Source organism: Colossoma macropomum, unplaced genomic scaffold (genome assembly GCF_904425465.1).
Source record: "Colossoma macropomum unplaced genomic scaffold, Colossoma_macropomum, whole genome shotgun sequence".
In the NCBI taxonomy this organism is placed as follows: Eukaryota; Metazoa; Chordata; class Actinopteri; order Characiformes; family Serrasalmidae; genus Colossoma; species Colossoma macropomum.
This window is the reverse complement of record NW_023494803.1, coordinates 8,922,146-9,035,136: the sequence shown is the minus strand read 5'-3', so window position 1 is coordinate 9,035,136 and position 112,991 is coordinate 8,922,146. Positions and strand designations below refer to the sequence as shown.

Sequence of the window (112,991 nt, the reverse complement as noted above, 5' to 3'; positions counted from 1 at the left end):
CATCTATTAGCCACTTCTTAGTGAGGCTTAATATGCAATAAAGTCAGGAATTTTAAGGGGTTAAGTTTTACAAACGTATTTCTTAATTGGCTAAGGGCTACTACTCATTAATGCTAGCATTAGGGGCCAGTAATGACTTTTACATTGATTTCTACTTTTTATCATTAGTCATCATTTTTAGGAAAATGACCTGCTCATGAATATTTGACTCTGCTGGCAGTGCTTGACTTAGGATGTTGAATTTCAGATGAAAAGAGAAACATCTTGAGCTCCAGTCTGGAGCAGATCTAACAGTGCAGAGAGTGAAGCCGTTATAAAGAGACGTGGTCGTGCTGCTATCACACGCTGAGAACTGTCATACTTTTCATTGCCTGGCTGACTGTAAGAGTGCGGTGGAGTTTCTGAGTGATTTATAAAGTGTAAAACATTCATCACACATGCATTCATCATTTAGTTTCCAGTAACTGTGAATCAAGGTTTCTCCTTCATGTCTGGATCACACATACTTCAATTCTAAAAGACTTGGGGCAGCCACCTTCTCTGATTATGCTGCTATGCTGATGTAACACAAGGAAAATGTTTCTCAGTAAGTCCATGACTCAAACTCGAGTCTGACTCAAGTCAGAATTTGATAACTTGAGATTTGACTCAAGAAAATCGAGAGGGACTCGACTTCAACACCAGTGACTCAGACTCTCACTCGGACTTGAGCGTCATGACTCGGAAAGACTTGAGACCCAAGGTGGAGAAAACGTTGAGAGGCGCCTGACTGCAGACGGGACTCTCTACACAGTCGGTTATTCATTTTTCCTTTTGAATAAACAGCAACGTTGTCAAGGCTTATGCTCTGTTTATTTTATTTCGGAGGACAAGTGAAGTGCTAGAGCTCAAGTTCGCCTCCATAAGCTGGAAACAAGCAAAGCATTCACCACGAGGCTGAAGTCGACTTTTTATTCGACCAGCTTCATTTTGGAATTTGCCATTCCACCTTAAAAGGTGCAGCAGTCAGGCACCAGAACATAACTGCTGCACCAATCAAGGTGGAATGGAAATTCAAATAAGAAGCTAGTGAAAACAAGTCAACTTCAGCTTCATACATTCACCATTTTACTGTCTTTTCTGTAAACTTTGTTCAGCTCTGAGTCATTTCAGTTTCAGATGTCTTCTAAATTCAATTCAAACTAGCAGTAGTTTTTACCACTGACCTAGTTTTTATTTTAATCATGTGCGCCCATCCATCCATCATCTAAACCGCTTATCCTTCTGGGTCGCGGTGGGGTGCTGGAGCCTATCCCAGCTGTCATAGGGCGGAAGGCAGGATATACCCTGGACAGGTCGCCAGTCCATCGCAGGGCAGACAGACAGACAGACATACACATTCACACACACTCACATTTTAGCATGTCCAATTAGCTTAACTGCATGTCTTTGGACTGTGGGAGGAAACTGGAGTACCCGGAGGAAACCCACGCAGACACGGGGAGAACAGGCAAACTCCACACAGAAATGACCCTGGTCACCCAGCCGGGAATCGATCCCAGGCCATTCTTGCTGTGAGGCGACAGCGCTACCCACTGCACCACCGTGCCGCCCAAATGTGCGCCCAATGTTCCCAAAAAATATATTCAAGTTCAGTAGTACTGCAATACTCTTTGTGTATTCCAGTATGCCCATCATGGTTATCTGTGTACCATGGATTTTGTATTTTATTTTAAAATAATAATAGTAAAAATTAATATAAAGTCATACACTGCTAACATGCTGTCATTAAAAGTCTATAGTACTGTCAGTGTTATGGCCTTAAATTAGCTGAAGAATGCAGACTGACTTGTTTAGGACTCAAAGATTAGGACTACTGATTCGGGACTCAAAGTGAGACTCGACTGTACTGACTCTGGACTTGAATCGAGACTCGACTGTCTTGACTTGGGACCTGACTTGGGAATTGAGTGTGAAGTCTTGAGACTTACTTGTTACTTACAACTTAGTGCCTTGTTCCCACCTCTGGTGCAAGACATCCACCAATACACCACCATACCATGACAGACGCTGGCTTTCGAGCTTTACACTGGTAACAATCTGGATGGTCTTTTTCTTCTTTGGCCCAAATAATAGAACTTACATGTTTTTCATAAGCAATTTGAAAGGTTGACTCATCAGAGCACAATAAACATTTCCACCACGCATCAGTCCATTTCAGATGAGCTTGAGCACAGAGCATTTCTGGACATTGCTGACATTTAGCTTCCACTGCGCCTAGTACTGTTTACTGGTTTTAACCCCTTAGTCTCAGGCTTATTACATACTAAGGCTTATTATTCAGTAACTACAGGGACTTCAATGCAAAGTGGCTGAGCTATTCTTAGGTTATAGAAGTGTGTTATAAAAATGTTGGGCCTGTTGATGAGCCCTGGCTATTTAAGGGGTTAAGGGGCAGTGCTGTCTGAAGAATTGAAGGTCACAGGCAATCAGTGGTGGTTTTCAGCCTTGCCCTTTGTGCACAGAGATTTCCTCAGATTTTCTGAATTATTCAATTTTTTTAGGCACCATTGAGAAACGTTGTTCTTAAACTGTTGCATCACTGGCTGATGTGTTTTTTGGCAAACTGGTCTTTCCTGGATGCTTCTTTTATATCTAAGCATGATGCATAACCCTAAATGTAATCATCATAAAAAATACATGAACAATTATTTACAGAACATTGGTAAAATACAAATTTAAAATGCAAAGTGAACTGTGTTGTTCATCTTATCGGGCTGTACATGATCTTGTAATGAGAATACACTCCTGGGGAACCTGTTCACTGCAAAAAAAGGTTATCCTATTAACTGAAAAGATCTTAAAATCTAGTCAACATATCTAATATTTCCCATTTTGAGATGTTTGTGTACTTATTTTAAGACTAGCTTATTTCTAGATATTATTTACTTGTTTTAGGTAATTTTATCAGGTAAAATTATTTCACTGTAGTGGCAGATAATTTTGCTGGTTTCAAGCACATTTCTTAAAACAGTATATGCCAATATAGTGAGGTAATTTTACTAAATTAGCTAAAATAAGTAAGCTGTCTAGAAATAAGTTAAATAACCTTAAAATGAGCTCACAATAATCTCAACAAGAGAAATATTAGATTTATTGACTATATTTAAGAAGATGTATGACTATTTTACTTGATATCTTACTTGATATATTTACTACAAGATATCATTTTTTGCAGTGTTTTGCAGGTCTTAAATCCAGCTAGTCCATTCTCCGGAGTACATTTCCACATTTAGCCCAATATTTATCATGATTGACCTTAGACGTTAATGTTAGATCATGTCAAGATGTTGTTGTAGGCAAGTTGATGAATCTGCCCATCTGTTGATTTCACAACAACAAATTACTACTGTGACTTTTCACACAAAGACAAAATAAATATAATTAAAAATGCACTATCAAGGTAGGTATTTTAGGAAAACTGTGCTACAATTTCTCATTAGTTTGAATAGGATTTTGCCAAAAATCTTTAAAGCTTGTCCTATCTAGCAACAATTAGCCATGAAAAAATTTATTAGAGCATGGATAGGCCTATTACACTTAAAGACAACCTGAAATAAAAATGGACTTTTAACTTGTTAGTTCATGTCATTGGTTATACTAAACAAGATTCATCATAAAACACTTCAAAATGTAATGACACAGTGTCATACTTTCCCTTTCACAATTGCTAGTGCATCAAAAGAGCAATGGCTGTGTTTACGTGTAAAGATTTATGCCAATCCGACTGAATACATTCCGATTATAGATTAACAATGAGGGTGATGTGTTTATATTCTCACTCTATTCAACAATCTGATGGAAAATCTTAACATGCTCACTACAAGTAATCCGATCCAAAATTATGCGTATGAGTAGAGAACCACTTAGTGTAGACATTACCATGACAACGAACATCACGTGAGTCCAGTCAGAGTGAGATGAGCAGCAGTGAGCAGTGCTTGTGTTTTTAATTACTTTAATGTGATGTCAGACTCAGGAAAACATCCTTCACATGTGCTTATTAAAGAAGGGCGAGAGGAAGACGTCATGTTCTGAGACGCATAAGCTGGACCCCCGTCCCACCACCGTCTTTTAAAGATCAGAGCATAAACTTCGTCTCCTCTGCAGACCAGTTTCTGCTCCCGCCATGTTGAACGTTATAAATCTTCACTATGACGCGATGCACATGATCAGAACGTACTTAAACTTTCCGATTGGGCATGTAATTGGATACAGGCGTTTATATATTATTCTACTATTTAATGGATTATTTACAGGATCACCCACCTCATTCAATCAGATAGAAATTGTATTCCGAATGGACTCATTGGGACTAGTCTATACCTATAGAGGTGTATACATGGACATATTCTATTCCAATTGAGCTATTAGTCGGATTATTAACGGATTTTCAGGCTGCATGTAAACATGGTTAATGTAACTGTAGAGTTTTAAGGGTTAATCAGACAGTTTTTATATCAGATGACCACTTCCTTTGCGACATTGACTCGGTGTTAGAAATCGAGGTGACAGAGTGAACGGAGGTGAGGATTACAGCGGCAGCGGCACTGCAGGGTTCAGAGAAAGTTTACAGTGAGCTGCTGTGCTCACCTCACAGATGCTGGACACGCCTGACAGCATCTGCGGGAATCCCAGGGAAATTGGCTCTGACAGAGGAAGCTGCACGTTCCTGGAAATAGCAGCTGCTCTGGATCTTTCTGGCCATGTTTTTTTTTTTTTGGTGACTCTCTTTCGGCGACGCTATTGATATACCGCATCTGCTCACGGCAAACCTCTTCCTAATTCAATTCCCATATTTCTCAATGTAGTCTGACTCATAGCATACCCAAACTCTTTCTCACTCAGGCTGGCCTAGGGTTAGCACTCCTAGCATTATAGCTATACAGCATGACTAAACATCACACAATGTAAGAAACCACATAAGCAAGTCTATTTGAGATTACTTGAAAACCTCCTGCCATCAAAAAAAGTGTTTTTGAAATTGTTAGCTCCACTTGGGTGGCTTGATAATATTATATGGATTGGTATTTGTGTCAAATGTGTTAGCATAGCGCAGAGTTGACATCTTTCCATTGAAAACACAGACTTTCTCAGTACATTTGAAAAAAGCGCTTCTTGAGGAGCTACATAGCAGTTCAGCTTTGTATGTCATGAATACATACAAGTATGTAATATATCAAATATACCAAATATATACCAAAATATGCTAACAAGAGGATTATATGCTGAAAGGAAAGTAGCTTACAGCTACAGAACATTTCTAATAAGTAAGCGCTAATGCAGCTTACTTGTTTGAAATGTTTTTAGTGTGCAGTGAGCTGTTAGCTAAAATAGACAAGTGATATTGGTGTGATGACATTCTATGCTGATCTAAACTGGTCTAAACTGGTTCATGCTGGTCTAGTACAGGTCTGGTTTTAGTTTAGCTGGTCATCCAGCACGATCAGGCTGGTTGACCAGCATACCAGCATCCAAAACACAACATATCATCACACCAGCATATCATCTTCCATTGCTGCTGACCAACATACCAACATATAAAACACAATATACCCTTGTTTCGTGGGTGACCAGCACAAGCTGGTCTATGCTGTTTTTTTCTAGTTCTGCTGAACAAGGATCATTAGAAACCATCAGGATTAAACCTAATGGTTTTGCTTTCCAATGGGAATTGGCTTAACGGTTTCCAATACAGACCACTAGTTTCCTGTAAAAGACCTTTGGATCCCATTAGGAAACCATCAAATGCATTTATGATCAGCCTTTGGCCACCTTTTTAACCATTAACATCATTTACACTGTGATTTCAACCCATCAAATAAGCCAAAACACATGCTTTGTACACCACAACACAAGTTTATTGTAGCTTCACTGATGCATATTTGACACAAGTTTAGCAATTAAAGACTCAAATCTGGGGAAACACACCTGTGTTTTTGTGAGTAGAGCTGTTATCTAAGCTAATACTGTCCTTGTTAGCATTAGAAGTTAGCATTAGCTTAGCAAGCAAGCTAAAATAGTTGCTCACACCAAAACAGTTCCGGCTGATGCTTCATCATGCAAGATAAAGACCCAAGTCTCAGTGAGCAAATCTATGTTATTGTGTGTGGAGCAGTTAGCAACAGTCTTCTGTACTGTCACCAGTAATGTACTAACAGCAGTTAACCAAAGTGTTTTTCTTGGTATGAAGAGCAGACTTTCTGTGTTTTTGTGTGTGGAGCCATTAGCGATAGTCTTCTACCGCTCTTTGATAAGTTACTGAAGAAATCATGACCATTTACCTTATTTAATATATAAAATATGCTAATAAGAGGACAATATGGTGACATATTAGCTGTTAGCTAAAATAGATTTTCGTGTTTTCTTTTTCGTGTTTTTGTGTGTGGAGCCTTTAGCGATAGTCTTCCTCTGCTACCTCATTAGCACCAGACTTAGCAAGCAGACTAAAACAGATGTGTGGTGTTGTGGTGTGAAGAGCAGGTTTTACCTAGATAAAATTAGACAGTTTTCTTTTTAAACTATCAATAAAAGCATATATTGAAACTGATTTGGTACAAAGATGGTTTAAACACTTGCAAGGTTTTAGTGCTGACATCACAAAAAGGGGATATGGTGCACGGCCTTTGACTTTTTTCTCAAAGTAGCACTGTCGCTAATACTTTCACAAATGCTTTATTGCTTTCCTGAAAAAATCATGATCATTTATATTTCAAACTTTTTGAAAAGCTAGAAGTGGCCAAAATTCTGAAAGCCATGCAGGAGTGCGCTCATGGAAATCGTGTTGTCTCCCCAATCATACTCTCCTCCTGTCAACACTCACACAGAGGAACACAGTGTGGCGGGTTGAGGAGCGCCAGCATCGTGGATGGAGGAGAGCATGAAAAATAGATGAAAGAAAAGCTGGCGGCCAAAAGACGAAAGGGTGGATGACAAGCTACGCAGATGGGTGACTTGCTAAAGCAAACAGAGGAAAATGCACAGTTACCATAGTGATCGCATAGGGTGGAGGGCAAGTTGACTTTGGCCTCATGTAGCTCCTATAGGAACTTGAAGGATAACATTTTAGGCTGAAAGTGACCTCATACATGTCTAGAGTCAGCTCCACAAAACAAAGCCTGCTCTTTAAAGCAGTATTTTGGATCCTCTTACTGATAAAATAGTCGATCATCAAAAGCTATTGGTGCCAGTTTGCTTCTTTACTTTTACACTGAAGCTACAAGGCTAATGTAGCAAGTAATGGAAAGCTTAGAGAGGCATAAAAAAGTACAAAGAAAGAAAATCCTACTTAATTAAAGTGGAAGCATGAAATAAAAACATTGCTTGAGTATAGTTTTGACATTTAAACACACTCAAGTAAAAAGGTAATGGTTTAACACATAAAATTAATTATCAAGGCAAGTTTTTTTCATTTAAAAGCAACTTTAACAGTGACTAGATCTGCAGATTTGAGTAGTTTTAACCAGTTTTAGCAAACTCTGTGTGGTGTAGAGACTAATTGGTGATACTGATCCTTGCACAAAAATCAATCCAAAATAAACCAGATTTTCGATTCCTCACCCACTGAATGTAACCATAAACTGAGCAACTATGGTAGCGCATTGGGCTAATTATGCTAGCACTAGCTTAGGCAGGCTAATAACTTCTCAGGCTCAACACATGGTGGAACTAGCTAGATTTTGCCTTTCTGTCACTCCAATACCAGTCACTCAACTTCACTCACTCAGATTTGAATCTTTATCTTTTACACTTGTGGACACTCCGCGGAAAAGACGGCCTGACCAGTTCAAGCTGGTTAACTTAGCTGATTAACCACCATGTGATATGCTTTTGTCTAAGCTTGATGGTTAAGCTGGTTACCTGGAATGGCCAGCATGACCAAGTTGTCGACCAACATGACTAAACTGGTTGACTAGAATGACTAGCAAGTTGGTCAATCCAGCTAAACTCAAACGAAAACATACCTTATGCTGGTCAGCCAGCTAATTTAATCAACCAGTTTAACCAGCTGGTTGACCAGTGTAGGGTATGTTTTCGTCTAGTTCAGCTGGATGTTCAGCTTGCCAACCACCATCACAGGTCTGTTGATGTGTGCAGAGCAGGTTTTGCCTAATTAGCGTAAAGTATTAGTGACAGTGCTACTTCGGGAAAAAGCCATAGGTCATGCTTCGGATCCCCTTGTTGTGTTGTCAGCACTCAAACCTTTCAGGTGTTTAAAGCAGCTTTGGACCAAATGAGTTTCAATATGTGCTTTAAGTGACTGTTTTAAAAAGAAAACAGTCAAATCTTTATTTGACAGCTCTTAAGACCACAAAACACCACCTCTCGCTAAGTCTGGTGCTAATAAAGTTGTGGAAGAAGAAGACTCACACATAACACTCAGAAGTTCACTGGTGGTTTTGGATAGTAAATAAAAAGGCTATATTTGTGTTGTAGACATGGCAACCCCTGGTTCCTATCACCACCACTGTAAAGAACCATTGAATTTCCTTTTAAAAATCACGGCATGTTTCATGCTTTTGGCCTATAGTGTAGACTATATCGTGGGTAAACGAGTGTATTTTAGCGCTGTGTACATCTCTAGCTGTGGGCTACATGCTGAGGGCCTGATTGTTGACTAATTAGCTCTTAACTTCAAGCTAAAATAAACTGTTGATTTTATGTGACTTCATTTTCAACATTGATTTCTCGTAACAGCATTGATTTCATGCCACATTGAGTTATGCAGTTCCAGCTGAATCAGCGCACTGCCCATGTTTAATCCCGATTTACCCAGAGGGAGATTTCCAGACTGTTCTGAACTGTCCTCTTGCTTTAGGCACTCTGTGTGATCGTGCTGCCCTCTGCTCACCCTGCTGAGAAAAACAGCATAGACCAGCATGGCTGGTCACCAGGAAAACCAGTATTTTGGATGCTGGTACACTCTCAGAAATAAAGGGACTAAACTGTCACTGTGGCAGTCCCCCTCTTGTCACTGAGGTGGGACCCTCAAGGGTACATCTCAGTATCTTTAGTCAGGGAACATAACTGTACCATAATCCATTGAGATTATATTCTCTTAATTGTATTGACTCCACACACCCCTGGGAAAAACATATTTACCTGGTCACCCAGAGAAAATGTGACTCCTAACAACCACCTGGAAGACCTGGTAGACACCAAAACTGCCCCCATCAGATAAACAGCACTTACAGCTTTCATCTTTGAGAGAGAGGAGAAAATCAAGCTGCTTCAGATCTGAAAACATCCACAGGTGTTTCTGTCCATCTTTCCACTGTGAGAAGACGACTCAGCGCTATGGGTCTGAAAGGATGTGTAGCTGTCAAGAAGAACCTCACTGAGAAAAAGAGACAGACCCAAAAGAAGAACACTGCTGTAGAACACCAAGACTGGACATCTGAGATGTGGAATAAGGCTTTATGGACTAAAGAGTCTAAACATGTAATTATGATTACTCAGATTGTGAGAGGCAGAAACTGGAACCAACTTCTGAGACTGAACTTTGGAGGTGTGGAAAAATACACTATATGTCTAAAAGATTGTAGATACCAGCTCATCTAACGTTCAATAATAGGGAGTTTGTTCCACTTTGCTGCAGTAGATCTACACTCATTGTCCATTTTATCAGCTCCACTGACCATACAGGAGCACTTTGTAGTTCTACAATCACAGACCGTAGTCCATCTGTTTCTCTGCATACTGTGCCTGTCCCTTCCTGCTCTGCTCTCTCAGACTGTCCTGAGTGTACAGTGATAGCTCTTCTGCCCAGGAGGTTAAGTACACCCATGACCTTCATCATTTCCAAACACACTTAACCTTGAAAAAGGTCAGCGACGTTCTCCTAACCAGAGATGACAGCAACTCTCCAGAATGTTTCCTCACTGTTTACTTCTTTTTTTGCTCCAGGGATAGGCTGAGATCAAAAAATGGACTTTTCAGCCAGACACCTACCGTCCATCTTCAGTTCACACTCAATGGTCGGCTTATTTAGACTAGAATTAATCGACTTGATCTTGATAGCTTGATTGCAGGTTACTTTTGGAGGACAAATAGCAAGATAAGAGCTTAAGAAATGCAATTAGTAGATTAACTATACAAACTACTGCAATTAATTGCACAGAGCCGATTAATCGCCAACTCTTTCTATATTTTGGAAAGTTATTCTATTGTTATTGCTAGTTATTGTTAGATTTCTTTCCCAATGTATGGATTTTGGTGGTGGGGAGGAGCTTATAGTTGGATCATGTGAGCAACAGTTGTTGGAAAGTCATATGACTTCACCATCAAAATAAAAGCCAGCATGTAAAGGTGAAATTCAATGTAAATTTATATGGAAGGAAATTGATATTGAAATTGATTATGGAAAAATAGTCCGTATTCAATGTGGAAAACATTTGGTCTGATGCTTTTTACTATTACCTTTACTACTATTGCAAGTAATGTTACTGCTTAGCTTGATAATTTTGCTGCAAACTCGATATTTTAGGTATGAGCCTCAAATTAGAAGAATGTTGGGAGATAAAAGCAGTTTTGTGGTGCTGTTTTATTATGTTTGATTTCATAAATCCTGCTGGGGATACAATTTTGGCACTTTTCATGAAACAAAAACAAAGGGTTTCTTACATTGTGGGATGTGGGACTTATTCCTAAGCAAGTGTGGCCTGGAAATAGTTTTCAGCTGTCACATTATTAATAGAATTTTGCTCAGGAAACATGAAGAAAGGTGGCATTTTGGGGGTAAAATACTGATCTTTGGACCACTGGCACCTCATTTTGTACTCGGTCAGTAGACAGAAATCAGTGAATTTTGGATATTTTGGCAATAATGCCTATACGTAAAACGTGTATTACTGAAAAATACAGTTTTGCAATGGACCATTGATATAATGTTACTCAGGAAACCTGACACTTTAAGAAAAATGGCATAATGAAAGAAATTATAGGTCTTTAGATCTTTAGATCATTTTGTATTAGAACAGATAAAATCAGTGGATTTCAGGCATTTTTGCTATATTTTCTACATTCAAACTGGTGTTGCTGAGAAATAGCATTCTGCACTAGCAGTTAATAAAAGTAAACTAGATTAATATAAGGTAGTGTATGTAACCCACTCATAACACATCTCTCTCTCTCTCTCTTTCTCCCTCTCTCTGTGGACTGGCAAGAATTCTCCCAATCGTCCCTCGTCTCTAAATTGGTTCAGAAAAGGGCCGCTTTGAACCTCATGAGGCTCATATCAATTACACTTGGCCTAATTGGGCCTTTTTTAATGCTCCTCTGCCCACTGTGATTACTTTTCATCTACTTAGCGCTGTCTGTCACTCTTCGGAAGATTAAAAAACAAACAGCTTTTTGCAAAAGTACTTTAAACATATTAGTTTCTTTGAGCCAGTACTGATTCTGACCCTTAAAACACAGCAGCCGAGTGTGTCTGACCGCTAATGAATATGCTAATCAATACGGAGAGGGTTGATTGGTTCTGGAGGGAAAAAAAGGCCCGGGGCTGTCCTTCTGAGACTTTGCTCTGATAAGTTGCGTCTCACTTCGGCATCTAATGAAAGGATGGAGCGAATGAGCTTAGGGATTGCAAAAACAGCAGCGAATAATGTATCGACTGTAGCTGCGCTTTTCTTTAGTTAATTGTTGTGAGTTTAGAGCAGCGGATCATCGCTCACAGGAACCATTAGATCAGCATTAACAATCAGACAGCATCATTATGCTGGAGCTAAAGGGCTAAGTGTAAATCATGTTCATTAGTGGACCCCAGTCATTCATAGAGGCCTATTGTCCTGCTGCTTATACAGTACCAGTCAAAGGTTTGGACACACTTGATTAAATGTGCACTATATGGCCAAAGGTATGTGGACACCCCTCCTAATCATTGAGTTCAGGTGTTTTGGCTACACCCATTGCTAACAGGTGTATAAAATCAAGCACACAGCCATGCAATCTCGACAGACTAACCCTGGCAGTAGAATGGGTCGTACTGATGAGCTCAGTGACTTTAAACATGGCGCTGTCATAGGATGCCACCTCTGCAGAGTGGGTTCATGAAAATTCTGTCCTGCTAGATCTGCCCTAGACAACCGTAAGTGCTATTACTGTGAAATGGAAGTGTCTGGGAGCAACAACAGCTCAGCCATGAAGTGGTAGAATATGAAAACTCACAGAGTGGAGAGACCAAGCGCTGAAGTGCAGAAAAAACGCCAACCCTCTGTTGCATAATTCACTGCAAAGTTCCAAACTGCTTCTGGAAGCAACATTAGCACAAGAGCTGTACATGAAATGAACAGAGCCCTGACATTAAGCACACTGAACACTTCAGGGATGAACTGTAAAATCGATTGCAAGCCATTTTTGTCCAACTTAGTCCCTGACCTCACTAAAAATGCTCTTTTGAATGGACACAAATTTCCAGAGACACACACCACAATCTTGTGACTTTCTGAAAAAGAATTCCCAGCAACTCCATATTAATGCCCTTGATTTTGGAATGGGATGTTCAAGAAGCTTATACTGGTGCAATGTCCACATACTTTTGGCCATATGTTCACCATAATGTTGAAGCCATTCTAATCTAAAGGCTTATGGTTAAATATATTAAATCTGACAAACATAAATAATGAAATGATGTGTATGATTCTCTGCCTGCTGGACAGACATCTTAGGTTGCTCCTTTTGAAGCTGCTTAAGACAAAGTTAGGCTAATCTGAAGAATTGAAAATAGATCATTCCATAAGTGTTACTTCATAGTTTTGATGAATTTCTTTCTATTCTAAAATGCAGAAAATAGTAGAAAGGCCTCAGACTGCTCTTAGGTCAGGTACGGTCAGGTCCATAACTATTGGCACCCTTCATAAAGATGGGTGAAAAGGGGCATATAGTATATTTTAATTATGTCTCACACTGAAAATATGAGCAGAAAAGTAATAGAATTAAATTTAGTCTGAGAAAACTAAAATTGCCCCGTGAAGTCTGAAACATTCATTTAAAAGTCACAGCCGTCAGGTGGGGAGTTTTGTATGGACCATGTTAAATAGAAATAGAAATAGAAATAGAAATAGAAAGTCCAGCTTGTTTAGGTCTCAAATGGAAAATCAACATTACACTTATGAAGATATGATGATAATAGTAGATCACTCACTCACATCCTCAGGAGACACATCCTTCACCAAGTTTTGACTGAGTTCTCTTTGAAATCCCTTGTGAATTCCCTGAATGACCTCGCACGTTACAAAATGCTCTTCTGCACATTGTGTGCAATTACACATTTCCACCAGAGAGGTCTCCAAATCCCCAAAACTTACACAGTGCAGCTTTAAGTATGTTGGAGGATCTGTGATGTTTTGGGGCTGTTTTTCTTCCAAGGAGATATGGCCTCATGGACTAGATGAAGGATTTCAAATGGATATCAGTTGCTTTTGCTGGATTGTGGTAGGATTTTCTAGCTGGAAGATGATCCAAAACATGTCCACATCCAAAAAAAATGCTTCAAGCTTTAGAGATTGCCATTCTAGTCTCCTGACCAAAACCCCATTGAAAACCTGTGGGGTGAGCTGAAGAGGAAAGTCCAAAAAAAAGGACCTGGGACCCTAGAAGATCTGGAGAGATTCTGTATTGAGGTGTGGTGTCAAATCCCTTACTCTGTATTCTCCAGTCTCTACAATCTTCTTGATTGCATGTCATTTTGATACTTTTATTCACAAACAAATTTTTATTTTCTGTTGTTAGAACAATCAATAAACCCATGTGACATTTTTAGCCATATGGTTTGATCGATTTAAAAAATCTCAGAGAATATTAAAATTTCAGATGTGACCTTGAGCTAAATGGTGATTCATCATCTGCAAATCCAAATACAGGCTTAATCAGGGCCTATAAATCCATTCCTGATACTGCAATGCACACAAACTAGTGGGAACTGCAGGTCTGAAGGTGTACGTAGGAGGTACCACAGTGTGAGGCCACTCGTATGGGAGTTAATTAAGAATTCATGGCCATGAAGGTGCATCTGTCGTCTCTCTGCAGAGGTTCTTCTGCTGCATGTCGGTACATACACTGTTGTGACTGTATTTGGTGAGAATTCAGCCACAGCAAACCTTAATTAAGTGTTTCTCGAAGTCAGTCTCAGGGGAGATCTACATTTTGCGGTGCTTTCTGCTCGAACACACCCGATTCTACACATCAGCTATTTATTAGGTGTGGTAGAGCGGTGAAAACACAGGGCGGTGGGCTCCCTCAGGACTGCCACTGAGAACCACTGCCTTTACTGGTCCAGAGCAGTGGGTTTCAAACTGGGCCCCTACACTGGAGCCTATATAGTCTATATGGTTATCTGGCCATGATTAAGTGAGTATGACAGGAGAGGGTGGAGTCTAGCTGGGGAAAGTGTGACATGAGGTAAAACAAATGGCCCTGATTCATCAGTTGCATAGAAATTGATCGTAAAATGTACGAATTTCAGAATTTCGTTTTGTTACACATCAGTTTCATCTTTGGTATATCTGTATGATCAAACTCACAGCTGGAGGGAGAGCAGGTCAATTTGAGCTTAATAGTTTAACAACCTGAAACAATGGCCGATTTGTTGTTATCTAACCAAAATTTTTATCAACATCATCCATAATACCAATAATAAGAATAAAAATAGAAAATAACGATAATACTACTGATCTGTGCACATGGAAATGCTGTACAATGGTACTTATTTGTCTTGCACACTGGTAAAAGCAAATGCTGCAACTCTTTAACGTCCCATTTAAAGATGTATTATACTGTGCTTTTGTTTTATACTTCTAACTCCACCCAAAAAATGAACGATACAAAACACAGCTAGTGCAGAAGCATCGCATACACTGCAATAACATAGCACTTAAGTATGATAGTTTAGGAAAATAATTACGCTGCACAATCACATCAATTGTCTTAATCATTGTAATTTTTACCATATAAAGTTTGGTCAGTAGGGGGAGCAGTGCACTCACTACTCCACCACAAACTCCACCTATGAGCAATGTTGTCGTTTTATTGGCTCCCTAAAGAAACAAGCGTGATTTGGGTTGCGCGTCATGTAAGGAAGAAGAATATGGTCACGCTTCATTTCATGCACAGAAGCTGATTCTTCATTTGCACTCAAATCTCAGTTTGTTTCAACATCATCTGAAAGTTTCATGAATCAGACGTTAAAGGTGGTCAAACCTCTGATCTTTTTGCACAACTTTGATAAATAACAGTATTTAATATCCAGGCATCTTTTGTTATACAACCCCATTTCCAAAAAAGTTGGGACGCTGTGTAAAATGTAAATAAAAACAAAATGCATTGATGTGCAAATCATTTCAACCATATATTCCATTGAAAAGAGTACAAAGACAACATATTAAATGTGGAAACTGAGAAATTTAGGATATATTTTTCAAAAAACAATATAATTTGATATGTTGTCTTTGTAGTATTTTCCTTAAAAAATATGGTTTACATGATTTGCATATCATTGCATTCTATTTTGATTTACATTCTGCACAGCGTCCCAACTTTTTTGGAAATGGGGTTGTACTACTTAAAATAACCGCAGAATCACATAGTTTGCATTTGAGGTAAAATTATTTTATAGATAATGCTGTTGTTGACGCTGTGCTAGATTACAATGATTTACTATACTAATTCACTAAGTATAACTAAAGAAAGGAAGGAATGAAAAATAAGTAAATTGGACAGTGATGGGGCAAATAAGAGAAAACACTGAGCAAAGCGCCAGTGGACCGCCAGCTTTGCCATCAGCGGGCCGACTGTGGAGTCCTCTTGCTGTCAGCGATGCTACAATAAAGGTGAAAGGTTTCCAAATTCATGCAAACACACCATAGATTAGATTCACGACACTCACACGTTTGTAAACGTGTGAAAGAATGTGAAAATGTGAAAAGAAAGAATGTGAAAATTCAAGTTTTCACAAAATATATATGAAATATTGATTAAAAAGGAGATGTAAGATTGTATGGATAAAAAAAATCTATATAACAAACAAGTCTAGCCTGAAACTTATTGCAAAAGGAGAAGAATAGAATCTAATGAATGTCCAATGCTAATGGGTGCTGGATGTTCTACAAAGTCCCTGTGCGGTTCTATAGGGAACCCAATACTTGAGCTTTTGGATTTTATTTTATTATTCCTGCAATCCAGATTTCTGAGTATGGCCAGAAAGTCTTGTGGGTTTTGTCGCTCAATGGGCCCAAGAACCACTACATTATATGACATACAATACATTGTCATTATATATTTACATCAATTCTTGACAAATTAAATTTAATAATTTCCAATTTTGAAAACCTTCAGTCTGGATACAAATTTGATTATAACTTTCTTCTCAAACATCAAGAATCTTCTACAGCTCTGTTCATCATTCTGGACAGATTGCTGCATTCCGATTTACATCTCCATAGTGTCCTAATAATTATAAAAGCTGTGAAGTTGAACAGGATGTGTATATTATCATTTCATAAACTTGTCTTTAAATCAGTTGGAGGTCTTTTATTGAAAACACTGATTCCAAAGTTTCAAATGATAATGTAAATGGACTTTTATTAAAATAAGTATATAATGAGCTTAATAATATTATTTAGCTTATGCACTCTTATCCAGAGCAACGATGTAAAATGATCTAAAAATGAATATTATAAGATTCTAAGCTTTTCAAATCACCCCAACGTCAGTCAAGATATGCAACACCCCTTGTCAAATTACATTTTGTGAATTTTCCAAGTGAAAATAGATTTACACGTCTTACATGGAACAAACTTATATGCCATATGCCATTTTCCTGTAATTTTTAATGCACAATTTTCTTTATTTGATGAGTTTAACATATTTGGAAAAATAAAAGAGGAAATATACAAGGTGCCATAACTTTTGCACAGGCTACATGCTATGTTTCTTTGTTTAATTCAGCAAAAAACAGTAATCGTGCATTAAAATGTGTCAAAGTGTGTCCTCTGTAGAAAACACATGCTTATTTTCACTTAAAAAATCATGTACCGTCTGACCAGGGGTGCTTAAACTTTTGCATACAGCTGCACTCTGAAACTGATTGTCTTCACTGGGCTCATTTACAAGTTTGAGACACAATAAATTGAGATTTTATTTTACTTTGACGATTTTTACTGTGTATCCCAGAGCTTCATAGCAAACATAGTTGTTTTACCTTTTGAACTGCAGGAGTGGGAGCTGTTCAAATAAAATGCAGGCAGTGTGAGGTCAGTGGGGACACATGAGAGGAGGAAACGAGAGACAGGAGGGTTACCTCCAGGTGAAAAGTGAAGACAACTCTACTTTGACACAACTTTGCTTGCTGGAAAGTTGGGTAGTTGCAGCAAAGTGAGTACAACCCTGTAGAGAAATGGGGCTGAGATGTTCCCTGAGATCTGGGAACACACGGAAATGCGCATATGACTACGTTAGCATTGCCGTGAGCTGCACAGCAGGGTGCTGGGTGAGAGGAGTCGCTGGTGCCAATCTGCCATCTGTAGGGTCATAGCTGATTGTGGTAGAATCCTGGCAGTCTGCAATGATACCACATTGCGGACAGTGTTTAGTTTGTCTGCCATAGCCAGGGGACACCGGTGAGCAAAGCTGTGTGTGGCGCTGAGTTTGCCCCTTGAACCTGTCCTTGAACCTCGGGTTGCTAGGCAGAAAGATATAGAAGTAGATTGGGTATTTTATAAAGTAATGAATTCTCTAATGAGGATAACAAGGGAGAGTTTGAAAAGGAAGTGGGACATCAGCATGAAGAAGTCAGAGGATGTAGACGGATAATTGGCTGAATGTGCCTTGATGCGACCGCAATATTTGCTCACAATGCATCCAAAATTAACATTCAACTTACTTCAGCTGCGTAAGCTACGCATTGTATAGTAACAGTACACCTATCAGGCGCTTGGGTTAAAAATGCACCAAAACAGTTGAGCCATCAACAAGCTCAACAAAAGAGAACATGAAAGTTGATGTGACAAACAGGTAGCAGTGGTAATAAATAAAGTTTCTCCTGCCAAACTTTCTACAGGGGTAGAATTCTACTCAAACTACAAATAATAACATATTGTGGCAACATCACGGCATATTTTGCACTGCGTCTTGTTACACACATATATCTGATCTTGACAGTTGAAATAGTGTTATTCTGATGTAGATTCCATCCCGCTCCCGCCCGCTCCCACAGAAAATCTGAATCGTTTTTTCCGCTCCCACCCGCAACTGAAACATTTTGTCCCGCTGCCTGCAGTTTTGTCGATGTGAACTGACATCCAATATCTGACACAGTCATGGTCATCAGGCTCACTGTGAAGTAACTTCACCAAACGTCATTTATTCCCAGTAAACACAAAGCAGGAATTAAACCACAGAGCGGTTATTTTTGGTGTTTTGCTGGGCAGCTGTGGCAGTCGGACTGAAGGCTCTGCCCTCTCTGGCTATGAGAATTTGCGTGTTGTTCACGCGATTGGCTGCTTTGTAACTCTTTAGAATGACGTTAATTTTTATTGTTTTACTGTTATTATTTTATTTTCTTTATATATGATTCAGGAGTTTGCATGTTCTCCCCGTGTCTGCGTGGGTTTCCTCCGGGTACTCCGGTTTCCTCCCACAGTCCAAAGACATGCAGTCAGGCCGATTGGACGTGCTAAAATTGCCCCTAGGTGTGAGTGAGTGTGTGAATGTGTATGTCTGTCTGTCTGCCCTGCGATGGACTGGCGACCTGTCCAGGGTGTATCCTGCCTTCTGCCCAATGACAGCTGGGATAGGCTCCAGCACCCCACCGCGACCCAGAAGGATAAGCGGTTTAGATGATGTATGTATGTATGATTCAGTGATCGTTCTAATTTATTTAGGCTATTCATTAATTTGCAGACTTCATGCATGCTTCGGCCTGCTCCCACCACAAGTGGGCTGCTTTCCTGCCCGCTCCCATGCGCAACACTAAAAATTAGTCCCGCGCTGCAAGATAACTCAGCTCCATCAGTTTTGGAGCCACATGTGTGAAATCTAGACACGATTTCTATGCAATCCTCTCCTGTTTCAGACAGGATGTGTGGGAAGGATGCATTTGATTTGCACCTGAAATTGACTCAGAAGATTTAGTAGATTAGGCTTTCTGATTGTTTTTTATACACATCATACTTGCACTACTCTTTGGACTGACATAAAAAACAAGAAACTGGTAGTCACAGTTTTTGTGGCTATTGGGATCCATTCAGATTCTAGCAATGTGTAATGTCGGAGGCACGTAGGTCTGTTTGTAGGTTTATTTGGGGCAGTCTCATAATCACACATAAACCACTCATAATCACAACAGGCAGGGGTCAGGCAGGCAACATCGGAGGGAATGTCCATAGTCAAAACCCAGAAAGACAAGGGCGAGGGTCAAACACAGGCAAGAACAAAGGAAAAACGACTCAGAACTCAGATTAGCAATACAGATACTTCACAAACAAATAGGAAAAATGGAGGAGAATATGTAGGAGTCTTAATCAGTCCAGAGAATGATCTGCAGGTGTGTGAAATGGAGGAGTGGGTGTGGAGGTAGGGTGGAGCTGGAAAAGAAAACAAAGGCACGTATGCACTACTGCACAGAACCAGCAGGGAGTAGTTTGTGATGCAATGGACCCTCATACAGTTTACCTCCAGATTCAAACAAGTTTGATGGGTTTCCTGAATGGTGAAACAGATCATCTAAGCATTGGCCCTGTCCGATCGCTTGTTTGATCACCAGAGATGGTCACTCTCATTTGTTTAAAAGTTGTGAGGTCAATCTAATACATTTCAAATATGTATAACACCCCGTACAAACCCTGAACAACGAGTCGAGGCACATATAAACAAGAGACTTATATAGTAAATGAGTAAGGTACCCTTTGTCCACTCATTGAATCTGATCATGGCAGATGCATTTGCGACACATGGAAAGGCCAGGATACCTCGCTGACCACTTGTGATCAAATCACTCAAGATGGATGTCAATACGGTATGAACAGTGACTGTGTCCCTCATATGCCTTGACTTTTTTCTATCTTTGTCAGTTGTGGACTCCAGCTGCACCAAAATCTGCAGGCCAACCCCAAATAAAATTGAGGAAATGTAACCCCAGCTTGGTGTTTACAGCCTGGTATTCATACTTACTTTTCATGTGATGTTACACATCCTTATAGGACTGCCCAACGGGGGCTGGGGGGGTCAAAACAAGGCTTTCTTCTACTACCTGCCACGTAATTTTACCAGATTTGTTACATATATATATATATATATATAATATATATATATATATAATATACATATATATATATATATATATGTAACAAACCTGGTAATGTATAAGATATTGTGTTAACCAGACCACTACTGCCCTAGAAGGCTGCCCACAGTGACCCCTAGCTAATTTCTGCTTTGAGAATTAAGGTCCCAATCCCATTTCACCCCTCACCCCTACCACTTAGCACTACGCCTCTGTTTTGGGGGTTCACGTTTAGGGGTAGGGTGAGTGTTAGGGCTTCATGGCCCTGAGGTTTTTCAGATGTACACTACAAATGGAGTGTTATGAGAAAAAAAGCAAAACCAACAAGATGGTTGCACAAGCGACCAAAGAAACACAAAACATTAAAAAATTCTCCATTAAAAAATTACATTAACCATTGTTTTATCTGTTTTTTTTAATAAGTTTAATGCTCTTTCAATGTGTTATAGCCTTTTTCATAAAAAGCATAAAAATTGCTAGTCGTATGTGATGTCTCGGTAGCTGGCTAGCTAAATTTCCTGTTCCACCTCAAATGGTGCAGCCGTTACATTCCAGTGCCTCAGTCAGGTTGCTGAACTTTACCCTCCTCTACCCCTTGTAACAATTTGACACTTGAAAACAAGTAGTAGGGGCAAAAGTAAGAAATGGGATTGAGCCTAATCATTTCTTGTCTTTCACCTCCTAAGCGGCAGCCTTATTGACCCGTTCCCATCAAAAATACATATAGCTGTCAGTACTTTTGTAAACTTTCATCCTGGCAGCAGTGTAAGGGAATCTCCACAAGATATATGTAGACATTGCCAAAGTGGAGCCCTGGCATGGACTTTGCTGTCACGTGTCCAAAACTTGCAGTTTGTTGTCATATCTTAGTTTTTCTTCTATTGATATTGTGTTCTAAATGTTCATTGTTTGGAGGAGATGGAAAAGAAACAGGCCTGTTCTCCAGTTCTGTGGCGTGTCCAGTGTTGGCTTCCTTGTTAGAAGGCCTGTTCGTTCTCCAGGTCTCTGCGGCAGCTACTTGACTGAAAACTCTAAATTGGGGAGGATAGATGAGGATAGATCAAAACTTGGTGAAAAGGCCTGTTCGTTCTCCAAAAAGCTCTCAAAACTTTGCTCTTGACACACCTGGCTAGGCTTTTTGGCTAATTATCAAGTCCTCGATGAGTTAATCAGGTACATTAGAGCCAGAAACATGTCAAACTTCAAAAGCTGGCCTTAATAAACATTGTTCAAAGATCCCTTCAAAAAGTTGTTCAGCGTATTTCATGGACCAGGTCCAGGATGTTATTGTTTATCACTTCAAAATCAAGCCCTATCCTCAGAGTCGTGGGTGGGTGGTGATATAAATAGAAAAGCTGACTGGTACATCAGTGCTGTGTGCTTTTACTCAAGGGGCTTTATTGGTTACAGACTCTGTTTAAGAGTGTGTGTGGGTGTCTGAGAGAGTGGAAGAGATCAGCGCCTGTAAATACGAACAATACACAGTAACTGTTCAATGCCACCTTTCTCTTTGGAAAAGTGACCCATGAACAGGACAGGTTTATAGGGCTATTTACAGCACTGTGCAAAAGTCAGAGACCACCCCTCGTTTTTTTTTTATTTCCGGTCCCAATGGCCATTAACATTTTTCAGCGGAAAACAGATATTTAACGTGAGATTACACAGAAGCCTCGCCATCTGAAAAATGACTAGAAATTAAACTTCTTAGAAATTAAAGGGAAGAGTGGCCCCTGATTTGTGTACTGTAAACCTTAAACCCATCTGTAGTAATTCTTAGTTTGCCATGAAAAGTTCTGAGGTGCCTTAAAACCTCGGCTATGATGTTCAAGGTCTTGAAATTTAGTGTCACGATCGCCTCCAGTATTCATGCATTTGCTGAAATGACTGTATATTAACGTGGCTCAGATCAGATTAGGTTAGATGTGACAGCAGATTATGTCCAAGGTAAAGGTCAGATACCCATCTTACATGTGGAAAATTAATCAGACTTGAGCGCCTGCCCAAAGGATCTTATGCACAACACCAGCTCGGACTTCCAATTTTCCCAGAACCATTTCTTACCTTCTCATGCTCAAACCACTGCGGACTCCACTCCATCAACGTCCACCACGTGGAATAATTCCCACATGTGAACATTCAGCTGTTCTAACATGCTGCTCTTCCTGGGTGGCACGTCTTATACTATGCTGGATGTTAAATAAGAGCCGCCGAATCCATCAAGGCCAAGGGAGGTGGAAGAAGTAGACGTGACTAGCATGATCTGGGACGTTTAGCCCTGCACTGCCTGGTGAACACTGTTGGTCAGATTGGATTTACCGCTTATAACAGCAAAAACAGCAGTGCATTAACTCCCTTGGGTGGACTAGAGTAAAGTGAGCTCAGTAGAACTTAATTGAACATGGGTGATATTGCTGTGAACCTGCTAAATTACCCTATCTTCATAAAGCAATACACGGTCATGGGAAAACATTCTTTCTGGATCCCTCAATTGCATCGTAAAATGGTATTTATGCCTTTTTCATAGGGGTAAAGTAGTTAAAACTTTATGAGCCAATCTCCAAGACCACCAGATTAAGCCTGGGTTATAAACGTTTTTCAGTGATGAATGACTATTGATATTTCAATTTAGTCCAAGGTTAGGCTTAATCCATGCCTGTGAGTGGCTTGAATTGTTGCCAGGAAAAGCAAAGTAGTCTCAAATGCCATAATCTAAATGATCCCACACACAAAAACAAAAGTATTTGATATGTATTTCATATGCTGTGAAAAATGAAATCTTTATATATACACATCTTATCTTTGTAATACCATGTACAGGGTATAGAACAACTCTTGTGAAAGCAGTGCTTTTTCCCAGACCATTCCAGTTCACTGCCTTCCAACAGTCCCATTCCTTCTCTCTTTACGATGTAGTCTTTTTTGGTTGGTAAGGCTCTTAGTAATTGCTTGTAGACACAGTACAAATGTTTTCTAAGGGAAGCCCCCTTAACTATGCATGCATACATAAATCTACTGGGTAACATCTACAGTTTGGCACAAGGACTTTTATCTTTTCACAAGTTGTTTTATGGGGATTCAATTGTACAAAAATGTATTGCGACCAAACATTATGACCATGGGTTTTGTACTTGAAGACACCAAAGCAAACGCCACAGTAGATGTTCAAGATAGGTAGTCTTATATCCCAGCGTTCCTTGGATGAAGCTCTATACCAGTGCTGATAGCAACAGACCAGAAGGTCACAACTGTCCTTTGGAAGGTTCCTTCAATAGCATCTCTTGAACTTGATGAGTTTGTGGAAGGCCTGCTTGAACTCGTCGTTGAAGGCAGTGTAGATAACAGGGTTGATGAGTGAGTTGAGATAGCCGAGCCAGGTGAAGAAGTCGAATAGGACTGGGTGGAACCAGCAGTCTTTGCAGATAGCCATGACCAGGGTAACCACGAAGAAGGGCAGCCAGCAGACAATAAAGGCCCCCAGGATGATTCCAAGGGTCTTTGTTGCTTTCTTCTCTCTCGCAGCGCACAACCGTTTCCGCTCCAGGACGCTGTCCGCTAGCTTCACCTTCACACTGTTCATGAACAGTGGAGACCCTCCTCCACCTCCTGATCCCCCAGGGTGAAGATGCCCCTCCTGGTTGGACGAGGAGTTGAGGGAACAGAGGGATGAGCCTGCCGATGTCTGGATCAACTGTGCCGTTGTGAAGCGTTTCCCACAAGATGCCGGTGTCTTGAAGATCCTAGATCGGGCAGCCACATAAATGCGGCCATAGAGGATAACAAGGAGAACTGTGGGCACATAGAAGGCCCCAAAGGTTGAATACAGTGTGTAGGAGATCTGGTCTGTGTTGACTAGGCACTCGGTCAGCTCCTCGTGGGCTTTGGCCTGCCTCCAGAAGAGTGGCGGCATAGAGATGGAGATGGAGATGACCCACACCACTCCGATCATCAGCGCTGCCCGCCGTGTGGTCCGCCTCTTGGAGTACTCTAGCGCATCCGTGATGGCCCAGTAGCGGTCCAGCGCAATCACGCACAGGTGCAGGATGGATGCCGTGCAGAAGGTGATGTCTGATGACAACCAGATGTCGCACATGATCTGGCCCAATGTCCACGTCTTGCTCACCGTGTAGACGATGCTAATGGGCATGACCAGAATGGACACCAGCAGGTCTGTCAAGGCCAAGGAGCCGATGAGGAAGTTGGCAGGTGTGTGGAGCTTGCGTGTCAAGAAGATGGTGGCGATGACAAAGGCATTGGACAGCATGGTGGCCAGGGTTACTATGGCCAGAAGGGCCGAGAGGGAGATCTGGAGGCCTAGGAGTGTTCCTTTATCCAAAGCCTCTGATCCCTCTGGGTTGCCGGTGATGTTCGGTAAGAAAAGCTCGCTAGTGCTGTTATATTGATCCATTACAACTTTCTACAGGTGTTCATAGCTAAGCCAGATTACCCTCAACTGATCCCCTGTTTGGTTGATGATCAGGCAGTTAGATATTCCACTGTAAAACAAGGTTCTCAAATGAACATGAGGTTCAGGTCATATATCCAGTTTGTTTAACCTGCAGCATCAAGCAAACAAGAGAAACCACACATGGTTGAAATTCCTGCGACAGTTAAGAAGTCCACAGTGACTGAGTGTTTCTCAGGTCTAGTCCAATGTTAGTTTCCTGTATAGGTCTACAGAAGAACCTTTGACTGTGGTTTGATCATCTCTATGCATAGTTCTATCAGGTATTAATGTTATCTATTGCACTTGCCTTTTTACATGATATTGCCAAGCAATCCCTCAATAGTTGCTCAGATTAAAAGCTGAAAGAGTTGCAGTGCTTTTTCAAGGTGAAGATTATTGTTATTTCCCACGTTCTGCCAAGTAAAGCGTCCTAGATGGGGAAGAAGTAGCTTGGCATCGGGACTGATCTGTGGTGTTCACTGCATGTGTGCTGCTGCTGGTGACTAATCCTGATGGAAGGTGCCAAACGGCACGCGTAGCCAGGCAGGGATATGGCTTAGCTCGGAGGAAGGTTGGATGGAATCCACATCGTAGTGAAGATCTAGACAAGAGAGAGAGAGAGACAGGGTGAGAGACAGAGAGAGAGAGGGAAACATAAGGATTTGGTACAGGAACCGGAGGCATGCATGAATAAGCTCATGATAGCTTACATCTCCGTGTAACTGATGTGCCTCTCTGGAGAGGCAACAGCCCATGAGGCACAAGCAAGCCACACAGGGAGCATTATAATGAGGGGCTTAACAAGGCAAACACTTTAATAAAATGCAAATTGCCTGCGTTATCGCTGTTCTCAGTCTTTGCCACCGCGAAAGCATACAGACGTGCATATCAAAACATGCTATCATTCATCTTCGTCTGCCTCTCTGCGCTTTTCCGTCATGACACAAACACGCATTCATCCACACATGCAAACACTACAAACCACCCACTATTCATTTCCATTTCAGTCCGCAGCCATTCATCAATGCGTGAGTTGGCCTCAGACTGATACCTTTGTGTGTAACCACAGGCAAAATGTAAATACAGCATAAATATAACCTTGAGTTTGACCAGCATCATTCCAAAGTCAATTACTTTAAATACTGTCATTGGATTTAAATAGGCCTACTATAAATACAAAAACCAAAACTTTTTATTTGTTACTTTTTGTATATAAAAAAAAAAATTCCAAATTTCTCCATAATTAAATCTTCCATATGTAAATAATATCATTCAAAGGGGTTTGATTCTAGAGAAATTGAGTCTAAACTGTCCACAGTAGTGATAATGGGTAACCAGATTCATGAAAGTGTCTTCTTAAATGTTTTCCTTTAACTTCATTCTTAAAAAAAGTTCTATTCTTCAAATAACTTTCTTAAGAATTCTCTTTTTTTCTTAACTATTATCTTAAGAATAATTCTAAAAACAAGTGGTATTCTGAAAACACTGGTCTCAGGCTGTGAGAGTTGACAAGGTAATCATCTAAATTGTCTTGCTTTTTGTCACCACTCCACAATTATCACATTTTGCAAGGAGGCTTTTTCCTGTTGGCTGTTTCTTCCTCCATCACCTGTAGATCTATTTTTTTAAATCTTGGTTTGATTGATGTTTTTCCTCCATTTTGCTATACTGAGCAGATTAAACTACGTAACAAAAATAGCAGTTTATGCAAATTCAAAATGTATTATGCAGCATTCGGGGTACATGGTAAAATGCTTCAGAGCCTACCTAAGAAAACAATGAGGATTTTCTTAAAAACATCATAAGAAACTAATTAAGATTATCTTAAGAGAATATTTGAGATCTTCTTACATTTTTTTCCCCGAGAATTACATTTAAGAACATTCTTACAAAATTCTTAGTATTTAAGAACCCTCACAAGTTTTTTTCTTACCCCTCTACTGCACACATTATGAAAGCAATTAAAAAAAATATCCAAATATTCAATTCACTTTTCTTTAATAAAATGATTCTTGATTTATTTTTTTCCTACCCGATTATTAAATTCAAACACATAAAAAAATAAATAAATGAATTTTAGGCAACATTGTGCCACAATAAGAAGAAATGATATAGAGCTGTGTTCCCTGAAGTGGTGAGACCTGGCTTGTGACTGGCTAAATCCATTCTACTGTCGCACAATGTTGCCTCTAGGCAACAAACATATTTATACTGAACGATAAAAAAAAGAGGTTTAAATGTGCCCACAAAGAGATAGTATGACTAAGCACATGCTTTTTATTGACTTACTCAAACTCTTTCCTTTGTTGGTAACCCTTTTGTTGTCTTTAAATATGTATAATGTTATTGTACAGTGAGAAAAATGAATTTGTTGCCCTGAGGCAACATCGTGCAACAGAGGGTTAAGAAAGCGGTGGTGTATCCGGCCCCAGACGTCTTAAACGTAGTTATGAAGTTTGGGGGAGGAACACGGCTGAAACCCCTCCTTCTTCCAATCGAACGGCCTATAAATTCACATCCTCACCTTCTGTTCCCCTGACGAAGTGTTCACAATCCCCACCACCACCCCATCTCCTCCCTGTTCCTCAGTCCTGCATCAGACCTACTACAGCTATATGGAGGGAGTGGGGGGTGTCCTGCCTTCTAGCTACAAGCAGAAGCTGCCCAGAATGCAAGCCCTAGTTCTGAGTTCTTCCCCCTCCCTCAATCAGTCTTCCCTCATACTACCACCACCATGCTGATGATCTGAACTCATAAAGTGTTTGATGTCCCCAAAAGCTTCTTCCCAGGAAATCATTACATATCATTACATGACATGGTTATGAATGCACTGCCTGCTATCCAAGACTTTACGACAAGATTTGGAGCTACAATGTATTTTTAAAGGAAATGCATGCAAGGCATGCTAAGGCAAAATTTCCCAAAAGAAAACTTTTTTCACAGATTGACTATTTCACCATCATCAACATTACATATGAATCTCAGAAGATGCGTGTAGGTTCACTGGAGGTTTCTGATAGTAAATGAAATGTCTATATTTGTGTTGTAGTCATGGCGACCCCTGGCTCCTATCACCATCACTGTAACCACTCTGAGCGACTCTGTTTACATCTCAAAGATTGATTTATGTAAACATTTTGAGTTCTCCTTCGAATCCTTATCACCTCTTGCTCAGGGCACTTCTTTACTTTTGGAAAAGCAGCAGCGTTGAATCCACTTTGTGATTTTCAGATAGTCGTTTTGTTGTTGTTGGCTTGTTTATATGACCTCTGTCAAAGCCTACACGTTTATTCTCGAAGAGAATTCCTTTCAGATGCTCTGACACTGGAATCCTTTCAGAAGCCAACATATAATGTTTAAACTCCACTATAAATAACTACATTCAAAGCAGTCTTTACATCAGAGCATGAGTGTCCCTGACTGTGGCCCTCTGGCTCTGTCACCTACTGCTCTATCTACAGCTAAATCCACTCTAGTCCCTTCATTGGCTTACACACTCTTAAGAAAGATGGTACTTTAAGAGCTCTTTAGTAAAGAAAATGGTCCTATATAGGTTCTATATATGCCCATGGACACATTTAAAGAACCCTTTGCATGATTAGAGCGTTCTTTGCATCATGTGTTCTTGAGACCGATGGAAAATGTGCTGTAGATGGTTCCAATAGGGTTCTATAGAGCACCCAAAAGGGTTCTTCTACTGTAACAAGATTGACATCATAACAATAGCAGCACCTTTTTGGGTGCTATATAGAACAATTTTCAAAAAGGTTCTATATAGAACCATCTACTGCACACTCTCCATCAATCTGAAGAACACTTTTATGATGCAAAGAATGCCCTAATCCTGCAAAGGGTTCTTTGAGTGTTTGTGGTTCTATGTAGGACCATTTTCTTTACTAAAGAACCCTTGAAGGACCATCTTTTTTAAGAGTGTAGCAAATCAAGTGGCGGGTCAATTTTTTTTTCTTAAGGCTATAAATTCCATTGAAATGTGTTAGAGATGTGTGTTTAGGATACATTATGAGCATCACACTCAATTTAATTTGACTTTTTAGCCCTTAGAAGTCAGTTAATGTGGCATCATGAAGTGTTTTATTATTTTTCACCCATAGTTCACTGAAACAAGTGGAGAATTTGTGTGGAAAGTGCAGATTCTAAACTTTTAATTCATACTGCATCTGTGTTTGTGAGTAGCAGAATTGAGATATTTTATTATGAACTGAATTTGATGAAGTTATTGTTCTGCATACAGTTTTTTGTAAAACAGATAAACCATCTGTCACATTTTTGTCATGACTAGTCATTTGTTGACATTGAAACAAATGGAAAAAAGTCAGAAAAAGTAGTGGGTGTTACAGGAAAAACAATTATAGCATGATATAATTAAAATTTCTGGCCATTTCAGTGTAAAGCAACCAGCCAATTCATTAAAACCTCACTGTTTCTACTCCCATTGTCCATTTTATCAGCTCCACTGACCATATAGGTGCACTTTGTAGTTCTACAATTACAGACTGTAGTCCATCTGTTTCTCTGCATACTTTGCTACCCTGTTCTTCAATGGTCAGGACCCCCACAGGACCCCACAGAGCAGGTATTATTTGGCTGGTGGATCATTCTCAGCACTGCAGTGACACTGATGTGGTGGTGGTGTGTTAGTGTGTGTTTTGCGCTGGTACGAGTGGATCAGATACAGCAGTGCTGCTGGAGTTTTTAAACACCTCAGTGTCACTGCTGGACTGAGAATAGTCCACCAACCAAAACTATCCAGCCAACAGCGTCCTGTGGGCAGCGTCCTGTGACCACTGATGAAGGACTAGAAAATGACCAACACAAACTGTGCAGCAGCAGATGAACTATCGTCGCTGACTTTACATCTACAAGGTGGACTGACAAGGTAGGAGTGTCTAATAGAGTGGACAGTGAGTGGACACAGTGTTTAAGTAGGTGGTTTTAATGAAGTGGCTGTTCGGTGTGTATCACAGCACATACAATTTGTATAAACAAAAACATTTTAGATGCTTAAACCTATTTTTATAGGTTAACCATGGCCTCACTTTTTATTAATGACCGTTATATTGTGCAAAATAATATAAACAAAGGTGAACAATATTTAAATAAACCTGTTTTCTAGCACAGCGCTGTGAACCCGGCAACAGTGCTAAATGTTGACGCTGACATTGGCTTCTTATTCACTGGCTTTTTGTTCATATTTTCTGTTCCACTTAAATGGAGCATTAGCTACATTCTGGCCCCTGTACAGGCAGGTAACTACTGCACCATCGAAGATGGAGCTTGAGACCCCCGACTTAAAGACCATAAGCACTTGACTCCCAAATCCCAGCAATCATACTCCCAGAATCCTGCAGAGCACCAGCCCCAAAGACTCTGCGCTGAATAATCACCTGTGCAGCAGCTGTAATCGCCCCCGTCGGGACTGTGTTTGGTAAAGTGTGGGGAAACAGCTGTGTGTGGCTAACCGGAGCAAATAAACTCCACCTGAGGTACTGACAGCAGGCAGGTGAGAAACAGGAGAAATACAGCACATCTCATCTGTCAGAACACGCAGCCAGCACCTGCTCTCCATCACACACTGCACCCCCAGTGACAAGCACAACACTGTGTGTGTGTGTGTGTGTTTGTGTGTGCGTGTGTGCGTGTGTGTCCGTGTTTGCTGTCAAATTCAGAGAGAATTTGACGGTTATGTCTCTTTTTCTACTGATACTGTACGAATAATGACCTTATATGATGATATTGGCCTCATTTGCAGATGAGAATATATGAACACATACAAGACCAGTCAAAAGTCTGGACACACCTGATGTTTGGATAATCTTAAAGCCCCTGACGACTCATTTTCATGATGCATTTATAGGTTTTGTGATATTTTACTATGAACTGGCAGAGAATAACTGGTAGCAATAGCTAGTGGACCAGCTTAACCGTAGAAATAAAATGATACATTAAGCAAGTATTACATGTATGTATGCATTGAGTACTGCTTAGTGCAGACGTTAGCATGACCGTTCACATTCATTTGCTCATATGTTTGTCTGAACAACTTGTTATTGCAAGCTTTACGGCTGTCCATCCTGCTGACTAGGAGTGTATTTACATGCAGAAAATCAGATTTTGTCATAATCCAATCAATGTGTTTACATGCACTTGAGTAATCAGATAACGGGGAAACTCCAGGTCTGCACAAGTCAGACAGTAATCAGATTTCTGCTTTGCAACCAGCCAGTAAACTCACCGAAGAAGACGTGACATAAATGTAATGTAAAACATGCCACAGCATTTTTTTTAACATTGCTCCACTTTACCTGAAAATATGAACATACATCATCTAGAAGATGAAGAATATTTATATCCTATGTCTGTTTTCGCACATGCGCAGACCGAGAAATCCGAAAGAAATCAGAGTAAGAGTTCACATGCACTGAGAAATCTGATTACTGAGCTGAAATCCAGCTCTCTTTACCGGATTTCTTAATCAGATTTCTAGATCAGAGTGTGCTGTTTACATGACCATTTGAATAATCAGATAACTGCAGAAATCCAATTATGACCGGATGTACTGAGTGCATGCAAACGCACTTATTGACAGAAGGAGCCTGATGGATGTTTATTGGTAATGCGTTCTAGATCTTTGGTGCATAAAAACAGAACACGTGGAGTATGGAAAAGCAGCACTGGATGATCTTAAAGCTCGATGTGGAACATCATCTATCAGCACTCAGAAATGTATGACGATGCTAAACCATTAAACGATTTAAAAACTAGCAGTAAAATTTTATCATTGATTCTAAAGGAAACAGGCAGCCAGTTGAGTGATGCTAAATCTGGTGTAATATGATCTTGTTTTCTAGTCTGCATTAATATTCTTACTGCTGCATTTTGCTGTAGCTTGTCAGTTGTACTTTCTAGGATGTCCTATGAACGAAGCATTACTGGAGTTAAGTCGACCAGTAAATACTAAGATTAAAAAAAAAACCTTATATGATTAGGTGTGTCCTGCACATCGCAGTCCAAGAGAAACCTGCACTGAATATGAATTCTCTGCTACTTTTCTCCTGGCGTTGCACTGCAGTATTGTAACTATCCCACGGACGCCGCTGTCACTGCCATTGTGAGGCCATGGTGGCATTATTAGGACCCCTGTGCGGGAGACGAAAACACAGCAGCAGGTTGTATACAGCCTCTTTAATGAAGCCAAGCTGCCGTGAATACCGGGCTCCATAGGTTAGCTAAATATTTCTTGTTTCTCTTTGGTTCTGCGTAATTGGTTCTATGGAAAAAAGAGGAGCAAAAAGGAGGCAGATTGAAAACTCTGGTCATTAAATTGGAGCAGCGCAGCACGGAGAGAGAGAGAGAGAGGGCTCGTTCTCACTAGAATTACTCGTCCAAAACAACATGTTTTTCTTTCCACCTGCTGCATCCAGACAGCTCTGATTAATCAGTTCCACCCCGACACAATTTGCGCTAAGCTTCTGCATTTTCAGAATTACAAAGTAGGTCACATTTCTGATGTGTTGAGTGCTCTTTTAACCTATGGTTAAAATTCTATACATAGGATACAGTAATACATGCATTTCAGTGTTAGCAGGATCTCACGGCTACATGCTCAGGCCAAAGAGTTCAAAGGTTAAGCTTTATCTGGAGGCAAAGCTTTTCTTACGACTTCCACCCTCAAACAGACACCTCTATAACTATAACTCAGCAAGTTTGCATTGTAGTCCATGTTGGTAATGAATAATAAGCCTCAGGGTGTTATAAGCCTGATTGTTAGGGGTTAAATGTCATTCAGTGGAACTACTGTGGTTTAGAATAATTCTTAGAAATGCAAAAATCAAGAGTACATTAACATCTCCTGACTTTCTCTGAACTCTTTTAACTCTGTGTCTGTGTGTGTTTCTTTCTCTCACAACTACAGAACTTCTACAGTTTCATACTAGATACTGAATAATTTACAGTGATTACTCGAAACATTTATAGTAGGATCGAATAAATTGTAGTAGTGACTTAATAATTTGTAGTTGTTGCTAAATAATTTAGATTAGTTACTGAATAAATTATAGTAGATACTGAATAATTTTAGTAGTTACTGAATAACTGATAGTAGATACTGAATAGGTGCTTGTAGTTACTGAATAATTTACAGTAGATATTGAACAATTAGTAGATATTGAATAATTCATAGTAATTTGTAGTTGTTGCTGAATTATTTATATTAGTTACTGGATAAATGATAGTAGTAACTGAAAAAATTATAGTAGTTACTGAACAATTTGTAGTAGATACTCAATAAATTATAGTAGATACTCAATAATATATGGTAGATACTGAAAACTTATAGTAGATACAGAATAATTCATAGTAGATATTTAATTACATATTAGATACTGAATAATTTATAATTCATACAGAATAGTTCATAGTTGTAACTGAAAAAAATAGTAGATACTGAATAAATCATAGTAGAATAATATATAATACATAATAGAATAATATATAGTAGATACTGAATAATTGATAGTAGTTACTGAATAATTCATAGTAGCTACTGAATAGTTGGTAGTAGACACTAACTTAATTTGTAGTCATTATTAACTCATTGTAAACACTAAATAATGGGGAATAACTGATACTGAATAATTGATAATAGATACTGAACAATTGTCAATTCATAGTAGATACTGAATCATTGGTAGGAAATATTAAACAATGATGAATAATTCATAATAGATACTGAGTACTTCAGAATTCATAGTAGTCACTAAATTTCCCGGTATTTACTGAACAGATACAGAACAATTAATAGTAGTTACTGAATAATTCATAGTCAATATTGAATAATTGGTAGTAGATACTGAAGGATTTGTAGTAGGGACTTAATAATTCACAGTAACCACTAAACATTTCATAGTGGATGTTAAATAATATGTTTAAGGATTACTAAATAAATGCTAAATCTAAGGTACACGTGGCTAATGAGTTTACAGATTAATCCCTTAAATTATTACACATTTCTAGATTTCTTAGAATAACTCAGTCGGTTCGGCCCTGTAGTTACTGAATTATAAGCCTCAGTGTGTAATAAGCCTGCAATTGCAAAAGGTTAAAATATTAATATGGAAATAAAAAGATGAAAATGAGAGGAAAACATTCACAATCCTCTGAGACTAATATTACAGACTGGTTTATTTGCTTTGAAACATGTTCTGATTTGGTTTGGTGTGCTTCAGTTTGAAAATGCAAGCTGGCACTGCACGAACATCTCACTGTATAATTCACTGTACCTCACTGTATAAATAATTCTACCTTTACTAATTCAGAAGTTTTTCACCAGACGCGACCAAAATTCATGAAATTTTTAGCTGGTGAGCTATTTGTGTGCTTATAAAGGAGGTGAGATGAGGTCAGTCCTGAAGCTGCGGTACCTTTTCTGAAACTCTCTTCAGGTCTGTGTGTGGATATTCCACCATTTCTACTTCCTGTTTCTCTTTCATTATTTACAGTGCAGGAGCACTAAGCAGGACTTTTTGGGGGCGTCCCATCTTGTTTATTGATTTACTGTAAAATTAGAGGCTAACTGACAAAAATGACTAGCACATAATACCCAGCAACATAATTACATATGTAACTTAAGTTGAATGTATAATAAGATGACTGGTACAGCAAGTTTTTGTTACACAAGATGTGGTAAACCATATCAGCCTAATACCAGCGCTGGCTCTACCTAATAAGTGACATAAGCAGCTGCTTATAGCCCTGTGGCTGCCAGGGGGCCCCCCCTAACAACTTCTGGGTCACTGTTGTACCATTATGTTGTCTAAAATGATCAAGTAAGGAGGAAAAAGAAATTGATTAATCATCTATCATAAAAGAATGCACGCATTTAGAGCCAAAATGCAGAAAAGAATAAGAGAAGATGATGAGAAAAAGCTGGCTGTACTAGCAGTGCTGGCTCTACCTAATAAGCGACATAAGCAGCTACTTAGAGCCCTGTGGCCGCCAGGGAGTCCATGTTTGTTAGGTTTTGTGAAGCTAAAGCTAAAAACCTCAAAGACAGATCCCAAATCCACTACTTCTTGATGTCCAACTAGTAGCTAAAGCAAATGGCATAACAACAAAACCACAAAAAACACACTTTTAAGCTTTTTTCTCCTTATCTTCTGTTATTTGGTTTTTCATCACTAAATGTATGCATTCTTTTATGGGATGATTAACCAGCAGCTTTCCCCCTCACTCAAGCATCTTAGACAACATAATGGCACAGTAGTAACCCAGAAGTTGTTAGGGGGCCCTCGGCAGCCATGGGGTTGTAAGCAGCTGCTTATGTCACTTATTACGTAGAGCCAGCACTGCTATTGGGGGTGGCATGGTTTTCCACATATGGTGTGACAAAAAATTACTGTACTAGTCATCCTGCTATACATTCAACTTAAGTTACGTAATCATATGTAATAATGTCATTACATAATTTTGCATTTTGTATCGATAGTTTTGACTTTTTATCATTCGTTTCAAAATGAAGACAAGAAAATGTCAAACATGTAAAGAATAAACCATAACTTTTTGAGTAAACAATAACTTGTTTCAACGAGAATTGATTTTATATCAAATTACAACCTGTTTTGTTATGCCAGCAGCGTACCTCTACATACTGACTTGACTTGTGAGGCAGCATCAGATATCGATTTTATCATCACATTCGGGGGGAATCCATTCGGAATTCACTCGTCTGCCCAAGGACAAGCTGCCACTCCCTGCCAATCAAAATCTTCGTTTCTGGCCCATCGATCCCAGCAGCCTCGCTGCGTAGCTCAGAAAAACTCCTTGTGCTGTCCACTTACACTCTATATTTACACTCTGGATTTGCTGCTGCTCCAATTTATATGTATATGTATCGGTACCTGCATCCCCAAGGGCAACGGAGAGAGGGTGAGGGGAGGTGGGGGTGGGGAAGGGACGAGCAAGGCAGATTAGAAGTCATCTAAACGATAAAAAATCATGTCTGTGTGTACTTTAATCAAGATTGAAGGGCGAACGTGCGTTCTCCTTTTTCCAATTGCGGCAGCACAGCCAAGCAACAGAATGTGATTAGTGCTCTGGCAGATGGGAACCTGGTCTGATTTAGCCAAAAGAGCTACAGGTAATGTGGTACAAGCCAGGCAACGATGACGAACATACAACACGCAGCTCTGCGATGTACACTGCAAACCATTGAGGGACCCTCACGAAACCCAAAAAACACGAAATCCAAATCATTTTTTCCATATAAAAATATATTAGAATTAATTAATTGACCAAAGACTGCTGAGGTGCCAGGTGCTCAGTGCTAAATGCCTTAAGTGTATTATTTCCTATTTGTTTCTAATGGTTTATTTTGTGTACTGCTTCTTGGGCTGCTTAGTCTGGCCACTTGACATGACATCGCAGCTATGAGGCTCTCTGGGTCGGCAGCTTGAGCCCCGCTACAGCGCCGCCTTGCTGGCCACTTGAGCAACACTACATCACAGCTTTGAGGCTGCCTAGGTCAACTGCTTGAGTGATATTACACCACAGCTACATGGATCCTTGGACTGGCTGCGAGGTCTGTGAGCTACAAGGCCTCCCAGACTGGCCACTTGGGCTACACGGCAGCTTGAGCGATGGTTCATTGTAGCTACATGGCTGCTTGGGCGCAGCTACATCGCAGCTACATGGCATCCTGTGCGGGCCACCTCAGTGATGCTTAATCAATGCTACACTGCAGCTGTGCAGCTGCTTGGGTTCGCTGCTTGAGTGACACTACATTACAGCTACAAGGTTTCCTTGGCTGACCACCTCGGCAACATTGCACCACAGCTGTGAGGCTGCCTGGGCTGGCCGCTTGAGTGATGCTGCGCCACGGCTACAAGGCTGCTTGTGAGCTACGCCCCTGCGGCCTAGGACTTTTCTGCTGCTGTGCAAACCTCACATACATGCCACTGACCCTTCTGATGATGCTGCTGCAGCACAGACTCGAACCATTTCATCATAGCCATTGCTTCACCTGCGTTTTCCCTTTTTTGTATTAATTAACATTTTATACTAATGTTAAAACCTTATTCTCTGCTCATTTTGGGCTTGTGTTATTGTTTGCTATCCTGTGTCGGCCAGAGTAGGATGGGTTCCCCTTTGGAGTCTTGGTTCCTCTCAAGGTTTCTTCCTCTTGTTCTTAGGGTGTTTTTCTGTTGCCTCATGGGGGCTTGGACCCAGATTTTTCTGTAATGCTGCTTTGTGACAAGGCCTGTTTTAAAAAGCCCTATAGAAATAAACTTTGACCTGACTTTGACTTCTCCCAGGCTGTGGTTGCGGGCCCTCCTGGGCTGAGGAGAACCTTCCCCTGTGGCTAAAGACTTTTGCTGGGCCGGCTCAAGACTTTTTCTTGGGCCATGTAAGTGACTCTTTATCACGGTCACCAGCTGAGTGTGTGTGTGTGTGTTTTGGATATTACTCTGTTATGTGCCCCTGGGTTCGAGAAAGGCGCTATATCGATTCAACATTATTTTTAATATAACATTGTTTACTTTATATGATTTAGCTTCACGGTGACTCCTTAAGAAGACCTAAAGTTAAAGCCCATCTCTGAACATAACAGGAGGAGCCTGTTAGCTATTGCAGCTATTGTTGTTACTCTAGAAAGGATAGAATATACTTCAGTTACAGGCTGCAGTTTGGTTGCGGTGAGTTCTGTAGATCATCACCTACAGCTAATACATTTAAGAAAAGTCCCTTATGAGAAAAATGGGGGAGAATGAAATTATACCGTAATGAAAAAATGAAATCTTGATGATAACCAAAGTATTATAGTATATGATACAATATATGCATTATGTAATTACATGCAGCATGTAGTTGCTTATTTTTCTTAGTAACATGTATTATGTTTTATTTTCATTTTTAATGTTATTCCTACCTCTAGTGGCCCCCTCCACATTTTTGCATGAGTATTAAAAGCCCATCCTGTGGGACAATTAATGGTACTGCATCTTCATCAGGTTTGATTTTTAGTTCATTAAGCTTAATCTCATTGTAAGAAACAATGTGTCAGTTTTCTAACACAAATCTAGCATTAAATCTGTGTTTAGATATCTATAATAAACAGGGTTAATCAATACATTATTTATTAATGATTATAGCAATTTTGGCCCTTGCAATACTAATACTACAAATGACTTATCTAACCAATCCCAATGGGCCTCATTCATCAGTATCTTCCTAAGTTTTTTCTTAAATTAGTTCTTGAGAAATGTCCTAAGAAAAAGTCTGCGGCAGATTCATGACGTGTTCTTAAACCACAGAACTGTTTGTACTTTTGAGTGTGTGTGGATTCTGTTCTTACCTAAGAACAAAATAAGAAAACACTGGTGAATATCAGAATCTTCATCAAAACTACGTAAGTGGCTTTTAAGAAGAAATTGCTTCTTAAGAACAGTTGGGGAACGAGGCCCAATGTTTTCTTCCCTTGAGCAAACTGACCAATCACATGTCCAGATGAGGGTTTCTATGGATGTTTTGATGAAGATGTTCATGTAGTCACAACAAAAGTCAATTATTTTGGTCAAAATAATGCAGGTTAGTCTTTAATCATGTCACATTATTGATTAGCAATGCAATTTTACTATTTTGCGTATTTGCATATCACAACATGGAGCAATATAATAACAATACTAGTATATGATCCAGCACTTATACCCAGGAGTTCTACCCTTTCGCTCAGAATACAAGTGACTTGCTTCAGAGCTTTATCTAACTTTCTGATCTGAGTGAAAGCAGTATTCAGCAGGAGTTTGAAGGGCAATCTTTAAAGTCACAAGGATTTGGTAAAGCCATTTTCAATTACATCAAATTCCTGCGATATTGCCTCTGATTCTTGAAGGTAATGCCTCTAAGAAAGTTCGTTTTACAAATTCTGATGGTCTACCCAGTGCGGCTCCAAATAGTAGACGATTTGACTCCACTGTGCACAAACAATTGCAAATAAAACCAAAGCTTTTAAATATGCAACAGCTCCCAGCACTTGGGGGTCATCAGAATGTCCTACTAAAACTTTATGATCGCTAAAATAGTCTATCCTTAAAATAAGCCAACACAGAAAGAGGTGTTAGCGGCCTAGTTTGTTTAGCAGTCTCAAAGCTGAGGCTTCTATCCTGACACATTTTTTAATGTTGGGGTTCACTGGTTTCACTCTCGAACCCAAACAGTCCATTCACTTCTGTGATATCACGAAAACCAACACATTTCCATATATCCACCTACCGCCTTTAGCAGTTTAGCCCTGCCCATTTACACCAATGCTATAAGGACTGTTTAAGCATGCTTGTTGAACAAAAGGCAGCCAATCAGAACAGAGCTCATTTGCATATATCAGTCCAAAAGGCACAGTAAGAAAAGCAGTTTAACTATAGGGGATAAAGAGAGGCTGGAAAATGGTCATATATATGATTCTTATTGATACATATACCCCCACAAACCTCAGAAAAATGAAGAATATGGGCCAATAAGTTGATCTTCTTTGAGGTATCTCGGACTCATTCAACCAAACCTTTGTTTTATTGCTCTTTGTTGCAAACAAGGTGGGTTTCAAAGCTTGATCTATCAGGCATAGACCATGTGAGGCTGCATTACGACAACCTAGCTGTCCGCTGGGGAATCATTTAACAAGCACACAAATCCCTGATTGAATCCCTGCCTCGGTTTTTGATCATAGTCATCAGTTACAGACCTGGAGGGCTGGAGTTCAGCACGCTTTGGTGATATAGTGCTCTACCATTGTGCTCAGGTGCTCACCAGAAGGATGTACTGTACGTACATATCCAGAATACATATCCAGAAGTGCATTTTTTCACATTCACAGTCAAGTTTAGTGTTTTTCACTGGCAGAAAAGGGTTATATGTCTGGTGAACTCATTCATCATGTAGCATCCTGAGATTCCCACTTGTAAATATGACATTTCTGGCTGTTCAAGTGCAGTTGTGAAATTGGTATATAGGGGTCACTCTACAGAAACATCCATTGTTGTGTCTCTAGTTTTTACAGATATAATACACTTGAAAAACATGTTAGGGTTACAATTCATTTCTATTTTAAAATAAAACAATACGTTATTTTAACAGCCGCACTTTCTTGAGCCATCAATTTAGCAATACTGGTTTTTAAATTAATTTTATGTATAGAATTCCAAGCACCACAGAGGTGCTCATTGTCACAGTCATGTGTAAAGGGTGAGTGCTATATTTTGAGGTAAAAACATGTTTTTCTGCAATTTTAACCACAATAATCTATACATAATTATGAAGAATATCAATTAAATGCCAAAAAAAAACAAATGCCAAATAAATATAAAATATATTATGAAAGTTGGGGTCCCCAGGAGTCGTGTCACTGGTGTTACTGCGTAACAAAAAATCTCTTATTTTGAAACAAAAATCACACTGATGACATCACTCGACTTCCTTTTACCTGTTTTCTGAGGATCTGAGTCCACTGTGTCGTTTCAGTGATCTGAGCTTTTCTCATTTAGCTCATGATTTCATATTAAGTTTTTTAGTTGAAGTCACTGGTGTGACTTACTTTATTCTTAGGTAGCTGTGAATAAACAGAATACCAATGGATTAAATTACATATTTTAGTGGACATTCCATGATCGACATGTGGTTTTTGATGCTCTGTTTTGTGAAATGCATTTTTCATGAAAAATGTAACCGGTGTTACCTTTTCTATGCGTAACACTAATGACGATCAGTAACACCAGTGACTCCTGTGGATAGATAAAACAGTGGTTGTTTCTGTAGAATGACCCATAGAGTTCATGGCCATCCAGCACAAAGAGGGAGAGGTGTTTTTTGTTTCTGGATAAGAAAGCTGCAACACACAATTGGGATTTTCAAGAATCACTGAAAATCAAAGTGGCAGCTGCAGAGCAGCTCTCTAAAACACCGAAGGAAAGGGTTGGGGACTTGTTTTTGGGGACATGGCAGCCTCAAATTGACAGAACCCCCTGTGGAGACAACTTGAAAGCAGCATCAGCTTTCCTTCTTGAGGGACAACAGCCATATTTTTTGTGAATCACAGCCACGTATAAAAATAAAGGTGCCAGAAAGGGTTCTTTGGAGTGAAGCCAAACAACTAGGGGCCCCGTCTCATCCACAAAGGGCCAGCACGGCTGCAGGTTTTCATTCCAACCAAGCTGGAGACCACCTCATATAAGTAATCAGCTGTTGAAGACTGAGGCTAATTGATTAAATGAGTGGAATAAGGTGCTCCTGCTTGTTTGGAATGAAGACCTGCAGCCACGCCGGCCCTTTGCAGTTAAGATTGGGCAGCCCTGCCAGAGAAGAACCACTTTTGTTTGACCTTTCAATTGATTGTTCTTTAAAGACCAAAAGGAAGCTTTAATGGCTCAAATGTTGCTCTTTTACGGCTGTTGTTGATTCTCCTAAAATACCATAAAAAGAGACATGAGATGTAGGAGAGATTAAGGAGGGATTGGAGTTGCAGATGGAGATGAATGTTATTTTGACAAATCTGTGTTTAGAGCTTTATTGAACATCTCTCTTGCTAGTTGATGTTAAACTGAGTCAGCAAATCGTGGTCACTTAGCAGAGTGGAGTCGTACTTGTTACGGCTTTAAATTTGATCAGGATGTCCGCCGCTCTTGTATACCTCTCCAAGCGTTAGTCATTTTATACATCATTTCACACCTCAAGCGTAGGAGAAAGATCAGGAGCTACCACGACGATCCTCCCACGGTCACCATTATGTGTGATTCATCGGGTCACCCAGGACACTTTCTAGCATGACTTTCTAACATCTGTGGCCTTCTCTTCTCAAAGCTACAAGGGATTGTAGGAGTTTTTCTGATAGAAAATGGAATCATTTGATCTGGTACGAGGAACACTGCAGGTTACAGAAGCCCTGAAAGAAAAAGGCGCAGAGCCTTTGTGTCCCACTCCCGTGGCTCAGAGAGGTCTTCGATGGTCTTTATGACATAGCCGGGGTGACGGCTGCAGCCTTTGGTGATCCCTGAAGGGACGACTTGGTGAGGAACATCGATCTGATCCTGGGAGATGAAGCATATGAGTCATGCTGAAACACTGGGGCAGGTGTCGGGTCTGAGTTTTGCTCTGATGGGGTGGCTTCTATTGTTGACACATTCTTCTGAGAACAGGATAGTGTTTCTGTAAAAATTATATGGACTATATGTAAAGTGACTGGACATCTTTTGTGGTTTCTGATATGTATGAAGCACTGTTACCTATAGAAATATAATAGAAACAAAATTCCGGCTTCTAGGTGGCGACTACTACTGTTGTACTGCAGTTTTGGTTGTATTCTGTTCAGGCATTTGAGCAATCCTAATTGGTAATTGGTAATAATTAGCATCCATCACTTGTTAGCCACGTTAGCCACCTTAAGGATTCAAAAGATAGGTGCTAAAATGTTCTTCAGAGCGATTCCATTTATCCACATCTGTGTCCCCAAAGATTCTCTCATTGGATTGCTCTTTAGAGCGTATTATGACCAAAAACTAGTATTTAATGTTTTTGTTGTTTATGTAATATTCTAATATTGTCTATTGCTGCATTCCTTGGCCTCATCAGTTTGACAGAATTCACATTTTTACATCCTTTTTTGTGTTTTCATCCATCAATGTTCTCACACTACAATACCCAGCATGCATTACTCAAATAAATCACACAACCATTGCGAATCCACCAAACTGTGATTAGAAATCCTGACTGCTGGTGTAGCCACTGTAGGGGCTAATAACTTCAGATGAAATATTTAGCTTTCTAGCCTTCCGATAGCAGTTGCAGTTTTTTAAAAGCTCCTCCCACCTTCAATTTATGTCACCAAAAGGGGATTTTCCTGATCTTTAAACTGGAAATTCTCGCTCCAGAAACTACCACAGAAGTAAGAGGTGAGTAGGTATGTTCACAACAAATGTAGCGATGGTTACATTCTTGATTTTGGCTGGAGTGACTCTTTAATGAAACATTATTTTTACTCTAATTTTAAGAGTAAACTGTACTGTAATTTTATATAAATAACCTCTCACTCATAGCTCAAGGAAACAAGTGGAGAAAATTTGTGCAAAATTATTTGATTTCAATGAACATGATTGTTTTGTTTACAGCCTTGTTTTGCGGAAAGAAGATACATCCTTTACATATTTGTACTTTTTTTGAAACCAAAACAAACCATAACAAGTCAAAGTGCAGACTCAATCCTGTCCATACAGAATGCAAACGTAATGCTAAAGCTAATTAATTATATAACTATATAATTGTGTAATGTGAATTTAATATATGTCAAAATGACATTTTGGCCACTTTCATGGCCTTCTGGGCCAAAGTGCTGTAGAGATTAGCCTTTATCTAGCACTCTCAATTCAGTTTATGAAGGCCTTGCTAATTAGCTGATGAGCTGAATCAGGTGTGTTTAATGAGGCAGTGTGCTGAAATCTGCAGTGTTTTGGCCCGCGAGGACTGGATCCTGACACATGTGATTTATTGTGTGGGCATTGTTATTCTTCTTCTATCTTCGAGACTGGAAGTAGATAAAGATCACTGAATCTCATAAGCTACACTCCAGTCAGTTTCATGGCTGTATAACAGAATGAAATGATAGTTGTTCTCCATGTTCTCCTCTGTGTTCCAAATTTTGGTAAAAGGCATCAGGAGACTCAAACAGGTACTATCCGCTAGTGTAATAAATAAGTCATCACAGTCCAGCTTGATGAATTCGCACAGAGACAAATGAATCAGAAGGGTGAATAGCGCGAGTTGCAGGATTCGGCCTGTTGAGCTGATAGTGCCTGACAGTTTGTCAAGCTGTGAGAGCTGAGCTTGACCTTTCTGGAAAATGAAGACAGGAGGACGGGCCTGGCTTGAGGGCAGAGAGATGCTGGGAGAAGGTCATGAGTTTCGATGAGGTAAGAAGTTTGAAGGAATGCTTTGCCAAAACCGCCTACGGATGAAAGAAGTTGTCCGAAAGGTTCAGGAGCCAAAACCCACCACTGGCCAAGAACCTGAACAATCAAATTACCCCCAGTTGTAGGTGATCAGTCAATGTACTTTTGGTGTTGGAAGCTTACTTCTTTAGTTTTGCACTGGAGCTATGAGGCTAATGTAGCTAACAACCTTGCTAGAAAAACTAGCATAGACCAGCATGGCTGGTGACCAGCAAAACAAGCATATGTTGTGTTTTGGAGGGTGGTGAGCTGGTCAACCAGCATGAACATGCTGGATGACCAGCTTAATCAGCATTAGACCAGCATAAACCAGCATAAACTGTGCTGCGTTGTTTTATTCAGCAGGGAAGTAATTCAGGCGCTGCTACACAAGTTAGCATTGTGCTAGCTGCAGCCTAAATCATCACACAGTTCCCTCAAACTGTGTTGAGTTGCTAGGTAATCTCTAATAGACTTTCTTACACACTTTTGGACACTTATCTATAAAAATGGACAAAAGTCCATCATGTAGCTAAAAACAGTCCTTGCATTTCAGTCACATGATTTTTTAAATAATTAAAAAAATTTAAAACATTTAATAATAAATGCATGTTTGTCTTGTGTACAATTTTACTGTATATTCTGCAAACTCTGACGTGTGTACTATGTGTGCTTATTTACCTCTTTTGCTTAGCAGCTAACTAGCTCACAATGAATTATTAAGGTTTAGCTACAGGCTAGCAGTGCAGCTATTTAGATAAGATGCTAAAATATGCAGCTAGCTATGTTAATTTGAAGGAAAGTGACTATGTTTGCTGAAGTATTCTGTGGAACGGCATGTGGCACCTTCCCCTCGTATGGAATACAATGTTATAGGCTGGTAAAACTGATGGATTCATTTTAGATTTAAAATTTAGGTTTAAAAAGGCTAAATTTGGTTAGATTACAACAAAATAAAATGAAGAAAGCTCATTGTGGTCAGTCAGATTGTTCAGACCCTTTTGGAATTAGCTATGGTTCATTCTGAATATATTTTGAAGTTGAATACATGACAGAGAGAGCAAATTAATTCATGGAAGGTTATAAATCTTTGCTTACGTTATGGTTATAGCAACCAGAATGCCACAAACTGAAAAGCATGTTGTTAGCTTAGCACAGTTAGTCCCATATTCGGTCCATCCGGAAGTCTGAATTTTGTCCATACTTTTGTTCATGTGAGATAATCTATTACAGATTACTTAACAATTTGGCACAGTTTGAGAAAAGTCTGTGATGACTTAGCACTATGCTAACTGGTCTAGCATTAGCTTCCCTTAGGTAGTTTAAAAAGACCAAATTTGGTTAGGTTAGATTATGTCAGGCATTCGGCAAACTGTCAAAAGGAAACGGACTCCATCTCCCAGGGTCCAACGGGAGATCACGTCACTGCACAACTTCCTTCAGAGCCCTAGGCCGACACGGACTCCATTACCCAGAGTTCTAGGGGGACTCACGTGACCTCTGACTCTCGGACACGATCTCAATCCCCTGAATACTAATATGCACCTGTGTACGTTGTCATATGACTCGTGCTGTTTAGTTTAAAAGCCCGGGCTTTAGGTAGAATAGTCGCGAGGTATTGTTTCCCTGTGAACCGCTGAGCGTTTGTATTCTGATTACTGGTACTCTGTTTCTGACCACTGCTTTGTTTATTTGGATTCTGCCTTTTTGCCTGACCCTTTTTGTACTTTTGCCCATCTCAACTGATCTGTGTTTTTGAACCCTTTGAAGCTAATTGTGGTCAGCCAAATTGTTCAGACCGATTTTAATTAACTGAAAAAGTTCTAAACCTTAGCTTACTTCACAATTATTGCCACCAGAAGTGCCAGAAACCGAAAGGCATCTTGTTAGCTTAGCACGGTTAGTCCCCTATTCAGTCCATCTAGAAGTCTGAATTTTGTCCATACTTTTGTCCATGTTAGATAATCTATTACAGATTACTTAACAATTTGGCACAGTTTGAGTCAAGTCTGTGATGACTTAGAGATATTAGCACTATGCTAATTGTTCTAGCATTAGCTTCCCTTAGCTGCATTAGCCTCATAGCTCCAGTGTAAAACTAAAGAAGCAAGCTTCACACACCAAACATGGCCTGGCTGACTGACTATATTGAGGGAAACTGTTTAAATTTCATATTTCGCTGAACTGTTGACTTAACCGTTCCTATGTTGTCATACAAGTCAGCTCATGTGAAGATTCTACTGGGAGAAAGGAAATCAGGCCTTTGGTGTTCACAGCTTTGCTGTGCAGTGCTGAGAGCTCCAGAGGCTTTACACATCCAGCGCCCCAAGTCCTCCCCATCACCTGACAAGACACAATCCCCCGAACAGAAAGACCCCACTGTATTTGCTGCGGTCGCACATAATCCATCCTCTGCAGAGCATCAGCTCGGCCAGCTCAGACATGTCATCCATATGTCTGGAGGGGGTCTATAGAGAAAAATCCTGTTTTTGACACAGCAACATTGACGACATGGCTGAGATGTGTTTTTTTTCACCATTATTTTAATGGTTAGTTTCAAAAAACAAAAGACTGCAAACAGAACATCAACTAATTGACTATATATATGCACACTTGTAACAGCACTTAGGAAGATTATAATATAGATTTCCAGTCTCACAAAGAATTCTAAGGAATATGCAAATGAAACAAAAAAAAAAAAATGGTACATCAAATCTATTTCCCAATCAAAAGACAGGAATAAAACAGATTAAAATAGACGAGTATATTCACAAGAAGTGTGCCAATGCACCAATTCTGGGGCAGATCTAGCAGGGCAGAAATTGATGTGGTGGTGGTGTGTTAGTGTGTGTTGGAGTGGATCAGACACAGCAGTGCTGCTGGAGTTTTTAAACACCTCAGTGTCACTGCTGGACTGAGAATAGTCCACCAACCAAAAATATCACAACAACAGCGTCCTGTGACCACTGATGAAGGACTAGAGGATGACCAACATGAACTGTGCAGCAGCAGATGAGCTATTGTCTCTGACTTTACATCTACAAGGTGGACTCACAAGGTAGGAGTGTCTAATAGAGTGGACAGTGAGTGGACACAGTGTTTAAAAACTCCAGCAGCACTGCTGTGTCTGATCCACTCAGACCAGCGCAGCACACACTAACACACCACCACCACATCAGTGTCACTGCAGTGCTGAGAATGATCCACGACCCAAATAGTACCTGCTCTGTGAGGGTCCATGGGGGTCCTGACCACTGAAGAACAGGGTAAAAGGGGGCTAACAAAGTATGCAGAGAAACAGATGGACTACAGTCTGTAACTGTAGAACTACAAAGTGCACCTATATAGTAAGCAGAGCTGATAAAATGGACAATGAGCGTAGAAACATCGGTGTAAAAATGTTTCCCATTACATGTTAGCTGTTATTACTTTTTTTCGAAAACTTGTTTTGTCTACAATTGTGACAAATGCATTTTGAAATTAACTGACATGGTCATTTTGACCAAAACTGAATTGCATTAATATCATGATGCGTCAAAACATCCATATAAACTCACTTGGAACTGTGCTAATTTGCATATTGTTCTGCTATATCAGTATTGCAAAGGCTAACATTGTGATAAAGCTAAACAAACTATATATATATATAAAAAATACAACTCTATAACTTACTAAAGCACCTTTTTTTATCCACGCAGTCTGAAACCTGCAAAAACCTCCAAGTGAGATGGCCTAGTGAGATCTGGTCCATCATGAGCACATATTCTCTGCTTTCTCATGATAATAATAAACCTTTGTAAGCAAAAGAGGCAGTGTTTAAGTCCTAGGGGCCGACACGATTAGTCACTGACACAAAAAGTCCTTTTGACCTACATTCATAAGAATCTCTCTGAGGCACAAACCATACACAGCAGTCACCTACTGTTCAGGAACAGGTCAAGCTCTCCGACAATATGAATATGCATTAAGTCAAAACTCAAGTCATCACAGCGAAGCCGAAAGGGACACTACTGTTTAAAATGGAGCTGTAAACATGCGCTAGCCTCACATTGGAGTCCTCAGGACAACAGCTTCTCTAATTAAGCAATAAAAGATGGGCCAAGCACTAATAAAGCATTCAAAGCTGTTCTGCTGTCACACTTAATTAATGTCATTAGTTTAGCACATGGAAAGAAGAAGAAAATGAAGATTGAGGAGGTGGGGCAGTGTGTGCTTTTGACTGTATGAACTGAAAACAAAGCGTTTAAACACTGACCCATTATACAGGGAGATTCACTCGAAAGAGGCCCCGAATATTCTGTTGTAACTACCATTAGGATGAAGTGATCTGAACCAAAAAGATCCTCTACATACCTTGACGCATGAGTAATCGATTGCATTACTTATGATGCTAGTAGTGATCAGTGTTTTCTGCCAGACACGTGAAGGGGTACAGGGGTATGCACCCAGAAGTTGCAAATGGAGGTTAAATGTCACGACAGCTGTCCGGCGCCTACCTCATCGCTCCAACGCAGGGTCATCCCAGCTTGTTCGAAGCTTCATATACTGAGGAGCACATTACATGTTGTTTGGTTCAGATTGCTTTGTCCTAGCGAGAGTTATTACAGAATATTCGGGGCCTCTTTCGAGTGAATCTCCATGTAATTTGCTATATCTTTAAAAATTGAAAGAGAATTCCACCAATATTTCCACTCGTTCAGAGTAGTTTGATGTGAAATGGTTCATTGTAGAGAAACTTACACACTCAGATTTCTTTACAGTGGTGGTGATAGGAACCAGGGGTCACCATGTCTACAATACAAATATAGCCATTTTATTTACTGTGAACCTACACATGTCTTCTGAGCTTTTATATGGAATGTTGATGATGGTAAAATAGTCCAAACCGTGAAAAAATAGTTTTCTTTGGGGCTATTTTGCCTTACAATGCTTTGCATGTATTCCTCCACCATAAAAAAATAATAATAATTATGTCAAAAAACTTAAAATTAGGTTAAAATCGTTTCTCAAAACTATCTGAAAACAATGCATCAGAATCAGGTAGTGTATATATAACCATTTCCTTTAATAACATTCCATGAGGAGCTTTTAGAGGTGGACGTCTGGTTCCTATCACCACCACTGTGAATAAGCTTCTCTAGAATTAGCGTTTTACATCAGACTCTGAATGACTTTGTTTATATCTTGATCATTTTATTGCACACAGTTTCATCCTTTATATTTTTTGCCATTTCTTTTGCTGTGTAGGTGTAACTCTAATTTTGAACGTACTGCATATTTGTGACTTCTTGATTGACGGCCTGTGTCCAAACGTAAACGTGAGTGCAGTTCAGTTGTGGTTTCCCACAAATTTTGGTTGGATAAGACAGAAGAAAAAGCGCTTTGGTGGGTGGACATGACTTGGGGATATAACATTGATAAACTTGACTGCTTAATCTGAAAGACTTCAGTTCTCTCCACATCCACTCAGTCATCAAAACTTTAATTGACAGACATTACTCTGTCGAGAGGAGGCCGCTGCCACACCCACTGGCATCGTTTGTAATGATCTCTAAGGCATGTCCTGGAGCACACAGTTCACTCTGCATTACTGAGTTCTGCAAAGTTGGAAATCGGACTGCCCTGTGATCTGACCGGTGATGCCAGAAAAAAAAAAGTACAAAAATAGTTAGAGTTTGAGCTATGAAAGCAGACATCTGCAAGTAATATACATAATATGCACATACAAATCGAATCAGTTACATTTTCTTTTTCTTTTTTTTAAGTATGTGTAATTATTTTGTCGAGGTGTTTCTCAGACGATGTCTGGCAGAGAGTCTAAAAAATTTGGATAAAGCTTTTGGTTTTTCATACTCTAAACACTGAAGGCCAGCAATGCCATCCAGCCACAACTTAACTCCTTATGATCTCAGGCTTATTACATACTAACGCTTATTATTCAGTAACTGCAGGGACTACAGTGCAAACTGGCTGAGCTGTTCTTAGATTATAGAAGTGTGTAATAAAACTTTGGGCCTCCAGGTGGGCCTAGACCATTTAAGGGGTTTCTTAATTTGACATTTTTTACATTTAATTTTACATTCTTACATGAACTGAACATGAGCTATTGGTTATTAGAATACATGCATTTCTGAACTCATCTTAGATGTGAAAGGTTTAAGAAAATAAAAACATTTTTTTTTATTTATCTTTTTTTTTTTCAATAACCAGCTCGACAGACACAGTAAGCTTGTAACACGGTTACAAGCTTACAATAATTCTTTAGTTAATATTTAAGCCTAAGTCACTTATTTTTTTAAAATATCTTAGGGATTCCCTAAAAACTGCAAAGTATGAAGTGAAAGAATGTTACATGCAAGTCTTACAAGCTTCAAACACAAGTCTACAGCTGCCATAACAAGTATTAGCCATTCTGGGGAAAGTGAACAAACAGCATGTTGACTTGGTGCTAACATATCATGGTGAATTCCACAGAGGTGCTAGCATACACTAGCTCTGTGCCAGTGGGGTTAAATATGCATAGACAAAGCTAAACATAAAAGGACGTTTTCAACATAAAACTGCACGACTAGTGTATCTTCATGACTATATGATAAAAATAAAAAAAAGATTCTTACTGGAATATCACACACACACACATTATCTATGCTGCTTTTTTCTCCTGGGTTGCGGGGGGATGCTGCAGCCTATCCCAGTGGTGATTAGGCAGATAGTTTACTGGAATATGCCATGTTTTTATCGGTTCAGGTTATGCTAGGTCAGGGGTCGGGAACACGCTGCTCCGGAGCTCTTTTACTGCCCTGTAGCAGCTCCAGAGCAGAATTAGATTTGTAGGTCAAAATAAAATAATCCTCCTTTGCAGTAAAATAAAGCTCTGCTGATCGTTCAATACAGTTTTACCAACAAATGGTCTTAAACTCTGGAGTTAATGTTTAGCTGCTAATTCACCCTTTAACCCTGAAGATTGCCGCAGACTACTGGCCATCATAGCAACACAGACAACAATCTCGCCTAGCTAGTAGCTAACGACAAGACAAAGAGGAAGATTTAAGACGAACATCAATAATTTGGAGACAAATTATTTAATCTGCAACAAGAAACTGTCAAAACACTAAAAAGTCAAGAAGCTGAAGTCAGCTTCTCATTCGCCTGCTTCTTGTTTGAATTCTTCCATTCTGCCTTAAATGGTGCAGCAGTTACATTCTGGCACCTCAGGCTGAGATTTAAGGTGGAACGGAAAAATTCTAAGAAAAAGCTGGCGAATGAGAAGCTGACTTCAGCCTCGTAAACAGTCAAACATCGAAAGACATTTTACAGGAAACTATTCTACTTTTACAGAAACGTTTCCTGCTGGAGATGTGAGAAAAGTGACTATAGCTGAGCTAAAGCTTAAAGCAGAGCAAAGTAAGTCTGTGTTTTTGTTTATATTATAGTTTTATGCCTATACTAGGACATCAGCACATACTGAGACATATTTACAGCCAAGATGATAAAATGGACCTAAAATGTTGTGGCTGTCAAGGTGGTTTGATTTTTGTTGAAAGGACAAAATGGCTCTTCTTAACATTTGGGTTGCCGACCTCTGTGCCAGGTTGTAGATGGAGATGAAGAAGTGAAAATACTGTGCTGGCCCTTTAAGGCGGACTCCAGTCTCCCTCACATCTGACCCTTGGCTGAAAATCCAATTTGGTTTTAAGCACCCAAACCATTTTCCCAGTTGAACCAACTATCAGTGCAATGTGTAACTCCTGAAATAACATTGGGGGGCAAACTGGTTAAGAAGCAGTAAGCTGATAAGGACTTGCGTGGGCTTAGAAATTAAACCTTTTATCAATAGCTTCACCATCACAGTTTAACTCTGTAGACTGCAGCACCTCTCTCCATCACCGGTCTCTCAGATGCACAAAAGGTCTTATATGGAATTCTGTCCACTCAGCAGCAATCTTTGCCACCCCCCTCCCCCTGCATTGTTATCTCCAGTCGAATAAGAACAGGCTCTTATCTACTCGAATGCAGAGACTTAACCAAGGGGTGGCCGGGGTGGCCAGTGCCACCCTAGAATTAAGCGTGGTCACCTTTCTGGCCACCCCAGTTATGGAAAGTGAGACATTCAGTCATCATTAATAAACTATCAGTGATGCTTATGGTGAAAATCAGGGTAGTTACCAATCAGTTATGAGAGTATGATGATGCTCTGTTTAACAGGTAGCGTATCTTGCTGTGATAGGCTAACATGCTCAGCAAACAGGCGAGTGAAAGTGCGCTGGAAACATTTCTTAATGTTCTGTGCTGAAAAAAATGATTTCTTTGAAATAATTTGATTCAATTCAATAAATAGGGTTACATCAACATAGCTTTCTCTTTCTGTTCACTTTAGCAATCATTGTATTGATATGCTATTTCATTCTGGTGAAAAGGATGGACAAATTTAGTTATGTAAAAACATAACTGACCAAAATGATAATAAATACAATAAAAAATAAAAAAAACAAAGTAATGCTGTTTTATTTAGCCTTTTTTCCTCAATAAAATCCCTGGGGCTGCCCTGGCCACCCGAGTTGCAGCTTGACTAACGTTTTATAACACAAACTAATGTAAACGTGTGAGAGAACAGCGGCTGTTTCTCTATGCTGTGTCTATGGTGTCTCCGCTAATGATGTTTGCACTATGAGTAATAAGTACTGATACAGTCAGATGTTGCGGTTATCACAACAGCATGTTGTAATTTGATATTAATTATCTCTTACTCACTGCATTGAAACCAGAAAAAAAAACATTGTGTCTTGCAGATGAAACTGAGAGATTATACAGCTATAGCCAAAGCAAAAAAAATACACTCACACAAAACAATAAAATAGTACACACGCTCAAAAAATAAGAAAAGAGGATACGTCTGCAAAAATAGACAAAATAATCTACTCGCACAAAGCAATAATACAGTAGTCACATAAGCAACAAAATAGTTTATGTACAGTAATATAATAGTAAACTCATACAATGCAACAAAATAGTGTACTGAGAGCAATAAAATAGTATACTCACAGAAAGCAATGAAATAGTGTACTTAAAGCAATAAAACAGTATACTATACTTAGTGCAATACAATAGTGCACTACAATTAGAACAATAAGACAGTATACTAAGAGCAATAAAATACTACACTACACTTAGGGCAATAAAAGAGTATACTAAGAGCAATAAAATAGTATATTAAGAGCAATAAAATAGTACACTACACTTAGAGCAATAAAAGAGTATACTAAGAGCAATATAATAGTATACTACACTTAAAGCAATAAAAGAGCATACTAAGAGCAATAAAATAGTATATTAAGAGCAATAAAATAGTATATTAAGAGCAATAAAATAGTACACTACACTTAGAGCAATAAAAGAGAATATAGTATATAGAGCAATAAAATAGTATATTAAGAGCAATAAAATGGTACACTACACTTAGAGCAATAAAAGAGTATACTAAGAGCAAAAAATAGTATATTAGAGCAATAAAATAGTATATTAAGAGCAATAAAATAGTACACTACACTTAGAGCAATAAAACAGTATACTAAGAGCAATAAAATAGTATATTAAGAGCAATAAAATAGTATATTAAGAGCAATAAAATAGTACACTACACTTAGAGCAATAAAAGAGTATACTAAGAGCAATAAAATAGTATACTAGCATTAAGAGCAATAAAATGGTACACTACACTTAGAGCAATAAAAGAATATACTAAGAGCAATAAAATAGTATACTACACTTAAAGCAATAAAAGAGTATACTAAGAGCAATAAAATAGTATATTAAGAGCAATAAAATGGTACACTACACTTAGAGCAATAAAAGAGTATACTAAGAGCAATAAAATAGTATATTAAGAGCAATAAAATGGTACACTACACTTAGAGCAATAAAAGAGTATACTAAGAGCAATAAAATAGTATATTAAGAGCAATAAAATGGTACACTACACTTAAAGCAATAAAAGAGTATACTAAGAGCAATAAAATAGTATATTAAGAGCAATAAAATGGTACACTACACTTAAAGCAATAAAAGAGTATACTAAGAGCAATAAAATAGTATACTACACTTAAAGCAATAAAAGAGCATACTAAGAGCAATAAAATAGTATATTAAGAGCAATAAAATGGTACACTACACTTAGAGCAATAAAAGAGTATACTAAGAGCAATAAAATAGTATATTAAGAGCAATAAAATATTACACTGTACTTAGAGCAATAAAAGAGTATACTAAGAGCAAAAAGTGGTATACTACACTTACAGCAATTAAATATTATACTAAGAGCACCAAAATACTACACTTACACAAAACCTTTAAATAGTATATTCAAAACAATAATATAGTACTCATAGAAAGCAATAAAACAGAATACTCAAAGGAAAAATAGTAAGCTCACAAAGTAATAACAGGCCCCCTGAAAAAAGCAAGAAAATAGTACACTTACACAGTCTGTGTGTCCTCTCTTGCAGAAAGCACTTACAGAGCTGTGCTCATGTTTTTAACATCTTGTGGCGATCTCACACACACTTCTTATTCGATCAGATAATAAACAGCAAAATGTTTCTTGATCATTTCCACAGATATATTACCACAACTTTCTGTCTCTACAGTAAAAAAAAATCTGCAGCTTTGAGGCCAAAGTTTCTGCTTCAGCTTTTGTAAACAAATGATGGAGATAACTGAAGTACATGTTTCAAGTACTTTGCTAATAACTTTCTAACTAATTTCTTTGCTAATCTCTCAGCAAGCACATAATTGGAAAATACTACATTACAGCTCACTGTAGGAAAATGAATATGACTATAAATCGAGGCTGTATTTCAATTAGTCCTTGACATTTATCATTGACGGGCATCTCTTAATTTTGTTCAGCCGTGCTCACGGAAATCTATGCGAAGCCATTCAGTGTGAGTGTTTTCTTTTTGGAGGGATGGCAGCTGCATACCAAAGCGCTCTTTTGGTCAGTGAAGCGAACAGTCGATCTCCTTTGCAAGTCACCGACAGCATAACTGGAAGCAAGAGTTGGGCGAAAAAAATCAAATTTACACAGTTCCCTTAACCCAACTGTAGTCGATCAGCCAAGGAAAGTTTAGGAAAGCGTCTGAAGTTTGCTTGTTTGGCAAATTGGAGCTACAAGGCTAATGTAGCAAGCAAGTAAAGGAAGCTTATACCACACCAATTAGCAGTCTGCCTAAATCATCACACACACCTCAAATCACTTTGAATTGTTACGTAGTCTCAAATAGACTTGTTTATCTGGTTTCTGACACTGTATGTCAGAACAATGTTATCTATGAAAAATGGACAGAAGTACAGACAAAATACAGGCCTCAAGATACTGCAACCTACAGTTTTTACCTGTAAACATCTGCTCTGTTTTTAGCTACAGCTACATAAGCTAAAACAGCCGTCTTAGTCCGTGCTTCTGTTCATGTTTATATATAACAGTAAAACATAGTGTCAGAAACCACATAAGTCCACAAGATTTTACCTAAAAATGTACTAATGTTGTAGAAGTTAGCATTACTCATTAGCCTATAGCTCAAGTCCCAGGCAGCAAGATAATAGCAGGCCACTGTTGATGGCACTAGCCATAACATACAGTCAGCATGGTGCCAACTTTATCAAGCCAGTGGACTGATATATGCTCGCTATCTGGGGAGCTAAACTAAAAAAGCAAAGTTCAGGCTCCAAATGTTGGCTGAAATTTGGGGAAAAGGGGGAAATTGTGAAAATTTGTACAGATCTAGTGTTTCAAGCTTAGCCTGATTTAGAACATGACCCATAACCTAAACTTGTCCACTCACAGATAACAAGATTTTCAGCCATGCTCAGGGGTTTGCTGTTTGTGGTTGATCTTAGCTAGTCTTCTGGTCTTCAGAGGCGTAGACCACTGACCAGACGAATGGTCTTTGTCACTGCAAACCACCCAAGTGTGATAAAAATGGAGTTTCACTAATGTTTTTATCTGTAAAAAGCTCCTACTACTGTTTTAGCTGTAGCTAAAAAGCTAAAACAGCAGTCATCTTTGTACTTTTGTCTGTTGTTATAGATAACAGTGTGTCATACAGTGTCAGACACCACATAAGTCTATCAGAGATTACTTTACAAATTACTTAACGTTGTATAAGTTAGCACTACTTGTTAGCTTAGTAGCTCCAGTGCTAAGAAGCAAACTTTAGATGCCAAATGTTTTTAGACTGACTGAAATTTGGGGATGGGGGGACGGGATTGTGTAAATATGCTCATTTTTACAGATCTAGTACTTCAAGCTTAGACTGAATCAGATCATGACTCATAACCTAAACTCAGTCATGTGAACGTCCACTCACAGGTAACAAGATTTTCAGCCATGCTCACAGGTTTGATGTTCGTGGTTGATTTTAGTTAGTCGTTCAGTCTTCAGTAGACCACTGACCTCATAACTGAATGGTCTTTGTTACAGTGAACCACTCAAGTGTGCTAAAGTGGAGTTTTGCTAATGTTTTTAGCTGTAAACAGCTCCTACTACTGTTTTTAGCTGTAGTTAAAAAGCTAAAACAGCAGTCATCTTTGTACTTTTGTCTGTTCTTATAGATAACAGTGTGTCATACAATCAGAAACCACATGTCTATCAGAGATTCTTAACAAATTGGCTCATTCTCAGGTTGCAGGGCTTAAAAAGATGCTTAGAATATTAAGCACAGCTGACCAAAAGTCAGTATGTACATTTACACAGTTGACCTAAAATTAAATAATACTTTTCCCTTATGATTTCTCTGATTTTTCTTTTTTTAAATCCCGTTTCAAAGTCGCTCTTTCCAACATTTGAGAAACCATTTTTAATGTAAAACAACATTTTTAAGAGGTTTAACTTAGGAATTTATCAAAAACAGATTTATGTTTACTTTTTATATCATTAATGTTATACTACGTTTAAAAAAATGGATTTTACATAGAGATTTTGGTCACTGGTGTTATCAGGACTCATAGTACATTTTAAACACAGTATTTTCAGCTCTATTAAACTGCTTCTTTGGGTCGAGGCTCATCAGAGAGGAAGAATCTCAAGGCATGAGAAGGTGAGTCCACGCCTGCTCACTATTTCATTAATGTATTAATAATTTTGTGTATCAGGCAGCACATAACTTATATGTGTCACTGGTGTTATTTGCTTTAATGGCTGGGTAATTCAAATTTTGCCAAAATAATGCTGTATATCATTTTTATTACTTATTATTTTCTTTTATTACTTCTTTTTTATTGTTTAAATAGTTGCACAAGGTCACCTGACCACCAATGAGTCAAGCCTAAGTTTTAACCAGAACATCACTGGTGTCACAGTCACTGGTGTTACACCACATTAATATAACACCAGTGACTGTAAAATATGTTTGGGATTAAGCTCTCCTTTTTGCATATATGATAATAGGAGATGTTAATGGACATATTAAGATTATTTAGTTTTGGAAAGATTTTTTAAAAATGTACCCACCTGAATTCTCACTCCAAATGGAGAATGAACCAGTTACTTAATGTTGTATGTGTTAGCATTAGCTGTTAGCTTAGCAGCTCCAGTGCTAAGACACCAAATGTTTCTAGACTGATTGAAATTTGGGTCAAGGGGTCAAACTGTGTAATTTTCCTAATTTGTACAAAATTCCTACTGCGCTTCAAGCTAAGACTGAGGCAGAAAGCTGAGACATAAAGCACCTAAACTCAGCCATGGGAAAGTTCTACCATACCTCTCAGCTATAGTTTGGTTTTCAGCATCAGAAACCACATAAGGAAGTCGGTTAGAGATTTCATCACAAATTTCTTAATGCTGTATGAGTTAGCATTACTAGCTTGCCTCATAGCTCCAGTGCTAAACTAAACAAGCAAAGTTCAGACACCAAATGTTTCTAGGCTGGTAACTGGATACACTGCATAAATTAGTTCACTTTACAGATCTAGTGCTTTAAGCCAAGACCGGATCAGAAAACTGATTACATTTTTTAATTTAGCTAAGTTTTTACAAATTTAGCACTTCAAGCTAAGACTGAACCAGAAAGCTGACCTATAAAGCAAAACTCGGCCATGTGAACATCCTATCACAGGGAACACGCTCCTCACTGTGGTTGGAGGTTTGCTGTTTGTGGCTGATCTTGTCTAGTTGTCCAGCCTATAGAGGTGTAGACCACTGATCTGATAGCCGAATGGCCACTGTGACGGTGAACCACTCACGTGTAGTTTTGCTGAGGCTTCCCGACAGAAGGAAGCATATCATTGGGGTCATCAGCATCCTCGAGTCTAAAATCTGTCTCAAGGTGACTCCAGATTTTTGTATTTTTCTTTTCTGTGTCATTCGGCTCCTTATTCGGGTCAGCCTGTAATGTTCCCGCAAGGTCAGCCACATCTCTTTATTTCTTTTGCTAAAACGAGTCATTGCTGTCAACTAGCTGACACAAATGGGGCAAGAAAAAGCCCTTTTCTCAGACACTTCCACACAGCGGTGAAGCTAAAATCCTACCAGTCTCCTCTACACTTGTTGCCTGCCACTTCGTATGAGCGTTACGTGCGGCCATCAGAAACGCCATGGCGAAAAAAAGCATCCCGTTGTGAAGTGAGCCGCCAGGCTTGGCTTGTCACTTTGATATCGTTTGACCTCTTTGCTCTGCCCCCTCATCCTTCTCTCCTCTCCACCGCATCTCCCACACTCGCTTTGGTGTGTCTGGCCGAGGCGGTGCAGATGTTCACGAAGTAGGGCATTAAGGACGCAAACACAGACGGGAAGGAGAGAGAGGTAGTGTGTGTGTGTGTATTTCTATACCTTAGAACCAAATGACCTAATACAGTTATATGAGAAGGTTTGGGCAGCCCGGTCAAATTACAAGTTTTGTTGATTTTCTAAAACAAAAGAAGCTAACACAACATCTTAGGGTGTTGTGCTTACATTCAACAGCCATGGGCTCACATAAACAGCTAACAGCTAACAAAGCAAAATAATACTATGAAAGTTACCTAAACGTTTTCTGCTTACTTTCATTGTCCAAAATGCCTTTAAGAAATAGCCCTTAAGGAAAACTCAGGATAAGATCGGGAAGACTAAGAAAAATCTCAAGAAAAACTGCTCACAGACTGGTCAGGTATGCAAAGCAAAACCCCCACATCACTGCCAAGGAACTACAAGGGTTTGGAAGAGCCTAGATTTTGACCATGTGTTTTTGGGTGGAGGTGGGGGGCTGAAGGCAGGGAGCAGCTAACAGAATTTTTCAGGGGTCAGGGGCCCACCCATGGCCTGTGTGCAAGCAAGATGACCTTTGAATATTTAGGTCTTCTGCATGGAATTGTGGAAAAAATCTGTTAAATTCAGCAAATATAGAATAATTGTGCATTAAATTTAGCAGAAATGTGTAGTATTTAAGGTTGTTTCTTTGAAAATCATAATAAAAAGAAAAAGATTCTACATGCTAATCTATTAAACAATGGCCATGTGGACACACATGCACTGTAATCCCTCTGGTAGCATATTTAAATGAGTTTAACCCCTTAAATGGCCAAAGTCTGTCAGCGGGCTCAAAATTTTATTACACGTTTCTATAACATAAGAACAGCTTAGTCAGTTTGTATTGAAGTCCCTGTAGTTACTGGATAACAAGCCTTAGTATGTAATAAGCCTGGGATTTTAAGGGGCCGTCACCAAATTCTAAGAAGTGATTATTGGAAAGACAATCGCTTCAACAGGGTTAATGTAGTACAAATGGTTTGAGAGATGCTACTCGCTACAATTATATATGTTTTAAAAATTATGTATTATTATTGTTATTATGAAGAGAAATATTTTTAACCAAGATAAGATGCAGCATGGCTTGAATTAGAGACATTCTTTCTCTCTCTCTTTCTCTCTCAGACACTCAAACTGCAGTGTTCTGCTGCTCTCTATGTTAGTCCTGTTGGTCTGTGCCGTCATGGAGCCAGTCAAATTGATTTAGCAGGAGCAGAACAGGGATGAAACATGCTCACAGAGCCTGCAAAATAAGGGTAATCATATAGACCCACAGGCCAACAACACTCTAATGGTCAACGCTGTAGTTCAGTTTCATCACAGGTGTCCAGGGAGTCCACTGACCATACTGCAGCTCTAAACTGATTTTCATTAAAACACAGAACAATGTGATTTCAAACAACACTGCGTTATGTAGCTAGTTAGCTAACTTGTTAGATCACTGGTAGCAAGACAATAGTTTTCTACCGTCACTTTGTTGCTAACTGTAAGATACTGAAATTGTTTGTGGACAAACAAGCACTGCTAGTTCTAACTATTGCTAAGATTAAGAATATGCACTGATAACTAGCTAGATAGCAAGCACATGCTAGCTAAACTGTTGGATTAGCATTAGCAAGATTAGCTATTAGCAATACTTGCCTTCAACCGAAATTTAGGCCACACTAGGAAGAAAAACGAAACTAAAAAATGACAAAAGCTGACAAAAACTAACAAAAACTGTTTAGAAAAAAAAAACTAATATTAATATAATATGTAGACTACGGTTTGTGCCCACAAAATACAACGTCTTTAAGGAAGAGCACAGTTGTTCAGCCAAAGAATGAATTCTATTATTTTTAGCTCTAGTTTGCACTTTGACTCAGATTTTTTGCATCATTTCAAAAACTAAAGGGTATAAATTGCGGCGGCATGCTCACAGCAACTTTTCTTTGTGTGTCTGTTGTTTTGCTGTCTTCTGTTTATCGATTGAGTGGGATGCCATGTTTGCAAGTGGAATCAAACCTTTACATTTTGACTCTTACAAACCTGTAAGAAGCTCCTGGACATTGTATCCCCTCTTAATATGTTGAACGAGCAGTAATTACAAATCGCTTGTCTATGTCTCTCATGGAAAGCAAGTAAAAGCACAGCTGACATTTTTACTGTTTATCCACTGTTGCTCTAACTGTTTGAAAAGACCATTAAAAGAAAGCCATTAAAATGATTTGTAAACGTGTTCGGTTTTGATAACCTGCTGTTCTATTAGTCTTTGTTTTTTTCCAGAAAAGTAATATTTTTCACCATTTCTGGCTTAAACTTGAGTGCATCCTTAGTAGCTATCTTCACTTTGTTGCCGACTGTAAGACACTGAAATAGTTAATGGCCAAAACAGTCGCTGCTGGTTATGACAGCTTTCCAAGATAAAGAATCTACACTAAATTTCCTGTTATATTTGGTCACAAATCTATTCCTTAGCATTGTGTGGTTATGGACACAGAGCAATACTCAGCAATTGATAACAGTATGTGTAAAACTTTGTTTAACTTGTGTTCTGGCAGTTATTTACACTGAAAACCTATTTTTAGCTTTAAATTGAAAGTTGGGGAAGGATGGGCTCCACTATACTCCACCTATTCATGAGTTACAGTAAGGCATCAATCGAGCAGTTACTGAAATGCAAAACGGATGCCCTGGAATATATATATATATACGAACTATGCATAAGAACTAAGAAGAAACTAGCACTTCTCACATGACCTTAGTGCCAATGTAGTTACCTTATCAGCATGTTTGCTGAAGCTGTAACCCACTGTAAGTGCCCTGTATTGTGTCGCAGGTCTTTGAATTCTGCAATAGCTGAACTAGGCAGATATGCTTGTGAGCTGCCCGAAGAGAGCCGCTGGCCTTGTCACCTCACGTCTGAATGCGCTGCGTGGTCACGGCTCAGCACAGCTCTGTACAACAGCTCTGTGGGATGAAAGCCAATGGAGCTCGGAGCATATGGATCACAGGTGGAGGTGGAGGGCTGGCTGCTCTGACATATTAAATAATAATGAAGACCCACTACAGCGACTGACTTGAGTGAATATGTAGGCCTTGCTGCAGGCTGTGAAGATGTCAAGCGCTGGGATGCATGTTTGAATTCCACACGCTTTACTTGAACAGCAGCAATGCAGGGTTGAACGACATAAATAAGGTGGTTTAATACACACAACATTTTCCAAAACTAGCAATTTATAAGCAGTTTTAAATGATAGAGCAGTCTTCACTCATTGCCATTATTCAACTGTACTATAGAGGCTTGGAAATCGACATCATGTTGTGCTGCTTTGTGGGACCTTTCCACCAGGGTTTGTTCTTTTTTTAAATGCTACAAATACATACAGCACAAGAGCTTAAAGACATTTCTGTTTTTTCAGACTCGTGCTTAAGATTTAATCAAATGCAAAGGGAGAGTTTGTTAACCAACACCAGAGGAATGCCAAATAATGATATATTGATCAAATTAGCCTTATTGACTGTGTGGCTTAACACAAACTCCTAAACAGAGTTAAGTGGTGATCTGAATATGCTAGCCCCACCTCCTCTTTCATTCCCAGACTTTGTGTCTAGCCATTGTGCTCAAGTGCCTGTTCTTTTGAGTAATTTATCATTTTAAAGCATGTTACTTGAAGTCTATGTACAATTATTTAATCAGTTATCTCACTCAGACTTAACTCAGTTAAATTACTGACATATTTCACTGAGCCACTGGCATATTTTGCTCCGTTAATGGTAGATTTCACTTGTTTTTTGGTGTATTTTACTCAGTTAATGGCAGATTTCACTCAGTTATTGGCAGATTTTGATCAGTTATTGCCATATTTTACTCAAAGTTATTATCAAATTGCACTCTTTCACTCAGGTATTGGCAAATTTCACTTGGTTGTTATCAGACTTCACTCAGTTATAGGCAGATTTTACTCAGTTATTAGTGTATTTCACTCAGTTATTATCAGATTTCATTCAGCTATTGGTAGATTTAATTGAGTTACTGGGATATTTCACTCGACTATTGGCAAATTTCACAAAATTATTATCAGATCTCACTCAATTATTGGAATATTTCTCTCGGTTATTAGCACATTTCAGTCAGTTATAGGCAAATTTCACTTAATTAATGGCATATTCCACAGTAAGTAGCATTTTATTAAAGACTTGATTAGCTAGGTGGCAAAATATTATTGTACTGTTCACGCAAGACTTAAGTTGGCACTGAAGAGGCAGTCAATCTAAAGTCTTTAAGAGAAACAGACAAAGGCTATTCTTCTGACACCTCAGCTAATGTTGCTAGCTTAGCCACAGCATAACTTACTTCAACTTTTAGCTGGAAAGCAGTGAGTTTGTAATGAGTCAGCTGACACCAAACATGATAAATTCTCTAAATGACGTTGAATGTTTTATCCCATTACCTCTAAACGATTTGAGCGTGAGCTTGATGTTTGTTGCCACTCTCTCTGTGATGTTTCCTATGTGCTGTTTGAGAATTTCCACCTGCTTCAGCTCTGTAAATGTGTCCAGTGAGTCAACTGCATCATGACATCACATTCCCAAGCACTACAGGATGCTTTCACTACAGCCAAGGCTGCATTAGGCCTACTAGACTTCTTCAATAACTCCAAATTGGTATATATGCAATGACACTGTGTTAATATTGTCTTTTATATGGGCAGCAAAACAGTTTGCTGCCCATTTGCACGACCAGTATGCTAAGCGCTGTGCTGTTGGCTATCTGATTGCTTGCTTAGTGCTAAACCCTTTTGGCCTTGAATTTAGTCTGATGACAAAGCTTTCGGCTCCAGCTTCCCCTAATCACCCCAAACTCTTGTTAAATGAAGTCTCAAAACTGCCAAGATAGCACTTCTAAAATCATGAAAGATTAGCGACTGGCGCTGATTAGCCCGTGGCTATGTACCGTGCTAATCGTCAGGCAGGCAAACGGATAAAAATGAACACGGAGAGTGGTGGGGCTGTTCAGGGTAGCGGGCTCCACTGGGCTAGTTGCCTTGAAGGAGGGCAGGGAGTTGGGACAGGGATTTAAGAAAGGGTCCGATGTTGATTTTCCTCCTCGTTCTGGAACAGTAGGAGGTTCTGTCACAGATGGTGCAGTCACAGAAAAGTAATCTGGTGCCACAGACACAAAAATCTGGAGCAATCTGGTGAAGATAATCTCCTCTCAGAGTTCTAAGAGGATATTGAGGAGAGAGAATAGAATTTACAGGGTGAAGATAACTGTGCCGCTCTCTCAGACTGCCAGACTGTTTGTAGTAGGGCTGCACAATATAGATTATTTGCTAAGCGGTATCACAATATCCACCTTTGCAATACTGATACTACAGATGGCTGCAATATGCAAAGGAGCCTCTAACCAATCACCAAAACTACATTTGGATTACAAGGTTATGCAATTTTTTGCTTCCATATGACCCAAATCTGAAGTTTGCAGGACTGTGCGAAAGCAAAGGCCAAATCCCATTTCTTATTTTTACCCCTACCCCTTGATTTCAAGTGTCACCTTGCCAATTGGAGCTGAGTTACAACGGGTAGTGGTTAAAATCTTTCCCTACTAAATGGGACCCTCAAATAAAGAAGAACATTACTTCATTAACAGGCTACTAGCACTGCTCTGTAGGTGACCCGGCCAGTCTGCAGTGATAGCAGAGGAGGGTAAAGTTCAGCAACCTCACTGCTGGGCTTTAGTTACATTTAGCGCATCATATGACTTCAAAGGCAGAGCGGGGCAATTCATTATTATCACCCACCCCTAATTCTTCAGTGATTGGAAGCTAGTTTGGACACTTCACACTATCCCTCTATCTCAACAAGAATCGAGAGACCCTACTCCTGGACGTGAACGTGGAAAAGAAAGGGGTAGGACTAAGTGGTAGGGGTCAAAATCTTACCTGTTAACTGTCGCCCCGTTTTTGCTTGAATTGGAATACCCAAAGTAAAAGGAGCGCTGTTCCCACATACTTTGGGCTACAGTCATAATCTTTGTCTCATTTGTAAGGTAACACCCTCAGGCTTTTTTCCAACCATGAGAATAACTGTATGAATTACTGACACAGTGTTACCGAGGCTGGAATGGAGTTTATTTCTGCCAGACTCATAGATCTCTAAACTGATCTCTGACTCTTGGCGTGTTATCAAGACCACATGTTTTGGATTGTGATGTCTCTGTGGAGAGTGGTGAGGCTTTGAAGATAAGGACCCACACATTTGCTAGCGTTTGCTCATTCGGTGCTTATGTTGCAAATGAGATGATCATAACTGCTGTGAATAATTGATCAAATCATGAGATTTCAAGCATTCTTTCACTATTTTGCACCAAGGTACTGCTGGACGATTTGATGCTTAAAAATAATGCATAAACAAACAGAAGTGAACACTTTGCCGAAACGTGCCAGTATCAGTACAGTGATCTAGGAAAGGTTAAATCAGATCTGATCCACTTTCATATATGGTTCTATACCACACAAGTGTCTGAATCATGGCTATGCAACCTTAATAAAAACAGTCAGATTGGGATTCACATGATTTTATTTCCACAAGCATATTACTATCATAATTTATAATTGTGTTTACTTAAAAGTTAAAAGTTTACTGAGGGAGTTTGGATGAATCGAGTCATTCACATAATCCAACAAATGAAAATCACTGTTATCCTACACAGATTTCCACTTGTGGTGTCCCTTCTTCACCACATAATCCTTATGTTTAAGCAAGTTAAACAAATTATTTCTAGAAATAAGCAAAATATCTGAATTATTATCTTGTCTGAATTTGTCATCAAATACAGTGGTAAGCAAAAATTTAGGCACCCCTGGTCAAATGTTTTGTGAAAATAAGAAAACATCCTCCACAGAAAACTCAGTTCTGCACATTTTAAAGTGCAATTAATGCTTATTTGCTGAATTTAACAAAACTGGAAGGAAATAAAAACATAAAATGTGACCTGTGCAAAAGTTACGACGATTTTATATTTGTGTTTTTCATATTGGTTGAATAATACTTTTGCAAATAAATAGAAATTCTAGACTAAAATAAACTAGAAAATGTTTCATTTAAGGTTAGGTTCAAGTTGAGGATGCGTTACCTTATTTTGACTTTTATTTTGAAAATCAACAAAGCATGTAATTGGTGCAAACTTTTGCGTTTGACTGTATTTTTCCTGTTAGATTTAGCTTTAAAAAATTATTTTGTCCAGCAGCACTACAATGCAAGTTCTTCCCAGCTGCCCACTGATGTTCACTTTCTGGAAAACCAGAACTCAAATGACATTTTCAAAAGCAGCACTGGTCCACGAACAAATCACATGCTAACTTCAGCATGACTGCTCAAGGGCAAGCTATAGTTCTCTCACAGCAGTGTGATCTATTTATTATTTCATTTCCTCTCTCATTAACTCCTGCTATGTTCATATTCTTATGCTGCTTGACGCCTGGAGGAGCTTTCCGAAAGCTTCTCTGGTGTTGAGGGTGAGTAAGTCACTTGCTCACTGCAGGGCTTCCTCTCTCTCTCGCTCTCTCGCTCTGAGCTTGGAGAGACAGCCGAGCGCAGAGCAGTCATGAAGCGGAGGAACTTGTGAAATATTAACACCACAGTGCAGCGCAGGGTAGTGATGATAAAGATTGACCGACTGCACCAGCTTTACAACAGCAGCCAATGACTCACTTTAGGCTGAAAGATTAAAGTCAAACACTGCAGTCCAATATTGTTTTACTGATCCAGCACATAGTTCAGTGGCATAGCGCTAACAAATTAGCTCACATTCACAGTTAGCATGATGTAATGCTAGCTTGCAACATAAGCTACTACACCGATCAGGCATAACATTATGACCACCTCCTTGTTTCTACGCTCATTGTCCATTTTATCAGCTCCACTTACTATATAGGTGCACTTTGTAGTTCTACAATTGCAGACTGTAGTCTATCTGTTTCTCTGCATACTTTGTTAGCCCCCTTTTACGCTGTTCTTCAGGGGTAAGGACCCCCATGGACCCTCACAGAGCAGGTACTATTTGGGTCGTGGATCATTCTCAGCACTGCAGTAAAACTGATGTGGTGGTGGTGTGTTAGTGTGTGTTGTGCTGGTCTGAGTGGATCAGACACAGCAGTGCTGCTCGAGTTTTTAAACACTGTGTCCACTCACTGTCCACTCTATTAGACACTCCTACCTTGTCAGTCCACCTTGTAGATGTAAAGTCCGAGACAGTAGCTCATCTGCTGCTGCACAGTTTGTGTTGGTCATTCTCTAGTCCTTCATCAGTGGTCACAGGGCGCTGCCCACAGGATGTTGTTGACTTTGATTTTTGGTTGGTGGACTATTCTCAGTCCAGCAGTGACACTGAGGTGTTTAAAAACTCCAGCAACACTTCTGTGTCTGATCCACTCAGACCAGCGCAACACACACTAACACACCACCACCACATCAGTGTTACTGCAGTGCTGAGAATGATCCACCACCCAAATAGTACCTGCTCTGTGAGGGTCCATGGGGGTCCTGACCACTGAAGAACAGGGTAAAAGGGGGCTAACAAAGTATGCAGAGAAACAGATGGACTACAGTCTGTAACTGTAGAACTACAAAGTGCACCTATATAGTAAGTGGAGCTGATAAAATGGACAATGAGCGTAAAAACAAGGAGGTGGTCATAATGTTATGCCTGATCTGAGTTGTATTTGAGTTGTATTTGAGCATTTGAATGGTCATGAATGGATGGCCATAGGCCTCTGCTTATACCTTTTCTTAACAACTTCACCAAATTCTTGTCCACCACATAGCGTTGTTTTTCATTAAGTAAGTTGCGCTACATTTGATAGTACCAGGGCTGCCACGTCTCACGCATTGGCCTTGAGACTGACGCACTGAGGTCTATTCTCACGCTCTCACGTCACACTTCACATTTCTCACGCATTTATTATGTCTGACTTAAAATGACCTACCGATGAACCTGAGCCAAGGTGCGGAATACGGGGGGCTTGGGGGGTGTGGAACCCCACTAATTAATCTCTTGGACCCCCTGAAAGTCTCGAAATCAAAAATTCTGTGGGGTTCCTGAAAATAAACTTATTATGAAGGTATGAGGTTCGTTAGAGAAAAACAGATCCAAATATAAATCAATGGAAAGGTTATTATTTATCCTGCTTCAAAATTGGCAAACCTCTGCCTTTAATATTCTTAGCTAATGTCACACCTCCTGGAACTACAGCAACACAGCCGCCTCAAACTACAATTTCCCAGAACCCCTCGCTGCCTCAAATGACTCAGGACTCCAACCGATCAACCTATCAGCGCTCAGCTTCACTGGACGTCTGATCACACACACACACACACCTGTTCCTCATTTCATGTATTTGTTAGTTTAGTATTTAAGTCCTCACTTTAGCACAGCTTCTTTGCGAAGTATCATCTCATTATGAACATACCGAGCATTTCTACTGTCTGTTCCTATTGTCTGTTTACTTTTGTGTATGACCTGTTTTTCCGTCTTGACCTTGATTTTTACTTTGCCCTTTTGTCTTGTTGTGGATCTCTGGTTTTTGACTTTATGCTCTAGTTTTTCAACTGTGATCTTAACTCGAGCCTCGAGCGTCTGGTTCCGTCTGCCCTCGCTACAGCTAACTATGCAGCACTAGGCTGCCTCAGGGTGATGCTGTAGCAAATTAGCTCACCCTGTTGGTCCTTCATAGCCTGGCAACTGTAACTATGCCCATAACTATGCAACTATGCCAACTAAGCATGTTTGTAAATCTGAAACCTTACCCAATTTTGCAAGAGACTGGCAGAAAAAGTGAATTGTTACTTATTTCAAAAACCAAAGGCAGTAATGGAGATGTGTAAGATCTCAGTCAATGTGTGGAAAAGCACATAATCAAACTAGAAAAGAGCATTTCCAGAAGGAGAGTTGTTAAATGAAACATTTTGGCACCACTGAAGCTAGCACCAGCACTGCTAAGGTGAGTTAGTTAGCAATTAGCCAACGTTGGAGTATCCAGCCAACATGGGACCCCCCAAATATCATGGAGTATATTATACACTGACCTGAACATCCATAAAGTTTCCCTCCACTCCAGCTTCACTGATCAAAACATTTCGGACCAGCAATGGTGGTTTAGTTGAATTCAAAAGAGGGAGAGAATGCTTGCTAGTCAGTCACGGCGGGACCAGCATCCATAGCATCAGTAAACCAACAGTAAACCAAGGGCAGACAAATCACCTCTGCAGTGCTTGAACTAACTAGCAAGAACGGAAAGAAAATGAAAAGGTAAATAACCAACTTGGTCAGAAAACCAAAGATAATCAATAATAAGACTATTCGTAAATAAAATGATGAGCGTTCATGACTACACACAATAGCACAGTTAATGCAGCAAAATGAGTTTTAGCTAAACAGCTAAAGGAGGTTATTAGCCATTTTCACTGTGTAGCTGTTAGCTATGAAATCCATGCTTATCAACTGCAATCAGATGAACAATTAGACCACCAGTTACTGATAACAGGCTCTTTTTAACAGGCCTATATTCTATATTCTTCGTAATTGGACTGAATTCTGCCCTCATCAGAGCAGGCTGACCAGTTCAGTGGAGCACTAACTGCAATCAATGCTAAACCGGAACAGAAATGAAAAGCTTTCAGTCTCTTTTTTGCTCTTCTGAACACTTACATGTTGTCTCTGTTCATCAGGTCACTTAATATGACAGAACAATATTTTATGAATAAGTTAAGCAAAACCTATATTTGTATTTATTGTATTTTACCTAAAAGTAAGGCTTTTATTTTAAATGGACATATGTAGTGTTGATTTGGAAACAGATCATATTTGAGCATGGCTAAAGAGTTTCAGCAGCTGGAAAATTGAAAATGTCTGCATTCCTCAAAAACTAAATATTCTTCATGACAGGTAACAAAACATGCATGTATAACCTACAATAGTGAGCCTAAAGAGTAGCACTGTTGTGCAAACAGGATCAATGTGCAACTAGGATGTAGAAAGAAAGAAAGAAAGAAAGAAAGAAAGAAAGAAAAATCCTAAACCCTAAACCCCCAATCCCATACAACTCACCCACCATAGCCACCCCCACAATTCAGGCCTAGCCCAGCCCACAGAAATCTCACTCTAATGCCATGATGTTCTCATACCAGTGAGGTCAGCAGAGAGAAAAATAATCTTATTGCTTGAAAGAAGAATCTTGTTGAGAAAGAGTCCCATTTTCAGCTGTCAGTTGAACCTGCTATGCAATTTGAAAACGATCTTGTGCCATTCAAAAACTACCGGCTATTAGCTCGGCTGTACGTGCCTGCCTGGAGGGCAGGAAACCAGTGCTCTTACTTTTTCGCCTGAAGGTAAAATAATGTTTGCTGCTCAGAAGAACAAGGAGGAAGGAGCTTGAAAAGATCTTCAAATGTAATGATTTGTCTTTACAAACAAACATCAGAATTGTGGTTCTTGGGCCATAAAAAGCAGCACAGGAACTTCAGAAAGCGCCTTGGATGGCAAGAAAAACAGACAAATTGAATCATGACTAAATCCAACCTCACCTCTGTCACGAAGTCCAGCAGTCAGTTGCACAGCTGAACGTAAGTTCAATCGTAGCCTAGTTTGAACGTAAACTGCCAGTACGTTCAAGTTTATGAGCTACTAGTATTGAACCAGTTGCACCAAGTAACATAGTTTCAACGTCGCTTTAAGTTATAATTTAAAATTCACACATACCCTACAGTCGGTTCTGCCAGGTTAAAATGGCTGGTCGATTTGATTGATGGGAAAACTTGCAAGAAAACGGAATATGTCTCGGTTTGTGTCGGTGACCCTTTCTGCAGGATAGAATAGATAGAAAAGATCACAGACCGCCTATCACTAACACAGAAATGAAGCCCTGAGTCCTACTTTGTGTCTGGCACCGAGATACTTTTCTACAGGATCGTTCCAAAACAGGTGGGCGACTCTGTTCGAGTACACAAGTCAACTGTGTGCGGAGAAATAACTGCATCAGTGCTCAGGTTGTGTGTGACGATGACCTAACATAGCTAACATTAGCTTTTTGTCATTCAGCAGATTCAAATAGCGATTAGCTTAGGCGCAGCTTCGCTAACGTTACTGACTGTTTATTGATAAAGTGCCATTCAAATATTGTGCACAAGTGTTCAGTTTGAACATCAAAAAGATTCCAAGCAGCAGAACAGATTAAACACACATACGAGAGACCGACGCTTTGCGGACACCTTTACTGTAAAACACAATCTCTTTTTGAATTGTAGCTAATACGACCAACACACCTTAAACGAAGTAAATCCAGCACGGAAAGAGAGAAACATGAGGGACTTACGGGTAGCATTACTGATCGGCTGCAGAGTGAAAACGTCATTCTGTGTGACACCGTTTTGATCTACGATCACTTTACGCACTTCCAGTTAAGATGTACTTCAAGCTTCTGTGGTGCAGCCGAAATTCTGTGTGTCGCTAGTTTAAAACTAACTACTCCTGATTTTAGGTTTAGGATGGACTTTACACCCCAACTTACGATCGAACTTATGTTCAGCTGGTGCAACTGGCCGCTGATAAACATTGTTCTGAGAAGAACTAGTTCATTGGAAATGACAGTTATGTTTGGAGCAGTTGAAGGTTAAAAAATGAAGAGGATGACCACAAGATGGGTGGAGACAATCAGAGGAATCATGAACCAGCCATTCATAGGCCTCAAGACCCAAACAGAAGATGGAACATTCTGAAAAACACTACCCATACGGTTGGCGGGATTCGGAATCCACTTGACAGCACTTAATAAGAGACTGTTTCACACCATTGCAGTTATAGAAGTAACTGATTATTGCTATTTTGCAATCTGGACTCCTCTACCTTGCAGAACGGTAGATCCTGCTATTGGAGGATCATATATAGGGATACATCCTGAGCAAACTCTGCACAGACATGTCAGCGTAAAGGCTGATCTGCTAGAGTTAACGCTACTATACCCTGCTGAACAAAATTACCTGTCATGTCTGCATCTACAACTCTGCCTATCATGCTCTTTTCACAGGCCTGGAGTTGATATAGGCTCGACTGTCTCGCTGCGTGTTCAGTGACTCAGGATTGATGCAGCCGTCCTCATGCATGGTAACTTACTCCAAAGCTGTAATCCTGGAGCTGTGGTGTTTTCCAGACTTTTGCTCAGTGCTGTGTGTGTGTTAGTATGTGGGAGTGTACGTTCATGTGTGAAGAGGTTGTCTGTGACTCTGGGGAAGGGTACGCATGACAGACACTCGACTGAAGGACATTAAAACTGAATGTTCCCAATGCCACCTGAGACTCTCCGACACGTAGCACAACCTAAGGCACCCGCCGTCCTGAGCACACATGCCTGTTTTGCTCTTTTTCTTTGGGCACTTTCGCTCTGTTGAAGGATGTGGCTTGACACTAATATAGTTGGGGTTGGGTGCTCAGTTGCGGGTGCGCAGGCTGTACTCGGCTACTGTTTATAAGGCTGTCTCCAGTACAGCTTTGATCAGGTCTGAAATTTAGAATACAGCCTAAGAAATTTCAGCCCAAACCTGACCTGAAACCTCCCACAGAGCCATGTTTTGGATCCAAACCAGACAGGATTCTGTATGAACCCTTAATAAAAGTCAACCTTCACAATGACAGAGCCAGTTAAGACTAAGATCATTGGTAAACTCCGGAGCCCGGAGTATTAGTAAGGCGTTGGGAATGAGATCATGCCTTGCTAAGTCGTGGCCACACATTAGGATCCCGTTCTCACACCTTACTAAGTCATGGCCATGCATTAGAATCTCATGCCCATGCCTTACTAAGTCATGGTCACAACTTCATTATCTTGTTCCCTTGCCTTACTAAGTTGTGGCCACGCATTAGGATCTCGTTCCTGTGCCTTACTAAGTCATGGCCACACACTAGAATCTCATTCCTACACCTTACTAAGTTGTGGTCCTGACTTAATTATCTTGTTCCCATGCCTTACCAAGTTATAGCCATGCGTTAGGATCTCATTTCCACATCTTATTAAGTTGTGGTCACGACTTAATTATCTTGTTCCCATGCCTTACTATGTTGTGGCCACGCATTATTTTTATTTATACAGAACTATGCAGAATTATACTTTACAAATGTATTCATCAGTCATTGCCTACAAACAAATTTGTAAAGGTTAGTCTGAATAAATTTTACAAGACTTTGAGATGAGGACTCAAGTCAGCGACTCAAAGGGGCCTTGCTGTCTCTGGATATGATGGTCCTCATCAATCAGTGTGGTGCTAGCTAACACAGGCGTCTTTTGGCTGATATAGCAGAATTAGTAGTTAGTGTTCTCCTCCAAGTGTGTTGAGCCATCCAATGAGCAGCAGTTTGAAAAGATGTGGTGCTTTATGTGTCTCGAAGGAGGTACATGCTAATCTTCACGCTCAGTTAGGTAGCATCATGAGATCTGGGAGATCTAGGTGGGAACTTGACACCCCCATGCCAAGAAAAATGAATGAATGAATAAATAAATATTTTGCTGTAGCATTAATTGGCCTATCTGAACAAACTGTGATGAATTATCTATGACAAGAAAGATTGGATCAATATCAGTATTGGCCCATACTTAGTATTAAAGTACTCAGACTGGAGTACTCATTTTAGGTAACAAGCCACATTACACTCAGTGCAATGCCAAGTGGCTTGGACAAAAAAACAGGTAAGCAGCCAACAATGCATCAACTACTCCTCATAAATGTGTTAGTTTTATTTATCTGCAAAGTATTAAATGAACAAATGGACTGAATAAATAACACCTACAAAACAGGTTACATGGTCGGACTTCGTCTTTAACACAGGGTCTTTTGTCAATCCTCAAAGAATACAAAGGATGGTACTCATACAAATGCATTAGCATTCATCTTCAAACTGATCATCAGTCAAACTCGCCATCAACTGTTTTAATTGTAAATATGAGCAGTACTGTTTAATTTGACTGAAATATCAGCAACTAAGCTAAGAAATTTTAACTTAGCTAGCTCACTGATCTTAACAGCTGACAGATCTTACAGTTATCTAGAATAAGATAGCACGAGTCAGGCACTATACGTTCCTCAGAAACAGCTTTCCACCCTTTCTTGGCCTTATTATTCTTATTCTAATTTACTGCCGCTGCCGTTCTCACAGCAGTTTTGTTGTACAGGGTTTTTCCAAGTTTTTCCTTCGCTTGAAAGCTGCTTTGAAGTGCAAGTGGGCCAATGGTTTTCTCCGTGGAGATACTCATTCAGCCAACGTGCGTGTGCATGTGGTTTATGTGAGATGTAAACAGAACACTGGGGTTGTGAAATGGCTGTTGTAGCCTATTAGCTTGCTGTTATCTATCAGTTTAGGCCTATTTTACTGGTGTTTTGAACTGATATGAACCAGAAAAATAACTGGGTTAATGGTACATGTTTAATATTTGCCTTGCCGTTACCATTTTTTATATTTATACAGTTTATCTGATTGATTTCCGTTGTTTAAGCATTTATTTCCACCCTCCACCATGATGAAAATAGTGCTGGCCAATTTGCCCTGCATTAAAAATTCAGATGTACCTGACTTCATCATCCAATTCGAAGGCCATTCATGTGGTGCCTCCTGGGTGGAAACTCGTTTTTCAGATAAAACCGAGACCACCTGAAAGCAGAAAAGTAGCACAAGAGAATGTTGCCAAGCAGTGATTGATTGGGGTCAATCATTACTTTGCAAATGGTCAATTACAGTCCTTGACAGTTCATTGGAAGAACCATTATCGCACCATATGTTTGACACGCCTGGTCTAAGATAAGTGAATGGGCATAGCTATATATTTTTTTTTAGATAAGATATGAATGGAAAGGCCCGTCCTCCAAACAAACCCAGCTTGACCCCTGCATCAAAAGCAAATCAGAAAACATCAGCAACCTGCAATCAGGCTTCAAAACTGCTACGGAAACGAGAGACAGCAGCACCACCAGAGTACCTCCACTGAAATGTTCAATAACTACCTATAATGCGTGCTGTCCGCAAACCTGACGCAGCTTGACCGCCGATTCAGCAATTCTTGACTGAGACTTTAATGGACTTTTATCTGGCTGAAGTAGTTTGTCAATGCACAGCATAATGAAGACAAATGGACATACTGGGATAATTTAAAATGGATACAGAGTAACTGAGTGTACTTGCTCCCAGTTTAAAAAGCCAACACTGCTCAAGTCAGTGTGACTGACTGACATACTGAGTGAGTTGGATGAGCTGACTGTTTATTAGACAAGCTGACCGCCTGCAATATTTCACTAGGAACATATGTCATGATGTGCAAACTAAAGGATATAGTTTGTCTTATATTAGTACTGTCATCATCAATTATATTAGGAATTGAGTGATCTAGTGAAAGTTTGATTAGTTTTTAATATCAGTATTTCAATACTGCGGTGTAGCACTGCTCATGCAGCCGAACACTACCGGTCCAGGCAGCCCCGACAGCTGCAGTGCAGTGGCAACCAAGCAGCCATCCCAGTCCAGAGAGCTTCGCAGCCATGATACAGCACGGTCTACTGAAGATGCTAAATCATTCTATCATACCGCGCTGCAGCTGGGCTTTAGCCTGTATGTCACGATGTCAACACAGATCAGACGCTCACAGATAAAAGGACAAGGCTGAAGTTTACTTGAGGTTTTGGTGAAGGTACAAAGGGCATAGTCAGAAAGAACCTCAACAAACAGACTAACTGACTAATGGAGTGTAATGAAAAACAGGTGTGACAGCTTAGAATTCTGGTAAGGAGGAACACTGAAATTAATGTTCATTGGTTGATGGCGATGGGATAAGAGTCATGTGGTCTCCCACTGATTCATGGGAGTTGGAGTCCTCTGGACCATTCAAGGACTCAAGTGATCTTGCAAAGAAAAAGGAACAGGGGGAGGAGGCGTCCTCGGCAGGAGGCGTGACACTGTATGTGCAAACTAGGAAAAAATTGTTAAAAAATATAGTGGCGATAATCACTGATGGCATTACTTTGACCTATTTTAATGCATTATTTTTTGTCAAATAATCAACTTCAATCGATTAATTGTCACAGCCCCAGCTTATTTAGCATATCTAACATAATTAAGTGATAGAGCAAAGAGTGAGTGTACTGCAGGATTTGGCTAAAGCTAGAGCCGTTTTATCCATTATAGTGGAGCTAGGCTAATAGATGGAAGAGCGAGAGAGAGAGAGACGCATAGGGTGAGACAAGAGAGAAAAACAGAACGTGAAAGACGGATGAAACAGAGAGGAAGGAGTGAAGCAGAGTTTAGTGTGATTTTAAATGCGTCAAAGAGAGAATTAATCAGCAGTGGAGGGCGAGAGGAGGATAGGATTAGTTCATTGTAGCGGATTGTCTCACTGTCGCTGTGCGATTCTCTCACTGTTACCACATTATAATCACAGAGCTCAGATTAAACGTCAATGGGATTATTGATTCCAGGGATGCGGCAAGTAGTGGAGGGGCCGTGGTGGTGGGAGCACCCCCAGATTTCAGGGTAGTGGTTACTTACTACTGCTAAACAATAATTTTTAAAAAATCTGAATATTAAACTAATTTGAATGTATGATGAGTGGAGTTTGTATGTTTTATTTATATAACTTCAAAATCTGCAGTAGGCTTGCTCTGTGTACGTTAATGTATTTTCATGTATTTTTTGCCTGACATGGCATACCCAGAGTAAAAGGAGGCGCTGTTCCCATATACTTTGGGCTACAGTCTTGATCTCAATCTCATTTGAAAAGTAACGCTATCAAGTTTTTCTTTCAACCATCAAAATCATTGCATGAATTACTGACACAGAGTAACAGAGGCTAGAATGGAGGAGCTTCTTTCCACCTTGCTCATAGATCTCTCAACTGATCACATTTTAGAGTTTGCTCAGTCGGTGCTTATGCTGCAAATGAGATGATCGTACCTGCTGTGAATAACGGATCATGAAACGATATGCGGGAATCAGATGGTAAGATTTCAAGCTTTCTAACAGTATATTGCTTCACCATATTACTGGATGATGTGATGCATAAAAATGATGTATAACAAAACAGAAGTGTGTCGGTAACATTACAGTGATCTAGAAAAGGTTAATGCAAGCCATATCGCTATCCTTGCCCCCTGCTGGCCACTTTGGGAGCGCATTGCTAAAACACATGCAGGTTGAGGTACAAAAAGGGAAAGTGTGTGCAGAGTTGGAGGCAATTTCTGAGCCCCAAAGCAGCCTAATATTGTTTCTTTAATGATGTTCTATGCTTTAAATACATTATTTTTTTAAATGAACTCTTATATCTCTGGCTCATTGTGCTTGTTTGCATTCGAGTGTGAGACTGTAGGTGTTGCACAATTGGTTACTACTCCACACAGCAACAGTCTGATTGGATGCCACTCAACTCATTAATTTGTCTGTACAGGGGTCAGTCTGGCAAAAACAACAGTTGTTCTGGTGGACCTTGGACTGGACAAGTGTTTCTGGTGAATTTAAACAAAGCATATTAAGTGAGATTAGGCTTGCAAAGATGTATGCTATTTGACCTATAGCATTGAATAAGCAGTGACCCATGTACGCAGCTGTATGTAGGCCAGCGCTCTCCCTGCATATATATAATGCTGTATGTATTTACATGTACACTGTCTTTCACAATGGAGTACTCATAAAAAGAAAGCTTATGAATTACTTGGGCGATATTTATTTTGTTATTTGTTATATTATTTTGGTGTTTTAAAAAGTATCCAGATAGATGATATTATCATTCATATTTGAAAAATGTTATAATAAACATTCTGTAGTCTAAAGGCCAAATTTGGCTTCTTTAAAAATCTGTATTTTGTAATTTGTCCACATGGTGGTGTCAAATAGTTTCCTGACAGTCAGACACAGTCGTGAGTTTGAACTCCCCTGGTCAAATGACATGTTTTGTTGATTTTCTAAGAGATAATAAGTTAATACACAGTTTGTGTTAATTTGCTGAGTTGAACAAATTCACACGTAAAATGTGCCATAACTTTTACACACGCCACATTTTTTGTTGTATTTTTTCCCTAATATTTTAAATAATTTGCTTTAAAGTGGTTTGTGCTCTGTAGAGGATGTGTTAACTTATTTTCACTTTTAAAAAAAAATCAACATAGTTTGCCATTTGAGCAGGGGTGCCCAAATTTTTGCACACTCTAATTTCACATCTGGAATCAATTCTAGACCTTTTGGTAACTTCTTGTGCATGAACTAATGATGCAACCACACACCCTGGCCAAGAGACAACGTAGCGGCTAACTGTCCGATTACTTTCGGTCTCCAAAAATGGGGGACTATGTATAAAGCTCTGTAGTTTCTATATAGTTCCTCCAATTACAGATGAAATATGTCGTCGCTGACCAATTACTGAGAGAGTGTTCTGCACATGCTTCTCTACCATCTATACTCTTAAAAAAGGTGGTTCTTCATGGGTTCTTTAATAAAGATAATGGTTCTATATAGTACCAAGAACACTCAAAAAATCATTTGCACGCATAAATGGTACTTTGTGTGGTGAAATGCTTCTTCTGACTGATGGAGAATGCACTCTTAAAAAAGAAGGTCCTTCAAGGGTTCTTTAGCAAAGAAAATGTTTCTATATAGAACCATGAACACTCTAAGAACCATTTGCATGCTTAAATGGTTATTTGTGTGGGGAAATGGTTCTTCAGATTGATGAAGAATGCACTTTTAAAAAAGATGGTTCTTCAAGGTTTCCTTTGTACAGGGAATGGTTTAGAACCATGAGTTCCATATAGAACCATTTGCATGCTTATATGATTAGTTGCATGGTGAAATAGTTATTCAGTTTGACAGAGAATGTGGTGTATATGGTTCTGTATAGAACCTTTTTCGAAAATGGGTCTGCTATTGTCAAGCTTGTTACAATAGAAGAACCCTTTTTATTGCTATATAGAACCATTCTCCATCATTCTGAAAAAAACATTTCACCAATTAACCATGCTGAGTGGTTCTCTGAGTGTTCATGGTTCCATATAGAACATTTGTCTTTACTAAAAAACACTTGATAAACCTTCTTTTTGAGAGTGTGGATTAGTCCAGTTAGAAAGCATGAAGCCTGTTTCGAAGCTGGTGGTTTGACCTAGACAGAGTTCACAGCTTAAGAATGCAGGACTTTAGGAAAAGCTCCAATTTACATGATTACTGAATCTTATTCTCAACTTACGAAATGGCCTCAGACAGGCCAATTCTGTTCCCACCCATATGAATGCCAGCCACTCCAATTACACCTCCAGGCCAATGGGAGGAGCTTTCTTACTGTTCTAGATCCCCCATGTTTAATACACCATGAAATGCCTTTTCTTATCTTATAAAACTATTTCTTGCTCATAACTCTTTGAAACAAGCAGAGAAATTGTGTGGAAAGTGAAGATTTGAATTTTGAGTCCATCCCACATTTGTGTTTACAGCAGAGGAGGAGATATTTTACTAGGATTTTGATTTAAAAAAAAGTTATGGTTGCTTACAGTCTAGTCTAGTTTAAACATCAAAACGAGTGAGAAGTGCAAGCTGTAGTTATGTAATTGTGTGACTATATAATGACTACTAAGGGTTAACCAAACCGCTTCTATAATAGTCTGAATCTTGAGTGAAGTGCTTCAGTTAAAAACAGCCCTATTTAACCCTTAATAGTTTTTTTTAAGGAAAAAGTATTGGTATCAGCTGATACCTTAGCTTTAAATGAGAATATTGGTATCAGAAACAATTGTGGTACAAAAGTGGTACTGTGCCTTCTCTAAAGGAATTAGATTTAGATTAAGAAAACTTGTGGCTGCTAAATATTGGTAATCACTGACAAGTGACCTGATGATGCTTCAAATGTGACAATCGCTGTTTTGGACAAAGAACCTATGGAGGACTCATTTAATGTTTGCTAAACAATGTGTACATGTATTGTTTTATTCTCTTTTACTCTTAAAACAGTTCATTATTAGGGAGCATTAATAAGCTATTAGTCTACGCTAGAGTACATTTCCCACTTGTTTCCCAGACTGCAGCATATCATCTGGCAAAAGATATCAGCATGTTCCCAAAGGTTCTGATTAGATGTAAAATTCTGAAAATATAATACTTCATTGTTTACTACTGGCATCTATAGCTGAATTCCAGTGCACCTGTACATTCACTCATTCATGCAACTATCTAATCAGCCAATCATGGGGCAGCAGTGCAGTGCATAAAATCATGCAGATGCAGATACAGATCAGCAGCTTCAAGTAGTGTTCAGATCAACCATCATAATGGGGGAAAAATGTCTGAGTGATTTTGATTGTGGTATGATTGTTGGTGCCAATCAGGCTGATTTTAATATTTCTATAACTGCTGTTTTTTTTTATACACAGCAGTCTCTAGAATTTCCTGATAATGGTGCAGTAAAGAAAAACATCCAGTCAGTGGCAGTTTTGCAAACGGACATGCCTTGCTAATGACAGCGGAGAATGGCCAGACTTGTTCAAGCTGACAGAAAGGCTATGGTAACTAAGATAGCCACTCTGTATAATTGTGGTGAGCAGAAAAGCATCTCAGAATGCATAACACGGTGAACCCTGAGGTGGATGGGCTACAACAGCAGAGTACCACACCAAGTTATACTTCTATCAGCTAAGAACAGAAAGCTGAGGCTGCAGTAGGGCACAGGCTCACCAAACCTGGACAGCTGAAGACTGGAAAAACGTAGCCTGGTCTGATGAATCTTGCTTTCTCACGAGGCACACGGATGGTAGGGTCTGAATTTGGTGCCAACAGCATGAATTCATGGGCCCAACCTGCCTTATGCCAGCAGTCCAGGCTGGTGGAGGTGGTGTAATGGTGTGGGGAATGTTTTCTTGGCACACTTTGGGCCTCCTAATACCAATCAGTCATCGCTTGAATGCCACAGCTTATTTAAGTATCGTTGCTGACCATGTGCATCACTTCATGGCCACATTTTACCTTCTTCTAATGGCTACTTCCATGATAATGCACCATGTCAACAAAGCAAAAGTCCTCTCAAACTGGTTTCATGAACATGGCAATGAATTCAGTGTTCTTCAGTGGCCTTTGTAGTCACCAGATCTAAACCTAGTAGAACACCTTTGGCAAATGGAGGCCCTGCTCAGTATTAGTATACTGTTCCTAATAAAGTGCTTGGTGTGTATATACAGTTATATGCTAAAGTATGAATAGCCCTTGTCAAATTATATGTTTTGTTGATTTAATAAGTGAACATATCCTCCACAGGAAGCATACATAAATTTATAAATAAAGAATTTTTCTGCAAATGTTTGGGACAATTTCACAATGTTTTTTAGATTTTATCTGTTTAGAGTCTGTTTAGAAGCTTTATCTGTGTCTTCCTGCTCATTTCCAGTAGAATGAAAACCCCCCCTCGGGACTGAAACAGGGCGTTAGAGCAAATGCAGGGTTATTAACTATCTGCTCCATCTTTCCCAGTTTTATCTGAAGAAAGTTCCGCTTGTATCTGAGAGAGAATACATGTCCTCATCTTTCTCGCATGGCTTATCTTTCTTACAATATTCTCCAAGACCTTCTTAACAATCCTTCCACAGACATTTGTTTCATTTATGGGAGACTGCCAGAGTTCTTCTGAAGCATTAGCTCTTTGAAGAGTTCTGACACAGCCTGCTTAAAAAGCAATCCTGAATTCTCCAGAAAGTTTCACTTCGTTTTTTCTCCACGGATTCAATCTGGCATTAGCCTAATAGCAGGCCATTTCTCCAAGTGATTTTTCAGGGCTAGACCAATCAGAGCCCATACAGGGCAGTTTGTGATGATATCTGAAGTAGAGGGTGCAGAAATTGAAAAAGAAACCATAAGCTTTTCAGATCAGCACTGACACTGTTATATTAGAAGTGGAAGGTGCCAGTGAATAAAAAAATCAGCTCGAATGCTTTGAAGATTTTTGGGCGGAGGGTGGGGGGTTTAGAGTAAAGCTTGTGAAGTTTAGGATAGTTTCTCTACTAAAGTCTTGGGTAAACTACACAACTTTTGAAGCCTTAACAGACTGAGCATCTCACACTATCCGACTGGTTTTTGATTTTTTTGGGTGACTAAAATATTGGGGATCTCACACTAAGCGATTAGGGATCACACACTACTCAACTTTTAAGCTGTTGCTGAACCGAACGGAACTCACTGAACTCATGCAAACTCAGACTCTCGCGTTCTCTCGACACTAGGAGACGCAACTAAACAAAGGTGGAACAACTCGCTTTTGCTGCTGTTTTCTCTGCCGTTTGTGCTGAGTAAAGAAGTAGCAGGTAAACATGTACAAGTGAGGCTCATGGATTTCAAAATGTGATCAGTTTGATATTTTTTAGAGTTTTAAACATACATAAACTCGATTGTGCTCGTGCCTTAAATTCAGCTCATTACAAAGCTTCGCTCCACGTGAGAGACTTTCCGCCATTTTTCTGTGTTTATTTGCTGTATTGTCTTCTTTCTCGCTCTCAGTTTTCATTGGTAGTTGCAGGAATCCATCAGATTGAGTCCTTGACCGGTTCACCCTACTAGATTACATTCAGAGTCGGGTCAAAAAAATCAAACATTTGATAAACTCCAACTGGTCTGAAACGCGATCGGGAGGCCAGAAATCTGAGTCTGCGCCCCTCACAGACTACTCAACTCTCTGTCCAACTGTTGACTTTGACTGACCCAAAAATCTGCAGACCAGAGCCGACCAGCGCAGAATTAGCCAGACTGAGAACTGGGGCTAAAATCGGGGTAAAAGTCGTGTAATCTAACCCCGGCTTTAAAATGTCCCAATCCGCCCCAATGACTACTTTAAGCCTGATTCTTTTTAATGAAATTTAATTCCATTGCATTCAACTGGCACTCCTGTTGCATATGTGCCATAAATTGACATTTCCACAACTTTTGCCACTGAGGTGTGTTTTCATAAGCTTACATGGTGTAAATGCCTGGAGTGTGAAACTGTTTCAAAGCAGCAGCAATGGTAGAATCCACTGGAGAACATTTTCAAACGTCAATAGAAGTTTCTTCTAAAAAGTAGAAAGGCAGAAAAAATTACCAAGAGGTTAGCTGAATTCGCTGCTTTTGATGTAAGATTTAGGCCTTTCTGGAGTTTTTTGGCCATATAGTGTCTCCTGTCACTTATATGAGCTTCTTGGACATCCCATTCCAAAACCATAGATTCTCCCCCCTCTTCTGTGGCTGTAACGGCGTCCACTCTTTTGGGAAGGCTTTCCACAAGATTTTGGAGGGTATCTGTGGGAATTTTTGTCCATTCATCCAGAAGAGCATTAGGTCAGACACTCTATTTGCCTGAATTTGATTGGTTTTATTTTTGGCATCTACTAGAGTAGATTTACATACTTCAATGTTTACACAATATTTTCCTCATACTGTACATCTTTATTCACCCTCTGTCTGAATTGCTTTGTTAGAGCTCGCATGTCTTTTAGCCTCACCTTCAAATGAGCCCAGCAATGCTCTGATTGGTCAGCTTGCCCACTCTGTTCTGACTGGTAAACCACCAGAGCAGTTCCACCCCTACATGTTCCGCACCTGTCCTGCAGTCTGCAGACAGACCCTTCTCTCCTGAGCAGCTGTAAACTCCACTGTGGCTGTTTTTCCTGCGGCATCGGTTCTGCTGTATCAGTTTGAGCCAGTCGATCCTGAAAGTCAGGTCAGCATCTTATACACCTGGCTACAAAACTCTTCCCAGCCTCCAGCAGCTGCTGAGTGAGGACATGCCAAGCTTGCTGGCAGGCGGGCAATAAGGACTGTGTTACAAGTCCTCTCGTGGTCAGGGAAAAGGGGTGGAATTCCAACAAGGCAGCTGAGAAAAGAAGTTTCTGTGGCAGAGTTTCTCCCTCTGCAGTGCACTTTGAGCTTTGTAATTTTTCAGAGCATTTATGTGCACAAAAAGCTACATAACACACTAAAGGAAAAGGGCAAAAACAGAAAAGCATAATGGGTCCCCTTTAAAGTACTCGGCTCTGGATCTGGGCAAAAAACTGTATGGAGACATCCCAACTCTCAACAGGTTTGTTCGGATGCCTTTTTGTTGTGAATTCTATAAACCCCCTCACTCCTGAAGAGTTCAAGTGTGTAATTACTCTGACAGTGCAGCACAGTGATCTGATGATCAGTAGTGTGCCTTGTTCAGTGAGACAATCTCTCCATCTGCACTGCTACTCACTGTTAAAACTGCCAGCAGCTGTTTATTATGTCCTAGTCTTATGTAGGGACAGATCAATATGAAAATGTAGTGGCTAGAACCAACACTGTAAACAGCTCAGCTCCGGTAGCAGTGGTGATCAACACTGCCAATCGGTGTGGGGTTCAGCCCTGCACGTTTCATCTGATGAGTGCTGACAAGCAGGTGAGAGAATAAACAATGAAACGAAAGATGACGGTTATGTGAGGCTGAAGTTAGCCCCAAACCAAGAGCCTTCAGGCCAATGAAAGTGTCCAGGCCAAGCCTATCCACTCGCATTGTAACGCAGAAAACAGTAAACGAGCTTTTCACGAAGGAAAAGGGGGCAGTCGTGGGCTGGAGGTTAGGGAACCAGCCTTGTGACCGGAAGATCCCCTCAGCTGACAGTACGTGACTGAAGTGCCCTTGAGCAAGGCACCTAACCCCCAACTGCTCCCTGGGCGCTATGGATAGGGCTGCCCACCGCTCCAGGCAAGTGTGCTTACTGCCCCCTAGTGTGTATGTGGTGTTTCACTGCACGGATGGGTTAAATGCGGAGGTCTAATTCCGATGTGCTCAGACACAGTCTGCTGTAAGGTTCATTTCATTCATTTATTCATTCATTCATTTCATTCATATGATCCAGACACAAAGAACACGTTAATGTGAGGTATAAATAGGCTGCAGAACTGGGGACTAAGTGTTGCACAGTCTAGCTTCCTAGCTGACTAGTCGACTTGTTGACTTTACTGCTCGTTGATGATGCTGTAAGCTCGATGTCGACTCGTCGCTGATCCTGTGTTTATTACACCAACGACATGGATGCCTCAGAGAGGACAACAGGTCAGGACCTTGGTGATCTCAGGGTCTTTATTTCTGGTTTCCTGACGGCTAGTAATGCAATGCACGGTTTACTGACCTGTGGAGTTTGGCTCCATTCTAATATTTCTCCACTGATATGCAATACTTCACAGATCAGATATTGAACGTCATTATCTCCTGTTTCCAGAAGACTCCAATAAGAAGTCATGTGTTGTTGGTGAGGGAGCATAACGGCCTATAATCTTGTAAAGTTTGAAGTCGGTTACTAGTTCTTTCGCCGAGTCATGGTGCTCTAAATCTCTCTGGCCTCTAGCTTACCTGACCTCCACCATGAGCAAGATTCCGAGGTCCATATCTCCAGTTCCCTGACGGCTAGCAATGCAATCCAGGGCCCGTTGGAAAGGGTACGTTACGCTCTACTGACCTGTGGAGTCTGGCTTTGTCACTTTGTTGTTGCAAAGCATTCCCTTCTCCTGTGATTTTATTCGTGATTTTATTTATGCTTTAGTGACCTGTGGAGTCTGGCTTCATGGCCTAAAGTCACTTTTAGCAAAGCCCTCATTTCTCCTGTGGTTTTATTCATGACGTCATCGTCAATGATTAGTCGACGTTGACTCGACTTTCATTGCATAACTGTCAACTAAAAAACTGCTAAAGGCTAGATTTGGAAACATTTTACATGTTCTGCACTTTAAAAACAAGCTGGAATATGAGTCGATACTGCAACCAAAAAAAGGTTGACAATTATTGACAATAATGCATCGATAACTATTACCGTTACTAAAGATTTCCACCAATAATCAGCCAACTGATATTTTGGTTGGGCTCTATTCTTGTGGGTAATGTAGGTAATGTCCACTTTATTATGTATGTTCTACTGCACACCTGTACCTAAAAAGTACCTTACAGTGAGTTTAAGCAAGCTTACTTGAGACTATTTAAGGCAAGTGTTTGATGATTTAGCCATGCAGTTTGCTTGATGCTAATTGGTGTACATAGACTTTACTTGTTAGCTACATTAGCCTTTAGCCTACACACTTAAAAAAGATGGTTCTTCAAGGGTTCTTTAGTAAAGAAAATATAGCCCCAAAAAGCGTTCTTCTATTGTCACAGGCTTGACATCATAAGTATAGAACAACCCTTTTTTGGTGCTATATGAACCCCTTTCAAAAAGATTCTATACAGAACCATCTACAGCACATTCTCCATCAATAAGGAGAACCATTTAACAATGCAAAGAACACTTTAATCATGCAAAGGCTTCTTTGAGTGTTCATGGTTCTATATAGAACCATTTTCTATACTACAAAACCTTTGAGGAACCATCTTTTTTAGTGTTTAAGTTTAGATGATCATTGTAAGTGAAGGTGCTTCATTTTAAAACAGTTTATTTTTAAGCATAGTAGTTCTTCAAGAGAAAATGCTGGGTCAGAATCGGTATTGACCAATACTATGGTTTCAGTATCATTACTAGAAAAGAAAAAGTGATATCATACTATTGTTAAGACAAATTAATAAGAGATTTTGTGAGAATTTGATTTCCTTTATAGATTAAGCAAACCTGCGAGAAATCATCTTCTGCCCCAAACCTCCACTTTTGTTGTTTTTTATTTTTTTGCGTAATTTTAAATAATGTCCTCCTCACGCTGTCTTAAAATTTCACGATGAATGACCAACAGAAATGGTTAAAAAAAATTATAATCTTGTAAAAAATACTTGCAAATTGACTTCCATTCCAAATTAAGAATATATTTTCTGCCCTTTGTAAAGTCACTGTTTTGTAGATACACATTTTTGTTCCGACAGCGACGTTATGAGCTGTAACATTGTGTTTTCATCTCAGTCATCAAAAATGATCGCAATCAGATTAATGCATGGAGAAAGCTAATGGCTGGTGGAGTGCGACACTTGGGCTGCATTCAGAAAGCAGAGCGTATTCCACCCATAATGGCATTATATCTGTTATATGCCATTATATATAGCAGAATGCAGATTCCGTGGCCTCCATGGCCTCCGCGTCCTCCACATCCTCTGCTTATTCTACGTCTTTTTCAGGACTTTTCCACCACAGATCCTCACAGGCCTCAGCAGAAAAGCTCTGCTTGTCATGTGTCACTTTTCACAAGGTAAGCAGTCAGAAAAGGGGTAAAACTGAACCCATGATTATGACATCAATGACATGGATGCCTCAAAGAAGACAACAGGTGAGGACCCTGGTGATCTTAGGGTCCGTATCTCTGGTTTCCAGAACGCTAGCAATGCAATCGAGGGCTCGTTGGAAAGGATACCTCATGGTCTACTGACCGGTGGAGCTTGACTTCATTCTAATATTTCTCCACTGATATACAGTGCTTCACGGATCAGACAGTGAACGTCATTATATCCAGTTTCCCAAAGACTAAAACATGGGTAAAACTGAACCCGAGAGCTATAATATAATATTGTAGGCCTGCTACTGGTTTGTGCTGCCATAGAGGCTGGTAAGGCAAAGGGCCATGCAAGGAGGCTGATGGGAGGTGCGCACCTTCTGGAAAAGGGACTGTTTATTGTTGTTTTTGTTGTCTTCTATTAGTTTAAAATGTGTATGTGTTATCTGTGTTGTTGTGTGTTGGGCAGTGGGCTTAGGTAGTTGAATTGAGTGTCCACCATGAAGCAGAGATGTATGGCAGGTGTTGACCTCCCCACTATTCATGTTGTGTTGTTATTTGCCTTTTCTTCTGGTGTTTCAAAAAAAGTGCACTTTGCACAGCTGTATCATGGCCTCCCCTGTGTCTTACTCTACATGGACATTACAATATTAATTATGTATTTTTAATTCACTGGCATATCGCTGTTTTCAGAACAAAACCTTGTATTTTAAAAAGGATAACTTTACAGAAGGAAAAAACATTTTCAACAACTTTTAATGTAAGTCAGTGGAACCAGACTTTTTGCCAAGTAATTTTGGGTCATTTTGGTCCATTTGTCATGAAATTTACACACAATGTAAAGGTTCTTTCAAATTATGTCAAAAACTGAAAAAATGACAAAAATGGAGATACGAGGTTTTGTTCTGACAGCAGCGATGTGTACCATTCTGTACACTGTTGTCACTGAGATTTGCAAAAAAACTCAACAAACAACAAATTGACGATGAATAGCCTTCCTCTGTATCTTGGTGAGTAGATTGCTTTAATGTGGAAATACGATGCGACTCTTTGCTGGTTGTGGTGTTGAGGCGCTTACTGAGGTTTGCTAATGTTTATGTGAGCTAGTATTAAACCTGGTGAAAGCCAGGTAAGTGCTAATGTCTTTAGATGTGTAATGTGGAGTCGAGCTTCCCACCTATAACACCACTCAAGAAGATCTGCAACTGTCTGAACGCAGCATAATTCATAGAAGTGGTGAAGAGGGAGAGAGAGAGAGAAAGTGAGAGAGAGAGAGAGAGCGAAAGAGAGAGAGAGAGAGAGAGAGAGAGAGAGAAAGAGAGGGTCTGAAGAAGAAGGAGTAACGATGACTGACAGTATGTGGGTGAATGTTGTATTAAAGCTCCTTAGTGTTTCAGTAAAGGACAGTAACTGGACCAGCTGTGCAGCAGTACAGAGTGATAAGAGCTGCTCTTTAATTACACAGTTATCACACACACACACACACACACACACACACTCACACAGACACACACACACACAAACTCACACAAACACACACACACACACACACACACACACAAACTCACACAGACACACACACACACACAAACTCACACAAACAAACTCACACACACACACACACACAAACTCACACACACACACACACACACACAAACTCACACAGACACACACACACACACACAAACTCACACAGACACACACACACAAACTCACACAGACACACACACACACAAACTCACACAGACACACACACATGCACAGACTGTACTGACTGCTGTACTAGTGAAGTTGAGGTCACCCCTGTGTGAAAAATCACCACCAGCTAAACTCTTAATTACAGAGAGAGAGAGAGGGAGACAGAGATAGAGAGAGAGAGAGATAGAGATAGAGAGAGAGAGAGAGAGAGAGAGAGAAAAAGAGAGAAATGAAGAAATAGAGGGGGGGAGAGAGGGGTGAAGAAACAAAGAGAGAGAAACAGAGAGAGAGAAACAAAAAAGAGAAAAACATAAAAAGAGAAAAGAGAGATAGAGGGAGACATAGAAAGAAAGAGAGAGAGAAACAAAGAGAGACACATATAAAAAGAGAAAGACAGGGAGAGAGAGGGGGGGAAAGAGAGAGACCTAATGAAAGACAGTAATAAAAAAAAACATACAAAAGAGAGATAAAAAAAAACAGAAAAAGAAGTAGTGAGAAATCTCCTCAGAAAGAGTGAGTGAAACAGAGAAAGAGAAAAAACAGAGAAATATGAGAGAGAGATACAGAAACAGGAAAGAGAGATACAAAGAGAGAGAGAGGGAGACATAAAGAGAGAGAAAGAGAAAGAGACAGAGAGAGACATAAAGAGAGAGAAATCATGGACACAGAGAGTGAGAGAGAGAGAGAGAGAGAGAGAGAACAGCAGCAGAAGTAGAAGAGAGAGACAGAGAGCGGTAAAGCGGTGAAGCGAGAGAGGGACTGTACGTATGAGTGAAATCCAGTGAGAATGAACTGGAAACTCAGTGGTGTGTCAGTGTTGATTAACCATGTTTGTCCCGTGTAAAGCATACTGATGCTCATGTGTGTGTGTGTGTGTGTGTGTGTGTGTGTGTGTCTGTGTGAGTTTGTGTGTGTGTGTGCGTGTGTTTGTGTGTGTGTGTGTCTGTGTGAGTTTGTGTGTGTTTGTGTGTGTGTGTTTGTGTGTGTGCGTGTGTGTGTGTGTCTGTGCGTGTGTGTTTGTGTGTGTCTGTGCGTGTGCGTGTGTTTGTGTGTGTGTGTCTGTGTGTGTTTGTGTGTGTGTTTGTGTGTGTGTGTGCGTGTGCGTGTGTTTGTGTGTGTCTGTGCGTGTGTGTTTGTGTGTGTCTGTGTGAGTTTGTGTGTGTTTGTGTGTGTCTGTGTGAGTTTGTGTGTGTTTGTGTGTGTCTGTGTGAGTTTGTGTGTGTTTGTGTGTGTCTGTGCGTGTGCGTGTGTTTGTGTGTGTCTGTGCGTGTGCGTGTGTTTGTGTGTGTCTGTGCGTGTGTGTGTGTGTGTTTGTGTGTCTGTGCGTGTGTGTTTGTGTGTGTCTGTGCGTGTGTGTGTGTGTGTGTCTGTGTGTGTGTGCGTGTGAGCATCTCCTGCTGCTGCTGCTTCATGCGTTTTTCGCTGATCGTCTCATGTTAGTTTGAGTCACTCATGCATATCTAAACATTACATTAACATGTAAAGTGAATATTGTTTTAATTAATTAAGTTTTGCCGACACCTACAGAGCTTCATTAAAACATACACTGCTGCATTAACACTGTCTATGGGGAGTGAATATTAATGACAATGTTGATCGTTATCATGATACGTCACTTTACGCACCTAAAGAACACCGAACGAGTGCTTTTTTTTATCTAATGAATTATTTAAACTAGTTGTGTTTAATCTGATTTGGTGCAGTAGAGCGTGTGAAACCTGGTACTTGATTGAACTATTAAAATATTGTACTGCAGGTTCTTTTATCACCTGTAGGAAACCTCAAAAACTGAATACTGTAGCACCAGATCGCTCAACCCAAACTTCAGATCTGAATGGACATGTAGAGGCGCTAATTAAGCATGGGCTGCATAATATGGGCATAGCATTAATCATATAGTCATACAATTATATAGAACCTCATATAAAACCATAATATTATATAGAACCTTTTTGACTATATGCTCAAGATTACAAACTACACTCTGATTGGTTATAGGGGTGATTGCACAATGGTGGTGCCATTTAGCCTCAAAGTCATCAATCATTTCTTACAAGCTCTCTTTGCTCAACAGGCCTGAGTTTTCTTTTACCATATACACTTAAAAAGATGTTTTTCAAGGGTTCTTTAGTAAAGGCTAAGGTTCTATTTAGAACCATGAGTTCTATATAGACCATTTGCATGCTTGAATGGTTCTTCAGATTGATGGAGACTGTGTTGTGTATGGATCTGTACAGAATCATTTTGAATGAATGGTTCTACATAGTACCAAAAAGGGTTAAAACACTTAAAAAAAAGGTTCTTCACAGGTTCTTTTGTAAAGAAAATGGTTCTGTAATGAACCATGAACACTCGAAGAACTCTTTACATAAGTAAATGGTTCTTAAGAATGTGCTGTAGATGGTTCTATACAGAACCTTTTTGAAAAGGGTTATATACAGCATGCAAAAGGGTTCTACTATTGTTATGACATCAAGGTTGTAACAATAGAAGAACCCTTTTGGGTGCTGTATAGAACCCTATCTCTCTCTAGAGTATATATATATATATATATATATATATATATATATATATATATATATATACACACTCAAAGAACACTTTGCATGATTAAATGGTTCTTTGCATGGTGGAATAGTTCTTCAGATTGATGGTTCTATGAAAAACATTTTTGAAAATGGTCATATATAGCACCAAAAAGAGTTCTGCTATTGTGACAAGCTTGACATCGTATCATAGCAGAACCCTTTGGGTGTCAAATCTTCTCAAAAAGGTTCTATGTAGAACCATCCACAGCACACTCTCCATTAATCTAAAGAACCATTTCACCATGCAAAGAATCCTTGCACCCTTTAATCAGGCAAAGGGTTCTTTGAGTGTTCATGGTTTGTTACAGAACGATTTTCTTTACTAAAGAACCTTTGAGAAACCATCTTTTTTAGAGTGTTGTAAGCCTTTTTTGGGTTCTATATGGCACCAAAAAGAGTTCTTCTACTATGACAAGCTTGACAACGTTACAATAGCAGAACCCTTTGGGTGCTGTATAGAACCTTTTTTGGAAAGGTTCTATATAAACCATCTACAGCACAGTCTCCATTAATGTGAAGAACAATTTAACCACGTAAAGAACCATTTAATCATGAAAAGCGTTCTTTGAGTGTTCAAAGTTCTTAATAGAACCGTTTTCTTTACTAAAGAACCCTTGAAGAACCATCTTTTTAAGAGCATTGTAACCCTTTTGGTGCTACATTATAGAACAGCCCATTCTCCATCAATCTGAAGAACCATTTCACCATGCAAAGTATCACTTAAGCATGCGGATGGTTTTGTATGGAACTCAGGGTTCTATACAGAACCATTCCCTTTACTAAAGAATCCTTGCAGAACCATTTTAAGAGTGTAGTACTGCATTACCACCTACCATATTTATGTAAGTTCAGCTGGACTAAAATGAATCCTGTAGGTGTTCCATCAACAACAGAAACATGTATTAAGCACTGCTGGTGTCAACATGGTATATGGCCTGTTTGCCCAGACCAGGATTAAGCCTAAGCCTAGACTAACAAGGATTTTAGGGCTGGTTTCCCAGACATGGATTACACCAAGTCTTGAACTAAAATGCAGTGCATCACAGGAGTTTTAGTCCTGGTTTATGCTTAATCCAGGTCTCAGTGCGCTGGCAGTGAGTAGCTTTGATCCACATCCAAGAAAACAGTCTATAAATATGATCATAACATTAAATTAATACATACAGTGATAGTTCAATGCTGTGCCACACTGTAAGACTCTATTAATCACTATGTAACACTGTTGTAAGTCTTATCTCACTCTGGGTTAAACACTGAACACTCTTAAAAAGATGGTTCTTCAAGGGTTTTTCATTAAAAAACCATGAGCACTTTGCATGATTAAAGGGTTCTTTGCATTGTAAAGGGGTTCTTCAGATTGATAGAGAATGAGCTGTATGTGGTTCTATATAGAACCTTCCTGAAAAGCGTCCTATACAGCACCAAAAAGGGTTCTGCTATTGTTATGATGTCAAGCTTGTCGCATTAGAAGAACTCTTTTTGGTGCTATATGAAACCCTTTTCAAAAAGGTTCTATGTAGAACCATCCACAGCTCACTCTCCATCAATCTGAAGAACCTTTTCACCATGCAAAGAACAACTTAATCATGCACAGGTTCTTTTGAGTGTTCATGGTTCTAGATAGAACCACTTTCTTTACTAAAGAACCCTTGAAGAACCATCTTTTTTTAAATGTATAGGTCTCCATTCAACATTGTCGGTGTTAATGCACTAAAATTACTGGGTACAAAAGTACAAGTTGAGCCACTTTTCAAGATAAGATTACAAATTACATTTATGCACCATTTATAAACTCTTAAAGGGGAAATTCTAAAATTCATTCAAATCCAAAAATTCTAGTGAATAAATATAAAGATGTAAACAGAGTCATTCAGAGTGGTTTGGTGTGAAATGCTCTGTTCTAGAGAAACGTACAGAACCAGAATTGTTCACAGTGGTGGTGATAGGAACCAGACGTCCACCTCTAAAGGCTCCCTCACAGAAAGTTATTACATGGAATTTTTATGAATACACAGCCTGATGTCTGAGAGATTGTTTTGTGATAAAGTTTAGATTTAACATGTATTTTAATCTGGATTACATTTAGGGTGTTGTGAGGCAAAATAGTCCAACGTATTACTTTCAGATTCCCTTTTCATGTTCAGAAATTTTGAGAAAATTGGAGGAATTCTCCCTTACATTATCAGAAATTTTATACAGTTGGTGGATTTCCCCTTTACATCTTCAGAAATTTTAAAAATTGGTGGAAATCACCTTTACATTATTAGAAAATTTGAAACATTGGTGAAATTCCCCTTTACATTATCAAACATTTTATGAAATTGGTGGAATTCCCCTTTACATCTTCAGAAATTGTATAAAATTGATAGAAGTCCCTTTTACATGTTCAGAAATTTTGAAAAATTGGTGGAATTCCCCTTTACATCTTCAGAGATTGTATGAAATTGATAGAAATCCCTTTTACATGTTCAGAAATTTTGAAAAATTGGTGGAATTCCCCTTTACATCTTCAGAGATTGTATGAAATTGATAGAAATCCCCTTTACATTATCAGAAATGTTATAAAATTGTTGAAATTTCTCTTTACATGTTCAGAAATTTTAAAAGATTGGTGCCCTTTAAATTATCAGAAATGTTATACATTTGGTGGAATTCCCCAACAATGCCTTAAACGTCTATTTAAAACGTCCTCTGTCCACTCTCCACGCCTCTATCTCTGGACCAAAGTCCCCTAGGAGTCTTCTTTTGTACAAAGTACGAACTGCTGAAACTTACCGAGAGCAGGCTGAAGCAGAGCACCGTCCTCCGCTCGCTCACTCACCCCATCAGCGTCCACTGCAACACATTCATCACCACACTGCGGTCAGAGCTGGGTGCAACAGCGAGTCCGTTTCAAATACACATCCAAAAGTGACCGCAGACAAGCGCGCAGTGTCCACAGCACGATTATTGACGCTCAAAGTCCGCTGAAAAGTGGCTTTTGCATCTACCTGGACATCTTCAGTCCAGCAGCTGAAGAGCTCCAGCAGGGAGAGCAACACCTGCACCGCAGCGCAAACCGACTTTAAGTAGCAGAAACAACGCAAAGCGCGCGCTTGCAAAAAAGACCAAAGAGACGCGCAGCTTTAAAGCGACTTAAAATGACAGAAAACAGAGCGTCCCGTCTCGCGCGCTTCTGCAGCTGTTTGGCAGAGCGCGAGAGGAGCTTGCAGAGCCCCGCGCGCTCTAACTCCCTCCCTTCCTCACTCACACACTCACTCACACTCAACATGAACCTAACAGTCTAGAAATGCGTTATTGTTTTGTCCCCGCCCATTTGTCCGCAAGCCCCGCCCTCCTGCCCTGCTGAAAATAATCCCACCATTGAAAGTGGCTGTTGGTTCCTGGTGGCGTCTGATAGCCACTAAAGGCATTTTGTGTTTTGCTGATGTGTTGATATCAACATGTAAAGGGCTCTAATGGTTTAACATGTGCTCTGGGACTAATTCTGATGGTTTCCTAATAGGATCTAAAGTGTTCTACAGGAAACTAGTGGTCTCTAGTAGTAAGCATTAAGCCAATTCCCATTAGAACATGTGTTCAGGCTCCAGTCCTTGCGGGCCACACCTGATTCAGCTCATCAGCTAATTAGCAAGGCCTCCATGAACTGAATTCAGAGTGTTAGATGAGGTGTGCTACAGGAAACTAGGGTCTCTAATCAGGGGCGTCTCTACATTAGCTTGGCCCCACTAGATGTCGCTGTGGAGCGGTGCACAACACGATCAGTAATTCAGTATAACGACTAATGCATATACCTGTTTTTTTTTTCTTAATGACTAACATTGTTTATTACATTTATTACATATGATAACAGTAGCATTGTCTGATACATTCCAAATATCGTCCTGTACCTGTTGTGTAAATGCCAGTAGGCTACCTATTTCTTCTAGCAGTCTTCGTTTGGTGAGCGTGGGGTCCGTCAGCGCTCGTCTACCACTGTTCCTCATCAGTTGTGGTAGCCGCTCATAATAGCAAGGCAATATAATGAGTCAAGTAGAAAAGTCATAAAAGTTAAATTTGGTACCAACCATTAGAGCAGAAATTAGAGATTAAACATTTGGGACCACAGCAGCCAGAGGATTTCAACATCATTCAGTCTGGACAAAAACTGCTCCTTCAATCCGAAGAGGTTCAAGAGAAAAACATGGCTAACTGTGAGTCTAGCTAAAACACTCTCCTGCTTTCCTTGCCTGCCCTTGCTATGCTATCACATAGTTTGCCCAGATGAACGATTGTCGTTCGTCTTTTCTTTTCGAGCAGTGAACGTTACTGGTGAGTCGTTTTGTATTATTACAAGACATGTTATTCCTAATGCCTGGAAAGCGTGTTTCCCTGCTCTGAAATGTTGCTTTGGATATGTACAGGGAGATTCACTCTAAAGAGGCCCCGAATATTCTGTAATAGCTCTCGCTAGGACAAAGCAATCTGAACGAAAACAACATGCAATATGCTCCTCAGTATATGGAGCTTCGAACAAGCTGGGATGCCCATGCTTCATAGCGATGAGGTAGGCAATGCACAGCCGACGCGACGTTTAACCTCCGTATGCAACTTCCGGGTGCATACCCCCGTACCCCTTCACTCAGTCACTCGACTTCTCATCAGGATGGTGGAGTACAGTATTGAGCAGCGCGTCAAGGTATGCAGTGTATTTTTTTGGTTCAGACTGCTTCATCCTAACGGGAGTTACAACAGAATATTCGGGGCCTCTTTCGAATGAATCTCCCTGTAGTTGCAGGCCATAATGATCATATACTGCCTGATAACTTTGGATTTGTAATGCGATGCTGTATAACCAGGTTTGGTGAGATCTAATGTCGTTATCGTATCACTCATATTCCTGTCTCCGCTTCCACCAACTCCTGCACTGTTAGGTTCATGTGTGAATTTGTGATTTCATTGATGGAGTGCGTTTGTGTTTGGATCAGGTTCCTGTGTAGTTTCATTGAGGGGTCAGCTGCTGCCCCACCATTTTTTTGCGCATGCACGTACTGCACATATACTGATCATTCCCCCCGAAAAAGTTGTATGCATTATGTGACCAACATTCCTCCAGTACGCTCAAGAAACCTTGATGATTTACCGCTCTGGACCAATATTCCAGTACACAGCCAGAGCTCTCTTTATGATATACTGCATGCTGAATTCAATGCGGTCAATGCACGAGGACGTGACTGCCTGGACAGCCCTGAATAGCCCTGGTGTCGATCTTATATAGATTAATACATAAATGCAGTGGAGAACCATGTTAGATCCAGGGCCTACATGTCAAAACTCGGTCAAAACATGAGGACAAACTCACCCCCAGTGAGGATTCTAGTAGTTTGCTAGTGCTAAGTTAACAATGATTCAAACACTTTTTGGCCGACTCAACTTAACCACACACATCTGAAGCTTCTAAAAGACGTTCCAAAGATGTTAACTTAAAGTTTGTGATAGAAATATTAGCATATTTTACCTCACTTTCACAGTGACTCTTTGAGTGGGGAGCTCTGGTATTCTGATATTCTGTTTTCCATTTGGAACAGCCCATTGACTGGGTTGTCACTAGCATTCACAGTCAGTGATGTATCTAGAACTTCCAGAAGTCCTAGAGTGACCTTTTTCTCACAAAATGGGTCCCACCTACTGGAAAACAAGACGTGATTGGTGATCCCTGTCACTACATTATGCTGATGGTTGATCTAATGTTGATGCAAGGACTTCTGTTCAGCTCTTGATGTCCTAACTAATAGGAGAGCTTGCTTAGCCAAATCTACCTAATTACCTCAGAGAAAAAATCTTGATTGGCCATTTTTTCTCTGGATGTTTCAAGAATTTAAACTTTTTGTGTCCGTCCAAAACTAAACAATGAAACAAGTGTTCAGTATCAGTAATAGTAATTTTGAGTTTTCTTGATGTGTTTATATCACAGTGTAAAGGACTCTTAATGGTTTAACTGGTGCTCTAATTCCAGATGGTTTGCTAATGAGATCTCAAGGTGCCCTACAGGAAATTAGGCGTCTCTAATGTTAACCATTAGGCCAATTCCCAGCAGAACATGTGTGTCAGGCTCCAGTCCTCACAGGCCAAAATACTGCAGACTTCAGCTTCATTAAACACACCTGATTCAGCTCATAAATTTGAACTACAAGCCACTTCCAGCACAGGAGGCAGAAAACTACTGGCCAATCCTAGTACAGGAGATCAGACATTAGTAGCCAATCTTAGTACAGGAGGCAGGATTTGTGAGAACATCCATGGGACAAAATGAAATATCACTAGAGATTTTTGCATCATGATATTTGACCAGTAATAGATCACCTTACATTAGCAAAGCCAATTAAAAAGTTAGACCAAGGCTGCCCAAAGTGTGACCTGCCAGAAAGTTACCCTAGCCCCACCCCCTCCCTCTTACCCAATGAGAGAATAAACATATCTTACATTATGTATAACTTATCAAATTCTTCTCTTCCTTTTACATTCTCATTTTGTCTCTTTGGCCCTCGGCCCGGTACAAACACTGCACACCAAGATAAATCATTTGAGCACCACTGCATTAAATCTGTTTTTCATAAAACTGCCAACCCTTAAAATGATATCAGACAGTGCTGCAAATGTAACCAGAACAATAATCAGATTTCTGGAAGGTAAATTTACTTTTCATTTCTGGTTCTCTTAATCTTCTCATTGGCAATGTAACTGCGTCCTCATTTTAGTTTTTTTTCCACCTGCAACATCACCAAAATTAGACTTTGCCTCTTTCAATCTGCTGCTGAAACTCTTATTCATGCCTTCATCTCCAGCTGCCTGGACTATTACCTCTCTCTTCTCACAGCATTGGCTCTTCTTTTCTTCACAAGCTCCAGAACAGCTGCCTGTCTTCTCACTGACACCCGGTCACATCATTACATCACAACTGTCCTCCAAAATCTCCACTGGCTTCTCATAAAGTACCATATACATTTCAAAATGCTGCTAATCACACACAAAGCTCTTAACAACCTCACCGCTTCATATCTGTCTGATCTTCTTCCCTACAAACTCACTCCCAAACCGAGGTCCTCCTTTGCTGGGCTCCTCACCATTCCTTCATCAAACCTCCGTAGCTTCGGCCATCGAGCATTCTTTAGATTTGCTCCTTGTCTCTGGATCTCTCTCCCTCCGCAGTCCCACAGTCTGATTCTCTTCCAATCCAATCTTAAAACACAAGCTTATCCAAACCTAAATTACTCCTCCATCCAGGTTTTCTCAGTGTAGTAGTCAGCAGTATACCGGCTCATCCAGTATGCTGGATGAAATTCTTCTTAAGATATTAGTAGAGTTGCTGCCTGAGGAAAGTTAATCCAGTTTATGGTCAAAGGAGCAGATCAGATTGTAATAAGTTAATAAGATAACGGGGGAAAGTGAGTGGAAGGGAAAGCCAGTCTCTTGGGGTTAGTCGTTAGCCATTAGCCTTGCATGGAGGCTAGCCGGCTTCTGCAGTGTTCATCACTCAGCCAGCTGCTTCAGGCAACACTGCAGTCTCAGCCTACAAGTTGAGACGCTTCGCAGCTTCTTAGCTAAAACTGATAGTTTAAGTGGCTTGTAATATTTACTAATTCCAGCAGCATCTGACGCTCATAGATTAAAGCTCGAGTGTAAGAGAAACACATACACAACAAATGACTTAAAATTAATAAAAGCTGTGCACTTGCCTTTATCTCTTTAGGGTTAGAAAGCAACATTAACATCTGTCTATATTTTGTCAACTTCTGTTTTTACTATTTCACTCAATAAAAACATTTTAGATTTACTTCCTTTGATAAATATGATTCTTATTAAAAGTGAAGAGACATCCAGAGTAATATGCTATTGATAATCTATGAAAAAGGTTTACTCAAGCACCCAAAATGGTTTTGTTGGAAAAAGGTTTACATAAATACACTATACCTTGATATATGCTGAAACTGTCAGTAATCTTAATTATACTGTGATATAAGTTTTTCCACATACTGCCCACTAATGTACTTATGTTGTCTGTCTCTGTATTACTAATTTAATGTTTGTTTTTGATTCTGTCTATTGATGTAATTGTAATATGATGTAATATGAATAATGCAATATATGGGTAGTGGGTAGCACTGTTGCCTCACAGTAAGAGGGGTCTGGGTTCGATTCCCCAGCCAGGTGACCAGAGTCCTTTCTGTGTGGAGTTTGCACGTTCTCTCAGTGTCTGCTATGGTTTCTCGTGCAGCCCAAAGGTATGCAGTCAGGCCAATTGCAGATGCTAAATTGGCCTTGGTGTGAATGTGTGTGTGATTATTTATGTCTGTGTGTTTGCCCTATGATGGACAGGCAACCTGGGATGCCCACTGGGATACTCTCCAAAAAATTGTATTTTGTCTAATAAAAATGTCTGAAATCTAGGCAACACATCTATTATTTCTCCTGTTCAGATTGTTGTAAGCTTAATTTAAGATTATTTAACTTCTTTCTAAACATTTTTACTTGTTTTAACTAATTTTATTACAGAAAATTATCCCACTATACTGGAAGATAATTGTGCTTGTTTTAAGAAATGTTCTTGAAACCAGCAAAATTATCTGCCAATATAGTGAGATCATTTTACTTAATAAAATGACCTAAAACAAGTAAAATCTTTCCAGAAATAAGCAAGATAATCTTACAATAAGTGCTCAACCATCTCAAAACGGGAAATATCAGATATATCGACTAGATTTAAGATCATTTCACTTGAGAAGAGACAAATTTTTGCACTGTGTATAAGCAGCTTAGATTGTGTGTGTGTGTGTGTGTGTGTGTGTGTGTGTGTGTGTGTGTGTGTGAATAACATATCATTACTGTTGCATCTCCGAAATGCAAACTTTACAGGAGAGATAAAAACCTTCTTAACTTTCAATAGGAGTTAATGGAGCAACATTATTTTTCCAAGCAATTTTGGAGCAATTCTATTGGTCCATTCACTGTGAAATTTTAACACAATGTAAACACCAGCCGTTATTTACAAATTATGTCAAAAAATAAAAAATGACAAAAATGGAGACACAAGGGTTTGTCCTGACAGCAACATTATGCACTCATATTAGAACAACCACCAATGCGCATGGCGGTCAACCCCTTGAATGGCCAGGGGCCACGAGCAGGCCTAAAGTTTCATTACACGCTTCTATTACCTACGAATATCTCAGCCAATTTGCACTGAAGGCCCTGTAGTTACTGAATAATAAGTCTTAGTTTATAATAAACCTGGGATTTTTAAGTGTTAAGAGTGAATCGTGACCTTTTTGTTGAGCTAGAAGTGCAAAGGAGGTGTGTATATTTTTGTTAGGGTCATCTTCGCTGGACTGTGTTATTTATTCTGGCTGGACGACTGGGACACAGATATTTCACGAAATGGATTGATGTTCTTCTTGGTATTAAAGCTTGTAAACTACAAAAAATAATGTTACACCTTAAGAAAAACACATAATTGTGTGAAAGCAGTGCTGGTGAAATCATACACCACACAGCACTACAAGTAAGAGGAGGCCACATCAGTCACACCTGTGTAAAAAAGAAAACGATTAACCTCTATTATTAATCAGGAACAGTCTGTGTGAGTGACATGGTCAAACATAGACTCCGACTGCAGCTATAGAGCGGCTTAGTCCTACAGTAGCGCTGCAGCGTTTACACAAATATCCACTCCCCCTGCGGCAGGCTGTTGTTTGCGTGCTGGGAAACGAATAGCACTACAGATAAGGCTTCGGCGGAGACAATGAGCTGGTTTTAGCGGGGTGTCATGCTCCTGCCAGGATTCATTACGGCTCCCTGGATAAGATTAAAACACAGCGCCACCCTGTTTCTCGCCGCTCTGTTCACACTTCTCTCCCTCGCCATGTTCGTAATGAGATGATAACTGCGTGAAATAGAAATATAAATGGGGGGAAGAAGTCTGCGTATGTGTTTGTGACCATGTGTTTAACTCTTTGTGGGGACCAAGTGACCCCAGAGTGATGTGAGGACAATTGGCTGTTCCCCATAAAGAGATTGTTTACTTTATTTATTTATTTATTTACAAAACTGCCTAGAAACTTGCCTTTGCTTTCTTTGGGTTAGCACAGAAGCAGTTTGCTACACTCATACAAAAGACAACGAAAAGACACTGGCGTGTGTGTGTGTGCATGCTTGAATTACTGCTTTGTGAGGACAAAACATGAAAAAACTACCTGATTTATGAGGACCTTTGTCGAGTTTAAATGGGGAATTCCTCTGATTTTCTACATTTCTGTATAATTAAGGCCTTCTTCACATGTACATGGGTATTGTTTAAAATGTAGCATTTTCTACACATTTTGGCCTTTCATCTGCACACAAACTGCGTTTTCAGTCACTGCGTGTTTGGTCACTTTTGCGAAACTCATTCCAGGATAAAGATATTCAGAAACTCAGAAACATTTCAAGGGAAAACAGAGTTTTTGGCTTGTAACATCAAGAGTGCGCCATGATATATGCTGTTTGATGTCAGAGGGTACGCCATTATCTCCTTTGTTTACATGAGGCGATTTTGCACAATGGCAGATGTAGCCAAAACACAGCCCATTTTAACTCGTTCATACATGGTGTCCATGCTTGTGGACAGTTAATAGTAGTTCATTATAAGGTAAATGTGTATGTAAGTATGTATTGTGTCCACCAAACTACTAGATGGTAGAGTCGTAAGGCCTATCGATGCAGTGTTACAAAATATGTTAATATGTTCCCCTGAATTCTTTTGTACTCTTGAGTGCTGAGGTTTGGAATCCAAGATGGCCGACAATATCAAGATTGCAGACAATGCTTCTGGAATATCGCTTCAAAGTTTCTACTCAAAAAGGCCTAATTAAGTAAAAAATAATAATTTTGTGTCAAACAGACTGAACATGATTAGATTTATTAAAACTAGGTTTCCCTGACTGTGCTTCAGAAACAACTGCCCACATATGTGGACACTGTGCAACAATGGCTATAAATTGAACAGTGTATGTCAGATTTTTTGAGTTGTGTATATGAATAAAAGTAGTACTTGAAAAAAAAACTGGCCTAGAAAATTACTGGCCTAGAAGTGTTGTCACCAAGAAGCTTATCATTTTTTGTATTAAATATTAGTTTTACAATACATTACATTTAAAGCTTTATGAAGGATATAATGAAAGATCTAAACATGCTTAGAAACACTTTTTATGTATTTTTAATTTTATGATCTTCTTGGTTTCTTTGGTTTACTCCACTAATGTATGGTGTCCACACGTGGACAGTTCAATAACTTTTTATAAAAGAGATTTTTATGTCAAATGAAAATTCATGATTTTTTCTGCAGATCTGAGTAATAAAATTTTTTTAAAAAAATCTGAAAATAGTTTCTACTAAGTGATGCATGAAGGGGCCAACATGGCTAACAGCACTTGATACATGTTACAGTTACACTCACACTATATTGAGGAACAGAGGCCTCAGAATGCGCTAAAGAGCTCACTGCTACATCCAGCACTCCCACAACACAAATGTTCCTAGTTTTGGATGAGACCTGGTTGAACCTCTAGTTAGTGGGACAACTTTGAATGAAGTGGCTGTTGCAGAATAACGGCGAGAGTATTTTCGTTAGTTGAGGACATCACTGTTGTCGTTGAGTGAGCTGTTGAGCGTGTTTTAATGTGGACGGAGATATTTTTACAATAAGTGCTTGTGTGTACAAGACCCTCATTTTAAACATACCTGTATATATGTGGTCTAGACCTTCACGATGAAAAAAGATCTCGTTCCGAGTGGTTTGGTATAAAATGCTCTCTAGAGAAAGTGAGTCAGGGTTGTTCACAGTGGTGGTGAGAGGAAAGTCTGAAGAGTTTAATGCCTCTAAAAGCTCCCTAACAAATTACAAATATGTATGTCTGATGCTGAAAAGATTATTTCAAAAGTTTTTAAAAGGTTTTTGCCCCAAACAAATTCTGAAAAAAAAACAGTTTTAATGCAAAAAAGTCCCCCCCAAAAAAGTTTTTTTTAAAAGTTACCCTAGCCCCCTGACCCAAAAAGAGAGGAAAAACATTTTCTACAATACACACACACACACACACACACACACACACAGACCCATACAATCACACACATTCACACCGAGGGGCAATTTACCATCTCCAGTTGGCCTGACTGCGTGTCTTTGGACTGTGGGAGGAAACCCACACAGACTTGGGGAGAACATGCAAACTCCACACAGAAAGGACTCTGGTCACCTGGCTGGGGAATCGAACCCAGACCCTTCTTACTGTGAGGCAAGAAATGATGTACTATTTCTCGTCAAAACACCCTGAGTAACTTTGTTAACATCTCAGCCAATGAATTATGACGTTTTGAACAAGTGATGGAATTCCCTTTTATTAAAGCTGCACTCTCCAAAATAAATCAAGAAATAACAGAGAAAAAGCGTCTTTAATACAGTTCCATTGACTTGCAAGTACAGGAACACACATCATTTTTGTGTTTGCATCTGAAACCGTTTTCATTCATGAGCCAGAGCCACGACCGTGAAAATCATATAATACACTGATCAATACGTCAAATTGAGTGCTCTGATTGCATGGCACAATGAAATTGACGAATAAGGTTTTGTCATTACAATGTGTGTGTTTGTGCGTGCTATCTCTCTTATTGATCATTTTGCTGTGCCCTGTCTGTATGTATGAATAGAGTGCAGTACTGTCAGGTGCTATTACTTGTGGTTTAGGCTTTAAGGAAAAGATCAGAGACGTTTTGAAATAGTGAAACAATTCAATGCGACTGCCGGTCTGAACACACCAGGTCAGAACGACCACCGTCATAAGGAGTGGATACAGGTATGTTTGTAATTAAATAGAAGTAGAAGTATTCAATTGCGATAGTACTGGAGTAAAAAAGAAACCCTCCAAAATAACACTTAAGTATAGTAAATAAGGCCCAATCCCATTTTTTATTTTTACCCCTGCCCCTTGTTTTCGAGTGTCACCTTGCCCCTTGGAAACTGAGTTACAAGGAGTAGTGGTTGAAATCTTTCTCTATGAAATGGGACCCTCAAATAAAAAGAACATTACTTCATTAACAGCTACTAGCACTGCTCTGTAGGTGACCCTGCCAGTCTGCAGTGACAGCAGAGGAGGGTAAAGTTCAGCAACCTCACTGCTGGGCTTTAGTTACATTTAGGGAATCATATGCCTTCAAAGAGGGGATAATTATTTGTTATTGCCCACTGCTAATTGTTCAGTCATATGAAGCTGAAGTGAGATATTCGCCAGCTTCTTGTTCCACCATTAAAGGTGGAACGGGAAATTTAGCTAGCTAGCTACAGAGACATCAGCATAGTACTAGCGCCTTTTTATGTTTGTTGTAAAGAAAAGGAGCATAATACATTGAAACGACATTAAACTAAGATAATACGATGGTCATAGTAATTTTTCACGTGTGGGTTTCTTTGGTCTCTTGCTCAGCCATCTTGCCTGTTTTTCTTTTTATCTCATAACTCTATTTGGAGTGCGTCTCTGAAAAGCCTCTGTTTGGAGGGCCATGTAGCCCTAATACCTCACCCTACCCCTCTATCTCAACAAGAATCAGGACACCCTACCCCTAGACATGAGTGCACAAAATGGAAGAGTAGGGCTAAGTGGTAGGGGCAAGGGGTGAAATGGGATTGGTCATTTTCAAGTATTTTTCTCCATATTCTAGGGTGCTGTGATGGCAGTCAGTGTGCGGAATGGTCACTGAAAGTGGGCAATAAGTATTCTATTTACATCATGGATCAATACATACTAGGAGAAATTAATCCTGTGCAATCATACAATAAAATCACAGTGTAATCTATATATCCGTTCAGAGTCTGAGTGCTCATGGTAATTGCAGTCAGTTATGTCATTTGTAAACTACATTGTCCAAGCTATTTCTTCGATCATAGTTCTAATCATAATCCGGTTAAGTTACAGTGTTTAGAGTAGTTGTAGTCCATCAGGTAGTTCAAACACTATTGAACAAATGTAAACTGTTTGAAAACAAAGAGCCTCATAACATACAAAATGTGCAAAAGTCGCTCAGTTTGGGAGTCTATTATATGTAAAGCCAGCTGTGATTTTGGACTTTATCATTTGCCTGTTGACAAATAGTCATATCCAAAACATATTTGTGCATCTGTAATAACATTGAGCATTACCTTTAGGCAGGGTGTGAAATATCCCCTGAATATCAGGGGGTCCTATGTTGGCTGGTCCAGCGTTTAGCGTCACCATAGCAGCACTACAGCAAATATTTAGTTTTGCACTTCTTTTGGAAATGCTTTTTCTAGGTTGTTAATATGGTCTTCAACACATTAACTGAGATGTTCCTTGTCCCTTGCATGTTGTGGGTGAAGCAGCTAAACAATGAACTTTCCCTGAACGTGTATTTGAGTGTCTATTTATAACGGACAGCATAACAGCATAAAAAGGACACCTCCCTTTTTTGAAATTTTGATTTTGAGACTTTCAGACTCCAAGAGGTTAAGTAAAGGGTCCTAAACCACCCATCTGAAGTCTGTGACCAAATCCTTCTGGTGTGGGTTCTAGCATGTTTCATCTGTTTCCATAACACACAACATCGCTACTTGAGTGCTAATAGTGGCCATTTTGAGAAATCTGATTTTGTTAAAATATTTACTTACTATTTCAAAAGGGTACTACTTATTTTTTTTTAAATATTGGCTTACTAGGTGAAGAATAAGGACATAGAACATCCCGATAAAATTACTTCGTTTCTAGAAATTTAATGATTCATTATTTTAACATAGTGTCATGACATAAGTCATTACTTTGAGACATTCAGTCAATATTTCAAGATAATATGTCATTATTTTGACAAAGTAAGTCAGCATTTTGAGAGTAAGTCAATATTTAGAGAAAACAATTTTGAATTGAAAATAATTTCTCTATTTAGACATAGCAAGTCAATTTTTTGAGATCTTAAGTCACTGTTTTGAGATGCAAGGTCAATATATCATTGCCTTTATCTCGCCAATGTTTGTTATCATTATTTTGACAAAAAATAAGTACCTTTTTGGAGATATTATGTCAAAATTTTGATATACTCAAGCCAGAAACGGAGACAAAAAATGTATTTTTTTCTCCTCTACGTGGCGGGAATGGGCTTCCATCCCTAGCACCACTACGTACACAGTATTTTTAACAGTCTCCCATATTCAATCACGTGTACAATTGCCTGCACAAAACAGATTTATATTTGATTGTATTGTAGAAAATCTGAACCCAACTTACATCAACCAAACACAAAAAAGAGCTGTAAATCTGTCTAAACATTCAAGTCATTTAAGTGTTAAATATTGCATTAAGCCAAAGACGAATTAAAACTTGCGTCACTTTACAGTATATTCACTGAGCATCTTTCGGTTTGTTAGGTTGCTCTTGCGTCATATATACACACACATGCACTCATTCATCTATATTACCCAGCAGTGCAGTCAAGCTTTCTGTGCACTTTTTTCTTTTTCACTCGTTATGTCTGTTGCTCAGCCTTTTTTCCCAGTAATTGAACAACACCAAAGACTCTCTCCCTCATCCACACACATAGACCCCAGAGAGACCTCAGTTACTGGGGCTTGTATCTCCTTCCTCTCCTCCCTCTCCATTCTAATGAACAGACACCTCAGTTCTCCTGTGCGCTGGAAACAGGAAATAGGGGGCATTTTTTTTTAACAAGATCTTTTTTCATGTTTGAGCTGGATGGTATCTGTACACCAAGACCTTGTTAAAGTAGCACCAAGAGAATAATTTGGCTGTAAGGTCTTAGTAAGCAACAATTTACATGTAATTTGTCAGAGAGGGGCGGGGAGCGAGAAACCAATCAACAACTGTTTAACTTTAAACAAATGTTTATTAAGGGAAAAATAATGCCATTTTACCCATTACAGCACTGCTCTGTGGTTCAAAGGTGCACCGTGTGACTGGAATCCATGTTTGAGTACTATTCGAGAAAGGGCTTATTGGTGAGCCCTGTGGGACTCCACTATGTGAAAAAAAAATGTGAAGCGCTTTTCAGGTTCAAGGATAAATTTTAGCTTGAAAGTAACATGATTAACTGGATGCAATTTCAAAAGTGTGTAATTTGTAGTGAAATTTAAACTGTACTTTCATTATTCTAATGATAAATATAAGAGCAGGAGAGCTAAAAAGATCGAGCGCAAATTATACTCGTGGCAAATTTAACAAGGTCAGAATGGCAAACACATGTAGCAACTCCAATTCTTTAGAGAGCACTACAGAATGTGGATCATCCATCTTTAATGGGGTCTTTGATGGCATAACAAGAAATTCCAGTTGCCCTTGGTGGCTCGACAGGGGAATCATCCATCAAGCAATATATGACAGAGTTTATGAGTCCACTGATCCGACGGCAATCAATTATTACAAATATATCATGGGGCAGATTTGCTAAAAGAGGCACTAATTACCAACAGTCTACCAACACTTTGGGATGACCAATTTAGAGGGTTATCTACTAAGAAATTCACTAAGAAATGAACACAACTTCGCAACTTTCTAATTAACATATGACCAGCACAATATAAACCATTGTTTGGCTCAAATGTTTTTTGTATGAAAGAAAAAAAAATTTTTTTTCTCTGTTTCAGGTTTAAACTATATCTCATTGGGTCGAAATAATGACTTCTTCTCAAGATTCTGACCAGTCAAGTTGTAAAATACATTATTATTTGTTGAGAAAATGTGATTATTTAGACATAAAGGTAATTGATTTAAGACGTTATTTTAACATATGCCAAACATGTGAAAGAATGGGATGCTCACAACTCCATCCAATACTTTTGGGATGAGTTGCAGTGATCCAGAACTGATCATCCAACATAAGTACCTGACCTCACTAATGCTCAATTAAATCATCCATCCATCCATCCATCATCTAAACCGCTCATCCTTCTGGGTCTCAGTGGGGTGCTGGAGCCTATCCCAGCTGTCATTGGGCAGAAGGCAGGATACACCCTGGACAGGTCGCCAGTCCATCGCAGTCAATCAAAGCAATGTTCCAAGCCTTCCCAAAAGAGTAGAGGCTGTTACTGCAGCAAAGGAGGACAAATTCACTATTAATACCCTTCATTTCCAAAGAAACGTTGAATGAGAAGGAGTCTACAAACTTTTGGGCGTACAGTTTATGTAGGGATTATACAAACAAACTCAAATGAATGGACAGGAATGGTTTAGGTTAGGTTTCATCTAGAGTGAGGTTAAAGCCTTGGCTACACTACATGACTTTTAAAGTCTGAATAGATTAGAAAAAGACTGGGTATCTCACACTATCTGACTGGTTTTTGCAGATTTTTTTGGGTGACTGAATTATTGGGGATCTCACCCTAAACGATTAAAGATCAAACACGACTCAACTTTTGAGCTGTTGCTGAACCGAAGAGAACTCACTAAACTCGCACAAACTCGCGCAAACTCTCGCGTTCTCCCATTACTATGAGACGCAAATAAACAAACATGAAGCTGCTGCTGCTGCTGCTGTTTTCTCTGCCATTTGTGCTGACATAGTAAAGAAGCAGCAGGTAAACGAAATAGTGAAATAATGGATTTAAACATGTGATCGGTGTGATATGTTTTGGAGTATTAAATGTACATAACTCAATTGTGCCCATGACTTTTTGCCATTTTTCTTTGTTTACTTGCTGTATTTTCTTCTTTTGCACTGTCAGTTTTCATTGGCTGTTGCAGGAATCCATTTAGATTGAGTTGTTGACCAGTTTCCACTAGATTTGATTACGAACAAATCAAACATGTTTGATAAACTCTGGGCTGAAACGCGATCAGGAGGCCAGAAAACTGAGGCAGCGCCGCTCACACACTACTCGATTCTCTCTCCAACTGTCGACTCTGTCTGACTGACCCAAAAATTTCAGCTGGACTGAGAATCAGGGCTGAAATCGGGGTGAAAGTCGTGTAGTGTAACCCCGGCTTTAGTGGTCGTAGCTTTTCTTACTGCTTTATTTGTATGGAATCCAACAGAAGCTTTCGGATGATATAATTCTTACAATTTCTTAGTGAGAACTGGTTGTCAAATCCAGTTTGCCTATGAGAGCATGGGCAGAATGTTTGTTTGCCAGGAGGAAGCTCTCGAGTGAGCGCAGCTCTTACACATGCACACACATTCATACATATATTAATAGGGTACATGCAGGCATATATGCATGCATGCTCTGTGAACTCTTAAGAAGCAATAGACTATTTGATGTCATGTCTCAGGTGGTGCAATATCATTGTTGGGTTTTAATGCCTGTAGATGTTTTTCTCCTCTACCTGTGACCTTAATTGTCGCTGATCCATTCAAATCCAGTTCATTTGAGTTCAGTGGGCTTTATTGGCATGAATGCTTCAATGGTGCAATTTCAACATATTTCAACATTAATTTAAACAAGTGGTCAGGACCCCCACAGGACCACCACAGAGCTGGTATTATTTGGGTGGTGCGTATTTCTCAGCATTGACACTGATGGTGTGTTAGTGTGTGTTGTGCTGGTATGAGTGGACTGAGTATGAGTGACTTTACATTTACAAGGTGGACCAACAAGGTAGGAGTGTCTAATAGAGTGGACAGTGAGTGGACACAGTGTTTAAAAACTCCAGCAGCACTGCTGTGTCTGATCCACTCACACCAGCGCAACACACACTAACGCACCACCACCACGTCAGTGTCACTGCAGTGCTGAGAATGATCCACCACCCAAATAGTACCTGCTCTGTGAGGGTCCTGTGGGGGTCCTGACCACTGAAGTACAGGGTAATAAAGTATGCAGAGAAACAGATGGACTACAGTCTGAAACTGTAGAATTATAAAGTGCTACTATATGGTCAGTATAGCTGATACAATGGACAAATAGTCTTAGATACAAGGAGGTACTTAATAAACTGGTCAGTTGGTGAATATGCATATGAGCTATTTTTGTGTTTACACTGGACCATTTCAAATATGGTCTATGCAAAAGTTATGGCACAGTGTATATTTTTATGTTTCATTGTTTTCCAAAATGTAAAACTCAGCAAAGAAATAGAAATTGTGCATTAAAATTTGTGGAAAATGTGATGTTTAAGTTTGCTCACTGTAGATGATATGTTAATTTCACTTAGGAAATCATCCAAAAATGTTGCTTAATTGAGGTGTTCAAACTTTTGCATATGACTCGATACACACTATTATATATTCGAGGTGTAACAAACCACAACATTCATTATTTTACTTGGTGTCAATTCGACACATGATGTGCCTTATAGTTAATATGTTTCCATTTTGAGTTTATTGTATCATTTCTGTGCTTTAATTTTTAATTTTTTTTTATGTTTAATTGTGCAAAGCTAAGCTAATATGTTAGCTGCAAGCTAACAAGCTAGTCACAATACATTACGATATGATAGGACAATTGTTACATTTTATATATATATATATATATATGTATATATTTATATATATATATATATATATATATATATATATATATATATATATAAGGTGTATGTATATACAGAGTATACACTCTAGTCACAAGCTGATATGTTAGCCCTGAGCTAATATATTAGCCGCAAGCTAACAGACTTGTCACGATACAACACAATGATGTGATATGACAATATGATACAACAATTGTTACATCATTACTATTTTTTTTACTTTACTGTCAAAATTTAATGATTGATGAACAAATAAAAATTGTCCAAAAACTACTTAATAAAACATTTTTACATCGACTTACATTTAAAGTTAAGAACATTATTTTCCTGTAACAGCAACAATACTTATTAAATATATGTAGTATAAGATGTACAGATACACAACATACACTAAATATATGTTGAACAAACCATGTCAGTTAACGTTTTGTTGGTTGCTTGCAAATTGTACTTAATAGTAAATTCGCACTTATACCAGTGCATATACACCAACAAATAAACAAATAAACACTGTGAGCTCATCCCTCCTGAGGCCAGAATCACCTGACGCTCAGCATGCACTTCAACCAGCAGAAGCACCCAGCAAATGTAAGCACTCATCGGGAAGTGGCGAATCCAGGCACGTCCGGCCACAGTGGCTAGATTGAAATGGGCAGGTGTGGACATATGGCGCCTTGACCAGATTGTGAACCAATCACTGAGAGCTGACCACAGAATACAAATGCCATTGCAAGGTGTGGACAGAGCAGTGCTCTGCAAATGTGTGCCTTTTGGTGCATGCAACTTATGCTCATCATGCACATTGAATATATTCAAAAACAAACGTATAATAATTACAATTTTATAATATTGACAAATATTCAGTCATTGTTTTAAATAATTATGGGACTCAAATTGGATTTTCCTTGACTAGGTAGCACATTAATTTACATACAGCATTCCTGACAAAGAAGGGTAGAGTAACCTAAACCCATACACTAATAAAATACTGTTACTTCATTAAAATGATGAGTAAATGTAACATAGCAAAAACAAATACTCTGCTATACACAAACCAGCCAAAACTGGAATGAGAGAAATTAAGACAGAGGGAAATAACAAAAACCTGGCAAACCAGCAAACTGTCCCCATCAGATAAACAGCACTTAAAGCGTCCATCTTTGAGAGAGAGGAGAAAATCAAACTGCTTCAGATCTGAAAACATCCACAGGTGTTTCTGTCCATCCTTCCACTGTGAGAAGACGACTCAGCGCTATGGGTCTGAAAGGATGTGTAGCTGTCAAGAAGAACCTCACTGAGAAAAAGAGACACAAACATCAAACAAAGAAGCTGAACAATGGACTGACCACCCCAGAGTCCAGACCTCAACATCACTGAATGTGTTTGATTACTTCAGAAAATGATCAACCAGCTTCTAAGACTGAACTTTGGAGGTGTGTCTGCAGATTTCTTTGAGAAACTGAAAGTGAGTCTCCTGAAAAGAATGGAAGCTGGAATGAAGGTGAAGAGTGACACACTGACACTCAAACAGCTGATATTAGATTTAGTTGTTGAGGCTTCTTTGAAATTTTCTGTTAAATAAGTTTTCTGGTTTTTTTTTCCTGAAAAATGAATAACTTGGAGTTAATTTACACGGGATTGTAAATGAAATGTGACCTTTCCACAGTACTGTATTCATTGGAGGTGCTGTATGAAGGTGGTGGTATCAGTGATCTCTCGGAGATTACATGGCTTTTGCTGCCCAGGTCCAGTGATAGTGGATCATGATAAAGCACATGGAACATTCTCCATTTCCTTTACTTCACACCTGCTGACCGAGCTCTGCTGTGGAGACCAGCTGTGCACACAAAACACACAATGCTACAGTATCCAGCCTTAGACTGAAAACACACACACTTACCTCTCTCACTGTCTCACACACACACACACGTTTGTTTCTGTGGATTGTGGGGACATTACATAGACTCCCATTCATTTCCTGGAGACTTACCCAAACCTTAACCTAACCCTAAATCTAACCCTAAACCTAAAAATTTGTTTTCACCATTAAACATGTCTTCACCTTAAAATGTAATGATTTACATTTGTGGTCCCCACAAGGAAGAAAGGTCCCCACAACATGAGTGTATAAACAGGTTTTGGTCCCTATAACACACACACACACACACACACACACACACACACACACACACACACACACTGTAAAGAAGAGGCGTGTAAGCATCAACATTAAGTAAATATTAAGCCATTGTTTAACCTCAACAATTACTGTATCCATTTTTTTCCAGTGGAAAAACAAATATTCAGCATAGCTGATCACCTCAGAGTCTCCCTTTATTTACTCGTTGTTACTATATGTGCATTTCTGACGGGAGAATTTATATAAAGTTTTGGCACCCCAGGTTAAATTGCACGTTTTGTTGATTTTCTCAGTGAAAACACATCCTCTACAGCAAACACACTTAATCATGGCATT

The 112,991-nt window shown here is 39.5% G+C and overlaps 1 protein-coding gene across 1 annotated transcript; it reads right to left on the bottom strand.

The window, feature by feature from the left end:
- Nucleotides 1-23,078: 23,078 nt before the first annotated feature.
- On the bottom strand, nt 23,079-94,271 carry htr1d (5-hydroxytryptamine (serotonin) receptor 1D, G protein-coupled). Its single transcript, XM_036594051.1, has 2 exons — nt 93,792-94,271; nt 23,079-25,362 (listed from the first exon to the last, which is right to left on the bottom strand). Exon 2 carries the CDS (start codon nt 24,720-24,722, stop codon nt 23,583-23,585), a length of 1,140 nt encoding a protein of 379 aa, XP_036449944.1. The 5' UTR covers nt 24,723-25,362; nt 93,792-94,271; the 3' UTR covers nt 23,079-23,582.
- Nucleotides 94,272-112,991: the final 18,720 nt, after the last annotated feature.

What these genes read in the sequence shown, in the direction of transcription:
- htr1d (XM_036594051.1), bottom strand. Translation starts at nt 24,722, where the DNA reads ATGGATCAATATAACAGCACTAGCGAGCTTTTCTTACCGAACATCACC.